Below are 121,896 nucleotides of genomic sequence, written 5' to 3'. Positions count from 1 at the left end.
ATGGCACTTTCCATCAGAGGACAGATAATTATTTACATCTCATTTTTAATGTGTTCCAACGACTACAGATTCTCTCATGGTTCTCGTTCTCTCTCTCTCTCTTCCGCACAGCAGCCACCGGAAGTGCAACCGTCAATTGGCGAACCACGGGAAGGAAGCAGCGGTGTTTTCCGGGTGGAATATCCGGCCGAAAGGAAGGCGGACGGGGGAGGGGGAGCGCAGGAAAACTCACACCGAACATGGACGCGGGGAGCATGATGGCGGGCAAAACGAACAGTGACGGTGCGATGCTCGGGAGCATAAGTCAGCATCACTCGTTGCGTCACCATCCGCACCATCCTCATCCCCATCACCACCACCACCACCACCACCAGCCCCCGGCCGTACCCCCGCAGCACCAGCTGTCGCATCCACACCCCCACCTGCACCATCCCGCGGACGGACTGACGGAGGTTTCGGTTGTGGACATTAACGCTTCGTTGGCCGCCTCCGCACCGCTCATCTCGCACGTCTCCCCATCGCCCCAAATCATCCCGGCCGCGCCGGGGACGACGACGGGAACGGGTGGCACCGGCACCGGGGCAGGTGGTGCCGTCGGTTCGGCGAGCATTTCCGGGCACGTGCCCGGCTTCTGCAACATTCTCAACGCCTCCAACAGCAGCGACCTGCAGGCGGTGGCCTACAATTCCCTCACGCAAAACGTCCGCTGCAAATCCCCACCGACGCTGGTCGATAATCTTAAGAACGGGACAATCGGGTAAGTGCTACATTTCTTCATTAATGATGTGCTGTCGATAATTAAAGGGGAAGTGAGTACAATATAGGTCACAATTGGAATTTGAACGAAATCAAACGAAGCAACGAAGTCTCTTTGAAGAAAATCCATTGGGAAAGTAGAAACAGTTCGTATAAGACAAAGATAAACAAAGTTAAACTAATTGTGTAACTATCCCAATAAAGCAAACCCTCCGAGGCACGATCCGTGTTACACTGTAAATATTTTGTTCCACAAATAAGAAAACACGCAATCCTTCTACCTCTGGCAAACCTTTATTTATTTCTTTTAATGGATCTCGTAAGGAGCTGCCGCCATTTTATTCGCGCAACGATTGCGGCATCTTTCTTTAGCGGCAAAATACGTGCCGCTGCATACAGGCAACCAGGGGAAAGGGAAGCATAAAAGATTATTTCAAACAGAGGCCCGATTTTATTATGTTTCCCTTTTTTCGGAGAACACGATTTGTTTACACATTTCGGTTACGCAACCAATTGAGAGATACTTTCGGGTGGAAGTATCAAACCCCGCCTTGCTTGGGTGAGTTACGGAAATAGTTGGAAGATTCAATTGCATCTGGCATCTTTCGTTTGGAATCGCTTACAAACCGTCGAAACTTGTAGCAATTGGTTTCAACGAAACACCAAAGTCGGTTCTTCCAACTTTTCCACCTCTCGTGATCTATCTCAACTTCGTTGGTTTATGTACATCGACAATGGTGTGCATTACAGTTCGGTCCAACTCTTGCAAAACCGCCGGCAGTCCTTGACCCGATAATGTAATCCACCCAGCGGAATCGTGTCTCTTGGATAAACCACACGGCTGAGGAAGCTACTTATCGATTGATTTATTCCTTTCTGACCATCTCCACCAACGCTCCCGCCTTCTCTTATTTATTCGAAATCCTTCACAACCCAGACGGACGAAAAAAAAGGGGGCCCAGGAAACAGATCAACAAGATGGAAAATGAATGCAAAATAAGAAACGGTTTGCAAAAGTCAAGGATAAGAAACGTGTACAAATGTCACCAGAACAGCAGCGCGCCCCACGATCGCTTCGAACATAATGCTTCCATTAAGGACAATGTCAATGAAAGGAAACGAAGGGCAGTCGGGGAGCTGTCTTCTTGTCTCGTGGTCACTTTTCCGCAGGGCGCTGGGGGAAATTCCATCATTGTTCCCAGCGGGAAGCCTTTCGGGGCCGGACAGGCAGCAGAATAACAGCTGAATGCCGGAAAGAAAGGTGCCAAAGGATTGTTTTCTGATGAAGGTCGTAATTAAAAACCACGGAATGATTTATTTCTTCTTTCTGCTCCAATCGAGCCGCAAAAACCTCCCCGCCCCAGGGAGCTCAACTGTTTGGTCAAACGTTCATGAATAAATGTGCTAAATCACACCGTTGCCGCTATGAGAAATACATTCTTATGCTGGAGAGAAGAGAACGGAATGAATGGAGCCGCCTGGTGCCTGACGGAGGACACGAAATGGTGGCGTCGTCTGCAGGAAAACACTCAAGAAGGGAATAAACCGGCGATGTCGTGAAGAAAGTTACCATGTATTTTCACGCTTATTGCGCCGCAGAGCAGCATTTAGGGCGAAAAGTAAAGGCACTGGCGAGAGAAGAAGAATCTGAACAATGGGGATCGGGAAAGAATCACCGTAGGAATAACCTTTCGGGTGGACCTTGGGTGTTACTCGAGCTGGAGGGAAAAGAGCGTCGAGGATATGGGTCGGTTAAGGGTTGTTTAATTCGATTGTTCTTGTCCTGCTGATCTATAACCGTGAAGCTCGGTCACCCGACACGCGGATCCGCCCATCCCTGAGAGACTTGAGAGTTCGCTGCCAGTTGGATGCAATCTCTGAAGCGGTGGAATGGATGTGTATCAGCGCTCCGGAAATTGTACCGGAGATGAAGGCGACACGATGCACCACAGAGAGAAGGCACGTACGAGCCAGGGACGCGGGAAAGGGCAATTTAATTTAAAGTGCATTCGTGTTTCGGCTCGGTGTCTATTTCATGGAGGCTGTAGCGGGCTGTATATCCCGTGAAGCGTCACGAGCGAACTCTAGAAATGCTACCAATGATCTTTTGGGAAGGGCAGAAGCGCGTATTGGAGGTTGCCGGGTGAAAGGCAAAAGTATCATAACTTTGGAGCGAAGCCATAATTCTATCGGAACCACCATCGGAGGTGGGGAAGGACCCCGTTTTTCCCGGTTGGCGCTTTACCTTCCCACCATTTGGCTGCCACTGTGTGAGTAAGTGCTTGGAGCGTTCAGCGGGAAAGTTAGAATGATACTTATTGCTGTAATACACACGGTTCGTATGTCCTCTTCAGCGTGTGGCGCAACACGCGAGTCCTTTCCAAGAGCCGAGATACTTACTTCCTGGAATGGAAGACTAGTTCTGTACAAAACTCAAGCACTCGCTCGAGAAGTAATGTACAGAGTAAAGAGCGAGCTATATATTTTAATAACGAGAGTTTCTTGCTTGAGTTGGATGTTAAGTTCCTTTTGTCTTTAAACTTACTTTTAAGCTTTTGTCAGAAATATCTTGGTAAATATTCAGTGAGTGTCCTATAACCATTGGCTCTACATCCAGTTCCTAGACATTTGTGTAATAGTTATACAGTTTGTAGCAATCTAAACACATCCACACAAGATGTCTGTCTCAAACTATCCTTTGTCTTCGCTAGACATCAACTCACAACATCGAACCCACATTTCTTCATTCCAACTTAAGCCATAAGGAACTGACCCCAAGTCGCTAATAGCACCCTGAACAGCTGTTTCTTCCGACGCCTGCTGCTTTTAAACTACCGCTTCAAATGATGTATTTAATCTAAATTGAATTTAATTGACAAACGGTAACGGCAAGCGGCGGTGGTGTCACTTTGGCCGATACTCTGAAGACACTCACACGCGTCGGGTGCATGATGCAAAGACAAATATACGCGAGAGAGAAGGTGACCATCCATCAGATGTCAATTAGTTTGCACCGAATAGCTTGGAAAAGTGTGGGGAAGACCCGAACCTCTCCCCCATCACGGTTTCACGATCCCGGTTGCCCGGTGCGATCTAATCTTATTCCATTCGCGGACTCCACCCTATAATGATCGAAGAACTCCAGTTGCCCCGAGGTTTAATTGAATGACTCCGAAACCAGACTAGGTGGCCGTGGTATCATGGACCGGAGAGATGCTGTGTGTCTTCAGTGTCCTAAAATCGGTCAACCTGATCGGTTCGGTGGGTTTGATCGTGAAGTGATCTAAAGAGTGACATAGTTACCAAGAACTCGAAAGGAGTTGTGATATCCTCAAGTGTAGCCACAGCTTTTGTCCATAGGGATTACCAAAATGGATACCGAGCAAAGCATTCAGCTGGATGATCCAGAGGGATTCCAAGATTTTACCGAAGTCACACCGAAAGTTTGCATGGCTGTGGTTACCTCTGCGGGAGGTAAACAGTTTCGTCTGGGGGCGTTGCCACCCTCGGGGTGCAGTAGTCTGGAGGATCTAGATGACACCGTAGAAGGGACTACGATCTACCAGCTAAGCTGCGAGAACAGCTACAACCTTAACTTTTACGCCAACCGCTGTGATTCCGGCTCAGATGGAGGCAGTCTTAAGAACTACAAAAATCATCCAACCGTGTGGGTCAAAAGGTGAAGTACTACTCCTGAGAAATCTTGTCTGAATTAAAATTCACTCATCATATTTGACCCAGGTCTAAAACGCTCGAGTAGAACCTAAAAAAATGGTTGCTTGTCGAAAAACGCTCTCCAAAACTGTGTTCCTTTTCAGGAGTTACACAACATGGTCAACTCTACTCAACTATGCATGCCACCGTTAGTTTGTTCGATCGATCGATGTTGGTGATAGCTTTTCGGATAGAATATATAGTCCCTGTGCTACACTTTCACACGTCCCCCTCTCTATCTTTCTTATTCCCCGATGTCATAACATATGGATCGATCCGTTGAGAACGATAGTAAGCAGGTTACTATGTTTATTCAACGATATCCACTTTTTATCGTTGACAGGTCCAAAATGTAGATGGAGGAGTGATTTGTGGATCAGGAGAAGTCACAGTTGACCTTTCCAATTGATTGATATTTAACGGTAACAAGTATGCTCCCGGGAGGTAGTTTTACGTACGTGTTAAAAGTCCCGATTAAGACTGATTAAGGTTTTTCGTGTTCGTTCATTACGTTTGTGTTTAGGAAGCGAACAACTTAAAATCTATTCCGAACCAAAACGAAGCAATTTGTATGCAAACCCTTCGTTCGACGGAATTGCCACTTTTGGTTCTGTGTTACAACATCGGTTTTGTTTTGACTTACCCCTCCCTCTCACAAAACGATAAAACTTGTGTAAACAAATAGCAACACACTCACCTTCGTTTGTGAAAATTCTGATCGAAGTGTTTCGAACGAATTCCTTCTACAAACCCCCGCGTAAACATGACGATGGAAAACCACGGGTTCATCACGACCACCATAAAAATATCATAAAAATTCTGATCCCGTGTTGAAGATTGGTTCGTTCATTATTTCCCTCCCGAAATTCCACCTTCAAACCAACCAATCTCTATTCGAATGCAGCCAAACAAAAACACGCATCGTACCAGTTGGCCGCAAAGGGGTTGATAATTCTTACGATACACTTTCTGTAGCCTTGTGTGCATTCGTGACGCAGGGTGTGGTCGGAGACGTTAAACAAAACGAAACAAAGCCAAAAGTGATGTATGAAAGAAATCCTGCACCGCAGGGAACCCAAGAGATCCAAAAAGAAAAACCGCGGAATGGTCACTTCGCGTGGTTTGGGTGGTTTTATTTTTAACCCACGCGCAGGAATAACACAACACCCGTCCATTCCTCACCCCGTACCCAAAAAAATACCCCACCTCGCTCTTTTCGGTGCATGTGTACCGGACGTGTTTGGCGAAGTGATAATCGGTCAATATGAAAAAAAAAAACATTATATAAAAATAATCTACGAGCCACAAATCGGATGCAGTAATTACAACGAGAGAAAAAAAACGGTACAATAACGATCATCATTAAAAAAGGAATAGAGTTCAAAATTCGTGCCACGGTCGTGTGACGGTCGCGTTCCCGAGGATCGTTCGGAGTGTTAAAAATTGTTTCTTTTTTGTTATGACTATCGATTGAGCAATGTCGGAAGGCGACCAGGGAATGGTTATCAGCTGGTCCGAGACCCGGACAAGAACCAGCAAGCTGGAATGACATTGAACCCGTGTTTTAATCAAGGTCCTGTGAACATGATTATGTACATTTCGTAAGTGATTAGAGAAAGTTTTAGGCCGTTGACAAGCCTTGTACCTTGCAGGACTCTCACCTATTCTTTTTGCATTGAGAATTTGTGGGTGCCTGGACTTCGATCCCGATTTCGGCCCAAGTGCTGTCTCCAAGGGTGAATTTAAACGCACCGGATGACGCATAACTAATCCATATCGCACAGACCAATTCTTCCGGTATTGCTCAGGTGTAATCGCGACAATAACTCATCAAGTGATTCCAAACCCCCTTCAATCTTATCCTCTTTAATTGTGAATTAAAATGTAAAAAAAACGCTACACCGTTAACCAACAATCATGACCATGCTGACGCTTATCAGTACAAAAGCGTCATCGATCTACTTGGCCACGATCCGGTGGCAGAGAAGATCGCCCGGTCTGCGCTTCAGTGTGCGGTTGGCGGTTTAACGGTGCGGTTCGGAAGTTGTGTGTTGTGGCCGCGCGTGTCGGCAAGCATAAAATGGAAAACATTAACCACGGCCGAACCAAGAGGTGTCTTCGTGACAATTGCGCCATGACACCGCCGTCCGACTTTCGGTAAAATATTGTTCCACGAGCAAACACGTTTCCAGCAGTGCGTTTTTCCTTCAAAAGGGGGAAAAAAGAGCGGAAAGAATAACACAATTGATGTGACCTGTGGCGCGTTGGTGGCCGGTTTGGTTGCTGGCACGTACCCTCGGAATCCACTGGTGGTTCGTGGCCCGCTTTTCACACCTTGGCCGTTTGCCAGCAATCTGGCATGTGGAAAATATTTGATTTTATGCACGTGTACAGAGGCGAAGGTTCAGTGTGTATGTGCGTGTACTGTTTTATTGACCCTTTCCTTTTGTTTTTGTTTTCAACCATTCTCCACACCCTGTCCCACTGTGCGTGAATTTTCATTTTCGAGAAGAAATGTGACTACTTTTCTCCTGTGCTTGCTGGATGCATTTGACAGCTTATGACAGATGGCGGTTCCGGAAGATGCAAACAGATTTATCACGTCCGTTACAACCGCCAATGGATGGCAGTAGGACAAAGGGACACGGTGGCGATTTATGTTGTAATGTGGGACATTTGTCTTTTTTTTTTCGGCAAACATCAATGTGTTATGAGCGAGTAATAAATGTTTAAACCATTGTGCACCCAATCGGTCCCGGTTTCCAAGCAACCAAAACAACCTTCGATAATTCAATAATCCTACCTACCCAAAAAGAGAAACGGTTCGTCCTTGAAACCGTCCCACCAACAAACTGAAACACTCTCCCACGTGGACGGTGGAATTATGGGGCTACCGCTTTTTTCCCTTTTATTTTGTTTTAGTTTACTCGTTCGGTATCATTACTACAACCCACGAGGTGCTAATTTTCTCGCTGAAACCAACCATAAATTAGGCGAAGGGCTCAACACCACGGGTTCAGCAAAACTCGTTGTCATATTTTGAGGACCCCCGGACACTCCCCGTCATCCCCTCGGACGACACGCCGTTATTAGTTGGGAGGGGTGTGAATAATATTAATTAGAAATGATGTCACTTCCGCAAACTTGCCGAGCGAAATGATACACGATCCACGGCAGCGGAAAGTGAATCGGATGGCGGGAAATTTAATCACCTCCGGTCACGATTCTGGCCACGTGGAGTTCTATATATTTTTACTTTCGTAGCAGGCGAACCTACATATCTCATCGGAATGGAAACGGGGGGGGGGGGGGGGGGGACTCGGATGATGGGATCACGTGGTGAAAGTTGCAAATTTTAATTAAAATTTCCAACACGCTTTTTCCACATCAATAGTGGCAGAACGGTGTTCGAATGGATAGAACAATTTTCTGTCTTGGAAAAGTGTCAGAAATCAAGGAATTAGTTATTGGCCTCAGCAAGCGATATCAAGCATGAGGTGTTGAGTTACACTTGTTAAGAATTTGCTTCCTTCTCTTCTCAGTCAGTCAAAACATTCACTCAATGCCATGTTTTGTGTCCCCTCCTGCCTCCCGCTCCTCTTCCCACGCAGTTTCTGATTGCCAAGCAAGCTGAAAGTTCGTTCATGTAAAGAGGAATGCGTCCACCATAGAACCTCAATCGAAATTCTTTCGTCAAACGGCGAAGACATAAATCAAAGTCTCGTTGTTATCCAGCCATCATCTTTTCTTCAGCTCATTCTTCTCGTGTCAAGCCACATTTTCTATCTAAGAACTGCATGAATTATTACTTCCGTTGAAGCACGGTTTTTTGGCATTTATAATCATGCCGAAAAAAAGTACAATTAATCCTCCTGCAATCACCATTTTACGATAAAAGCAAAGTTCTCGGCGTTGCGTTTCAACAACGGTGCCTAATGGGCCATTTTTCGACACCACCAACTCGAGATGTTTTTTATGAGTTTCTCGTCCCTGAGCGGGATGCATGAGGAAAGCGTAATCCAGTTGAGCGACACTGAATGACGAATTAATTGCGTGGCCTGATGGCGAAGCTAATTGCCCGACGCTCATTAAATTCCATTAGTTTTCCCCGAAAGGGGCCACACAGCGTCGATCCTATGGTATTTGGATGGGACGAAGTAGCTTAAAAACAAGCAGAAATTCAGAAAACAAAAATTCAGAATTTTTATACCTTTTATCGATTGCCTTCCGACTAAACACTAGCGTTCCATTCCATAATTATCACATTTTTCCCAATTCCTTTGCAGAAACTCCCAAAACGCTCTCTGCAACGGAGCGATCATGACAAATGGTCAGACGAAGGACTCGAACCTCGCGCACGGACTCGTCCGGAAAGTCCTGAACAGTAGTGATGGAAACGGACAGAAGAAACCAATGGTATGTTATTGATTGTCCAGACGGTGACTAGAAATACTTGACCACTTGATCCCTTAAATCTCTCTCCGTAGGTTTCACTTACGCATTTACCAAAGAGACCCCCAATCGACATCCAATTCATCGACATGGCGTACTCGGTGTCGGAGGGTCACAAGCGGGGCTATAAGACCATACTCAAAGGCATCAACGGGAAGTTCCGGTCCGGGGAGCTGACCGCCATCATGGGACCGTCCGGGGCCGGCAAGAGCACACTCATGAACATTCTCGCCGGTTACAAGTAAGTTGAGTCCTTAACATTAATTAGATTCCTTTTAAATCACAATAATTTGTGGGTGAAATATCCCCTTGGAATTCAAGCCACAAAAGAGTTATCAAAACTGTCCATGATGAATGAAGTTCCCTAGTTTCATTAGTCGCTATACTTAATCGATTGACTCTTCTTCTCCAGAACATCACACCTCAGTGGTTCGGTACTGATCAACGGCAAGGACCGTAACCTGCGCAAGTTCCGCAAGCTGTCCTGCTACATCATGCAGGACGACCGACTCCTCCCGTATCTGACCGTACGCGAGGCGATGATGGTGTCGGCAAACCTGAAGCTAGGCAAAGACATCTCCGTATCGGACAAGCGCGCCGTCGTGGAGGAGATCATCGAGACGCTGGGCCTGCTGGATGCGGCCAGCACGCTCACGCTCAATCTCTCCGGTGGCCAGCGGAAGCGACTCTCGATCGCGCTCGAGCTGGTCAACAATCCGCCCGTGATGTTCTTCGACGAGCCGACCAGCGGTCTCGACAGTGCGACCTGCTCGCAGCTGATCTCGTTGCTCAAATCGCTGGCTCGCGGTGGACGCACGATCGTCTGCACCATCCATCAGCCGTCGGCCAGGATATTCGAGCTGTTCGACAATCTGTACGTGCTGGCCGAGGGGCAGTGTATCTACCAGGGACGTGTGAACGGTTTGGTGCCGTTCCTGGCGTCGCTTGGGCTGGAGTGTCCAAGCTACCATAATCCGGCAAACTATGGTAAGTAGAGAGAGAGAGAGTTGAAGCGCGATTTGGCCACTAATAAACGATTGTCTTACCCTTTCTTTCTAGTGATGGAAGTGGCATGTGGTGAACATGGCGACTGGAACAGCAAACTAGTGACGGCTGTCAGCAACGGCAAGTGCAACAACTACAATCAACCACTCGCTCAAAGCAAAAGCACCTCTCAAAAGAACATGGCACTCGATGGAAATACGACCGTCCCGAACGACCGTGAGGATGACCTTACCCTGCTGAAGAACTCCGTCGCTAGCAACGAGTACACAGCCATCACCATGCCCGGCGCCGCGGCCCCGGAAGCGCAGCTCAACAACGAAAGCAAAACGGGGACGACGGGAAGTGCCGGTGAGCGGAAAATACCACCCCCGAATGGGTTGTCTTCCGGTGCCGAACCCTCTACCACATCCATTACGACGACCACCACCGTCAGCATGGCTTCGGATGCTACCGGTCCTCTGTTACCTCCTTCTGCTACTGCCGGTGCGACTGCCACTGCAACTGTCACTCCTCCGACTGCACTCGCCACGGCCACGTCCGGTCAGAAGGCTACCTGTACAACCTCGCTGCTCGACTCGACCGAAAGCGTCAGCATAACAATCCCCAAGAAACAGGCCGGTTTTCCAACGTCCGGCTGGATGCAGTTCTGGATCCTGCTAAAGCGTACCATGATCACGATCATGCGAGATCAAACGCTCACTCAGATGCGACTGCTGTCACACGTGATCGTCGGAGCGATCATAGGCATGATCTACTACGACATCGGTAACGATGCGTCCAAAATCATGAGCAACGCCGGGTGCATCTTCTTCACCACAATGTTCACCATGTTCACGGCCATGATGCCAACGATACTCACCTGTAAGTGACGCGAGTATAACCTATAAGAAGGTAGTGACTAACAAGACACATTTGTATCCTTTGCAGTTCCCACAGAAATGGCCGTCTTTGTTCGCGAACATCTCAACTATTGGTACTCGCTCAAGTCGTTTTACTTCGCCAAGACGATCGCAGATCTTCCATTTCAGGTATGTGTTTGCCTCCTTGTTATAATCTTCCAACATGGACTCATCTCTTTCTTTTGTTCGACTCCCTTAGGTGCTCTTCACCAGCGTCTACGTGATCGTCGTGTACTATCTCACGTCGCAACCGATGGAACCGAAACGGGTCGGTATGTTCGTGCTCATCTGCATCCTCACCTCGCTAGTGGCGCAAAGTCTCGGCCTGCTCATCGGGGCCGGCATGAGCGTCGAGACGGGCGTGTTCCTCGGACCGGTCTCCACCATTCCGATCATCCTGTTTTCCGGCTTCTTCGTCAACTTCGACGTCATTCCGAGCTACCTCCAGTGGGTGACGTACGTCAGTTACGTGCGATACGGGTTCGAGGGGGCGATGGTCTCGGTGTACGGCATGGAGCGGGAGAAGCTCGCCTGCACCGAGATCTACTGCCACTTCCGGAGCCCCAAGAAGTTCCTCGAGGAGATGTCGATGGACAACGCCGAGTACTGGATCGACGCGACGGCCCTGTTTGGGTTCTTCATTTCGCTGCGTGTCATCGCCTACTTTGTGCTGCGCTGGAAGCTCCACTCCATCCGTTAAGGCGAGCGCTGGTTGTGTGCGACATGGAGGGATTGTGTGTGGTAGAGCAAAACAATTGTCGAAGTGAAAATTGGTGCAAGGAGTGTGAGATCCTCTGAACACACTGTGCATTCTTCGCAAGCATTATAACGTTACCCGCTTCAAAGCAGCAGCAGCAGCAGCTCGGAACAAGATTACCCGTAGAGAGATGAGATGTTCGTGGGATGTTCGATAGCCGTTTCGCTCGCTCGCTAGTCCACGTGTTGCTTGCCCTTTTAGCTATCTCTACCCCGCCGATCTTAATACCCAAGCTCTAGCGACGACAGCGACACAAAACAAATACATCACACTACAGACAAACCACGGGATTCTTCATCCTCGGTGGCTGATTTTGTAATAGGATTTTACGCTAAACTTCAGAAAGGAAATACGTCGACATAGACACACAAACACACACACACCTTGCGCGACCATATAAAGCGCCACATTTTTGTTCCTTGCCGTCTATATAAACCCTGTTGCTGCCCCAAGAGTATACCCCGAGCAAGTGTGTACGCGGACATTCAAATATACAAACAATAACCGAAGGGAAGGGACGACAAAAAAGCTGCTGCAAGACAACAACAAAAAACTAAGAAAACCTATATACACTCCACTTTTTCCTACTCTCATATATACTTTTACAAAACAACAAAAACAGCATCCGCGACACAGTTTATATCGATAACCGATAGGCCTTAGCGAAAAGGCTCCGAAAAGGGAATCGAGCAGGAAAGGGCACAGCATCCGTCACCATTCCCATTACTTGTCTTTACAACACGTAACCAACCCCCAATACATACACACACACACACACGCCCATTGAACACAGCACACGCCACCTTTTCATACGTCGCAATCACAGTAATCAATGTCCTTTAAGAAAGTATTACAGTAGTATTTATACCGGTTCTATTAAGGTGAAAGTGAACTAAAACAAGCTTCAGCAGCTTGAAAAAGAAAAACAAACAACAAACACTCCCGCACTCCCGTGGGTAGTCAAAGGAAAATGAAAAGGCTTGTGTACCATCATCAAACCATATAAAAGATAACACACAAAGTGGGATAGAACGTTTTTTGAATCCGCTTGTAATTAATGAAGTGAAAGGAAAAATAAGTGTAGAAAACGGTTGAATGCGTTTAGAAAAAAAGAACATTAAGTTTGAACGACGATCACTCGGAGAAGTTAAATTTAAAAAGAGATTAGTTGCTTGAAATTCAAATTGGTGCACGGTGGAAGAAAATTCTTTAACAATGTCGCAAAGTAAAGAACAAAAAATAGATCGCATTCTTAAGTCAGCAAATTTTGAAAATTCAAACTATTCGCGGATCGGTTCGAATTACAGCGAGGTGTGTGAGTTGAGGAAAGCGTTCACCCTGAGCGGATAATAAACCAACTAGCAAAACAAACCAAATCCGAGTCCGACTGTCATCAGCACCCATCGACGGCGAAGCAAACTGATATCAGGAAACTGCCGATTGTTTCCGTTTAGTTTAGGGCAAAATTAGTTTAGGGTTTAGCGAAATCCAACGCGTGTATGTTTTTCGTACGGCGTAATGCGATGCGATGGAGGTCACATGGAAAATTGCTTTAAAATAATTCGGAAACACATACACATAAACACACAACTGCGGTCGGTGTTCGAGCGACAAGTCTCGAAGTCCTCACCAAATGCCCAGTTTTAGCGCGCGGATAAAGCGCCTCCACACGTATCAATTAAACGAGACCACTAGGAAAGTGTCCCGCGAGGCAAAAGAAAACCACGAGACAAAAATCAATCGTAGTGTAGGAATATTTTTAAAGAAAACTGATAACTACCAAAATGTTTGAGCAATTTTGTTTGGTTTGGCGAACAATTGGATGGGTTATATTTGTCGTTTGTTTTTTGGCATTTATGTTGCACACGCCGCGGATGAACCAATCAAAACCAATAGTATTTTTTTATATACGATACGCAACTGCTTTTATTGTAACCACATGAGCGAGCTCCTTTCCTATTCGAAGTAGCTGAGTAGATGAGATATAAAACATTTTGCTTTTCCCAATTGGAATGGTCTTAGGTCACCGTACGAAACACTGCGGTGGTGGAATATGAAGTGATATTATTTTTTCTTTTTCTACATAGTTACTGCATAATCGCCATCTGGAAAACTCCTGTTCCTCTTGTAGGAACGTTTCGGGGGAATTTTTGTTCCGTTGGTCACTCAATTTGTAGGTTAAGTAAAACCCGTTATGCGATAGGAAAACCATTCAGGGGGTGGATATTTTATACTTTAAGTTAGCTCTACCGTTTAACTTACGCTATCGTTATGGATTATGCATCTACTATTTTTGTACCAGGCGAGAAAATGTGACGATCGATTCTTTTATCAAGTTCTGTCCAGACAACTTTCTCCGACTCCAACATCTCTATCTCTCTCTCATAACGTAAACATGTAGGAATCGGTGTAGGGTTTTCATTGCTGGTAATAGGAAAAAACAACTAAATAAAACCAATACATTTTCCATTCACTGGAAGCTAACATTAGGACGGAAAAGAAAGGTAAAACGCCATTTGATTATATATATACGCTAATAGTGTATTGACAAAACGGTTAGGTACGATTCAAATTGAAAAAGAAGCTAGGAAAGGAGACAAAAAAAAAGGGAACGGGCGGGTACGATAAAGGGATCGGAAAACTATAGGAAAACAAGAAATCGAAGGAAGCTATTTCTGTGTGTGATAAGTGATATGATTTCACCAAAAACAAATTGAATAAAAAGAAAAACCGAAGGAAGCCAAGGTGGAAACATACATCATCAGAGCGCCATTCGTAAGCGAGTGGGAGGACGCATTGCCCCCACTGCGCATAGGATTCTAGTACCATAGGAGCGCACCGTAGGGTGACACCATCTTGAACTGATGGCAACAAAACAAAAAAAAAAGGAATAAAGGAACTCAACTTTTGAAATAACGTGACAAATTTGTATGAGCGCTTTCTTCTCCCTCCTGCAATGTGCTGACATTCCTGTTTGACTTTGTTGTTTGGGTTATTTCTTCCACAAAGCACATCTTATTAACCTGCATGAAGTACGCTGTTTAACTGCTCGGAAGACTTACAAATTCAAAGTGGAAGTTTATTTCCTTTGGCACCTCTTGTCGCACTTTGTTCACGTAACTTTTTCCCCAGCGGTCTCTACGAACACCGATGGTAACATCGTTGCTTCAGCTTCGGAATATGCAAACCTGTCTAAGGAATTGCCCACGGATTTTGGTCACGTTGCAACAGACGTGAATCGCGGTACCATTTTCCCTCCTTCCATGCTCCAAAGCAGACTTGTAACCCACCCTCCTCCAGCAACCGGATATATTGCGTGCCCTGGATCGACACAAATGGAGACGCCGGGGGGAAGTAGAAAACATAACAAAATTAATACCGGCGGCGTGTAACGTAATGCCACACCCCCACCCCCACCAAGCGGTTGTTGGTCCTTCTTGTTGTTGAGTCTCAGTATCACGGGTTTGGTTATACTCAGGTGATATTTCTGATAGCGAAAAGTGGCACGTTTTTATCCCTGAGCCTTTCACACAACTCGAGGGAAGTTCATCCCGGTGAGTTCGTGCCATTTTCCCCTACGCTTAAGGACTTCGGTCTAAGTCTCACACTCTCTCTCTCTTAGCATCCATCTGTTGATATTGCTCTTAAATTACTTCTCTGCTACTATTCGACGCATCTGTAAGTGCAACGTGCTGTTCAACGAGTATTCCATCTACAATGAATCACTTGTTCTCTCACTCTCTTACCACTTCCAAATGGCTTCCCAAGGGGTGGCTTCGCTAGTATACCCGGTGTTTACACACTCCCTGGTCCAGTATCGTATCGCTGTTCACCGGCAGAAAACAAACTCCCGGCGAACTTGTTCAACCAAAGTAAAGAAAAAAGGAAGCCGATTCCACTTGCCTGTGGCAATCACTTCAACAGCGCACTAGTCGGACGATCAGTCCGTTGTCGATGTTCACCCGGTGCAGATCGGAATTTGCCGTTCGCAGCCAAACGTACTTCTATCCCGGGGTATGTGTGTACCCGAAAGCAGCCGTTGGTTTGCAATATCGGAAAGTGCCATTTCTTTATTCGAATGTTTATCGTTTTCAAAATGAGTGTGCTGTGAAAGTTTGTGTTCAGTGGGATAGTTTTTAAAGCCAACCAACGTGTTTGACAAGCATAAAACAATATTAAAGCATTTCGTGAAGTGTTCAAAGGGGCTTCGCCATAACATAAAGTGTAAAGAAGCCACCCTAAGACTTTTTTATCAAGTGGTTTTTGAGAAAGATCTTACAAAAATGGACTTTTTTGTAACAGAAGTTGTGAAACAGTTTGTGAAAAAGAAGGTTTCAAAACGTTTAACGGAAGTATTTTGTGGAGTAGAATATTTTGTAAGAGTGTCTGCATATTCTGAAACCTCCTTCGTATTGAACTATTTCGAAAGCAAATCTAACCATAAGATTCATCACCAGAAGCTTCCGATCTTTCATCGATCATTGACTATTTTCGCATCTAGCCACGTGCAGAGGACTTGGCTTTCCTCGAGCCGCCCGCACCAAAGCAACTCCAGACACCGGGTCAGCTGTCGTCACCAGGACAACTCCACCTAGTATTCGGTGGGCGGTTGGTTGAAATTTAAATGAGTGGAACTCCACAACTTTGCGTCAAGCGTGCCTTTGCTTTACAACAAGTTTAATTTGGGTACGCCCTCTCCGTGTGATGCTTAAACTGGTAACAGTACAAATATATAATACAGCGGTTTCTTGCACTAATAAAAATCTTTTTATAAATTTAGCAATTGTTAGTATAATTGTTTCTCTTCATAAAAGTGACGCAAAAACTGTTTGATTGCGAAGGCAGGAATCATATTGACGCAAGAGAGTTTCCTTTATTATAGAGAGACACTTTATTTGCCAATATAATATAGTATAGGTCAATTACTATATTGATGGGCACCTCTGCCAAAAGTATCAACCTATCATACGACCATCAATAGCATGATCATCATTATCACCAGCATCATTCACATACATGACAACAAAAGAATAATTTTGTGATCGAAAGTAGATCGCGATGAACGGTGGTTTCTGGATTAAAACGGCTGAGATAGTTGTCGAATCTGCATATTGACATACTTTGGAAAATAAACTAGGGTTTGGAAGATAAACTAGTTCAACCTGGAAGCTTTTCCTGCTATTGCGTTATTTGCAATTCAACAGTATTAGCTGGACAATGTTATGTTCCTAATGTGTCGATCAATTCTTAACTACATTAACATTAACTATTCCAATGTTTAAGGGAATGGTTGGTTAAAAATATTTCAAAATATGTTGCTTCTATTGCGCATGTTTTTGTCCTAACCAAGTAATGTAACTTCCCGGAAATCTAAATCAACGTACCGGCGTAGTTCTGTAAGAGCGTCCACACACGAGTTTACCTTCTCGCAAAGAACGCTAAGAGCCATGCAAAACTTTACCTTGCCATTGTGGAACTTCCTTTCGGAAGAAAAGTTTGAAAGAGCACGTAAGAAGCCCCATCAATTTGTTTCGACAACTAATGGCTTGCAATTCGGACTTGTTACTTCTGATTACGCCCACCTAGATTGGCATCAGAGTGGAAAAAAGAGACCCTTGCTGGGAGATATATTTGCGGAGCCATTTATTTGCGAGTCACCTACACGGGCGGCCACTCGGGATAAATTCCGTCCCTTTCAACCACTCTATTTTGGAAATAATGTTTCCTAACTGCAATCAAACGCACGAGTTAAACCATGCCGATGCCATGTGTTTGGAAAGTAAAACGTTGGAATGGAGGAAGCAGGGTAGAACGTACTGCGATGCACATTATGCCAACCGCAGGCACGCTGGTGATTAGTCTCACTTTTGCACGTTTTTTGACCAACGCTATGTTACCGAACATAGCCATGTTACCGATAAATCGAAGCCACTTCTCGCAGGTGGATGGCAATGTGGTGGGAATGCTCCAGGCTGTCCAGCTCCTTATAATTGAAAGTATTCATAACAAAATCATTACTTTTATGTATCCGCGATTAAATTTGCTATAATCTAGTTTACTTTTTTGCTTTAATTTGATTCAAATACTATATGACTTATTTCTAGATTATATATTTTATGTTACATGTTCAGATTTGTTTAAACTAGTAAACAACCATTAAATGATATTTTCAAATTCAATGGAGGCACCCAGTTCTCTGTACCATAGGTTATCTATAAAGGTTTCATTTGCAGTAGAGGTCTTTGCTGAAAAAATCTTTTTCGTATTTATTAGTTATTTATTATGCTGATTTCAATACTATAAACTTGATTTTAGAGATTATATACTTTATATTACATATTCAGATTTGTTTTCACTATTGCACTTCATATTATCGAACCTTATCCAGCTCAGTTCATACTTCGGTTGAATCATAAAGGTTAATATAATAGAACACTAACACAATATTGTAATAATTTTATTTTGTATCAAATGTTCATTGTGAAAACTGTCGTTAACACTTTTGCTACTGCGTTGCAAAGGAAAGAGTCTGCATTGGTATTATGCAGAGAAAACTTTATCCGTTTCCTTTCCTTATCCTTGCTGAAGCTGCCATTTAAATCCGATACAACCATTTATTTATACTTGCCGAAAGGTCAGCCAGGTAATCAAACCCTGGCAAACATTTATAGGATTCAAATGAGCAGAATTCGTTCACACTCGTATTAGGACGGGGAGGCTGCGTTCATAACACCAACAATTAGCCTTATAAATATCCCACCAAGTTCCTCGACCGTTACGAGGCGTTACGGATACTGGCCTCCGGCGGGCATGTATGGCAACGTGCTCCATGTCCACGTCGGAAGCCTTTAACGCCCGAATGGAGCTGGAGAATGTTAGTACAGTAGATTAAGAGAGAAAAACAAAATTGCGCCCTGCGTTTGAATGGGACGCAGTTTAAATTCAACCTCTCGAAAGAAGAGACCAGCATCTGCTAGGAAGGGGGATGCAAAACCGCTCAAGGGGTGTGCTAGTCAGCCTGGAAACAGTAGGGTTGCTGATAGTTGGTTAAACTTGGTTACGTGGTGCTTCCACCAAGCATCGCTTACCTTCCCTTTCCCCTTTAGAACAAAGACCCAACGTATGAACAACGCTTCAGAGCGATTCAGGTTGTTAGTAGTCGTCATCGATGTCGCTGTGTGGTATATCCACCAAGGGGGAAGGTGGTGAGGGATCACGGTTCTCCGGTAGAATTGTGTTACGACACTCTCGTGGGGCAACATGTGACTAGCGACTCCCCCCCCGGCAAAGTCCGGGAAAGGGAAACATAAGGGCAGAAGGGCGAACCAACACCGACACACACAATTATAATCGAGCGGGTTGCTCTAAGTCCACTACTTGAAACTTTGTTTTTAGCAGCTGGAGTGGAGTGTATGCGTAATGCATTTTTCCTCCGGTATGGCAGCACATTTTTCTCTTTATTTTCTTTTCTGTTCACAAAACGTTTGCCGGGGTGTTTTCTATAACAACTCAACTAGTTGGGACATTTGACACCCTACTACCCGTAGTCCGCGCGGTAGTCAGCAGAATTGAGGCCAGCTCCTCTTTACACAACCCTCCAGGACACCCACGGTAGTGGTGGTGGGTGTGTTGGTGAGCTGGGAAGGGAATGTTATTTGTTTCCCATCGTCGCACTAACAGGAACCACCGACCACTCGATGGCAAGTTGGCCGTGCCAGTACTCTGCTGGACATTGGTCGGAACGGTTGTACAAACGCGATGCTCATAAGGAAAAGTGATTTATTAACCGATCGTGAAGTTAGTGGAAGGACATTCGAAGCATTCATCTTTAAGCAACGGTTGTATTTATTAATCATGTAAGACTTTTATGTTCCAAGACAACTTGAAATAGTTGAATAGAAAACATTTATTAATTTATAAAATTCAAGTTTACACACCGTTTTTCCCAATTTTTATTGTGTTTCAACAATGTGAGTTATTCTAAAGGAAAGAAAACTGGGTTAACTACACTCAACGCTGCATGTTATCGATGCAAGTAGCAGCTTTCTGACCTAAGCCAAGAAAACACTTCACCTCGTTTAGATCCGCGTGATTGCTTCGGTTGTGAACGCCCAATACAACCGCGAGGTTACCCCTCTAGCGTCTGAAACGTAGTGCAATTGCAATCTCGATTACGTCCGGCACATGCAGCGACACGTGAGAAGCTTTAGCCGTTGGCTACAATACATCGAGTGCGCGTCGAGTCAAAACACACTTACAGTATCAACACGACCGCGCACAACACCAAGTGCTAGTACGTACGCGAAACACACAGCCGTAAAAACCAGTATCCGAATGAGTTTGCCGGTAGAGTTTACATTTTATATTATTTGCCGTGAAATATCCATGTTGATTTGTGTTCGTTTAGTGATTTGAAAAATGATTTAATTAATGTGATCTAAAGGCAACTATAAAACTGCAAGTGCAATGAATACACTTCTACTATACCCACAATCCCATTTTACTTAAGTTGATCGTGAACAGTGCATCCTGTTAATTCAAAGGATATTAAGGAAACAATATACCTCCAAGTGTTCCAGTGCACAAAATATTCAGAATAATTTTCCTCAAAATGCCTTTCACATTCATCGATCACATTAACTGTAACCGAATACAAGTGCACGTTGGAAGATGGATACATTTACTTGCAATCACATGTTTGTGGCGTGGCTTCGGATCAATGACGTACCAATTCAATACTACTAGACAGTTTTTAAGTGGTTTTGTGTTACGTGCAAAGTGTTCTTCCTAGTAAATTGATTGTACTAGTATGATATGGCGATGGACAAAACATGTTATATGTGCAAGAGTTGACGATAAAGTGAAATGTTGCGTTGTTCAAGGGTCCATGGAGCCTTACAGTTTATGTACTAGTTTTCCGTACATTGTACATAAAGTGAACATAATTCAATATAGTTGGAGATATTAATCACGCAAGAACTGCTTTTTCTTTTCATCCCTCTACTTACTACACGATATGTACTACGTGCATTTCTACGTAGGTCTTTTCTGATAGAATTTTGCAGCAAATAACTGGCATATTCGAAACAGGAAGTTAGTAGCAAACAAACCAGTGAATCCAAACGGGAAAACAAACAAGTTCTGAAGAGAAACCATTTTCACGTGCCATGGGAAAGTCAGCTGCAACCATCGCCAGTAAAGTTCCAGTGAAAATTTATAAGTGAAACAAACTATACGAACCCAGGGTGTCTCCGACTCTACACAGACAAGGTTCAAGCAAAGAAGCCAAAGCAGCGTTACTTGGTCCTAAGTTTAAATAACAAAATAAGAAGATAAAATGTCCGCCACAGGAATGGAAAATTTAGAAGGGGCCGAATCGACGCACAACACCAAGGTGTCGGATTCTGCCTACTCCAACAGTTGCAGCAACAGTCAATCGCAAAGGAGGTAAGTTACGATAAAATTAAATGTTTATACTACCCAGCAGTTTGAAGTCAGTATAGCAAACAAAATCAGTTAAAAATGTGAATTTCTCATTGGCTATTTGATTAACGAACTTTTTAAATAGTCAATTGAATTTAAATCAACCTTGGGAGTTACCTTGCCCCATACATACAGTAACCGTGGCACAAAATGTCAAGTTTCTGTCACAATTGTTGTTTGGTTTGTTGTTGTTTGTTGTGTTTATGCTAAGCATAATTGCGTTAATTTGCATTTCATAATGAAAGAGTACCGCGACATCGTAGTAAAACTGTTTTCGAAAGGTAAGCAACCCAGTGACATTTTCCGGCAGTGGAAACAACTTGGGGTGAAGCGGAATTTCATTTATACCACCATGCGTCGGTACCGGGAGACGGGCTCGAACAATGACCGTGTGAGATCCGGGCGGCCGCGTTCGGCAAGTACGCCAGCAACCATCAAAGTGGTGAGGCAGAGGTTTCGACGAAATATGAACCGCTCGATCCGGAGGACCGCTGCTGACCTGCATGTGTCGATTGAGACTGTTCAAACCATCATTACGAGAGACCTAGGATGCAAGACGTACAAGAAACGCATCTGTACATCTTCGTCGTATAGTGTAAAAGTAATGAAATCTAAACAAAAGCTAGATAAATTCGGTTTGCATACATTTCGCTGCATGGGAATTATCAAAAATATTTGTTGTTGTTTGGTTACCACAGCCTGCTGATGTATTTTATTTTCCTCCCACCAGCGGAAGCTCCAAGTCACGACACAGTGGTAGCAACTCGTCCGGAAGCAGTGGATATGGAGGAAAGGCGTCCACGCAGGCCAGCAGCGTCGCTCCACTGCCCCAACCTACCACCAAGCGCACAAAGGAAAAGGACCGCAAGAAAAAGAAGCTAAAGACAAACACCGAAATCTTGGTTTCGGTCGCCGAACAGCGCAGTGCGGCCTCGAACTTACCCACTGCGGAGGGTGTTGCCGCTGGCAAGAGTGTTGAACAGAAGGACATTCAAGGAAATGAGCCGGAAAATACCGTTGCGGGAACCACATCGAACATCGGATCTAGCTGCGATCGTGGGTCGGCTGCGGGCCAGGCAGGAGCCGGTGGTAATCAACAAGTCGCTCAGGATGGAGATGCAAACTCTCACCATGGGATAGGTTCGGGAGTGTCCACGGGCAACATTGCTGAGGAAATCGGCAACGAGGAAAAAGGTAGTTCTATCTTATTACAAACCATACAAAGCCCATGTTGTTGTTTTTGGAATTGTTCCTGATTCTTTTTTGTAAAAAGCAGTCTAAAAGCCCACTAGCATGCATTCAAGTATTCGGACAAAATTCCAAAGGAATTTATTCTTGTGTTTAATGGCTTTTTTATTTGTGAAAAGACCCTATTGTAATATTCGATATTTTTTATTTTTATCCTCGGTTCAGCTAAAGAAGATGGCAAACAAAAGGTGCAGGAACGCCGGCAAGATGGAAATTCATCGGAAGGCACCGGTCAACAGAAGAAACATGACGCTCAGAACATTCTTGTCGGATCGGGTTCCCTTCCAGCAGGTGTTGCTTCAATCGTTAACTCGATTGCGGCTGGTGGATCTTCCACTTCGCTCGTTAGACTCTCCGAACAACAGAGTCAGAAGCAAGGACAAACCCTCCAAAAGAAGCAACAATCCAAAGTCGAGCAGATGAATGTCGATTCAAATGATCAGCAGCAGCAGCAGCAGCAAATACAACAGCAACAGCAGCAGCAACAACAACAACAAGGAGCGCAGATACAAAAGCAGCAGCCCGCTGGCCATCAGGCACAAACGGCTGATCAGCAACAGGCACAGTCGCAGCAGGAATCCAACACTCCGCGCACGAACAAACCGGACGTGGAAGATGGCTTTTGCTGCGTCATATCGATGCACGACGGGGTGGTACTTTTCACGACCCCTAGCATCACCCACAGTCTGGGCTTCCCAAAGGACATGTGGCTTGGTCGGTCGTTCATCGACTTTGTGCACCCGAAGGATCGGGCAACGTTTGCCAGTCAGATCACGTCCAAGGTGGTCGTGCCGTTGGGCGAATCGAAAAGTGGCCAGAAGGATCAAAAGAATTCACTTTACGTTATGCTGCGCAAGTATCGCGGGCTCAAATCGGCCGGCTTCGGAGTCACGAAGACGTCGGTTAGTTACGAACCGTACCGTTTGGTGTTGACTTTCCGTGAGGCTCCAGCGGAGAACGCGGAGCTAATGAGTGGACGAAGCATTTTGCTGATTATCTCGGCGACGCCGGTCAAGAGTGCTTACAAGGAGGCGAATGAATCACTGTGCGAGCGGGAGCTGAAGTTTAGCACACGCCACACGACATCGGGCGTGTTGAGCTACGTGGATGGGAATTCCGTTGAGTCCATCGGTTACCTACCGCAGGACATTCTTGGGCGGTCTATCATGGAGTTGTACCACCCGGATGATATGTCTATCTTGCGCAACGTTTACGAAACGGTCATGGTGAAGGGACAAACGGCTGGGGCGTCTTTCGTCAGCCAACCGTACCGCTTTCTGGTGAACAACGGATGCTACATCGTGCTCAGCACCGAATGGACGAGCTTCGTAAATCCGTGGTCGAGAGAGCTGGAGTTTGTCATTGGCAACCATCGGATCCTGCAGGGTCCCTCGAGACCGGATGTATTTGATCCGCGGTTCTACTGCCAGGAGCAGCATCAGTTTCCCGACGAGCTGCTCAAGGAAGCCAAGATGATTGAGGAGCAGATCCTACGTCTGCTGAAGGAACCAGTCGCGAAACCCTCAGACATGGTGAAGCAGGAGGTATCGAAGCGTTGCAAGGCACTTGCCTCGTTCATGGAGGAGCTGATGGACGAGGTGGCCCAACCGGAGCTGAAGCTCAACCTACTCAACGAATCGGACTTTACCTTCTCCGAGCGCGACTCGGTGATGCTGGGCGAGATATCGCCTCACCACGAGTATTTCGATAGCAAGAGCTCGTCCGAGACGCCGCCAAGCTACAATCAGTTGAATTATAATGAGAATTTGCAGCGCTTCTTCGATAGCCGGCCGGTGATGAACATCGAGGAGCAGATGAAGATAGATTCGTCCGGCGGGACGAACACGGAGACGATCGATGAGCAAACGCACGCGAGCCCGAACCAGCGAGGTTTTAGTGCCAGCGGTGGCGGAGGGAGCGGTGGGTCGGCCGGGAATTTCAGCTCCGAAAGTAACGCCCAAATGGACAGCACGACCAACACGACGAGCAACACGGGTGGGACGGGCGGAACGGGCAAATCGAGTGGAGGCGGAGGTGGTAGCTTCCAACCGCCGACGCTCACCGAGGAACTGCTGTGCCAGCACAACGAGGATATGCAGAAGGTGATGCTGAAGAAGCATCGGGAAGCGCGAATGGTGGCACGCGGGACGGAAAAGAACAAGAAGGGACCACCGGACAAAGGAGGTTACGGTGGGGCGATGGCACACGGTGTCAAGCGAGGACCATCGCACTCGTGGGAAGGTGATGCGCACAAAGCGGTTAAGCACCAGCACACCGAGGACCCGAACGGGCCATCGTGCAGTTACCAGCTGCAGCAGAAAGGAGGACCGGTGGCGTCACAAGCACTCCAGCAGCAGCTACTGATTCAGCAACAGCAGCAAAAGCAACAGCAGCAGCAGCAAAACCAGCAGAACAAACAGCTCCACCTGCAGCATTACAAACCACAGCAGCAGCAACATCATCACCAGCACCAGCAACATGGACAACAGCATGGTACAATGGTTTCGCAATCGATGCAACTTCAGCCCATGCAGCAACAGCAACCCCAGCAGCAGCAGCAGCAACCGGGACAACAGATTCAAATGTCCCATCAGAGCCAATTTCAAGCGCACGGCGTAGCCGGCTCGTCGTACTTCGCTGAGACGGCCATGTCAGCGCAACTGATGTCCTACAGTACGACCCACACGACGCCCTCTGTCAACGCACCGCAAATGACGTACGTAACCAACGCCGGCGTCGGCTGTTCGAATCGCATCGGCGAACTGTGGCCACCGTTCAGTGTGAGCGCCACGACGACTACCGCGCCCGGCACCGGTCCAGCAAGCGTCATGCCATCGCATAGCATTTTCCCCACCCTATACTACATCCCAGCGGCGGCCACCGTCGCCACCGCACCTACCGCTCCCGCTCCCCAACCAGCCCCCCTCAGCGTGCCATACATGGCGGCCGGCGTAATGTATCCCCATCCCCAGCTGTACCAGCAGTCGCTTCTCTATCCACCCGTTATGTACCACACGATGCCTTACCAACCCCTGCCTCCTCCGTGCGGAATCGAGAACGACTCCCGAATCGTAAGTATGCAGGAGCGACGGAAAAGGAGTTTCTTTAACCAAAACAAAAAAAAGACACATATTCCAGCATCCCTTCTTTGTAAATCACACACCCTTATCCAAGCAGGCCAACCAACCAACAGACCATCACCACAGCATACATCACTAGAGTGTGAGAGAGGGAAGGAACGTTCGGTTCGGTGCGCTTCCTTCTTCTCCTTCTACTCCTCGAAAGCCTTCTGTGTTCTCGATGAACGCCAAGAGGTGCAGAAATGAGGTAAAAACAGTCCTGAGGACGAGCGCTTCCCGCTTTTTTCGATTTGGACACCCCGCACAACACTACTTATAAGGATGCTTAGTACGGGGCTCTCGCAGTTTTACGAAGTAGGAGAGACCCCTTTGATAAGATGGGCGGGAGGAAGATGGAACCATTAATTTCATTGCATTCTTCCTTTTGAATTTCCAAAAAGCGCAGTCTTTTGCGTCGATTTACTCCGATCAGGATAGCATTTAACAGTTGGATATCTTGAACAGTAGTAAATCTGGTTGCCTTTTTACATCCCTTTCAGGATCACATAAGCTCCAAACCATGTTCATCTGCAATGCTTTTCATTGGTCTTGGCTGGTATTTCTGAATTTTCAAGTCGTTGCCTTGTCATTTATAAATCTACAATTTCAGGCAATACAATTTTGTCCTTTTTCCTAAAAAACGAGTATCATAAAGTCGTCCAATTTGTTCAAATCAAATCAAACATTCTATGACTAAGTTGGTTTTCATGTCCCTTGGTATTATGTTATGGGGTTGGATCTCAACTTCACGTCGTTCAAGTAACTAATGATGATTCCGTCGATCATTTATGCACTAAAGACTCATCAGCAACAGCAACAACAGCAGCAACAACAGCAACAACAGCACCAGCAGCAGCAACAACACCAACAACAACAGCAGGAACAACAAAGGCAACAATCCCAAGCAGGCCAACAAAATGGCGGCCCAGGCAATTCGCAATCCATCGGTGGTGGTTTACTCGGTCCCGGGCAGCCTTCCGGCAACAACGGGCAACAACCGGCACAACCGGTCGAAGGACAAGGTACATCCGGTTATGGTGCCACGAAACAGCTGCCCGTATACATGACGGTGCCACCATCGGCCGGAAGTGGTTCGCTTTCGCAAACACCGTTCCAGCGGCCTTCATCACAAGCGACCTCCGTTAAGGCGGAACCAGGCTCAGCCATGGGAAGCATCGCGTCAGCATCGATCGTTGCCAATCGGGTATGTAATACGAATGAATTTTGTCCCGCTTCTAGGTCATTTTTTATTGAGCTCCCCTTGTCTGCTTGTCTCCCTTGTAGGCATTCTCGGAATCATCGAAAAAGGATCTCACCGATTCGCCGGTCATCTCGAACGTGGACTGCACCGACTGTGGCCTCGATGAGGTACTGGAAAAACATCGCTGTTCGGGCGGTGCTAGTGGCGAAGCCGGAAACCGAAAGACGGGATCCAGAGGCAATAATGCTGCTGGAAAGACGTCGAGTGGAGACGGTGAAGCGAGCGGCAATGCCGTTGGATTGTGCGAATTGAGTGACGACATGGACGAGTCGAGCTTTTCCAGCTTCTACTCGAGTTTCCTCAAGACGGACAACTCATCCGAGGGCCACAGTGCGGCGGAGAAGAAGGAATCGAACGAGATGTGCTGGGAGAGTGGATCGATCGTTGGAGCTAATGGAAGGAAGACTAGAGGGAGCCCGGGAGGTGGATCAGCCGAGGGTGGTGGAGGGGGAGGTTCTACGAATAATGGCGGTGGGCGGGCTAAGCGACGTCCCAATCCGCCATGGTTGGATAATGTCAGTCAGACCAAGGATCTCATTTATCGATATCAGATTAACGAGCGTTCCATCAAGGAGCTACTCGATTCGGACAATGTCAAATTGAAGAAATTCAGTCAGGTAAGACCCGGAAAGCCATAAACAAAGCTGTTGACCGTTATGTCTAACTTTTAACTTTATGCTATTTACAGCCAATTCTCGTCAACGATCAGCTGGGGCAACTATACCTTGATCTCGAACTGGAAGGTCTCTCGGCAAAGCTAACACTTAGCGACGCAACATCCGGCAGTAGCAGCGACGACTGCGACACAAAGGACAAAACCAAAGTAACCAAGCGCAACATGAAGTACAGCAAGCTGGTGATGATCTACGAAGAGAACGCACCGTTTCCTCCTCCGAACCATCCGGAGCCCGAACCGTAGGCGTAATCGTGGACGATGATTTTTCAAACGGCCAAAGCATGCGCCAGTACAGTATTTCAGCTACTTTTTTCTATGACTCATACAAGTTAGAAATCTAAGAATGCAACTTTTTACGTTAGTGCTTAAGAGTTTATCGACGCAGATAGATGTAGGAGAAGAATACTTCTAAAGCAAGTATCCTACAGTATATTCTTTCCTATGGATAGATTAAATATTGTATTTAATTTTTTGAAGATAATAAACTGTAAACACCGTTCGTTTGGTTGTTGTTAATTTTTCCTTGATTTTTTCTTCGTCGTCGATTTATTCTCGATATTCCTTTTCCCGTTGTTTTCCTTGAACTGCCGTAGATCGGAGCAGAATAGGACCGTTTGTGCCCAACCTGCAAATGGGCCGTAGATTTCACGAAATTTGTCCGCCACCAATACGTACTGCCGGTCTGTGACGTTTTTCGTGTCCCCCAACTTAGGGAGGTAGTTTTTGGCGAGCTGAAAAACGTGCGTATCAACCGGAATCGCTTGCAGGTGATTTAGCGACATAAGGCAAATACAGTCGGCCACTTTCGGACCGATGCCCGTCAGTGTTAGCAGCTCCTTGTGGGCCTCCTTGTAGTCCAGGTGGCTGAGCCGTTGAAACCATTCGAGATCGCCCGCGCGGAGGATTTGTTCTGCCGAACGCTGTATGTATTTCGCACGGTAACCAAAGCCCAGCTCGCGAAGCCGTGGTTCAACGGATTCATGAGCGAATGCAGCTACGGATGGGAACGTGTAGTACGCTTTGCCCTCGTAGTCGCAGATTTTATCCCCGTAATTGCTGCACAGCTTTTCCACCATATCGGAGATTCTGAAAGATGTGCAGAATATGATTCATTACCTTTTACATGGAAGTCTTTCTCCTTCGCTTACCTCGCTATATGATTGTTTTGTGAACAAATGAAACTAAACAGGTTTTCCACCGGATCCTGATCGAGCTGCCGGACGGCATAGAATTTATCAGCGCTGTGCGCAAAGTGTGTATGGCACTTTGTCCACTGCTGGTAGTGGTCCTCGAGATTCACATCCAAACGGAAGTAAATTCGCAGCAACTGCTCATAGTAAGAGCTCGGATAAAGTAGTTCACTACCCGTGCCATACTCCACCGGTTCTGCTACTTTAAGACGAACATGAGCAAGATTTCCGCTACCAGTTGGCTTCTTCTTTAGGGGAGAGTTGACCATATCCATGTTCGAACCATTCGGGTACGGTTGTTCCCCAACGATGCGATACTGTAGTTCGTGTTCGGCCTGCCGAAGAATCCATACAATGTTGGCAAAAACACCAATAAATTCAGCCTGGCCTTCTTCCACTCCGTTGGGTTGATGACTTTTCCAGCTAAAAACGTGTTCAAGTGACCATATCAGCATAAATTATATTGAAATAGTTCTCAGTGGAAAACACTTACCGAAAACTTTGACCTCCTAGGAGTGTAGCTTTTAACTGTAACTGATTAAACTCGCATAGCAACGATCTCCAATGTGATGAAGACATCGTTAGGAAAAGCGGCCGCCAATTTAGTATCCACAATATTGTGTTGAAAATATGCAACGCAACTTTATACAATGAACATTCTTCCTAAATTCTCAGTTTTTGAAACAAAACATTTGAACACAAGCAAAATACCGCGTTTGAATACAATAACAATGTAAGCAATGTAACTAGCCGGAAAAGGAGGTAGCTTCATAATTAGTTCACAGTTCAATGATGACATTTGGCATGTAAACCAAGATCACGAAAGGCAGAGATAAGGGCAATCCTTTTTTACGGCCGAGAAATTGTACTCAAACTAATTTGCAACTTTCTTGCTCTTTCATTCCCCATTTCATCATCGAAAGCCAACTATACGAAGGAATTGAAATATTATATTTGACTATTTGAATCACTATTTCTCACTAAAACAACAAACAAATAATAAATTGAATGCTTTTCAATTTAAATTGTGATGGGCTTCCCTCACACTCGGACGGCAGCGTGGCCGAGTGGTCTAAGGCGCTGGTTTTAGGCACCAGTCAGAAATGGCGTGGGTTCGAATCCCACCGCTGTCAAATTGTATTTTGCATCTTTGCATATTAGTTCACTTAGAGTAAAAACAAATACTCATAAGAGTTCCCTTTCCACTCTTTTCTTCGTATTTTAGCACCCAAGTTACCGCGGGAAACATAATATTTTATTTTACCAAAGGTTGTAGATTGTGACAATGTAAAAAAAAATATTTGGAGATACCGGGGATCGAACCCGGGGCCTCTCACATGCAAAGCGAGCGCTCTACCACTGAGCTATATCCCCCTCTTACTTCCCTCCCCACCCAAATAACAGCAGACACTTTTATCAGTTATAGATAAAAATAAGGATTCTATAATAAAAAAAAATAAAAAAAATTATGCCTATTTCAAACTGAAAAAAATGATTATAGTAAATATGATATGATCTATCAGCATCCAAAAGTGTAATGACTATGTTCTAAAGTACTCAATAGTGTGTATGCAGGATTTAGATACTAATAATTAATTTTTTAACAAAAAGTTCTTTGTAAAAGTAGTCGACCAATGACTGTCTAGGTCTGCTTAAGTTAAATAGCCCTCTACACACGCTCCATATCGTCAGGGGATGTAGCTCAGTGGTAGAGCGTTCGCTTTGCATGTGAAAGGCCCCGGGTTCGATCCCCGGCATCTCCAGGAAGTTTTTTTGCCGTACGTTGTTTTGTTTTGTTTTACTCATTCGTTAAGTTTATTAGTCAACAATAATTCAGCAAGTCAATAATCACGTATCCAACTTTTTGGGATTGAACTTAATTAAATGATTTTAATACACGTGCCTCCGGTCTCTACCTGGTGGCACCAAAAGAAGAGCACCGCGATGAGAAATCTTTCATAGTTCCAGTTTGGCGTCGCATCAGAGCGGATCGTTAGCATGTACGGGGTTCCTGAAACTGCTGGAGCTCAAGTCAGATAAATACTATCCGCCGCACATCTCGTGCTGTTTGAGTAATCAAGCGGATCACGAGTTTCGTGCGATCTGACAAACGGAAGGAAATATTCCTTTCGTGACGGCGTGTGAACAGCCATAATTTGACTGTGCACTAGCGAGCTCCTGGCCGCATGTTGGCAGTCAAAATGTGACCCAAACAGTAAATCAGAATAACCACAGAAAATCAGGGCATATGGCCTTAGTAGTCCGGTCCTTATGTCTCCAGATTAGCTTGCGAAGGCCTAGGAAGCTGGATTCAATAGCCGTACTGGAGTATATCCTCGCCGAAGAAGAAGAAGAAATCTTTCAAATCTAATTCTTATTTTTAAGCATACTGTTGTTATAGAAATCAATAGCAAAACTGTTCAAATTTGATTTATAGAAGTTATAACCCACTTACCTGCATGTCCCATATGGTCTAGTGGCTAGGATATCTGGCTTTCACCCAGAAGGCCCGGGTTCGATTCCCGGTATGGGAAAGTTTTTTGGTGCTTTGTTTGTTCGTTATTTGTTTATCCGACAAATATGAACCAATTTTATAGTTCGTGAAGAATATTCTTTTTAACTTCAGTTAGTCCTGAAATAGCTGATTGGTGTTAGCATAAAAAGTTTTTTAACAACATTTAAAAACACCAACAATGTTAAATAGCCAACACTTTAAATAGGCAACAGGCAAATACACCGTTGAATCATTGTAATTTACACTTTCACAATTGATTACACAGAAGAATTACCATGAAGGTTAAAGTGATATAAGAAAACAAGTTACCAATTGTTTCTGTTTTCTCAATAAGGATTTTAACAATCTTTGCAGCCACATCGCCATCACGGTCCTGTGGCGCAATGGATAACGCGTCTGACTACGGATCAGAAGATTCCAGGTTCGACTCCTGGCAGGATCGCGAAAACTTCTTTTTTGGTGATATTTTTTTTTTCTGACGTACAAAATCTTTTTTCTTCACAAAAACACACAAACAAAATCATAGGTCGCATTTATGACTTTGAAACTTTAACTTTGATTGAACTTCAACTAAAACACATTTGTGAAAATAAGTAGTAAACATCTAAAAGACTATCTGTGCTATTAGTTCTCTAACTCACTGCACGGCACTAAACTGGGTTAGTTTCCACAAAACCGCATTGTAAAGTCTCAGATCCATTGTCTCGTTCATATTGAAATCGCATAAATGGATCGTATTTACTTTTTCAACTTTCATAACTACCAAATTTGCCAAACCGCACTATTAAAAGAAAAGCACACACAATTGATAAACTGTACGCATTTAATGCATATTCCATCGATATGGATCTTCCGCAGTCTCCAATATCATTTTCGCATTGTCGAAACTTCGAATAACATCTGTATTCCCTTAATCTTTGATACTCAAATTCAACGCACTGCACCGCCTGTTTTAATATCAACAAAAACACTCCAGTCAACTGCACCGTACATATCACAGTAATTCATTAAATTTTTTCGATTGACATTTCTCCCTGCCCTGCACATTGAAGCTTCCAATGAACTTTGCTAAACTCGATCGATACTTCCAGACAATAGCGTTAACGGTTATTCTCTAAGTAACATAGGATAGCTAGCACAAAAGAGACAACCCTATCTTATCACCCGTTTTGCAAGCGTCGATCAAAAGTGACGCCAGTTATGTTTTTTCCAAGTGTCAAGCTAGTGGGCAGTTGGATTTCAATCTGCGCGTCGGTTTGGGAAATGTTGGTAGATTTGAGTGGATTACAGTGGATTTCTACGCTAATATATAGTTAACCATATGAAATTTTACACGTTAAATGAAAAGCGACTAGCTGATCGTGTTATCTAGGTGTTTTTGTTGTAGTATTTGATGGGGTTCACTTTTCCACTACTTCTGGTAGAAACGCTCGATCGTTCGTCACTCGTCCGGGAGTCCGTGTTGTGCGTGTGTGAAATTTTGTTTCGTTTAAAGCTACAATTTGTTTTGTGTACCTACAAATTACCTTGTATGATCTGCGATCACGAAAACATCAAAGGTTTGTAAGGTTAGTAAGAGTATCATTACTATAGCGTCATAAGACATAACCTTTTCTTTGTCAACAGCGTTATGCCTCATGTTCTCGTTTGGTGTCTTTTAGCTTTCTTCAAAACGAAGCCAACGACAAAGAGCTACTGAAACACACAGGGAAAGATTAAAAAGCTACCAATCACACCTGTTGTCCCGTGGATGTTAATTGCACCCCAGTTTGCGTTCCCTCGATTCTGGGCCAGATGGTGGATGCAACGAAGCCATCCGATGCATTGGCTCGTGCAACGCGTGAAGCTTTTCGATGGGACAAGGCATCGAGTTTTGCTGCATCTGTTAGTGACCTGAAAATCTTACCGCGGGTCATTGCAGTTGCCGGGGCATTGTGTGCCGGACGACAGGTGATAAATGTTTGGAAAAGGGATGAAGACTTGAGTGCCCTCGGGGGACAATTTTTGATCAACCTCCGGTGGATGGAACACGTGAGGATCGATTACTTATAAAAAGATCACTTCGTGGCTGACAATCTGGCTCCAGTTCCATCGTGTGTGGTCTGTGAATGTATGCTTACATTGAAAGCTAACACGAATTTTACGGAAGTCCATCGAAACGGAAAACAGGAGCCACAAAACTGGGGTTGCAGGAAGCAACATCGAGATGAAAGAACTGTTTCCGAGCAGCATGGAAGGATTTATGACGGGTTCTTGCCCACCACAATCTACATCGTGCCCATCGGTTCCCCGGGTGGCTCCTGATAATGAACCACCACATCATCCTTTCGATCCCTCCACCTCCCTTTGCCACTTCCCGTAAAGTGGAATCGTGCGCAATTGATGTTCCCGAGGGATAACACCGTGTCATTGCACCGGTGTTACGAGGTTTCGTCACGTGCCCTTTTGGGTTTATACTTTGCCACCGACGACCGGTAATTGGGGAAGGTAGTTTTAAGGTTCTTTGTTTGCAAGCAATCCTTTTCTTCCTTCCTGCTCAATTGGTCGTTTAGAGTTTAGGCTTTACCGCCAGATCCCCTGGTCCTGTTGCTTAAATATACATTGTTCCCTCTGCTTTCTCTTTGTTTTAGGTGGAGTATTGCGACTAGCGACTTGCAGGATATGTGCCTATAAAAAAAGATAGCCCTGTGTCCGGGTAAGTTCAAGCAATGCTGTTTATAGGGGTTTCTTTTTATTGTGTGTCAAAGCACCAGAATTGGACTTAGGTGAACGAAGGATGAAATGCCGTGTTCCTTTTATTTATGTTGTAAAATCTATGTATACTTTTTCCCTTAAAAAACTGCTTTCGTTTGCAAACATCGTCAACCAGGAAATTGAGGTATAAGATGTTGTGAGGAAATGTATAAGATGTTATTTCTTTCTTTGCTGTGTGTCTTTCTAATGGCCTTACCTTTTCCATATGGTTTGTTAAATTATGTTGTCCTTTCGTTGGTTTATAAATGCTTCCAAATATTATGTTACGTTGTACGATTTGAAAAGTAGGGCAAACCTGAACAAGACAAAATAACTTCTACAAAAAGATGCTCAAGTGTCTATCAATAACGAACCCAAAAGCCCACAACAGGTGCTCTTATGATGGTCCACGGAACGAAACATAGAAGCGAGACTTCTCAACATCAGTCTAGGTCAGCACTGCTCCTCGTCGAAGCAAATGCAGACAAAACGTGAAACTCGAGTGGTTCGAGGTCCTCGACATTGGGTTTGTTTCGGTGGAAACCGAAAACGGTTTCGTGCCGTTCTCTATTCGTTCGCTTTTGCGTTTGAATTGTGCTCCGGATGCCGCTTCCTCCCGTTGGATGCAGTGGCCGCTTTTCCGGTCCCTGCCCACCGTATCATCTTGTCGTACCTTTAAGAAAGGTGTTGGTTTCTGTTTTCTCGGTCAGACGGTCGGTCGTCCTCATCTTGTTAGCGGCACTTTCCTCGCTTCGGATTCCGTGCGTCGTCTGGTTTGTTCGCGAATCAGTTTCTGAACCAGGTGCAGGCAAAGGTATCGGGCCGAGGAAGAAGCGCAAAGGAACCTGTTTCCGTTGGGTTCGATGGCGTTCGAAATCCCTCCCTAGCCATTTGCCCCCTTTATTCCAGCCTTGGTTCTGGAGCTTTTGAAAAAGTTCTTTCGCCCGTAGATCCGTTTGCCATTGCTTGACCTTCTCAACTCGCAGACGGTGGCGCAAGACGGCGTTGTCCTTTCTCGGCTACGGGATGCTCGGAATGCAATCTCCGTACTCTCCTGGACTTGGACGTTTGTGCTAGAGGGACAGGTAATGGACCGGGTGGCGTTCGTGTATCGCTCGACATTTCGAAAATGACATTCGGGACAGTACCATGGCCCTGCACTGCGACAAGAGAGACGAAAAGTTGTATATTTTTTTTCTAGCTTATGGGTGTTACTGTCCTACGGTACGTTTGCTTGGCGTGGGCTAGAATATTATTAAACTCTCAAACTACAGAAGAAGAGAGGTCGCAGACGGTTAAAGAGCTCCAAATTTGTATGCCACGAAGGTGTTTCACTTTGTTGAATGGTGGCGATAAGTATAAGTTGGATCGATAATATTGAATTAATTTTATTCGAATGGAAGTTTTTCGCAATATGCTGTGTAAATATTGCCAGACTCTTGTCGTTTGTCCTACATGAATGAAAATCAAATGGGTTTATGTAATAAGTAAACTACCATATTTTTAATTAAGCATTTGCTACATTTAAAATTCAGTTACGGATCAGCAGTTAAAAAAAAAAACATTTTTCAAAAAGCTTTCTCGTTTCCTCTTGATCATTGAGGAAACGCAGGCTCCGGCGAGATTCGAACTCACGATCTCCTGTTTACTAGACAGGCGCTTTAACCAACTAAGCCACGGCGCCAGATATTTGCAGGGGATGTGGTTACAACGTTTGGTGGTTCTCCATTTACTCAAATCTACTATGGTTCCCCTAGCAACAACAAACTTCCTTGACTTCCTATGATTTATTTGGTAGCTCTTTACTTTACTTAAACAATTGTGGTCATAATGACTTTTTTTTAATGACGCTGTCCCATGCGAAAAGTAAACAAATGTTTGATTCGAAGACATTTTGTAATACTGTAGTCATTGTTTTTCAGATTATAAGTTATTAAATGAAATTGAGATCGTGAAAATAGCCGTGTAACTTCGTCGTTTAAGATATTTTGCCAAGCCGAACTGACGTGTGTGCGATGAAATCGTGAAGATTGTAAATAATGGGGCAATTTCGCTATGAGCTGTGTATCACTAGTTATGGTTTTGTTGTCTATTTTCCACCCGCATGTCAACTGGCGCCGTGGCTTAGTTGGTTAAAGCGCCTGTCTAGTAAACAGGAGATCGTGAGTTCGAATCTCGCCGGAGCCTATCTAATGACGCTCATGTGTGTTCATTAGATCTTGAAACTTTTTTCACTCGTGGGTGGTGTTCCTTGGGAATTCTGCACATTTGGTCGGGGCGGGGGGTGTGAGGTTGTGTACACATTTTTTAACAATTTGCTGGCAATCATTAAACAACGAGCGATAGAAACTAGACTGCAAGACCTGAAGGTAGTTTTTTTGGTTTTTTACATACAGATACAGATAAGGGATGGTGGCGTGGTCCCGATTCTCAACCGATACCGAATCCTGCTCTGTACGAGAGGACTGACTATCCAAGTACATAAATGGAAAAAAATAATAAGCTCTTAACGAGCAGGAATGACGGTTAACTCGTTACGGCAAGAAGAAGAAACAGAAGAAGGGATGGTAATTTCATATCGTTCGTTCACAGTTGAGGGGTGTTTGTATGTTTGAAAGTTTGGTTCAATAGTGTCAGAAAGCTTTTCGAACATGAATTTCCGATATATCTGTTAATAAATATGTTCAAAATATGAATAAAAATCAGCAAATGTCTAGGGGCGCGAGCAAAAAAAACAATCTTTCCATTACTATATTTCTGAGTAACGGTAGGCTCCGGCGAGATTCGAACTCACGATCTCCTGTTTACTAGACAGGCGCTTTAACCAACTAAGCCACGGCGCCAGATGAGTCATGGCGATTCTAGAGCTATTGAAAAACACATTAGGAAACTGAACCTGTACGTTGTTGAGCATACGTCCTAAAGTTGATCTGAAAAATAAAATAAAATAATAAAGCCGGTGTATCGGACAACAGAGCTAAGCATACATTTCATATTTAATGCTTTTAAGATTCTTATTAAAAACTAAACAAATAACTTGTTGCGAAAAGTTAAGTAAGTCTGTTTCTGTTAGTAATCGTAAATATCGTTCGTAAATCATATAAAAAGACCATACTTACTCTAATCTATTTCCTTGATTGCATAACATAGGTGTCTTTTTTCCAGGTTGTGGAGTGACAAAAAAAGATCGATTCGCTGTAGACAGGATTCGAACCTGTGCGGGTAGAACCCAATGGATTTCAAGTCCATCTCCTTAACCGCTCGGACACCACAGCAGATGCGTTTGAGGGTTCCAGATGCCGTACAGTTGTTATAGCCTCGAAAGTGGGTTCAGCATAGTTGAATCAATAGCTTACTCTGTTCGATTGCGATGTTAAAATCATGGACTTTTGTGGATGAAGAGCGCGTAGAGTAGTAGAAAGATAATTTCAAATCAGTTTCATGGTATAACATCTCCTGCATTCCAATGAGAACTCTACCCGATAAATCGTGCGCTCTTTAGCGCGCCCATGTTTAGCGCTACATCTTGCTTTATCTCTAAACAGGAACGCCGGTTAGCTGCCCCTGTATAGACGTTAGAAGCGTGTATGGAACGTGTGTCGTCGTTAAAATACCGGGAAAAAAGGTCGCCCAAACACACCGCGGACAAACATTGTACGATTGTAAACCGATAGGGTTTTCCCTGAATGGTGGCAGCCCGTTGAAGGGGGAGACAGTTTATCATTTTTCATTTGCTTCTAATTGATCGAGTACGATCTGAAAGACGAGGGATGATAACGCGTGCGCCTGTTTTAGGCTGACTTGTGTATTGGGCATTTCCAGTGGAATTTTAATCATTTAAGAGCCCAGAGGTGGAACGGTTTGCCTTTAGGGTATCTGTCCAATCGATTACTTTCTGATAGAGCAACTATGCCTGGGGCTTTTTTAATCGACTAATCGGATGCCATAGATCAAATCTTCAGAATTGATGAATGTTAGAGACAATTATTTGATTTAATATCTTCTATCAATCGATAAAGAATTTATTGGAAAAGATTAAATTTGTTTAAAGATATTAATCAATTCTTCATCGCATTAACATTTAAGGAACCACTTTTCACACTTCAAATGAATGTTTGTTTTCGCAATTAAACGTGCGTTTCTACTCTAGCCAGAGGTATTTCAATTGTAAATAATCTTTTATGGTGTTGGGTTGATCCTATTCCTTGTATTTTCTTGGTATTATTAAACAACTTATGTTGAGCGCTTCCACAACACTATATCGAACACGCTCTCTCCGTCTTATGTGTTCGCTTCCTGCGCCCCAACATAGACTTGGGTCTCCGGTTGGAGAAGATTTTTATGGCCCCCATAAACATAACCAACAACTGCAGACAATATACGGTTCAAACCATCACCTCAACGGAGTCACCTCCCTCTTCCAGGGCACTGACATAAATTGTCGATGAGCAACATCATATGAAACTGACGCACACATACACACACACACACACCTAGCGATGTAAACGAACACAATGACAAGAAGATTAATGCTTCCTGGTAGCCTCTGCCTGTACCGTGGGGTAATAGGTTGAAAAATGGTCGAGTGCTTACTGTTCGCGTTGTAACAGTTTTGTTTTCGATGCGGGGTCCAGCTTCGACCCGAAAATGTCTCCAAGAGGTCACCAGAAAGGGACCGGGAAGGAAATATTATAAAACGGTTTCGTACGTTTGCACCGCTTCGAAGGTGTGGTGATCTCATTAATTCCCAATTGAACGGTTTCCCTTTGCTTCGGAACAATACTGTGATGTCGAAACCGTTTCGTGTTTTAGTACCCTGTATGCAATTTGCATTCCCCCGCGGGAACGGGGAAATAGAACCTTTCGTCGATGAAATCGACTGACTGACGGAAGGAGGCAGCGATAGACACTTCCGGTTCGGTTGTCGCTTGGAATCCACCGTTTGGATCGATTCCGTTCCTTCCCACATGGACACATGTCTTCCGGAGAGTCCCGTTCGTTTTTGGCTTGCTCTGCCCCTCGCAGTCGTTGAATTGAATGAAATGTTGAACCAAACACCAGGTCAATGTTGAGGATTCCTTAAAATTTTTATTTTAAAACACTTCACCTTTGTTTCCCATTTCCACTGGCGGGGAAAGGCGACCGGAAGCGCAACAACCTCCCTTGCTTCGAATGAGTCTCTCCGAACGGGAACTCGGATCGATGTATTTCTGCCATCGCTATAGGGGAAAGAAAACCTCTGGGAAAAAAAGCTAACAGGGATACGCGTTTCCCCCTCCTTTGGGATGACCTTTTATTGGGAGCAAGGGCGAGGAAAATTATACGAAGATAAAACAATTTCTTTGTCAGCTTTCTTTTACCTCATCCGGCGCCCACTGTTACGACCCCGCATTTTGTTTGTTTCTCGATTGGCTGACATTTGCTTGACATTTTCTGTCCGCTTCTGGATCATTATTTGGTTTAGAGAGGAGTTGAAGGTTATACAGTCGATTGATTTGTTTAAACAAGATTTCTCACTTTTTAATGTTATCTTGGTTTTGTTAAGATATTTTGCTTGCTAGATAATTCTGGCACACAATGTTTCGATTCTTTTCGATGCTATATCTGTGTCCCCATTTTAGCTTACCTTCGCCATTCATCTATTGTGACGCATCATTTGTTGCGGAATGTGCACACTCTACTGATTTATTTTGACTTCACTCATTTAGCTTCTTTGCGTTTAATCAAAAACATGCATCCCAGTGTAAACGTCATTAATATCGCTAGCAAGAGAAAACGCTGAAATCGGTGCGAGCGCAAAACTTTCTGCCCCCTTGATAAATTGTTCCGACTGTTTACCATTGTTTTACCACCATTTTACCCACCATTCGCCCAGTGCCAGTGAAAGATGGAGGTGGAATAATTTATTCCCTGTCATTTCTATTCACAGCTGCGTGTGTTTGTGCGCTATCGATTCGATTCTGCTTCCAACAAGTCGCCATTTTCGTTCATTTTCATCGTGGGTCCTTTTGGGTGCTTCTTCTCAAACATATCTTGGTTTGTGGAATGGAGAGGGAGAGATGTGGGTTGATAAAAGAAAAGCCACTTCATGGGTGGAATAATTTGATAATAAGCTTTCCCTATCCTAATTCGATTCTGTTTGTTAGTACTTGAAAAACGAACATTGGAAAATAGTATTATTAATATGAGAATGAAATGTGTCCTTATTTAAAATAGTAGGCGTAGACCTTAAAAGAGCTGTCTTGCCCTCAAACGCATGTTTGTTTTCCATCTCATTGATTAAAGTACCCTGCCTAGGTGTAGCCCGTGTGGGAAGGTATATCATCCCACAGACCGGTGACGATGATTTAGTTGATAACATGTTTGCGAAAATAATGAAACTTTCCTAACTAACTCTTCCACCTCTTCCGTTCGTAGGAGTTATGCGACCCCATGCGGAACGCAGTAAGGGTTCTCCTATTTTATTCCAACAACCACGGCCTAGCACAAAGGCAAGGAATATGGCACAAACACCACACAGGGGCCAACATCATCGGGAGCAAACTGCCGAAACCGCCGCCACCCTATGCATGCATCTCCGATTATGACGACGCAACACAGAATACCACTGCTGATGCTGTTGATGATGATGATGATGATGATGATTACGCTGGGCGGTGGAGGGTGTCGAAAGGCGCATAAACGCGGGGCTGGTGTGTAGGTGTGTGTGTGGGTGTGCCATTACGAGGCAAATGGAAAACTTCGTGTAACAACAAGTTCTTCCGACGCCACCGGCGTTAAGCTGTGTGTACGGCGGAATGGCGACTGTTCTATGGACAAAGATTACGGGTGGTACACTACAGTACGATTCGGTATTTGACAGCACTCAATCTATTGTATCAGAATTTTCGCAGGTTTCCATAAGATATTTAGTCGAAAGTGGAACAAGCCGCACACGTAGTTTATGCCTGAAAGTTGGCGTTTTTAAATGCGAATATTCATAATTGTATTACACTACAATCCTCTATGTGGGCTGTAACTGTGAAAACAGGATGTAAAAACAGTTGCGGACGGAAATCGGAAGCGTATGGCCGAGGGCGTGGAGGTGATTTAAACTCTTGGCAACGAGAGTGACGGCGACATCGACTCTACTACGCCGTTGACAACAGCGCACCGAAGACGGCAAAGCCCCGAGAGTCTAGCGAACGGCCAGCACATGAAACATTGGATGTGGATGCGTTGGTGTGAGCGAGGCGAGCTGCTCGCACATTGAGCAAAGGCCCGGAAAATGGGGGAAAAGAAACCACTTGTACAGAGAGACACACAGGCAAAGTCAATCTCGGGGAGATATCTTTTATTTCCCTTTTCCGTTCCGTCCGGAAAACTCGTCCGGCCCACCTCCCCCCTTTTCCGGGTCCCCAATTTGGGGCCGTCGAAGTAATCACTAACTACCCATCGTGATGATGTGTGAGTCCTTCTGGGACGCCGACGAGATGCTCCTGGCAGGGATTCGGCCGAGCACGAGATTAGGACAAGAAGGAAGAATAAAAGGGGGCTTTCGGACTGTTGCTTTACTGTTTGCTAAAGGGCGGGCATTGTTGGTATCGGAATTGATAGGAATTACATCGATTATTTTCTCATACGAAGCTACGTTGTATTTTGTACAAGGCATATTTGTTGGTTAGTTAAACAAATCTTTTGATAGTTGCAAATGTTTTGAGCAATAATTCTTTTATTTTGTTTAGAGTCTTCGCTGTATCTATTTAATGCGGATTTCATTTATTGAGACTCTTTGGTGAAGATATAAATTCATTACAGTTTTTGCACACTTATCTAATTGAAATTAGCTGCAAAATTTGCTTTCATTCTTTATTCACAGTACTTAAATTCATAGAACCGTTTCAGAAGTTTATTGACTTTTCGACATTTAACGAAATTCTCTTGTGTTTCTTCTAGCATGTTGCAGAAGGAATAATCCGTGGAAATCATCAGTGGAGTGGTAGTAACTAGAATGTCTGATGGAAAATGAAAAAGTTACTGTTCTTTCGAGAGCATTCGGTTTTCGCTGAATTTGACAAACCACTTTACGATTCGTTGGCTTTTCACAGCTTAAAGATTCTGATAAAACGCTCCTCTACTTGTCGTCGACTATAGATAAGTGTTTCTTAAAAATGTTTTCGTTGAGGTTCAATTCCTCCGACTTCGGCCTACCAAAAACCTGTCACACATCCAAACCAATTACAAAAATGGTTTTACCCACTCCCTTTGCAACAGTCGGATAATGATGAAATAGATGAACCAGACCGGAAATCAAATTGGAAAAACGTCTCCCGCGGTTTGTGGTGAGTGGAGACTAGATTTGTCGATGGCGGCCCAATGTTGGCCAATTTTAAAACGCAGAAACGGATTGCAGAAAATTGGCAGCGAATCTGCCACGGCCGTTTTTGCGGTCGTGTATCGATGGCGACGAGAAGTGTGAAGAAATTATGATCCGCTTTCTGGCAACGGTTCGTGTGTGAAAAAGCCTGTAGAGTTTTAAAGGAAGCGCGGAATTTGGCACACTCTGAGGAGCATAATTTTCGGGACTATGTCTGTTCGGCGGGTCGTAAAATAGCAATTGTGCAGGATGGGTTGGGCAAAAGAGTTAGTTAAACTATCCTACTATAAGCGACACTGCACATTCGTAATTGCATTCTCCACCAAAACAACCCAGACAGATTTATCCCACATGTTCGGAAGGGGGAAAATTCGAAACGGGAAAACGAAAGACATCCAAGTCCCTCGCTCAGTACGATGCAAAATTATGTTATTTGTTCCTGCTGCTTCGTCCTGCTGTTGCTTCCTTTGTCCTTTTCCTTTCCTTTAATATAAAGATATTTCTTTCTTTTTACCCTACGTTATGCTTCTTGCTTCACTTCCCCAGTCCGCCGTCGCGTTAAATCTGCATGTTATGTTCGATGTAAAAAACGCAACTCGGCTAGAAAATTCACACAAAACAAACCCCGTCTGAAGTTGTGCTGCAAATGGAGATGCTTACGCGATTGGTTTGGGTTTGGTGGTAGAAGCCGAGAAGGCGAAAAACTCTGCCCAGTTGTGTGACTCTACGACTGGGAGTCGCTGGGAAATAATCCAAGTTTGTCGACAACCACCACCCGAGCTGCTGTTTCCCGAGAGAGGAGTGAGGGTAGAGAGTGGATCTTTTTCACCCTTAATTCCACTCGACCCGAAGGGGATAGAGGAAACACACAAAAAATCAATGAACCATCCGAGAAAAATGGGAAACCGGTGGTTGAAACATTGTGAATGAACGAATGAGTTTTCGGGTTGGTGCAGAACGTCCTTACAGTTTATGCTGATGTCGGGGGTTGGTAGGATGCAGAAGGAAGGTATCCTGCACAGGAAAACACAATCTTTGCTATATCGCAGATAAAAGGTTTTCCCCGTTTCTTTTGCACGCCATTGTGCCTTTTCTCATGAACCAAGAACAATAACAGAAATATTTGATTGACTTTCGTTTGAATTGTTTGTTCCGCTATAAGAATTTTATTTCTTCTTCTGCAATTTTCCATCAACTTTATAAGATCCAGTAAACGAAAAGGCTCCAAGAGGTATCATACTTCTTTATCTAATAACAGCACACTTTGGGTTTTCTTTTCGTAATTCAATTTACTAATTGTTTCCTAATAAACCATCATAAACTTTTGGAATTTGATCAGCAGCGAACCTTCTGCTAGTTGCTTCGCGCAATAAAACCTACATCTGTGCGCGTTCCGCTGCTGCAAAATAACGTGACGAAATTGCGAATTCCGCTGGGCGGCATTTGCGGGAATCAGAAACAAATTCCCTGCCTCGCGTGTAACACGGGAAAAGGTTCGGATTTCCGGACGAAAGCAGAAACCTTCTGCACAAAGACGATGGTATCATCATTCTCGGTAACATTTGCCTAATGACGCTTCCCAGCCAGTGGTCATGATAATGATGGTAATAATGGCAATAATAATAATAATAATAATGATGATGATAACAAATTCACTCTTCCCGGAACGACTCCAACGCTCTCCAAGCCGAATTTGATCCGTGTTGAGCCGGCCGACTTCCGGATTTTTCACGTTTTCGGTTACGGTTGACCTAATCCGATGTGTCCCTTCGGCTTGGTCGACACCATTTTCCTTCCCTTTTCACTTCCTTGCGAGGATTCAATTCCTCCAAAACGGTGAACGCGGAGGTTCCCTTTGCCTCCCATTCGACTAATATTAATCTGTTCCTTCCGGTCAACTAAAATTCACTAACGAAAAATGATGATTTTTTTGCGGAAAACACATCGGAACGGGGTGGAGATCATCGCCGACAGAATGTAAAAAAGGAATTGCAGAAAAAGGACGGACGTTTCATCAAGGAACAGAAATCCTAAACGCCTCACTTTCGCGTCCGTCGCCCCTTTTCCACCAAGTTCGCGTTAAATATTCCGTGGAAATATTTCGGCTGAAACATTCGGAACAAAGAAAACTCGTCGGTTGGTGCGGACGCCGGTAGAGGATGGTGGAAAGGCGAAGCAAAAGACCCCGAAGGAAAAGGCGTACTTCGGTTGGTGTAAATTACGTAACCGAGGGAATGCAAAAAAGAAAAACAGAAAAAAAATAAATGAGAGAATCCACGATCGTCGAGAATTTCCCCTCGTTTTCCGCGAACAAGCGGCTCGGGAAAACCCGGAAAGCGACATCAAATGGACAGCGTGAAGGCCCCGGAATATCCGGCGGCGTAATCGAGAAGCATAATTTAATAATTTTCCCTCCAAATTCAACTTCTGCTGTCAATATTTATTACTTTCGCCGGATGCGAAACAAAAGTGAAAAGGTAGTAACATATTTTTTCTCCAATGCACAGGCCTTTGGCTAGATCCTAAGAACGTTTAGTATTTCTTTCGGGTTTTCTTTTCGTCAAGTGCGCCAAGTCAGATCCCAAAGGTCGTCACTTCCGGCGGTTAAATGTGTTGCAAGGATTTCAACCGATGCCGACACACGCTCTGATGGAGATTAATCTCTTTCTAATGCAATTAAAAAAGCGGACAAAGTGAAACGGGACTGCTTCCGGTGGGTGAATTTTATCGCCGAGAAGAAGTGCCTTAAATCGATTTTGCCTCTTACGCATCGGTTTCTGAAAGGGTTGATCCATTTTTGCGTTTCTGCTGCCCTTTATTCATTGCTTGTCGTCTTCGTTTTTTGCTGCTTTCCCCCATTTTTTGATAGCTTTCTTCAGCAATCCAATCTGTTTCATCGTCTTCCGTCCACAATATTTCATCGTTCGCCGTTGCTCTATCAACGAAAAAGCGTAGGAATACGTTCTAAGTAATTCCCGGCGGCATTTTCCGCCGACGGACCAGTTGGAAGTCGGATGAATAAGCTTCTTTTCTATCCGACAGCAATGGAATGAGTGAGGATGTTAATGCGTGATAATGATACTAGCAGTGAGCTTAGATGAAAATGCTACCACAATGAAGCTATCGGGAAAACTTTTTGAAGTACGAGTTGTCAAAGGTGTTTTTCCATGGGTTTTGTTTTCTCTTTCATAATGTGTTAATCGCGTTTTCAAATAGATCTATGATTGAAGAAACAAAGCAGAGGGCAAGCGCGAACTGTAAAAAATTACATGTTTATTTTTACAACAACTCGATAAACAAAAAGACAAGGGGTCCATTGCGGGAGCATGAAACGTGATAGACAAATGTAAGTATGCTTCTTGCTTCCCCCAAACAGTGAGCCATATGTTCAGCATGCGAACATGAATAGAACAAACCAACGGGATACAGACCGTAGCAAAGAACGTGGCAGGGAGACAATCGGTGGTATGAGTGTGCATGTAGTTCAAAGATAAATGATGAACCTTTTCCTGATAAATTTTCCACTGTCCGTGCGGCTGATGGTGCTGATTTTCTCTTAAAGAAATAAATGAAACAAGTGTATAACAAGAAGTATAGTGAAGAAATCTATAGATGGTCTTGTTTCAAGTATTCAAAATATAATCTAACACAATTCTTCAACCAAGAACAGAAGAACAGAGAGTGAACGTTAGGATGGACAAAAGTGTGCAAACTTTTACGAGCAAATTCGTGTTTGATTCGATGCTTGTTTTCCCATTGCTATTGACTGTTGAATGTATTCAATAATATAAATTTAAAAAGATGCATGTTATGTTATGTTAAAACTTTTCCTTTCTTTTTAAATATTGGACTGAAAAACATAACTTTTTAAATATGCAATTCAACTTTTCTTTATGTAATTCACTGTCCTTCAATTAACAATTCTATTTCTTCATTTTTTCAAATCCAGTTTTTGCTTTTTTCCATGCACAACTTCTCGAGGCTTTAGGTAATCTCCCAAGTAATCACCAACGGTTCGTGAGATGAGCTAAGTGAGCCCACCGACGTTCGAGTGAGCAAACCAGCGATGCTGCCTTTCGGTTAGGTCAGGGGAAATAACGGAAGGGAACAAGTTGCTGTCCCTGCACCCTTTCTTATGCCTCCTTTCCCAACGAACAGCCGATGGAACGTGCTCATTTGCTCTCGTTTCGTGGTGTGTCTTTTGGTCGTTTGCCTTCTCAGCTTGTTGAGGCAAACAGAGAAGTATTTCCGGCAAACCCGGTGAGACGATGTTCTCGCAACTGGTGATCAGAGTGAGATGAGGACGCATTTTCTGGATACACGCGATGGATGCTGCGACCGGATGGGAGTCGTGTCCGCGGCGGTGCCGGTGGCTGCTTGTTTGCATGTCTATGTGTGTGTGTGTGCACCTCATAAAATATAATCTTGTTTGGAATATCAAATGGTCTGCGGTGTGTTGTGTGTAGTGTTCGCTGCGTGTCGTTACGTTTACGCTTCACACAGCGCTACATGTTTTTCGGGATTGCCTCAGTTCTCGGGCTTGCTTTTGCGCTCGAAAGGTATTATATGTTGCCGGATTCGATGCTGCTGAAGTAGGTGGAACATGTCGTTCTCCCTTGCACCTCGCCTCGCCGTTTAACTACGCAGTTTATGTTGGAGGTCCTGCCGGGAATGATGATCAGAAAGAAGATGTCGATTCTTTTCCGCTCCCTCTATCGAAGGGGTAATTTTGGAGGGTCTTCTCGGTTCTTTTCAGAAGTGTTTCTATTTTTTGGAGTCATGAAGGAAGTAGTAGCACGGTAGCTGCACAATGTTGTTAATGTTATATTCATTATGAGTTGAGTTTAAAATGTTTTGCTAATACCATTGTGTAGGTTCTGTTTCGACAACGGTTTTACTCGTTGTTATTATTTGGAAATCTTAAACGTTTTGAGTGTTATTAAAAAAGGAGAAAAATTAACTGCCAATCTGTTAGTTTATCAATTGTGAAACGGCTTTTCGCTGAAAACTTCCTGCCTCCAAGCCAAAAATAAAGTAAAGCAAGTGAAACAAAACGTGGCTTTCCACAATCCAATCGAATGTAATTGAAATTAAAATTAGCTCACCACAATCTGTCACTGTTGCGTTCCTCGTCACGCGTGACTTTTCGGCGCTTGCCGTTTTAATGGAAGATAATTTTATTCATTGCAGAGATTCGCCAGTTTGCTTCCTTTTTTTTTTTCTTCTAATGGATTTCCCTTTTCACCTCGGAAAAGAAGCCAGCGCGCGTTTTCTCCCACGGCACCAATTTGACTTTTGGTTTATTCACATTGGCCTTCCCTGGTTTGTTCCCCTTCGGCGTTCTTCTCCGCACCTCCGCATTATCGTTCCTTTGTGCATTTATCTCGCTCTCCCCGCGCTAATCGCTCGGTGGAAGTGATCAAAATGCGCGCCCCGCGATCGTAAAGAAAAAAACATATATCCCACCAAGCAAGGAGCAAACCGATTGACACGTTCGAGCATAAAGTTCTCCGATCTCACCGACGACGACATGCCCCGATCCACACGATTCTCACTCACGCTCGCAGTCCTGCTTTTTTTAATGCTTGCTTTCGGCTAACTTTTTTCATCAGTTGGAGTTTTTTGTTCCTGCCCTTTCTTTTTTTTTTCATCTGCCCATCATCCCGCGTGAAGCGATGGATTACAGCGCTGGATCAGATGAAAAGGGGACGACGGTTCATGGACGGAAGAGATGGACAAATATTTTATTACCCTCTCGTCTTTTTTTCTAAACAGATTTATCATGCCAACGGTGGGCACCGGGAGCTTGGTTTGTGGAAAGGAGAGCAGGAAGGGTCAACATAAACTCACCGTCGTTTACGATCGCCAGCATCAACTCCCCGCATTGGCACTGTTTTTTTTTTCTCTATCGGACTTGTGGTTGCTAGGGTTTCGCTGCGACGTGACGAGTGTTTGACATGCGTTTTCCCACTGTAACAACTATTTTTCCACCTCTAATGCGTTGATTTTTTTATTCGGTTTATTTTCCTTTTGCTTTCCTTTTTTTCCGGAAGAGTCACTAAGTACATCGAAAAACGTAAAAATAGGGGAATTATTTTGTTCCAAAGGAAGACACACTGTGTGCGGCTCTTGGGTGGGGAGAAATATGTGGAAAACTCCCAATACACCCAACACCCCCAAAACGCTGGTATCGTTTTCCCCGGTTTCCTCTCTCGCTCTGCCACATTATGTTGTCCGACGATTAGAAACCAATTCGGGAAGTGATGAAGTTTCGGTACTGCTACCGAATCGAACTCACAACTCGATAGCGGGCGAGTGTGGAAGAAAATAGAAACATTCTACGACGAGAACGGTCTGGTGCTGTCCGTTTTTCTTTCAACTTTCAAACGTCCCGTCACGACGCATACGACACGACGCATGTTCTGTGACACAAGATTTTTTTTCACTCCACTCCGAACTCAATTTCGATTGCAAAGTAGCTGTTTACTTACTTCACTGCTTCTTTTACGTCGCGAAGTAATGCTATTTGTCGAATGTTATTTCCGATTCCCAGTTCGGGTGATTATTTTTAACTTCCATAATACACAGAAGTGCGTCATCGGCAAACGCAAATCGAGTCGAGATAAAACGGCACATCGGTTTGCGTGCCACAAGTCACGCTGGAACGCGAGTGCGCTGGAGTGAATAATGTTTCACCGAATGTCGACGCTTATTTGCGCTGAACTTATTAGTCGGTTATATTAAGGATATTTTCCTAAAACGTGCCTGTACTCTAGAAGGTAAAATGGACTAATTTTCATCCCGTAACAAACCGCGTCTGGGTGGAAAAGTTGATGGGGGAAATAAATCATCTCAGCGCACGAAATACCGTCCGATACCTTTTCCATCGAAGGAGGCCGCGCATCATAATTGGTTTCATTTGTGGAGCAAAAGTCGATCGGATCTTTTTGCTGCGCTCCCCGCGTCCCCCTCTCTGGAGCCGGTTAACACCCCCACCCCCCCATCCAGATGCCCAACCGTTACGACGACCGGAGTCGGCATCTCTAGTGGATCGAGTTGAGCGTATCAATTCGGTTCATTAAATATTTACACATGACGCACCGTCTGTGGCGGGCGGAAGGCCGGGTGCGGTGTCAAGAGGGCTTGCCAACAAGGGTGCTTTGTGCGGGAAGGGGAAAGTGGAAACGGCCGAAGGTTGTGGGGGGACAATTTTCGGAAGTTGTAAATGCTAAAAGCGAAGCGGCCAAACCGTTTTGTTTGTGGTAGAAGAGTTCCCTCTTGGGTTGTGTGTGTGTGCGTGCTTTGCAGTGGTATCTGTACGGTTCGGTGAGGCTGTATGCGTGAGTGGTCTCTTTGTGAGAGACCCGGCGGATTCGGTGGACGGCACATGCGCGCGCCTTCGATGATTTTCTCGCCCGTCCGCGACCGACATCCGAGAAGATCTCGCATCAAAGCCAGCTAGTCGGGAAAACGAAACGGCGACGCGCTCTGCTGCACGGCCATCTGTTCATGGGGGCCTGCATACTTTCTCCCTTCGTCGTGCGGCCTACCCTACCACCCGCACCACGGGGCGGGTGGTTCCCGTTCGATTGACCGTTGGGTTAAATGATATAATAATGTTCGGTAATGCTTATCGCGTGCTCCGGGAAAGCCCGTGCCGTTTTTGTCCCAAGCGCTCGACTCGGGAGGAGATTGAATTTACGGGGCGGGAAGGACGGGGTTCTGGAAAACCCAAGGTAAGGCGAGGGAGTTGGATTTTTGCGGCGGCCAGGACAGTTTGTTGTCCCGAAAATCCCTAGCGTCCTGTTTGGTCTGGTTTGGTTTTTGGTCTGTTGATTGTGTGACTGTGCTTTCTCTCCGTTACACTCTTCACCGGCCATTGGGTGCCGGAAGGGGGTGGGAGTAACGAGGAGGGATGGGATGAGTCTATTCATCCACAGATAACTTCCGTACGCGGCGGCGGATTATAAGCCGACGTGAGAAAAGTCCGCGAAACCCGCGACCGACGAGCGTCGCATTCCACCGTTTCGATTTGTGACCGAAGTGTGAGAAGGAGAGAGAGGGAGAACGTTTTCCTCCCAGGGAAGGGGGTGTGATGTTGGGAAGGGAAACGATCGGAACGATTTGAACGCGTCCAACCGTCATGATGATGGGACGAATGAGGGATGCCGTGTCTGCCCGGCGCGACAATCAATTCAATTCTGGCTCGTCGGGGCGTGCAGATGCTTTTTGCCGTCGGACTTTTCTTCTTCCCTTCACCCCCCGGCCATTTCGAGGTGGTGGTGGAGGGGGGTTTGATGCAGTTTTGCGCGAGAAGAAGTCAGGAGAAAGTGAACGAGTGTTGTTGTTGGCTGCTGCACCATCCGTTTGCAGCTTTTTTAGCAGCGATGCTCGAGTTAGGATGCTGAGGCGAGCAATCACGTTTATTTGCCTTCCCTTTTTTTTGCAAACCGTCGCATTTGAGAACTCGTTTCCTTGTTTTTTTTCTATTTCTTATTTGTTTTCCACCCAAACCAAAGAAAAAAGTTACGCAAACTATGCTCCAAAGAAATAGCAGCTCTCCCAGCGCCGCGCGATTCAATATATCCGTCGTGTCTTTTTCATCCATTCTTTCCTTTCCTTTTTTTCCCCCTGCGGGAAGCATTCTCAATTTTTCCTCCACCATTTTCCCCCACCTCACGGCGATGTGTCACCATCTGACAAACACCGCTGACAGACGTGTTTAAATCATGGCCGGCCAGCAACGTCACCCGGCGGCACACGACACTCTCTCTCACGGCTGACAAATGAAAACACTAAACGGGTGACAAATGTGCGGGCACCTTCCGTTTTCCCTTTCGCAGATGGAAGCAGGTTCTTTTCAATACGGATTCCACTCACAGTGTGCTCCCTTCGAGCGGATTGGGAATGTATCTTCCGAGAAGCGAATCACTCAAACACATGTCGAGTTTAAAATAATTATTAAATGCTACGTAAATTACTTGATTGTAAGGGCAAGATTAATGACAAATGTGGTTAATGTACATCATCCTCTTCAGCGTGTGTGGCATTTTATCCGTATATGTTTTCATTATCCCATTCGGCTCATTCATCTCACACTCATCGTTTCACTCACGCTTTTCTCATTTGTTCAGTGTCGGTGTGATTGAATGTCGCATTAATTGTATTATTAGAAGTAGCCACACCATCACCACCATCACCATCATCGCCAAGCTCTGATAATGCACAGTCGGCCTTCTATACTTCCGAAGCATTCAAATTAATTTTACCCTCGATTACTCCCGCTCTCTCAAGGCAGGGGACTCGGGAAAATCCCTCGCAAATTCGCAGCCACTAACTTGGGACGAGATTTGCCAAAATGTCAACAACTGTCCTCCGTGTGTGTGTTTGTGTGCCCGTCCTTTGGCAGCGTAATAGGGTGAAACGTCGGTTGAATTTTCTTTGTGCAATCTGTTGGCCCCCTTTCCGGTTCACATCGCACACACTCCCGGCCCATTTATTGTGTTACGCGAAAATGCGCCTACGAGAAGGACGTTGCGCTGTTGTGACGCTTCCCGCAAGGGGGACGGAGTTTTCCCACCCTTCGATAGCGATGATAAACTCGAAGGCGCTGCAGCGGAGATAGCAGAAAGAAGATTAGATAGTTAGTGTAATTGCGTACTGGTTGCCTTTCGCTTTTCCCTCGTTCAACAACTCAACAGGCAGCGCCTTGCTTATGTGGATTTTATGTATCACTTTTGTTTTAATCATCGCTTTCCTTGTTTGGTTTGTTTTCGTGGCAGTCCTTGGAGGGTGTTTCATGTTTGCATGTATCGTTAGTAGTTGATATGCCTTTAACAAGCTGGTTTTCCAGTGCTTGATTACCGGCCAGAATATTTATTTATTCTGGTAGACCAAGTGTGTTTAGTTTGATTCAATTATCTTCTTAGAAGAGTCCATTTTAATTATCTTCTTTAAAACATAATCCTGTGTAAATCAATTCGTAACTTTAGTTTTTTGTTATTGTGAGCTACTTAGGCGTTTTTTTATATTTATCAAAACTATCTCTTTGCCTTCGTTAAGATTTTGTTCAAGCAAACATTTGTTTTACTGTTTTAGCTGTTGTTTGAAGATGAATTATTTATTTATTCTACAAGACTAATTTGGTTTGTAATCTTACGTGAGTTTCTTTTTATTGTGACCTTTAAATTTGTTTGATTTTGTTTTATTTGTTTATTTATATTGCTTTTTTATCACCTTTTCTTCTTTAGTAATATCGCGATTGTGACATGTTTGTTGCTTTATTTATTCTTTATGCTTGTCTAAGCCTATACACTTATCCTTGACAATGCTCCATTGATTTTCTTTAAACTTTATATTTACCCTTTCAAATTACTTCATCGTTTCAAAGGGTATCATTTTTGACTCCACCATGGCACATTTTTCCGACCGGCTCAGGTGTGTGGAGAGTACATCTATAATGCTACCGACGCCCGTGAAGGGTCATAGACGAGAGCTACACCCTGCCGAAATATCTTGACGTTTTCGGAAATGGAGTCGTCCTGTCGTAGGTAAGGTACGCTCTCGAAATAGAACTCGTTGGGTGCTGCGTGGGAAATGTGTAGTTCCGGGAGGGAAAAATCAAAATATGTTTGCCCAACGCTCCGAGTAGCTTCGGTGCGCCGGGTGTTTGTGGTCCTTGGATCCCGCCCCTCTTTTGGCCTTCGGTTCCGTGACTGGCGTGGAAGGTGAAATGATGATGGCGTACCAGCTGCACGGAAAGCGCTTCCCATCGGCAACGAATGGCAGTAACGAATGTGGCCTCGGGCACGGAGAAGAAGGACGATCCACTGGCTAGGATTTTCCATCACACACGCACATCATCGTTCTCGTTCACTCGAAGAGCCGACGACGACGGTGAAGGGACGGGGGGACCTGCTGGAAATTAGATTTTCCAAATGGCACTTTTTGGACAGTTTAGCAAAATATTTACATTTCCTGGGGTTCAGGAGGGGTCCGTTCAGAAGCGACGACCAGTATTTGGTTCTTCTACCTTCGTGACGAGTAGAAGCGAAGGTGGACTCTTGAGCCTGAAATGCTCTAAATTTGTGAACACCGAACCATTCCGTGAGCTACCTTCTACTGCAATCTGGTTAGTATATTGTGGCTGGCGACTCTTGGGCACTTTGGTCAGTAGAGAAAAGGGAAGGCGATCCACACGCAAATTGTCTGCACTCGCCTCAAATCTGGAATTACCTGAGACATTACAATCGATATTCGGAATTTGGAGAGGGTCATAGACAAACCAGAGTTCGACTCCTGGATGGCATTTTGCCAAAGCTTTCTCCGGCCTACGGGACGAATGGTGGTTTGGTGCAATGGACGGACATCAACCACATCGAACGTTTGGGTTGATTTTCTGGATTAAACATTTTATTGATACGACTGCAGATACTGCGAGGTTAACTGCGACAGAATCCAGTTTCACTATCAGTTTTTGGAACGACATACAACCACGCTTGTTTAACGATGGTTGTTGGCATAGTAAAAGAACTCAACGGGAAAATCACAACAACATTAGTTTCACATCCACTTTCACCCCAAACATGGTGTTCGGGACGGGAAAATTCAGCAGACGAAATAGGTGAACTCCACCGGCAAATCGGCTGTGGATCTTTAACGGACGGGAAAAACAACCGCTCCGCTTCCCCAAACCCCCCACCCAAACTTCCAGCAAACATCATCCGACAGCGAAATCGACACGATAAGTCTCCGTAATTAATCAAGTGTCAACTATGTGCCTTGTTCGCTCCTGGAAAGTGGAAGCGAACGCGCGGGTGGGAAAAGCACCAAAGATGGGTGGGTGGTACCGGCTGCGTACGGACAAGCAGCACGTACACCACCACCTCTCCGGGGATGGGGGGAGAGATCGGTCGGGAAAGCTTTACGTCATAAATCATCAACTCCGGTCGGGGTTCGGTGGTCGGTCGAGGTGAAGCTGAGAGAGAGCCGACTCAGTCCGTAGCATTATGGTTGGCGTTTCTGTTTTGCGCTATTTTCCGATAGGTGAGGGCTGGAAGGAGGATATTGTGTGGGCCGGGAAATACTGACGGTTGCGTGTGTTCGTGTGTCAGCCGGGACAAATGAGAGTGTTGCCGTTGTCGAGCTTGAGTGGATTGCGACGCGGAACGGCGTGGAACTATCTTGAAGTAACATTCTGGAGGCATTTTTCCAGCACTGAGCTCGTTATTTCATGCATACAATTTCCCATTTTCCAAAGATACTTTTGGTTATTTTCATAAAAAAATAATGAACAAACTTATCGATGGAGACGCCTGGTGGTTTATAAATTAATTGCTCTTCAGTTTAAATAGGTCACAAATTTGGGGTTTCCTCCAAAATACTTTAACGTTTAGTATATTGATAGTAGGTAAAGCTTTCTACCACCATAATAAAGTAGCACAAAATTGGCTCGTTGTAGTTTTTGTTTCCGTGGGAGTAAGGGTATATTCACAAAATACCATTTTCTCTCGACCTTTTCCATCGCCCCCACGCAAGTAAACACACACACACACACACACACACACACACACACACACACACACACACACACACACACACACACACACACACACACACACACACACACACACACACACACACACACACACACACACACACACACACACACTTGGAACGAAACGGAACGTCCAAAGCGGTTTCGATTCATCGCTTGCCAAGGATCAAACAGTATTGACACAATCGCCTCCTCCCACCACCCTGGTCGACGGATCGGGCGCTAGCTTTTCTGGCTGGCGAAAATGGAAAACACGACGGATTGCAGATAATAAATCATTGATTTTCCCTGCCCCCCTCCCCGACGCACACGCATGGGACGTCTGGTTCTGCTACATCATTGTCGTTTGGTTCTTTTTTTTTTCACCTTTTTCGCTCCTTCGATGGACGATGATGGCTCTTTTTCCACCCGGCGAATGATGATGGTGCGTTCGAACCCCGAGCCGTTCTAAAGGTAGAGTCGAGTAGGAATGTAAAACCGGATGGTAGAGCTTCAACCGGATGTTAGAGCTGGGTTCTGGTGGATGATGTTTGCCCATCGAAGGAGGAAGCGGAAAAGCGGGTGCATTGATCCGGTCTTAGACCGACTCCTGTTCGAGGCGAAGAACGGTGCATTGATTTTGTTGCAATTTGATGCAACGTTGGTTTTCCTTTTGGGTGGGTGGTTTTTTTTAGTGTGTGAATGTTTGAGGAAGTTATTTGTCGCCTTGCGCAGGTTGCGGAACTCGAGCCCAACTCGAAGCACTCAATATTCATGTCGGGGTGAATGCCATCCCTTTTGGTGACGCTGTGTGGAACGGCAAAGGTGTACGGCATTCGGTGCACGATTATAATCTTCAACTTTTCCCCCCCTGAATGTGCCACCAGGTTTTCCTCCCACCGGGCGTTCCGGATTCGTCGATGAAAAAGGTTGTGCACGTGTAGGTGAAATAATGAAAAAGACATGAACAGTGCTGCGGTGGATCACAAGCCGCACATGAAAGGGGATGAATTTGTAATGCAGCTCGGGAAGTGTATGAAATTGAGATTTTACTTCACCTTCTCCGTGAGGAAAAGTCTTACCCGGGTGCGCCCACGGGTTTCCGTATACTCTCTCTTTTTTGCGAGTCTTCGTTTCAAGCATCGAGGACGGAGGACCCACTTGATGTGCTATGTGTGTAAAAGGCGCCTGTTTTTCTTTCGTTTTGCATCTCTCATTTGCATTTGCATTCTTTTTTGGGAGCGTGTTTTCACCTTCTATCGACGGTTCGACGGTGTGTGTGTGTGGTCGAACTTTAACGATCGGCATTAAACTTTTCCCATACGGTCGGGGTCGGTCGGTGGGTTTCGGTGAAAAGGGCTACTCCCGGAAGCCGCTAGGGTTCATTGGAAATTTTTATAAAACTACACAACAACTCACAAAGGCGGGTAAAACTCGACACGATGTCGGTGGAGAAAAGTTTTACCATCACTTGGGGATGCGAGTTTTAATCCCGCCACAGATACGATGGGAAAAGGGAAGAAAGGGATGGAGCTTTTATTTTTCGTAACGTGTCCTTGATTTTAAAAAGTGCTTCTGGGAAGTGCTTTCGATCTAATTAATGTCCTTTCGTCTGTTTGTTAGGAGGAAGATGTTTCAACGTTTGTGGATAGACATTTTGGATATTTATGAAGGATTTTTATGATGGTGAAATTTCTCTTAACACAAGCCAATTTTCAATAGTGTTGAATTATGAAGTCAGTTTTTTACGTTTAGAAAAGTCATAGCTGAACGAAGCTGGTTTATTTCAATTTACAAAATCAGCTTTCTGGTCAGAAATAGGGCCAACCCCTAAAACCCACCTAGTTGATTCTCCTACGGTATTCTCCACCACCATAACATTCACCGAAATTCTTTATCAACGGTAGACGGAAACAATTTTCAGTTTCACTTTCGAAAACAGCAACCAACCCAACCGCACTTTTCCACCTTAATTTTATTCAACCTTCGCCCACCGAAGTGCGCTTCATTTCTTTTCGTGCCGAAAACACAAAGGCTGTGGCTTTTGAATGCCTTTGAAGATCGAAGCCGCCGAGCCTGCCCATCGTGGAGGTCGTCGTGAACGGCCACCTAATGGTGTTGATAAAATTCTCTTATTAGCCCCAAACCGCAGGTTGCTCAGGCACTACACTAGAGACTCTACTAGACGGGCAGACACAGAACCTGTCCGAAATGTTGATCATCATCGTTTCGAAAGGAAGGAAAAGAAAAAGGTAAAACTGCTGCTCGCAAACGGTAAATAAGAGAACGCGAAAGCCTCAAAGGGAAAATGGTTAAAAATCGAAGAAGAAAAGCACGGGCCGCCAGTAAACGGAAGCTGGTGGAAATGGACAAACGAGCAAAATACTTTCCTGTTCGTTGTACGGCTTATTCGTTCCTTCTAGGATAGGGCTTATTCGAGCGTTCGAGCAAAAGGATAAAGGAAAACCACAATCTCGTAAAGATTGAGGGCCACGGCTAAGATGCTGCTTCGTTCCCTAGTCGCCTACCATTTTTCCTTTCCGCGTCCGTAACCTCCTCACACCTATCGCATTCGGTGGCCGAACTTTGTCTAACTGTGTTCATCTTTTCCGCCGATGCCGATATTTTCCCCGTTTTTGGTTTGGTTTTGGGAGCCGAGAAAAAAGTTTTCCCATTCCCTCCCGACCGACTGGCTGTTTTGTATAATTTCATCGCTGCTCCGGTCGTTTTGCGATGTTCTCAGCAAATTTTTCATCCCTTTAACCAACGTTCCTCTTTCCTCGTTTTCCATACCATCAGTATCTTTTCCTTTGTGTGTGAAAAGGGGCAGCCTGGCAAAAGGAAGAACCCAGGTCTGGCTGCCACAGTGTTGGCGTGCGTTTGCATGTGTGTGTGTGTGTGTGGAGGGGGTCCGTTTTTATTCGATGGTGACTGGTTTGTTGAATGTCCTGTCCGGAAACCTTCGCCCTCTACCTTCCACTAGCGGATGTTGGAAAATCAGTCTATCAGCTTAGGTTCAAGTTTTGTTTGAGGGTGACTTCCGTTAGGTTGGAAAATGTTGTTCGAATTTTCACTCGCTCTTTCTCACTCATACGCTCTCTCTCTTTTTGGTGATTACCATCTCTATGTTCCCATGCCTTATAAAGCCTGTTAGCAATGGTTCCCTTGGCCAATGTTGGGCCTTTTGGGTTCACCAACGAAGGCTGCTCATGACGCTCGGTTCACCTTTGAGAAAAGCGACTAGAATGGTCGCCTCATCTCCAATGCGACGACTTTCCCTTGTTTGGAGTGTAGAGTCCTTCGAGTGAACGGTGCAGGACACTCCGTTCATGACTTGAGCCACCGAATATGAGCTCAATACCAGCGCGCGTTCCGCGACGGCGTGTGCATAATCTACTTCGCAATCCGCCCCGGTTTTGTCAAGTTTTCCTCGGGCGTGTGGGGGCGCGTAACTCCCTAGATGTAACGGAACCGGCTGTTACGAAACCGACCGACAACTTAACCGTAGCCCTTAACGTTGCGGAAGGATGTAAGCAAGCTGCTTCGGTTTTTGTTGTGAATTGAAAAATGTCAAAAAAGAATTTTCCCCGCGACAAAAAGTTGGTGACAAGCCAACTTTGAACAATTGTATGTAATAAAATAAAAAGAGTGGTTTTAAGCACTTATGGAGAAACGCCTGGTAAAATTTTAGCTAACGACTTTTTACGCCTTAGTTTTTCTTAGATATTATTTCGTAATTTACTGTGTAAGTCCAATCCTCCTCCCTTGTGGCTTTGATGATGACTGTATGAATTTGGGATGTGCTATTTCCTTCACCTGAGACGTAATCTAGTTGTAAACGAGCAAATGATTTGCTTTCCGACACCCGGAAAAGGTAAAAAGTGGGATTCCACGAAAGTAGAATCTCTTCGTTCAAAGACTTCGAGAGGGAAGTGCTTTGTTACACGTCCACGTTGAAACGGGCATTAAATTAAGCATAATAACTTAATTGCAGATTTCGAGCAGCATAAAATCTCGCTCCTGTATGCCGGGGGGGCGTTTCAACATCCTTGCGTATTAAAGTGGAGCCGCCAGGAATGGCATAAGAACGAACGGATAGACAATGGGAACGAATTTGTCGTTTCGGAGAGTGGTGAGTAAAGGGTTTCGGATTGTATCGTGGTTTTTTTTCACCCGGCGTGCGTTTCATCCTCCCGTTTCCGGAAGGGGAGTTCCTCGGTTCGGGTGCGTTTTCCCTTTTTTTCTTAGCCAGCCGGGGGAAAACGATGAAACGATACGGCGCTATATTTTCATGGCGTAACGATGAGGAGGTGCTTCGGATAAAATACAGCAGAGTCACAGCAGAGCTTCCCGGATGGAAACCGGTGGGAATGTCTACTTTTACCCCGGTGTGGGCAGAAGTGAGCTTTTCGGAATTTATTCGTTCGCCCACGTTCGCAACCCCCGGCGTCCACCCACTTCGACGATGCCGATGGTGCGTGAAATGTCGGGAGATAAAATGAACAGCAAAGAAGAAAAAAAGGCAAACTACCGAGAAGACATAATTATGTACGGTACAAACCAATGACGGTCCCAGAAGGGAGTTGGGTATTTGACTTTCCGTTGGAATCTCTCTACAACGGAGAGGCTGGTTTTTGCGGTGCATTCAATGTTTTCTACCGAAATTATTATTCTATTGCAAGCTTTCTAAAGGTTCACTAACACAATCGGAAAGTGGTTGAGAAAATGAAAACAAGTATAAATGTTTGCTGAAATAAACGCAACAAGAAAAAGGTAACGTAAACTGAAACGGCCCTTCATTAACTTGTTTGTCGAAGTACTTTAAAGCCGGTGAAGTGCAAATTTCACTTATCGTTAATTGTCAAAAGCTTTCGGAAACTTAAAATAGGTAAACACCCAACAAAAATAATGAAAATGTTTACGTTTAATTTATATTTTATTTGCAGTTGGTTTTATAAACAAATAAACTAGTTTAAGATTGATATAAGTAGCAATAAATTAATATGTAAAGTGTTTCAAGCTTTAAAGTAACAATCAGTCCATAGCACAATCTTGAAACATCTCTTCAAGAGATGTAACTAAACTCTTAGTAGCTGCCATCCTGTGAAGAAAAAACTCTACGCATATATATATTTTTTATATAATAAAACTTCAATGTCCTTAAAAAAAATTGCAGTTGGTTAATTATTGTTTGTTCTGCAATCTTATTTTATACCGCAAAACAACTCACGTTATGTTATTCTTTTGTGATTATCGTAAAAATTAGCTTATTTGCAGTTGAATAGTGTTTTGTATAAAGCTTGCTAACATATCTAATTAGAGTTGATTAAAACGACAATTAAAACGAAATTAGTTAACCTGTTAGCTTGGTTGAGAATGCTTCAAGACTTGAGAAAAAACTACCTTACATTTAGAATCTGAAACGGTGGAATGAAATTCAAGTAAATCACCTTCTTTGAAATGGTTACTAGAGGATTAGACCGGTCACAAGTACTCCAACCCGCCGCTTCCGCTATTATCCTGCGCCTTCCATCCAATATAAGATGGTGTAAATTTATTTGCGTTTGGTTTTTCTCTTTCCACTTGAAGCTATTGGTTTTCAAACATGGAAAGAAGGTAGTTTTTCCCGACGAACCCTGTCAGTTGTGCCTGATTGCTCGCAACAAATGGCGTTCGGAAGACGGAGCGAGTGTCTATCAAATTCGAACCCAGTGGAGTCTCGGCTTGTCCAGCAATGGGTCGATAAAAGGTGAAGTCACCGGAAAACTTCACCGTTGCCCGTTTTTCCCGGTTGAAATATTCCAAAGCACATGACTCCCGGGGTTTCGATTTGCGTGGCGCTTTGCATCCACCATCCACTTGTCGGAGGGGGAAAAGCCCCGGAAATAAGACGTACGACACCGCAGCTCGCAAAGGAAAACTCCTACTCGCTCCGTGTGGAGCAGGAGAAAGCGAAACTTTGTTACGCCTGTTGATGCACACGGAGAGAAGGAAACAACGGAGGTTGGTTGGTGGGTTGGAAAAGATGAAAATCGTATCCACTTCCACCAACCCCACCACCCCCCGTCGCATCGGTTTTCGCCCCATTCGCATTTTCCCGAGGACGTTGCGGGCGGAAATGTAATGAAGATTTATGATTTCTTCATTGGAACTGGCGCGTTTTCGGCAGTGTGGAGGAGGCGGAAACAGAAGAAAAAGGAAACGGTAATCATTTCTCCATCCCCCTCGTCGCCTCTGCGGATAGTTTTGGTCCTATCAAAAGACAAACACCGTCTCGCACCTTAGCACACAGACCAGACACGGGCACTCCAATAAGCCCTTGTCCATGCCGAAAGCGGCACCGCCCGACAATACGTTTTATTGTTGAGGGCGAACCAGTTGTTGGAGCACGCGACCATTGCACGTGCATAGACATTTGCCCGTTTTCCAGAGGGTATTTCCCTGGAGGTTCGAGTATCTTCTGCCAGTGGGGAAAGCGGGAGACCTCACTTTGGTAGAGTTTTTCCCCCCTTGCAAACAAGAAATTATACCTCCGCATTCATTTTGTTTCATTGTTCTTAATACGTGTTTATTTGCTACCGATCGGTAAATAGGTCGCATCAAGATTAGCAATGTTTCACTCCGTGAGTTAGCTTTCATATTTAATTATTCTGTGTCATTATTTTATTTTCATCGACACTTCCAGTTGCTTCAAGATTGTTAAAGTTTACTCTTGATTTTCCCCCCCAAAGGGCCAATGTTATTCGAAATCGCACAAGAAACACTCCAGGAAATACTTGAACTCGACGAACCGTCGGCCTCTCGAGTTGGAGAAAACACATTTTCCCGCCGTAAGTACCAAGCCAACAGGTTCGGCGCAAATACTTCTCCTTTATTCCTGGCTTAGCCCGAAATCTTGCCCGGTCTTTCCGGAAATCCCTCAGCGGTCGATTCCACCGGTTTTGCGATTGTCAGAAACAGGGCAGCGTACGAAGGTTTCTGGCGAAGGAACGGTTGGAAAATGTGTGGAAGGTTATAAACCTCCTCCCACCCCCCGGGAACGGCCTGTCGCCAAAGGATACGCGCATGTTTATGTCCAGGGAGAGGGATCGAGTCGAGTGGCCCGAAACGAAATCCGCAACGTTGTGTGGAGCGCTTCCCTTCTCCTCCTCCGAAGGCTTGAGAATCAATTTTCTATGAATCTACCCCTTTTTCCACCAGGGTGGCGTGTGCTGCACGTCGTCGGTCGGTTGGTGTGTTTGACTGGCAGTGAAATTGCTTTGGCCAAATCTATCGACCGGAGACTTTTAACTACCGGAAAGTCCCGACCGCGCTACTCCGAAAGAAAACTCAGGACTTACGTGCGGGGGACATAAAAGAGCGCGCGCCTTCTCCTGTGTCGTTGTCTCGGAAGCCAGACGAACAAGGACACCATTTTTCTCGCCAATTCCGTAGTTTTTTTCGCCCTTTCTTCAACATCCTTTTAGCGATGTCCTTCAGCGGGAAGGAGGTTACTTCTCGCCTTGACTCACGTTCAGGAAAACCCGCTCCCGCAAGGACGACACGATTGTGATGGCGTTGTGTTTGTTGCTGGCAAATTTTCCAATCTTGGCTCCGAGGTTTTGCAGTTCTGCCCCGTCGTTTGTTTATTTTTATTTCACGATTTTTCTCACATTCAAGTACATTTCCTCAGCAAGATGCGATAAACAGAGGAGAAGAAAAGTGATTTCCAAGCACAGAAGGCAGTGAAAGTCATTTCTTTGTCCCTTCCGGCGCACCGCGTCGAACACGAATCGCCTTTATTTTCCTATCGCTTTCCGGGTTGTTTATTGATGTGATTAGAAGGGAAAACTTGACGATTTTCTTCTAATATAGTACACAAAAGCGGGGGAAAACTACGTCGCAGAGGCCACCCCGAAAGGCGTCGCTTAAAATTCTCTTTGTGCCTCGTTTCCCGTTCAAGAGAGAGGCATGTTTCATTATGGGTGTTGGTCTTTTTCTCCCGCTCGGCTACATTATGCAGTGATTAATTGTCAGCCGACCGCATCCCTCGGGAAATGCGGCGCGGGTTTTTCCGAAGGGTTCCGTGGGCCTGAATTTATCTTACGTTAGTTGGTATACTCGAAAGGGTCATCACAGAGTGTGAAATCTTTGAGAAGAAGTGAAAGAAGTTAACATTGATGATTATGTGTCGACAATCGTTTATGTTCATTACTTTGAAATTAAAGGAACTCGATAATGTGGGATGAATTTTAAAGATTACCATTGTAACTTCTTCGAACGTGTTAAGAAAAACTCAATACCATATGAAAAAAAAGTCAAAAATAAATAGAAACGTTAATCAGGTGTCGTCTTCTTTTCTTCTCGGTGTAAATGATAATAACTTTCGTCCGTAATCAACAAGCCGATTGAGGCGAAAGACTCTGTTGCAAATCAAAAGGCGCGCAGAATAGGGGAGTGCGAAAAGAACACTATTTTCCTCCGGCAAATTTCCATGGAACAACCCACCCCTCGTCGACGCAGACGTGGAAAATCCTCTACCGCATCAAACCAAAATCATGTTGGGGTTTGGCTGGCTCTTGTTGCGTAAACTTTTCCACCCGCCCGCATCGGAAAATAGCAACCCCAGCACCCCCTCTTGTTGTGAATCCTTTTTCTCATTTCAATATGATGAAAATTATTTTCCCGCTCCTTTCACTCCGGTTCCGCACATCCTCGAATTGGCTTTTCCTTCTCTGTTTCACCTCTTATTAACTCTTTGATTTTGTCTTTTTCTCTCTGTAATGAGCACGGTATGCTCTCTGTGCTTTTTCCCACATTTGCACCGTCTCGTTCTTACTCTCACATTGTACACTTGTTACTCTTTTACTCTGCCTTTTTGTGATGTTGTATCCTTTTTCATTGTGCTATCCTGTTTATCGTTTGTTTCACGTCCCATTCTCTCCCCTCTGGCATAATTTTCTCTCACTTTAACAAATGCGTAGTGGTTCCCAATTGCTGTTTTCCCACACAAAATCGCTCCATCGCACTTTAGCCCTCCTGTTGGCCTAAGGTGTTTCCATCCTTGTCCTTGCCAAAGTTGCCGGTTGCAGACGGGCTTTTCGTGTGTGCTAACAAAATCAAGCTCAATTCCGCAAATTGACGCCTCCGGTCGTCGTATTTCAATCTTTTCCCACTGCTCCCATCGTATTGCTCCCGTCGTTGAAAGTGGAGCGCTTGGGTGGAGGGTAAGATTCTGCGGGAGTCTGGGGACAAGGGGTTATTGAAACAGGACCAAATAGGATCGCCGCCTGAATGGATGGACGTTTTTCTTGGAGCTCTCTGGGCAAAGCAGCTACTTCCTGCACCAAGGAGTAGTCAAATGTGTTAGTGCATATTTCATGCCCTCTCATACTTAGTCTTCCACTTCCTTCACAGTCCTTTTTCCTCTTCACTTTGCTATGGCGGTAGAAGAAATTTGTCGGAAAATTGTGTCTTTCTTGCTTTTAGTAGTAAACTGTTCATGTTTAAATGTTAAATGTGCTCAGCTACGACTGTTTCCATGTTTTGCATTAAACTTGTAAATGTTTCATGTAACAAACTTCGTTTTAGTAAAGGCTATACATGCATTTATTTGGTAGTTTAACACAACAGTGTTACTTTTATAATAATGATACATGAAACATATTTTGCATTGCGTTATAAAGTGGACTCTGGATACATTTGTGTTTCGCTCAAATGATCAGTATTCCACTCCATACGTCTTTTATCGCGCGACAGACGTGTCCTTTGGATATGAAAATCGACAAAATAGCATGTTTCATCTAGTAGGAAAATGCGTGTATCACGTCTACTAACCACTATCGTCTGCCAGGATGCAATTTTCCCCCGTCCTTGCGCTTCCACTTCACGCCCATTTCCACACCGTTTTTCCCAGCATGAACCAGGAGCATCCGGGAAGAGCGCTCGCAAACACAAGCCGTTTAAATTCCTCGCGGAATGGAATAATCCGGCAATGGTTCCGTCGGCTTCGACCAGGCTCTAGGTATTTATGTGGAGCTGGGAAGTTCGAGGCGGCCCTCTCGTTTGCAGTGTGTGCATTTTGCATGAGGCTCCCTGGCCCAGTATTGCATACTCATTGCTCGTTTAACTCCGGCTCGGCGTGACAGCAGTCGCGACGACTGACATGTCCTTTCCGTTGAACCGGCACTGAATGTCTCGCCAGTAACGACCCATACTGTGGCCTGTAAACCGGTGGGTAAAGGATCTGTTTGACATTCTCTAGGATTCCATCGAGGTGGGCATCGGGATCGGTCTGGTAGTTTCTAATTCCAATGTCTATCGCAGGAGATGTGTGTTTATTTGATTGGGCTGTACATTTTGCAGAGGTATTAGCCGGAATGCCGTTGGCCTGATGAGAGCAGCGTGTGTGCCGTACGAAGGTGTGAAAATTCACTGATTGAGCGGACGTTGAATATTCGAGATGCGACATCATAGTGTCACTTATAGTAGAGCCGTAATTTGCGAAGCGTAGGAGAATTCATTTAACCCGTGCTAATCACTCTAAGGAAGATCATTGGAAATCTAACAAACGCAAACTTGTCCGCTTTTAGCCATATAGTTTGTAAGTAGCCGAAATTTCGTTGTTTGGAAATTACAAATACTAAAAGATACGAATGTGCTTAGCATGCATTAATCGAATGGAATGTAGAATAGAATGATTCAAACTAGATAAATATTGGATCAACCAACCACTTAGCATCGAAGCACTATTTTAAGAGGTGTGTCTGCATTCTTCTCCAATTAACATTAATATTTCATCTAGGTCAATATTCCATCCAGGTTTTGCCAATGTTCTTCTTTATTGTTGTTTATGTTATTTAAATTCTTTCAATGTTTTCTTCATGATGTTTCGCGCACCTTTCCTAACACCATCTGTTTTATTCGGGTTGGAAATTCAACTTACTCCTGCATTAAAACTTTTCGCAAGATCTCTTGTATCACATCGCAAGCTTTACCAGGTGTTTTCTCACATTCGCGAACACTGCGAGGAACCACGGGATGGGTTGGCAAGCAAAAACCGAATGAAATATTGTACCAAGCTTCCGACCAGGAGAGAAGAAGCTTTCCTCTGTTTTGTGCCCAGCACAAACAATTTGCAAAACTCGTTGAAGGTTGTTTTGTGTTACTTTAGTTAAATCTACAGTTATTCGTTGCGATGTCATTCTGCTTGATCATACTGAGGCCGGTTATTAAATCATAAATGACTCGAAATAAAACAAAATCATCGAATAATGGCAGTGGGACAGGGGTTGGTATAAGAAAAAATAAATCCAGTAGCATTGGAACAAAAAGCATGACGACATGTAGAGCCAGCATGAAGCCCGACCCCGGAACATCCATGCACGTAAAAAGGGAAGCGATTCTCATCCAGTGGAACGAAAAGCACGAAACTCAAAAACCACTCGCCGAACTATCAACCTGGTGCGCGCAGTTATTACGTTGCCGGTAAAACCTAACTACAGTTAGCTTGTTTTTTTCTTCTCTTTATACTCATTTTGTTGTTCACTTCCATACCGAAACTCACCCACAAACCTCCCTCTTTGCTGGTGCTTTTTTTCTGTTCAGTGATTCAACTGCTGCTTCTTGTGCCTCGGTTGGTCCATAAATGCGGTTACAGACTTATTCGTGCTCTTGTGGTGGCTTCATCTCCGTTCTCCCCGATCTCGCATCTTCTCGGGCGAGCATCACAACATTCTTCGAGTTCTTTCCTTTCTCGCCGAATACCGCTTTGGTTCCCCTTATATCTTTTTTTCCTTGGCAATTTTGAAATCGTTTGCATTTTTTATTACCGTCCATCGTCGGGGGGCGCCGTCGGTTCTCACCTGTGATCCAAAACCTGCGGGACAAACCAGCGAACTAACTGGAACCTGCCGAAAAGAAGGGTTACTGGGACAAATGGTTCTATGTTGTGTTGTATCTTGTTGTTTTTTCTTTCCTACTGCCAAAAGTGTTCAAGCTTTGAGAAGTGAATAAAATGTGGGGTTGTCTAGCGATGCTAAACCCGTTACGAAATTAGCAATCCATACAAAGCATGTTATTAAATTATCGATGTTTATGTGCCCAACATCGATTTCGTTGGAGCTTTTGTTGGGTACGAACAGTTTTTTTTACGTTCGCTCTGACATAAAAATCATCCGTGGCATAATGATTTAGGGCCATCGATTGAATGTTTTACCGTTATCGTCATCTATTGATACTGTTTGTTGTAATCCGTATAATCATATTTTAACATTAGGTAAGCTTAATGTTATATTTCGTTTTGTTCGTTTGTGCGTGAAGAGTTCAATTGTTATTCTTTTAACCATTCTCTAAAACTAATGCTTTACATAATTTAAAATATTCCTAATATGTTTCGGAAACCATTCCGAAATAACACCAAATGAAATAGCTACTCCTAATATCACGTCCCATTGATTCTTAAACACGAGCAACGGCCCGAAGAAACTCGAAAGGCGGCCTCATCGTTTGTCAAAATGTTAAACCAAAATTAACGAGTTTCACTTCACAAATCAAAATTAACTCCCCTGCCTAAATCCTACGCCCGCTGCAGCTGATGGGAGGTGAGGAGGTGGATCAGGGAGCCTCCCACCTTGGTGCTTGTTTCACGGTGTCATCGTCATCAGCATCATCATCTTCATCATGCTTTTTCATCTACAGGCATGTAGGGAAGGGGAGACTCGAGAACGGGAAGCAAAGCGATGGAATAACGTAATGCTTCATGCTACTCTTCCGATTACCGTCCGACGATGCTCCCGTATTTCGGTGTGTTTTCCTCGCTCTCGGAAGGGTCAGTCCAGCAGCCCGAGAGATGAACGTTGTCAAAAAGAAAAAAAAATCTGCCCTCATTTCCGCCGTATTTTGCTACCAAATTCCGTTTATTCCTTTCTCCCCGTCAAGACGAGTTGTTGTGGTTCATGTTCATGGACCCCAAGAACGAACACACAGAAGAGTGAGCGAACGCAACCGACGAGCCGGCGTGTGTTGTTCATTGGCGCTGGGAAACTCTTCTTGGTGGGTTGGTTGGTAAGCTGAAGCGCGTTGAAATAGTTGGCTGCCGATCTCGGGGAAGATGAGATGATATTCCCATCGGAACGGTAAAGCTGAGGACGCAACTGTGCGAACGTTATGAGCCCTCCAGCATATCCATGCCGATGGATCTCCCAGTAGCCGCGCTTTTCTTGCCTCTTTTACTCTCTCGCATCATCTCTTTCCGTTCTATACCAAATTTGACTGGCTACTCGCGTATGTTTTATCGTCGCAATCGGTCTGACATCATGGAAACAACACACAAAATGCTAACATTGTATAAAGGAATAAATGAGACAATTTGGAATCATTTAAACATGCTAAGCGGAAAATAGAAAAACTATCCCATGTTAAACGACAATTACGTCAATTGTGACCTAATCAATGTTCGATGATGTAGCACAATGAACTGCTAACACTCTTAACACTGAAAATGATAAACGGTAATTGCGTTTCTTTCAATGCTGGCCATCAATCTGAATAACCCTAGGGGCTATGTAATCTTTGAATGCTGTGAAGATTTCAAACGGGTCCACAGGCTTTACTTTTGTACTGCTTTTAGCAATCGTTGGTAGACAAGGGGATGTAGCTCAGATGGTAGAGCGCTCGCTTAGCATGTGAGAGGTACGGGGATCGATACCCCGCATCTCCAAAGTATTCTTTTTTCGACTTGTTTGTGCGACTTTGATGGCCGCGTGTTTTGTTTTTAAAAGCATATTTTGACAGATTGAAGGAGGGCATGGTCTTCGCCAAGGCGCGGTATATTTTAAAAGCAGCGTTTTTCACCCCTTCACTGTTTTGCCCTGGCTCGGCAGTTTTTGTCACCTGTTTTGTTTCTATTTCGTTGTGCGACGTTAATTCTAAGTGCACCTGCTTCAAAACCACGTCATTACATGTTTATACATTTTAACTCTTGCATGCGATACTAATCGATGAAATTGAACAACATTTAACACAGTATTGATCTAAATCACAAAAAATCTCCAAAAACACTGTGACTGTGAATGGGTTAGATGTTTCTTTACCATCTCTTTTTTTATTTGCCATCCGTCCGTACAGAAAAAGTTGGTCGTGCTCTTCGGCTCAAATGATTACAGCGCATCCCGTGCTCGTCTTGACCTCAATTGCTTTACTTTCATTTATTTCAATCGACTTATAATGTCGCTTACCTCGTGCGGCTCAATGGTCTAGGGGTATGATTCTCGCTTTGGGTGCGAGAGGTCCCGGGTTCAAATCCCGGTTGAGCCCGTTATATTTTTTGCGCACCAAAACAAGTTTTATCTTTTGCGCATCGTCGTTTACAATATCGTGATGACGTTGAGGGTATTGCAGGGATGTCATAAAAATGATGTTGAAATGTTTAATTAAGAATGAATTGAAATTGACGTTTTGCAAACATTCCATTCAAATATGCGTCATAACCCATTTTAGTTGTAAGTAAAGTTTTAGCCTACTACAACATTAGCTACTACTGAAATAATTTTAAATCGCATGAATAGAAAAGATACAATACAATAGACAGATTGTTTCTGTTTTCGTGCCTGCTCTGGAACGCGCTACGAGTATCAGATCACAGGCATTATCTTTGGCAATGACATTTAGTACGTACTTTATGTGTTCTGTAATAGAATAAATTATTTACTTCTGTGATTGTATACTGTGATACTTATGACCGGAACGATCCGTTACTTCGCTCGCTATCGGCCTTCAATGCAGTAAGTGGCCTATTTTACTTCTACATCACCATCTCCCTATTCCGTACCCGTATCCTCTCCCATATACCGCAATCCCTCTAAGCTAGTGTTAAGTCATGTATTGTAAAGCCCTAGAGGCAAACAATTGTTCTAATAAATGTTAAATGAGATTCAACATCATGTTGAAAATGATTCATTTCCTCGTTCCTCTGTCCGCGCTGTAGATTTATTTAGAGCTTTGAACCTGGCTCAGTTTATGTGGCTCAATGGTCTAGGGGTATGATTCTCGCTTTGGGTGCGAGAGGTCCCGGGTTCAAATCCCGGTTGAGCCCGACAGTTTTTTTCTGTTTTTTGCTGAACTTTTTATTGTTGCCACTGCACGTCCTGCATCCACTGTTTCTTTCACGGAAATAAAAAAAAAAAAAACCCTGCAGATCACGAGCCACCTCCAGGTAGTACCTCTTCCACTACCCGCACCGTGCATAGAAAGCACTGTACCCTTCATTAGGTATTCTGAATATTTCGGTATTATACACCTGATTGGTAATGAAGCATCATAGACATACCTTACATCCGGTACCTATACTTACTCTAGAATAATATAAAAGCTAGTCAACATCAATAGAACATAATCTCGGTGCTTCAGACGTGAAGTACACCAGTACAAAAATACCTGCGCTCTACTGCTACTGCTTGCTTGCTACTCATTTGCCTCCGTAACCCAGGATCGTAAAAGCTCGCTCATGCAATAAAAAAAAGATTCCGAATTGGAGATGCGGGGTATCGATCCCCGTACCTCTCACATGCTAAGCGAGCGCTCTACCATCTGAGCTACATCCCCATGTTGGATGACGCGATCTCAAAGCCAATCTGTTTCTTTCAGCATGTTTGAACATGTCTCATTTAGAATGTATCGAAAAATGCGAAAATCCTTTTTGTTTATACCCTCCATCGTTCGATTGTTGTTTTTCCCCAGGGCAGACAGTTTTTCGCACAACTACGGTGAAGGCAATACGAGGAATCCAAACAGGAGATATCTTTTGCAGAACCACAAACTAGGATCCTAAAATAAACTAATGTGAATATATTGCACATAATAGGGGTTATCATGAAATCGTCGTTTCGTTTTAGCGGTCGCTAAAGGCGCTCATTCGTCGCTAAAGGTGCTCATTTGTTCATTATAATGAACTTTTAGCGACTGAAATGAACAAATGAGCACCTTTAGCGACCGCTAAAACGAAACGACGATTTCATGATAACCCCTAATATGTCGATGCAATAGAACAACCAGATCGGATAAAGTAAAAGCATGTGTATCTCTATTCTTTATTTGCTCGATGACCTTTTCCTCCCATCATTCTCATTATATGTGCCCACGTTTAAACCGTCAAGCTTTTGAAATGTGGTTTTCTCTGCTCTCTATTTAACCTTTTGCACTATTTGTTTCATTTTGGTTTCACCGGAAGTGCTACCAAGTTTCCATTTGAATAATCTCATGCAAAGCGGCACGGTTCACCGTGCAAGCCGAGAAACATGCCAAACCAAACCCACCCGGTCGGACGCCTGCGGCCTTTCTCTCTTAATCCTAGCCCACAGCGGACAATATTTTCTCGCCCACTCAATTTCCGGTTTCATACCCAACCAACCACCGTTTCATTTTCCATCATTCACCACCCGCAAGAGCACCAGCGGAGTTCCGTTTGTCCACAATCCGCACCATTTAGTGTCAGATTATCGGCGGTAATCAGTTGATAAGAACCCCGGGAGCTCGCCCCCTCTACCCGGAAGGAGGGGGGGACGTTTGAGGACGTGCGAAGGACATGCATTCCCATTGTTATCACTCCCGCCTAGAGTACACCCCCTTCCTTCTTCTCCCCCGACGCACGATGATAATGACAACGCACGCCGAAGTGATCAATAAATTAACGCCCAATCGAGCGGCTTCGCATTTCGCCGTGCTACCAGAAATGGACATCCTTAAACCCGGAAAACGTTCACGGATTTCCGAACATTCCGTTTCGAGTGGTGAGAGAGAGAGAGAGGGCTAAATAGCAGCGTGAGAGATGTAAGTGAAATGTGCTGTATTTCTCGCTCATTCTTTTCTTTCTCTTTCTATCGTATGTTCGCCACAAGTGAAACAACTCGTTTGCGCCCGTAAGACCAGTATCCAGTACAAAGGAATTTGGCCACTACTAGCAACAACAGCAACATGGCTGAATGCCACCAGTCGAGCCGCAATTGACAGCTCCCCTTTCGTTGAAATGGAGCCGCCTGGTGGTTTTTGGGGGGCGCATGAGACATAGAAATACGAGCGTGAGAAGGAGAGAGAGCGTGGTATCCTTCAGGGAGGAGGATAACCTGTGGGAGTAGAGCCGTGGGGGAAGCAGATTTTCCAACAATTCGCTGGGCATAGTTTTTTGTTTTTTTGGACAAGGAAATGAAGGTGGGCGATTGTAGATCGTTTCTTGTACTTCTTGCTTACGTCAGGAAGTATCCGTATTTATTACTACACAAAATTGGACCCAATCTGAGGGTTTTTATTCTTTTGGCTTTGTGAATGCTTGACGTTCGCAAGGACAATAATCAAAGGATGGAAAAGTAGGTTATGGTTAATCGTTTATCCTTTTCTTGCTCAATCTCCAAGCAATGACAGTGTTAAGTGTGGGGAATTTTCTTGATTGTTCGTTGAAAACTGAAGAGATTCATTTACACAAAGATTATCATACAACATTGATAGAAAGCCAATTCGTAGATACTTTTGGCCTTTTTAAAAAACTGACTTTTAACTGTGAATTTAAACGACACTTGTTAGTCATTGAAACTGCGTTTACGAATTTATTATCTCCTGTCATGGAAGCTAAACATCATAAAGCATTCACACTGAAGAAAGATGATGATGGGTATCAAAAAAAGGATGTATTTCTCGGGCTCAACCGGGATTTGAACCCGGGACCTCTCGCACCCAAAGCGAGAATCATACCCCTAGACCATTGAGCCGCTCGGAGGGCAAAACAATAGACCCAAACACACATCTATTTCGTCTCCAATCGATGACACACTTTGCGGTGGACATCCTCCAAGACGCGCCGTTGTTAGATACCGGTTTTTGGACGGAACTTCGCCCCAGCAGTCGATACTAATGGTCGCTACCTCGAGTACATTACCTCGAGTACATGGTTTTGATAACACAAAACACAAAGATAACCAACCGTGCGAAGTTGCAGAAAAGTCAAGTTCACTCCAATGTCTCCAATTGAGTCATTTTATCGGGGGAGATTTTACTCCGATGTACCTCAACGTCGCACATTGCATTAATTTAAATCAACGCATTTCCAGGCGAGTCAGTGTTTGCTGAACTCCACGCGACCCGGTTTTGACACCGGACGACCGCACGGAACGGAATGTGCACTCCAAGAGTGCGGTTCCCGATGTGCCGTATCTCACCGAATCTCCAGCGGCACTCGGTCGTGTCGTGTTCGTTAATTTTCCGTTAAATAAAATTACCATCTCTGCTTCCACCGGCGAGACGCAGCAAGTCAAACGGTGCACCGCGAGGGGGGCAAGAAGACGAAAATATTGTTACCAAACACTGGCCAAAACCCGCCGTCGCCTCCGCCATCACGGTGGTTGCGGCAAGAAACAAAGCAAAGATAAATTGAGAGCAGACGAGAAAGTGGGAACGACCGCTTGTTTGGGGCGCGAGGGTGCCCAGTTCGTCTTGGGGTTGGGAGAAAAAGTCTATTGGGGTGTGGTGGTAGAATAGATAACTCGAGAAAGTGGCGTCTGCTGTTGCTATCCATCCAAGGGTCCATGTCCGCATGGCTCTTTAATCGCGCGCGCCTTTGTGGAAAACCCGATGGAGCAACAAAAATGAAGTCAAATTTATTATTCAAACCGTCATGAAATGTGCGCGGTTGGCACAAAGCAAAGCAAAGGAAAAAATGACGTTGAAAATAGGATTTTCATCGATCCAGTCGCGCGGTGTTGGACTAAACAATGGAAAGAAAATGCGATGCACAGCGTAGAACGTTTCTAGAAATTGCGTGCAAGACCTTAAATTTCAACACGACCTGGAAGGAGGAACTATTAGGACATATTTTACATCCAAACATTACGCAAGTATTTGCCTCAGAGTCCCTCGATAATTGAGACCATTGATGGACAAAAAGCATTAACTGGGATGGAGGTCCCCCCGGTGAAGCAACCACGGGAATCAGAGGATTGCGTCACAGCTTGCTTCAATTACCTACTTTCTCCTCTAGCTGAAATGTACCACTCGATTTCATTTCGCGCCACCTTTCGTTGGTGTTGAACACTGGGGAGTTTCCTATTTCCGTTGAAAATGGTTACTTCTATTACTTGGAGCAAAATGCAAACTGCGGTGCATCAGGTTGAACTAGTTCCTGAACTAACTGCTCAATAATTCATTCTATATCTTTCCAGACTTTTATTCGTTATGTGTTTGTGCGTATTTAACCTGCAAATCAAACACACACCCACCACCCGGCGGGGCCACCCTGCAGAGGGCAGTTGAAAGTTTAATTGACCCGAATGTTGCTGTGCCGCGGATGATTAATTTACCTCCTTTTGGGTGAAGATGCACGCGGCTATCCGCAGCGGGACACAATAACCGTTCGTCCCGAATGTAGAACAGTGGTACAATTCCAAACGGAACCAGCAATGTTTAGAGCGTTGATTAACAAGAGGTTGACTATGGGGCACTCGACGAAGACGCGCTCTAGAACAATCCCGGCGAAATCCCGCCGTGCCATGCTTGTTACGTCGTGTGGCAAACGTTGTTTTTTTTTTTGGAACCCCACAAAACCCCACAGTTGATTTGTTGCTGCTCTGCATCTTGGAGTATGTCTTCTGGTTTCTCGCTGTTTATCCCTCCTTCATCGCGCCCAATTATGTAGGTCAACCGTACGCCACACTTCCGACGGTCGCCCCAGTAGCGTTTGCGGTGGATTACGTTATTTTTACCCACCGAGAGGTGATCGTTTACGTCGAACGTCGGTTCACTTTCGCCTTGCAAAGAAGGAACTTTGTTTTATATGAGGTGCATGCGACAAGAGTTTGCGTTGGAAAGGGCATTTTTTGAGGAAAATGTGAATGCCGGTTGATGCAACGGCGCCGTGGCTTAGTTGGTTAAAGCGCCTGTCTAGTAAACAGGAGATCGTGAGTTCGAATCTCGCCGGAGCCTTAGACCATTTAGAAATGTTGAAAAATGGACTACGCAATGTTTTTACTAAATTGGTATGTATATAAGAAAGGTAATCATTACGACGACGTAGTATGTTAACGTTGAAAGCAAGCGGAGAGTTTATGGCTTCTGAAAACCTTTGTACTCCATATATAATCCCCCACCGTCTATTGTTTCGTGTGTGCTGTATTATCATTTTCTTACAATTATATCTAAGTGGCTGGAGTTGCCGATCGCACTCCAGCGCCCGAGTGTCTCAACAGCTGTGGTGTCCGAGTGGTTAAGGAGATGGACTTGAAATCCATTGGGTTCTACCCGCGCAGGTTCGAATCCTGTCTACAGCGAAACTAGAACGCGCGCGCGTTCCTTGTTCTTTTTTGAGAAGTTTCGGTGTGTTTTCTTCACTTTGTGTGAGAACGAATGGCATCTTTTATTCGCGTCGTTTCGAGATGCAAAAGATTCTTCTTGGTTTTGTGTCATAATTTTGATTGTAATTTACTAATTATAAAACATTTCAGAGATGCTAAAAGCTCCTGGGAGTTAAAAGAAAATGGTTTTAGATGAAAGAAACCTCACATATTTTGACATTTCCCCCGTAGCTTTCCATTCACCAGTAATCAGCTCCCCTTCGCCAGCCAGGATGTTCTGTCCTACTATTTTTTATCTAAACTCACCTTTCCCTTAATCCTCCAGCATTCGTACGCAGCTCCTAGAAGTCGACCCACGCATACACCGGTGTTGTGTGCACACCTACGGACCATTTTCCTTGGGCGAACACCCACACCAATTTATCGCCGACCATCACTATCCGTCCTTTGCAGTGGGAGGATAATAATTCCTAAGGTCGTTTCCCACGCAGTCCTCGCTTTTTCTTCCTTGGTCGGCTCGAAGATATAACCTCACTTCCACAGGCTTTTGCAGTCCTCGATTCTCATCGGCTCGTCGTCCTGAACACCAGCGCTGGCGTTGGCAAAAGGAGTCTTTCCACGACCAAGGACCGTCTCATCGCCTGCCGGGTGTTGTTGTCAATCGTCAAGCACATTTCGAAATTATCGTTTGCCTTACATTGTAAATCATCACTGTGTGGGGGGTTCATGCTCAAACAAGCGACCTTTGCTGTAGTTTTGTCATTTTTTGTAGTGGTTTTCCTTTTGGTCTTTAATTCAGTTCAATTAAATTAACATCAGCAATAATTTGACTGAAAATCTCATCACCAACTGCCGTTCGAAGTAAATTGTTTCCACCCGGAATTGAGTAGGTTTTCTTGTAACATTAAATGTTCAAACGAAAACCCTCACCCGTTCGGCCCGGTGTTTGAGGAATCTTGCAGTAAAACCGTGGGCCTTCGTAGAACCGAAATCCAACCAATGGAGACAACCTTACTCGACATCGGATTCATTACCGGCGCTGCTTACCGGAAGCGGTAGTCCAGGTAGTTTTGGCGAACCTTCTTGTGTTTCGGGCAAATAGCTCCATTTCCAATAGATCCCAGGGAAACTCGTCGAATTATATCGACCCGGTAAAACCAACGAAATTGCTCATTTATCTGAATCGACTTGAGTACGCTGTTGCTGACAGTATAACAACACGGTGGTGGTACTGGAAGAAGGTTCCTTGAAATCGGATGTTTGGGGGTACATTTTTCTCCGCGAAATCCTAGTTCCATTTGTTGTTCCTCACCGAATTAAATTGATAGGTCATATTGAAGTAGCTCCGGGGAAAAATGTACGAAAATATTATCATTTTGTGTGAATGATACCTGACCTTTAAATATAAAAGAAAACTGCAACCCTCGAGACTGAAAGAGAATTCTTTACCTCACCAGAACCTTACGGAGCAAATATAATTGCTCGAAACAGCAAAAAATTGGTTCATCTAACCAGGATCAACGAAGGCGAATAGGAATCAAACAGAGGTTCAGAGGAACCATTCGAAATCTGCTGGTCGGAAACAAATAGAACCCCCCCCGGAACCGGTCGACTTTAGGGCCTCACGGACGGAGCCGGGGTAAACTGCATCTGCATTCGGTGAACTTAGGGGTGTTTTCCGTTTTTTTCTCCAGCCGGTAGAGAAGAGGTCGCAGGGAAGAGGTCAATGAACGAGCAGGAGTCTCGCAACTCCTCCAAAACGAGGGCTGGGCCAAGGAAGATGAAAGACTAATAACAAAAAAAAAAATCCAGCAAGGGCAAAAGCGGCAGAATTGGATGAACCGACCATGCCGTCGTAAGTGAATCGAATGTCTGTGCATTCGTCCGTTCGCCCCTCCCCCAACCCCCTCCCCTCGTCCACAAAAGTGGCGGAAGCAACAGCGACAGCACAACCATCATCATCCACATCATCGTCGCTTCCCATATGTTTATTTGAGTATTTGTGCCCCGGGCGTACGCGAGGACGAGGGTGCCCTTTTTTTTCTCTGCCCCGCTCTCCTTCCGGCGCAAAGGAAGGATGCAAAGGAAGCAAAATCTGTTTAGAACCGGCGAGAGAGAGGCCTCACTTTAGCGCGCTTATTGCTTCACCGGGGGAAAAGTCCTTCTTCAGACTGACTCGGAGGTTCGTCCCGAGGACGTACACAACCGGAACCGGTGTGGAGTTCGGCAGGAAGCAAGGTGATGGTGGTGGCTTCCTTCAACCCCGACTTGACCCTCGCCAGCGAGAGACGAATCCACCACCGAAGCGCACGGTGCGTCCCTTCCGAAAAGGGACAAAGCCGGGCCAGAGAACCAAAAAAAAAAAAGATATACAAATTCGAAGTGTCGTCGTCTCGCCGGCCGGATAAGTGAGAGTAACAACGGTATTTGGCTCCTGCGAGAACATAAGGGCCCCCGAAGAGAAGAGGACATTAAAGAATGAGGTTTATTGAAAAATCGCTTCGCAGAACCCGGGTGGAAAAGAAGGGTGTCCCGGAGGGAGTCGGATTCACGGATCGATCGAATAGAGAAGTGGAAAAGGGCTAGAGAGAAAGAGAAAGCACGAAAGTGTGTGTGAGAGAGAGAGACAACTAACGCCGGCCGGAGGAGATGGGAAATGCATGCGAACGTGATTTCCATCACGTACGAGGGGTTGTAAATGTTGTGTGTTGGCAATGCTCGGCTTCGAAAGCGAACTCCTCTCCGCGCACGAATTTGATGGCATATTATGGTGTGCCGTGCTTTACCGGGTGGGTCGATTCTCTAAAGCCAAAGTCCTTCCCCGTTCCGTCCACCACCAACGACCCTCACACGAGGCGGCGGGCACCTTCACTAACAGTTTTGGCATTCATTACACTTTTCCAATTAAAGCTAAAAGCTCATCCGTTCGGCAGCAAGTGGCGTTTTGATGATGGAAAATTTAATGACGATGGTTCATCGATGGTGACAATGACGGAATGAGGTATGGGTGTATTTGGTTTAACATTCTTGGGCTCATAAATAGAAAAATATTACTTAGCATACTAGATCGTTTTACCGTTGGGACAATTTATGTAAGGGTTTCTATACATTAGTTCTTCTCTAGATACTTCCTATAATATACAACCTTATCCTTTCATTCTCTGAATTCAATTCTACTGCTGCTGCTCATCACTCCTTTTATATCCTCCTCTATAATATTTCAATGTCTACTTGATTGTTCCCAACTCACATTTATTCAGATATGCTTCTTTGGTAAATTAGGAAAAATGGTAATGTTCGAATTTTTTTTTAAATAAACACACTGAGAGTAACACATTTTCTGAGTATTTTATCTCCTAGGATACAACCTTCTTAGTCCCACGGGACGTAAAACATCGAAGGAAGCGTGCGAAAAATCCAACCTCTTCCCCGAAAGCAATCATTTTGTTGGCACCTTATCGGGAAACAGTCATTATGGAGCAGCTCTAGCTCGCTTCTAACAACCAAAGGAAGTTGTTTAAACACGCCACCGATTGGCCTCCTGGTATTTGTGTGCACATTATCCCAGGCCGGGTCTGCTCTCTGGGACTACACACTGGGGTGGTGGTCGATCAAAACTTACACACCGTCCGTCCGAAGGATAAACTCGATTACGGGAGTTGGTTTTTATTATACCCGGGGATTGGCTCGCATTTGCCTCTCGACGCTAAATCCGCCGTTTGCGGAAAGGACACCAAATGTTGCGACCAGAAGGACCCTTTCGGATTTTTATCCAGCGCCCTTTCGGGGAAGGATGTTTGTTTTATGGACAGTGTTTACTTTTTTTCATCTTTATCTGTTTCGTTCGTTCCTCAAATCTTTCGGATTTTCCTCTCACGTTCTCGAAAGGATTCTGCTGCCATCGAGTTTCAGAGTTGGTATGCGTGCGGCTTTTCGAAGTGGGTATGTGTAGACATTAGATGGCTGCGGGATGGTGGTGGCGGTACACGGGGAATTGGATGATTTTTCCACCTCGTTTGAGGACGTACCTGAAGGGTTCTAATGTGGGATTATGCTTGTTTTGTGTCGTGGAAAGCATCGCGGGAGGCCATCGAGGGCCACTGTAAAGAGAATGCAGGGTGTTTACCGTAAAGTGTTGTTAGCTGTTCAATATCTTTTTTTTTCGAACGTGTGCGTAATATAATGAAAACTTAAAATTAAATGTGTTTTCAAATTTATTGTACAACGCTCAACAACCTGAACAACACCTTACTTAACGAGCTAAATTGATGGGATAAGTCCAACCCAGCTGTGTATAAAACTCTCAATATGTCTACGGGTCTCTGTGGGACGTTGTTGAATGTATACCCAATTGACGATACACTTGTGTACACTTGACGCAAACGCTGCGCGCGATAAAAAGAACACAACTTTCTGTGCCTTCGTGGGAGTCTGCCGAAGCCAACAGGTGCTGCACGGTTCCCGGCGCTGGAGATGCCAACCGGTTCCATGGTGTAATGGTTAGCACTCAGGACTTTGAATCCTGCGATCCGAGTTCAAATCTCGGTGGAACCTTCTGTTCTGAACGTAGGACCACTTTGAGTTCTCTTTTTTGGCGATGATTTTGACGGGGTTTTCCTCGCTTACCCGACATTCGAGAGAAATATTTTACTATGGCTTATCATGGTGTTAAAGCACGTAGGCTCTCAACGTCGTTTTAAACGTCAATAAAGCCTCGACGCTGCTAGCCATTTTTTCGCTATTTCATTTGTTGTTTACTTTTTGTACGGGGGTTTGACGTGTCTCGTCAAGAAAGTTGACAGTGCGTGTCTTGATCTCGTGATAACCTCAAATGTTTTCTTCTATACCGTTTCCGCTTACTCTGATCTAGCTAACTCTCCCTTTTTTTGCTTCGATGCCCGATGTTGTTTATTCTTTTGCTAAATATTTTACTTTTATTTTTCATCTGACTCCCTTATTTTAATAAACCTTTACATATCAGTTCTTTATTTTTGAAATAAATGTTCCAGAGCCTTATTTATATTGTTTTAGTATTCTTTGTGTTAAGTAGAACCTTTTAATTACCCTTTTGAAATAAAAAAAACATCTTCATGTTTGAAATAGCATTATAATCTATTTACCTTGCAATTAGATTTTTTTTATTAATTTAAATGATTGTATAAAGGTTTGTATATTCTTCTATTCCATTATGTTTTGCTACAAAGATCTAAATCTTTCATATAATGATTGTTATTGCTCAAGTACTCTCTAATGTTAGTCACAACTTAAGTTTGATCTTTTTTTTAAATTCTTTATACTTGATCGAGACTCAGAATCGATGAGGTCATTCCTTTCAGATCCAGCTCAGATTGCCTAAACACATCCTAGCCGCCATCTCTTTTGTGGCTACGGCAATTTATCTCTTCCTCGTTTTACAGCAGCGCACATATACAACTCCGAGTGGCCGATAGTTGTGTGATCTGCTTTCCTCCGAGGATTGCTCCGAAGTCTGCATGTTGTTCTCGTCCGACAATCGTCACTCGATACTTCCCATGCATCGTCTTGCCCCCGCGGGCCCTTCCAAAGCTACAAGAAACCGACGGCAGATGTACAGAAAATATGTGTTTTTTTTCCCTCGTCTTCACTCGTCCCAATTCTCCCTTCCACCGTCTTTCGGCCGCCTGCCGAAAGGACTCACAACACACTGCACCTTGAAGATCAAGACAAATCTTCCGAAAAAGACGAGACCCCAGCACACACAGGGATCACTCGACCCCGGGCCCCTCGCCCGTAGCAGTTGTGTAGGTCCCGAAAGTTCATTCTCCCTTTCCTCGGGTGCACGCAAAAGGACGCGCGAGGGCAGAAAAGGATTTTTTCGTTCCCAAAAAAAAAAAAAACTCCGTTTAAGAGCGGGAGCAAACGAGAGCGAAGATCCGTCTCGATCGCCGTGGGGTCATTCACTTTTCGTTCGCCGTACCAGGTTGCGTTCTGCGTTCTTCCCTTTTGGCGTGTGTGTGTGTGTGTGTGTTCGTTGCCTTTTCCCTGCACGCGTTCGCTCCTCCGATCCTTCGGTTTTTAAACTCCCGAGGGTCGCGATCTTCTTCGTCGTCCTAATTCTCATCCCATCTATATTCCCGGCTAGCTCGAAGAAATTAATCTTGCACACTGTGTCTCAAGGGGAGGGGGAGAGGGGAGGGAAAGGGTGAGGATAAGCGCAACGGACCATGGAACGGAATACGAACGCGCGCGAGAGGAGATAAATCGATATTTCTCACCGAGTTGTCTTGGTTTTTCTGCTTTTCGAACCTCGCACCGACCGATCGACCGATCTTTCACCCTCTCCACTCCTCCCTTCCCTTTCCCCGCAAGGCCCACGCTAAAACGGCTCATTCCGTTCTCTAATCGCACCACCACGGCCACCCCCGCCCTCTCCCTTGTATGCGCCCTTTTGCTCATTGTTTCCACCGTTGTTGCTTCGCGCGTGTGTGTTTATTTGTTGCGCTACCTTTACCTTCTCCATGTTTCCTTCTGAGCTTCCTTCGTGCTTCTTCTGGTCGGTTTTGCTTTATTGCCGCACTTCTCGCTCGCCCACCGTCCTTTCGCCACTTTATGCGCGCTCCTCGTTTTCGGGGTGTGTGCCTCTTTCATCATCTCCGTTGTCAATGAATGTTCGTACTGTTTTAGATGCCTTTTTTGCTACGCCGTTAATTTTCTACCCCTGTTTCTTTCGACCCCTTGTCGTCGTCGTCGAGTTAGTTTGTTTCTGTACGTTGTTCTCGGCGAGCTTTTTAACGCCACATTCTTCACGCTGCACATCTTCTCCCGGCTGCGGAAGGGTGTTCTCCCTTGATGAGAACGTTTAAATCTTTATCCACCCCAAGAACGGTGACTTTAACGCCGTTTAACGTTTCTTAGACGGGGTTTTTTTTTGGTGTGTTTCTAGACTGGACCTTTTGATGGTCGGCAATTGGATACCTGCATCGCCAAAAGATGCAACACGGTTTCGGCGGCTCGAGTTTTCGGTTTCTTTATTCGGTCAGACATGATCCAATATCCTTGGGTGGTCCTTCCGCTGGCTAACATACGAAAGACGGCAAGAAAGGCTGGCGAAAAATTAGGCATCTTGAAGATTTGAACGACTTCTCTCCTTCCAAAGACATATAACAGCAAGGAAGGGTGAAGGAATCACGCTGTGTTTAACAAATCCGAACTCGTTTTCTCAAAAGGGATCATTCATTTGACACTCACAGTGTTTAAGTTAATTACTTCAAAGTTCCCATTGAAGTATCATTAAAATGTGCCAAAATGCGCGCACCCAGGATGCGCCACCACCTTCCACCCTCGGGAAACGGTATCGACACAGAGCATAATTAATCTTCCCTTCTGCTCGACATTCCTTCCAGCCCACCGTCACCCCGCACAAACACACACCCGACAATGCTCGAGAATGTGAAATCGTATGTTTCAATCGTGTTAGAATTTAATAGACGATCAGCATCGACCTCACCGTTGTGAGAGAGCGTCTCTGGAGGCGTTCAGACTGTCGGCTTCGGAGTGGAAAATTCCTGGAAGCTTGTGGAAGCACCCCCCTGACACAAAACCGTTTCTTTCAAAAAACACTCACACAGTGTAAGGCTGGAGGGCAAAAGGTGTGTGCGTCGAACGGTACGGTAAGAAGAGATCAATGAAATTCTCCACCGCACCCCGCTCTTCTCCTTGTGCAGCTCGAGCTTTTCGAGCCCCGTTTCGAGCCGCGGCATACTTGAGATGTTTTTCCCATCGATTTGCTTTGCTTTTGCCTCTTCATCGATGATCATTTTTCATCTGCCCAGGGTGGGGTGGAAGGTGGAATGTGGTCTCACTCGTCGTTGGGCGTTTTCCCCCCGTCCCGGACGGACGTTTTCCTGTTTGCTTTTCATGGCCGCCACTTGCTCCCCTCCTGGAGACGGGGGGATAATGGGAAGCTTCCTCCATTTCGGACACCCAAAGCAAACGCAAAGGCCAACAACACCTGTCATTGGGGTTCGGGAATAGGTGTGCTTTTTTTGTTGCGCCTATGTACTGCCCAGTGTCAGCCCACAAGGAGGAGCGTAGAGGAAAAACCGTTTGGCCAGAATCCCATTTCACCCTCTCCGACAACGACCGAAAAAATTCCTTCATCTTCAATTACCGTCGTTACTGTGTACCACGCACTCCTCTAAGGCCAGGTTACGCGGGATGGATGAATTCTTCTCCGTCGGCCGTAAAGATCCCGGCCGCCACCATGTGTTGTTCCCCCTTGTGTGGGGGTGGGGGATGGAGGAAAACCGAAACCTGAACGCGAAGGGCGATTTCATTCTCCTTTTCTCACGGCTTTTCCTCCACTTTTTTTGGTTCTGTTTCTGTTGTCTCTGCGATTTCGTTCCGGAATTCGTCACGCACGGCTATGAAATATGCGTACATGCGTATGTCGGTAGGGAATGTAGAAGAATGCCCCCCTCTCCTATCGCTCCAATTGGAGCCATTCGGAGTGGAACAACAATTTTTCATCACTAATCTTTCATTCCTGGGACGCTGGTTAAGTCCGAGACGGACGGAAAGCGTACACAATTGGCTCCGATAAACGAAAAAGGGGGTCACTATTTGTTCGTCATTGTAGTTTGTTTCTCGAAAGCCCGTACCAAAGAAAAGAAACATCAAATGGTTTGATATGTATCTATTTTATCGTTGAGTTCTTCTATAGAACGGTTATAAATTATATTGACTTGTTAAAATCTTCAATTTATCTCCACAAACTCTATTGAAAACCCGGTGAGGGAAAATCATCCACACGAAATGTGATGTGTTATACAATTTCAACTACTTCCCATCATTAGACTCCCTGAGCCTCATCGTCATCATTACTGTCATAAGCGCAAAACATGATTATAAAATTCCGTTCTACAAAACAAAACCGGGTTTTGGGGTATGTTTTTTGAAGCCTACCCCGAAGGTGACGAAACAGCTCCGCCTTATACCGTCATTACGCGGCATTGCAATCGACGACCCTTGAAATGAATTTTCCCTTTTCCGAAGGACAGCGCGCCCCTCCCCCCCTGTCACCTTGATTCCGTTCCTCTACACCGCCGCCACCACCAGCGGCAAAACTACCACCACCATCGGCCACCAATTTGCCAATGTGTCGCTGGCCGTCGTAACAATGTGCGCTCGGGGAGACAGAATCCTATCCTGACGCTGGCGCCCCCCCAAGATTAATATAATTCATGGTGGGGTGAAAATTAATGAAAATTTTCTGAACTACCCTCCCACTCACCAACCACCCACCCGGTTCTCTTTGTGTGACTTTCCTTTGGTACGTTTGTCACCATCCCAGCCGGAATAAGCGCCGAATGGTGCGACGGTTTGTAAGACTCGCACTTTAGCGCACGGAGAGAACGAGGTGAAGGTGAAAGTTACTCAGTTGTAGACACGTTGAAGGAGGGCGAAGGAGACGAGAGGGTAGATTCGGTGGGGAAGGTGGAAGGGGGAGGAGTTTAAATGTGCGCTTTGGAGCACAAAACGAGAGCGAAATCCGATGCGGCGTGCGAGAGAGAGATTTCCCTCTCAGAGGGAGAGGAGTCGCGTGAGAGCGAACGCGGTTTCTTTGAACCGCGCGGAAAGAGATGGCGATAGACCGGGGGGCAAGAGGATCGATGGAGTGAGAGAGACACCGAATGGCAGCAGTTAGTCCAAAACGGTGTCACTAAAAACCGCCGGCGTCTAATGGCCGTGCGAGGGTTAACGCGTTGTATGACGCGGAGGTGTGGGGGAGAAGCGAAGAACCGTTTGACGTTTTCCCGTCGAGTAAACCCGCGAATATGGGCAGCGTAGGTCCGGTCGGGCTGTTGACAGTTCCGTTATCTGAGCATTTCCTTTCGCTTGCCAAAGTGAAAGATTAAGTTGTTGAATCGAACGATGTGTTGGTCATGGTTCTGACGGGTCTCTTTAGAGCCTTTTTAACGTGTACTTTTCGGCTGAAGGTAGACGATGTCGACTCGCAACGATTTTCAGTTACCATTCGATGCGAACTCTGGTGACCATGGGGGAGCCGCCTCGAAGGTGAACCGTTTCTCGAACTCGAGCCTCACAGTCCACGTCAGTTCGCGATGCATTACCTGCCTACACGCCGTAGTCGTAGCGAACCGTGAACCTGCCGTAAGGATGCGGAACAACTGGCGTGGCGAGGGAAGTGGCTCATGCCAACCGCTAAGATTGTCGTTGTTGCTGCCGCTTGCACTTCATTTTCAGTTGCGAGTTCCGCGAAAACGTGAGTGAGAGCGCGAGAGAGGAATTCGTTTCGGAGAATTGCGCTTTTGTCGCGGTGAGACGAACGCAATTCTCTCGCACGAAACCGTCGTGAGTGCGTTGCCCATGTGGTGGTGAGTGGGCGCGAATGGCACTCACCATAAATCAGCTGGGCGGTTCGGACCAACACATGCCCAAACTTGACGGTCGCAAACTACCACACCGATAAGATCGCGCATGTGTGTGCGTTGACTTACTCACACCATGTCAAGTGGGACCAGCTGAGCGATTCTGCTCTGAGCCCTTCGCAAACAATCTCTCACCCTTCACACACCACCACCTCTCCTCACACAACCGACAAACCGTTGAAATCTACCTTCCTCTACCTACCTCACAGGTGATTCCGTTCCATTTCATCCGCTGATCGCTTTTTTGGGTTTTTCTTTTGTTTTCCTCTTTTCGCGAGCTAACTCCGCGGGGCGCAAGTGTTTGCTGTATCTGTGTGTGTGTGTGTGTGTGTGTGTGCCTGCCGCGAGGGGAATTCCTGCTAGTGGGTGACGGAATTCGCGCGCCGCAACGCTGGGCCTGATGGTTCTTTTTTTGTCCTTCTTTTTGAGGACACACACAATTGCGTTCTTTCGCTGCGAAGAGTTCGTCTTGCAGAAAACGTTCGGGAAAACCTTCTGTGTGCTATAGAACCCCTGCTGTAGAGGAGGGAGGAGGGTTTGACTTTGTTTGATGACGCGACGTTCGCCCTTGTTGCTGATACTACTAACCCTCCGCCATCCGTGCCAGTCTCCCATTTCCCCCCGCCCTTCGTGGTAGAAATGAGTACGAATGGTTTTGTAAGTTTTGGATTTAATCACGCAGAAACGTAAAATAAGTGATACCGAGCACGACACAAGCCCCGTTCCTTCATCGCATTGCAGGCAACTGACGTCGACGTGGAGTTTATGGTTAGCCAAGTTTTTGGTGTTGTCTTACGGATCCATAACAAAGAACACGACCTGCGGTTGGCGGAGTACGAGACAGAATTGGCATGATAATAGGATTACAATATGGCTCTTCTAAATCAAATAAATAAGTAGATACATGTCAATAAACATATTAACGTAAAGCTTCTCAAGCTTGCTTTGAAGGCCTTATAAACAATAAAAACTTGTACTAAAAAAAAACTAGGCTTTGTATTCGCAGCCGGTAGGATTCGAACCTACGCTCCCAGAGGGAATCTGATTTCTAGTCAGACGCCTTAACCGCTCGGCCACGACTGCTTCTCGGAAACGGTGGCGCGTGATGAAAACCAGCTTCTACGTGCGTTATTTTGCGAGCTGCCACCATCTCCCGCGCACCGCCAACGCCATGACGACCGTTGCACGCCATCGCACGTGATTCTCTTCTCCAGACGAAGGTTGTTTTCGACGACCTTTCCGCGAGCCGTGTGCGATTCGCGCCTCAACCAAACGATGACGGTTGGGGACAAAGTTATTGCGTCAACACGTCGACAAACACAAAGCATAAAAACTTTGGCGCTTGTGTGTATTAATTTGTTTTCGTTTTCGTAGTCGTTTTTTCGCTCGCTCGCTCACTCGACGACCAAAATGTCGACTTTGAAAGCATCTTTTGCATGCTTGTGCGCCTGTTTTGTAATTAAATTTCGATAACCAAAATAAGAGGGACACAAAAACATTCTCTTGCGTCGTCTAGGAGCAGTGTGGCGTGTTTTGTTTCCCTTGGTAAGGAATCTTTTAAATTGTCATTTCATTAGAAAACGTGATCATGACGTCGACATTTGGACAGGGAAATATTTGGGAAGTACGGTATGGCAAGGAAAAAGAAGGCATTTAACGAGCTCAGATGTGTCACCTTTTTGGAGTTTCCAGCTCTTCCAGTATGTCTCAAGGAAAATCTATTTTTCATCAATTTTTAGTTACGAACTAGAACTAACCCGTCGAGTATCGTATTACCATGGCATTAGTTGAATGCTGTTGAATTCAAAATTATATTTCTTTAACTGTTCATCACGATATAAAATTTCCTGTGGAACTTGTCATCGACAGAAATAAAACTTGCGATCTGACATTAAAAATATACATTGAGATTTTCCAAGCATATACTGACAACTGTTTAATGTAATGTTAATGCATGCTCAAAGGTTGACGTGTTTATGGGCCCTTCAAATTTTATTTACCAGCCTGAAACAATGGAAATCACAACCGAACGCAGAAAGGTAAAGGCAAAAGAAACGATGAGCAAGCAAGAGAACGCTTCAGCTGCCAATCCGGACGAAGGGAAAGTTTTCCACAACATAAAAAGCAGGCTTTGTTGCTCTTCCCCTCCGCGAATCCTCCCCGCCTGCTCTCCAACCCATGTTGGGATCGGCTGTCCAGCATATTGCCGCCATAGACCTCGGGCGGACGAGTACGGCACATCGTTATGCTCGGCAGAAGACCTTCCAACTCTGGGGTGTGTATGCGCGTCCAGTTTCCTGCAAACGAGAAGCAAAAACATAAAATTGCGGCCCGACCATCCTGCAAGCTCTCTCGGGTTTTACTAATTCGCCTCGTAATCGTCACGTCACAGCGTCGTCGCTTCATCAGGTGCAAGCGCGGCCTACAAACAACGGGAGCCCTGGACAACTGGCGCTTTCCACAAGCGCTGCGAAGGGCGGTGGAAAAGAAGCCAAGGGTGGAAGGTCTGAAGACGCACGCGAAAAGCCAGCGGCAGCGTGTTCGCCGGGTGTGTTTTCCTATTGCAATTAAATTCCAATAAAACACCACCAACGTTTGGCATGGCGCGCGCTACGGCATGGCGGTATGCGCCCCGTCTAGAGGGGGTGTGTGGTGTGTGTGAGGGGTCGGGAATGGCGGAATGTGTGAGCGAGAACTGTCAAACGGCGGGAAAAAAGCGGCGTTTTACTCTCCGACGACGAACTCTGAGGCCCGTGGCGCTTCGTAATGATTCTGTTACTCCTCGTCCCCGATGTATGCGGGCTCGCTCGGACATTTTGTATTGTACGGCCAAGAAGAAGGGCGCCAAGGCAAAATCGATTGGCTGATTGGGAGATGGTATTTGTGTTTCTTGTCGCCTTCAGTTGATAGACATAAACCCTCTACCCCCGAAACACGACACGCTCCGCGTACGCTTCGTAGAAAATGGTCCGTTTCTAGTGAAATGTTAATTGAAATGCGTAAGTAAAATATCGCCGTCATCGTCGTCGTCGGTGGCGACGTCTTCTCCGGTCCTGAAATGTGTGACGTTTCTACCTAGAAATTTTGAATTTATTGTCATAGTATTACGCACACACCGCCTTTCATTGCATCCAAGATAAAACTAGAATGAATAATCTGCGAAACTTTAACGAATTGATAAAGCAAAGACTGCTCTACTATTGAAAACATTGACTCATGCATGCCTCTATCATTCTTCGAGGGAAAACTTTATCGCAAAGCCATTTCGCTGGTAAAAGTTACATCCTGTTCGGTGGAGTCACATAAATTTGGTAGGTCACGTAATCATCAAACAAATGAGACAGAAATGAATGGAAGACGAAGCATGATGTGTGCCGCTTTATGGACACAAATTCCACCTTCTTGCTTGAGGGCAGCGAGTTTGCTTACCAGCTTTGCGTGCCATCACTGTATTTTGCAAAAACAAAACAAGCTGCGCCGTAGGAGTAAAAAAAAGACGAGGTAATAACGTGAAGAGAATGTGTAGTAATAAAAAAGATTTAAGAGAGTCCGCAGTCGGTAGGATTCGAACCTACGCTCCCAGAGGGAATCTGATTTCTAGTCAGACGCCTTAACCGCTCGGCCACGACTGCTGTTCGAAGGGAGGTTGTCTAAACGTGTATAAAAGCTACCGAGTTGACATCGTTGCCCGCTAACTGATGAAATTGTTTCTACATAATCTAATCCATATTCATCATAGTGTCACTAAGATATTGCCAAGGAACATTAGACTCTTTATGTACGAAATCGAAATTATGCTCACAAATCTATCATCTTTAGTTTTGCAGCCATTTGTCAATGCCTTATTTTTATAGTTTCCTGTAAATGTACTTCCTCAAGAAAAACACATTCAGGAGTTGGAGGAAGTACTGCGACGGGAAATAGTTCACTTACTTCAGGCGGTAAGCTACTCCTGGCGACGTAGGGCACGTCCGGTCGATGGCTACACCTCTCGGTACTCGCATCATGCTGACATACAGCAGGTTCCTTGGAGCAAGTGAGACAAACGAGACGTAAAACGCAACACGTACCTTTCAGTCTCCATGACCGTCGGAGGTACTTTTCCCATGCCGTCCCTTCAGCACTCAACCTAACCGGGTTTGTGCCGTGCGTTGAATCGAGACGAAAACTAGCAGCAAAACTAACGCACATGCTCACATACAGCTCTCGTAACATTGGCTACCAAAGGAAAGCATGGCAAACGCGAGGCCCAGGTTGTCGAATTCGTTCGCTTCTCTTCCTTCCCTCGCCCTCGGTTTGGTGTGGTGCGGTTGCCTTTGCGGGAGAAGGGGAGCCGGAAAGAAGCATCTCCGGCTACACCTTTGTGTCGACGGATGGCCGGGGACCTATCGGAAGGGAATTGACAGCAGCTGAGAGAGAGATCCACACTGCCGATCCGCGTGTAGGGCGTTGAACGGCGCTGGAGGGAACAGAGGGAACGGACGGTGGTGGGGTTCGGTAGTAAAATTGGAAGTGATTACGTTACGGTCACCCGAACGCCAGAGGCTTCTCCACTCTGTGGTTCATCAGTTGAAAGTAAAAAAGAAAGAAAATCTTATGAGAGTTTATGGTCAAAGGAGGAAAAGAAAATAATGGGAATCTGTTAAAGTGTGTGTGTGTGTGTGTATGTGTGCGTCAAAAAGGAACATTACAGAACAAGAACGAACGGAAGGTGGGCAGTAGACTGTTATACATGTTAGAATTATAGAAACGGAACCAGAACCAGTTCGGTATGTCTACAGAAAGAAGATTGCAAGAGCAATGATTTTTATGTCATAAATGGTACTTTGTGGCTTGTGTTAGCGTTGTAATTAATTTAAATTAAAAGTTGCATAAATCTACAAGTAAATATAACATTATGTTTAAATAATGATATCGTTAAACTTAACCATTTAGAATCAAAAGACTTTCTTATTTACGATACAATTCTTAAATCGATTGAAGCTTCATTTACAGGTTAAAACTTAACTTCTGTCGATATTTAAACCTACCAACGACACTGTACAATGTGTCACTAATTTATTCATCAGAGTGAATCAGCAAGCGACCATGCGACACCTTTTGAACCGGACCCGTCATTCTCCCCGCAGTCCATGAGTTAATCCGAGCGGTCTCGGGCGAACAACCTCATCACAGAACTCACCGACGGGGACCCCCGGTCGGGGTTAAAGAGTACTCGACAGCGGCGACATCGACACAGTGGCCGATGTCAGCGAGGTGTCCCGAATCCCGGCCTAAGCTCATTTTATTACATCTTTCCGTCCAACTTTTATCGCCCGCCACAACAACGCGGTGAGAGGCACTCACTCGAATCTAAATTATAAACGCCAAACAGATGATCCCCTCGCGGTAATCCGGCGTGTGAGCTAACGGCACGTTTACAATGCCTACGTGTCGTACGTCCTGGTCCGGTTTAAGTCTTTTTCCCAACCCAGCGGAAGAGCAGGGTTCGCGCGGGGGGAGGGTTGTAGCGGTTAATCGATAAACCGCTTATTGATTTTCATAAAGTTAATTTGATTTGAACTAGCGACCGAAAAATCGCGCGCTCCGAGTGATTGGTTTCGGTTGAGTTCTGCTTTGATTTTTCTTTCTCCATGAGAACGATTCCCGGCTTCCAGCCTTTTGAGCGCCACCGGCATCTCTTCCGAGGGTTTGAGAGGAAGACGATATGAAGCATTCCAGTAGGCGCCCTCTAATTTGAAGTAATTATTTGTATCATCCTCCTCGATGTTGCTTTTATGATCCCGCTGGTCGGTCGTATTCTCTTTTGTGCTTGCGGCTTCTTCCGGCCGGCGCCTTAATTGCTTTAGTTGTTGTTTGATTTTTTATTATCATTTTAAATCTTTCTCTTGTGCTCCACGCACTTGTTTTTAATTTGTTGAAACACTTAAATTATCTTCCCAGATTCTTTTACCATTCGAAAACTTCTATTAGCCCTTGTTACTGTTTTGTTTTACTTTTTATTCTAATTGATTTTCTATGTAAGAAAAGAAAACTGAAGAATCGTACTCAAATCCTTTGATTTTTATTTATTTCAGGTTTCAGAGCAATTGGAAATTGGGTTTGCTGTAGTTGAATAAGTTTTTAAATTGTTATCTTCAGTTTTAAAATCACTATTAGGCTTGGGATATCTTCGTAAAAGTTTTACTTATTAGTATCTCCGTTGTGTTGAATTTCATTTCATAATTCAACAACAATATTCTGATGTGTATAGCAGTTTCAATAACACGATTCGAACACCGCTTCATAATTCCCTCCACGGATCCCGATGAAAGGCAAAGGCACAGCCTACCACGACGAATGATGAACTTGTGCCAATCGCAACCAAACAGAAACGAGCAAAAATCGAACGAATGGCAGGAAACATAAGCCCGTCAAGAAGGACGCCTACGTCGTGCCGGCACCAAATTTTTTTTTTTTTTATTAATGGTCTAGCATGGCAATTTTTACGACGTTTTCGGCGTCGACAATGCCGCACACACCATCTCCTCTCCCACGGGTTTGAACATGGGCGGCAAAAGAGGCGAGTGTCGGTTGAGTTAATTTGATTTTCAATAAAAAGGTTGCTGCGCTGGGCGGTTTTCAATAAAGTTATTTGTTTCTCGTTGTCATAATTTGCGTGTCCGATGATATAAAAGTTCGTCATTTTGAACGATGTAGTATTATGTTATGTGAAAAACCAAGTTCCGCTCATCGTTTCGCTAATGCCGATTGTGCAGCAAACAGATTAGCTGCTTACGGCTTCAGTGTGTCGTGTTTCAAACAATTTTCTTGTTTTATTTGCAAAATCCTCTTGCTCATCCAAGAAGCGACTTAGTTTTTGCCAGCATTATCAAATGAATAGACGCGAGAAGCCGTGAAGAGTATCCGCCGGGGTTTGCTCTCCACACAATCGACCTCTCCAATGAGCTGGTGTGTTCCCTCTGTCGTCAGCTTTTCGAGTGGCCGTTTTCCATTCGCCGAAGCGTTTTGCAGTGGCGCTTTTCCGTTCTACGTGGAACATACAACGTGCCCATTCGGGAGTTTGCTGAACCTGGGGAGCATGAGGGTAGCTGGTCAGGAGGGTGGTTGCTTGGTAGCTGGCAAATGGAAACGTGTACCGACTGCAAATAAAGCCAACTTCACCGCTGGATGGAATATCACGTTTTAGGGGATGAGAAAGCAATGAACGAACGACCGAACGACCAAACGTTCGCTTCTCATCCTCATGCTCTTGCCTTCTCGCTCCGGTTTTATGCTTCACCATCTCGCTTTCGCGCGTATATCCTTTAACATACCCTCTTCCCCCTCGGTTCGATGGGGAGCCTTGTGATAGACGGCCCGGTGAGATGTGGTGAGATGCCCTGAGGGCGAAATATGATAGGAGCCGCTGCACAAACTTGGCGTCGCAAACGCGCTCCGTCGTTTCGCACACAACTTGACGATAGAACGGCGCAAAGAACGGCGTGTTCCTAAACACATTTTTCCCCGATCGAGCGAGAGAGGGAAGTAAATTCGTTGGAAGATTTTCATCAGATATCGGACCTCGGAGCGAGCTCCCGAGGTGAGCAAAAGGGAAGCAGACGTGTCCGAGGGGAAGAGTATGCGCAAAAGCATGATGATGGAACGTTGCTAAGAAGGGAACACCAGGCACCAGGAACCAGGAATGCCGGTTTGGGACGGTGCGGCGGTGCCTCGGATCCTCCCAGGAGCCGCCCTCCCCGTCCTTTACACTCGCGCTCACCGATTTTCCCTCCTCATTTCGCTAATGTTACGTTTTACTTCCTTTTTTTTCCTTCGTTGAGGTTATGTGCGAACGCGGAACGACGCGATGGTGGTTCGTTCGAACCTGACGTTCTCAGGGCCCGGTCTCAGGGCAGCAAGGGTGCTTTTTTCGGGTGTCTACTTTCCGGACGAAAGGACTCGGTAGCAGGTCCTGGTTTATTCGTCTACCTATACCTCCATCCCTACCTTGTCACGCATACAAGCGATGCACCGTCGACAGGTTCCGTTCAACTCTTGCGGCTCGGATTTTGCCTCTCCAGGTATTCCATCTCTTCCCAGTCCTCCGTCCACGTTCACCTGACGCTCTTCACACGCCGCGAGGCTCCGAGTTCGGGGACGATGGTGATTTGTGCATCATCCCGGCAGCATAACACACCGCACAGATTATCCCGATTATTCGTTGGCAGAGCCCGGTTTTCGCAGAGCTTTGTTGTTGTTCGGCGACAAGCTAACCACTTCATACACGTCTCATCTTCACGTGCAATCATCTTGTTCGCGTGCCAGGTAAAACGGAAGAAAGTGGTGCGAACAGTGAGCCGAACGGGGTTCACCGGGGGCCAGCTTCGACTAAGCTAATGAGCCTTCATTGTCTTTGTGTGTCGTCGGGAAATTATGATTTGCTGTTTGGGAAAGCATATCCAATTTGGCAGGAGGAAAGAACCAAATAGCTTTTTGTGGGTCAATCTGGATTGCCCAATTGTATTATCTTATTTAGAGACACTTTACAGTTGAATCAAAGTCTGGAGAATATGGATTTCACTCTAGATTATGTAACTGTAGCTTTTAAAGTTTAAGGTTGGCTTATTTCTGTCATTCAAGAAGTTATTTTCGTTTAACGCTACACGTTTTTGGAACTAAGAACACATCATCGGTTGCATTTACCTTATAAACTATTTTATTATGATAAAAATGTATGTAAAACAGAATTGCGTCAAATTATGTTGTTATTATCTTAAATAAGGTTTTGTATGTAACAAAATTAAGTTGTGGTTTTGATCATAAAATAAATAAATCTGATGAATCTTAGCTTACTTATCTCTATAATTCAGCTCATACGATTAAATTAAACTCATTTTCCAACCATAATGCCTATGCTAATGCCTTCATTAATCTATAGTTTTTCTAGAATATGGATTAAATCGCCAAATGGAATACTGTAGCGTTTTTTATTAATTGTTTTCGTTCGATCCAACCCGATCCAGGTGTCTTCTAAAATGTTTGTGCGTTTACCACCTCGTATATGGGTTTCAGAATTATTCCAAACCGTTATGCAGCATTAAAACTAAGAAACACTGCAGGGAAACCATATGTTGCTCCACGTGCCACGTCGCTTTCCCCTAAACAAGGGTTCCTTTCCCTTGCCTCGCCCACACCAAACTCGTACCTTTTGGGGCGGCAAAAAATGAACTGTCGCCTTGCAAGAGGTTTGTTTGATTTCCGGCCGTTTAAAAGGTTCTTTTTTTCTCCTTGGTTACATTTTTAACCGCGTTTTGAACAACGGTGAGTGGAGTGGAACCCGCAGACCTGCTGTTCAAACTTTGCACTGTGTTTCGGTTTGTTTGATTCTGTTTTGGAAGCTCTAGATCAGAAGGTTGAAGGAGATCTTTGTGGGTTTATGATATAACTTACTAGAGTTTGTGGTGGTCTGTGGATAGGTTTAGTGTTTTAGTTCGTATTGAGTTAATTAATCAAAAGATAGCGAGTACTTTAACGTAATCTTGCAGCAATTTACCGCAAAGCTTCAGTTGATACACAATTAATCATTACAGGCTTCTGCGTGAGCGAAAGGATTCAAAGGAACAAAAACTCAAACGTCTTGCAAACAAAATCTGATCCACGGCGTCGAAAGTTCATTCAACCGTTTAGCCCCGTTTGGAATCGCGATGATGGCGTTAAAAGACCCAACTCATGGCCGGATAAGTTATGATTTTTTCACCCGATTCGATTTATACAGTTTTTTTTTTGTTCCTCTTTCCGACGTTGGGCCCGATTGTCCCGTAAAGTTTTTATCCTGTGACTTAATTGAATTTAGCTTTTTGTTTTTTTTGTTTACTCGCTGGCTGGCGGTCCCCGGTCGATGTTCTTCGATGTTGTTCCCCCCGCTTAACCTGGAGTTTTATGAGGTGTACGAGGTGGGATGATTTCTCGAGCAGATGAAACCTGTTCCGGCGTGCAAAGTCAGGTTGAACTTCCCCGGGGCTGGCCCGGTTGCGGTGCGATCATCAATCAAGTCGGTCAGAGCCAACACCGGGACACGGCGACACCTACACGCACGCGAAAAAGCGGCTGGACTGTGGACGTCCGATTAACCGCGCCAGGGGGAAGCCAAAGGGAATAAAACAATATTTCCCAGCTGCAAAGGAGGTGGCTGTAAACGTGAAACGGAAAAATGGGAAACACAAAACGACAGCGGGCAAATAAATCCCTTTCTGCATCCTGCTTCTGGCCAAAACCGGATCCCGGGGGTCGTCGACGAAATCGACAGCAGCAATAAGAAGGGGTTCCTTTTATTACCATCACCACCACCAAAGGGTCTGGCGTAATGGTGGTGCGGTAAACGTGGAACATGGAATCACTTCTCGCTCACCAACCCAATGTGACGTAATTGGTCCCTCGACAGAAGGAACGCGGGGTGGCATCGCTTAAATGCAGGTATTGTAAAAAAGAAGCTCCTGGAGATACCGGGGATCGAACCCGGGGCCTTTCACATGCAAAGCGAACGCTCTACCACTGAGCTATATCCCCTGCGATGATCTGCCGGCAGATAATTGCCTACCGATGGCTTCGATGGCTGCGTCTGCTCCTCCAATTCCCTTCGTGAGGCATTTCTGGAGAACGACGGGCAATGCCTCACGAAACTGTACTCGAGTGCGTCAATAGGTGGGCAAAGAAGAAGTGTGTCGTTTTTAAGACGTATTACTTGCACCTAAGGAGAGCGAGTCGGGCGGAGAACTAATGAGAGAGGGAGAGAGAGAGAACTCCACTGGTGCAGGACGGACTGAGGCGTCATCGAATGACCCTCGCAGATGTTGTTGATCTTTTAACACAATTTTTTCCTGCCTGTTGCCCGTTCCATTTCGGCGTCAGCGTGCTCTGGGCTCCTTATACTGCTACGACGTTCATTGGCCTTCGATGGGGGGGGACCACAACACACCGTAGCTCCTTTTGCGCTGCCCTATCCCAGCGTACCTTGTCCTTGTCTGCCGTCGTGTCGAAACGGAACTGCTGCTGCTGCTACCTACTTCAGAATTATGATTTTTCAATGAGAACGGTAGGGGTTGGGGAAACGAAAGTCGGGGCTCAAAACGAGCCCAAAGTCCAATATCCTTGTGGCATTCGCATGCGCTTAATGTTTTGCTAATTTCCCATTATCTCCAAACAACATTATGTCACGCTCGGTCACGGAGCGCTCTAAAACCATTAATCCCATCGAGTCAAACATCATCGCTACTTGCTCCTCCCAGGTGGAATTATACCGCTCGGTCAACCCATAATCTGTCCCCGCTTTTCGGCGAAGGGTAAGGTTATCGGTTCAGCCGGAAATTCCTTCCATACCCGCATGCCTCTGGCGAGACGTCGAGACGAATCGACCGTGTGCCCTCGATGTGCCTCTCCGTATTCTTTTGCTGCAGTTTTGGGTTTTAGGGATTTCGATTTGAGTATGCGGTTTTCTTTGCGTCCCTTTTTCTTAACTGGAATACCATTTGAACACATTAGAACACGAGGTATCGTTGCATATATAGGGGCTGGTTGAATGTAATGTACTCAAATTGACCTCGTATGAGATCTTTCTGTTTTCTCTGCTCTGGACACGTTTCTTTTTCTGAACAATTTTGTCACTACTTCTTACTTACTTTTATTTCAACCAATTCTTTGCTTGCGAAAAATCGTAAATACATTGCCCCGTAGTGTGGAGGATGTCGAAGGGGGAAAAATGAACATTCTCTACGTATTAGTGAGGGTGAGAATTACAAAAACTTTCCTCACATTGCTCACTGCCGTATTCGGACGAAAAGAGATCTATTAAAAATAAAAACACAAAACAACGGTATAGAAAACACATTCCCTGTGGAAGATTACCTGCGCTTTGGTTGCTCGAACGAATGGGAAAAAAAACCGGCAAAGTCTCTCTCCCCCCGGATGGATCGAACGCATACAAGGCTAGGGTACGCCACGCAGGGTGCAGACCGCGCGCGCGCCTCCGGGGTGGAAGGACTCAAAAGGACGAGCAAAACAAGCGGCGGTAAAACCAGTAAACAAATAAACCTTCGGCATCCGTAAGCGCGCCGGGATGCCGGATTCGCGCTGTTATTGTGGGAAGAAGGGAGAGAGAGAGTGTGAAAAAACAACCGGCGTGCGAGTGAGCGAGAAGGAACTTGCCGAGCAAGCGGTTCCTCAGTTCCTTTTGCTGGTAAAGAGATAAGCCTGACAGCATAATTTAAATCACTTCTAACTTGCTGTTTACCCCTCGACGCGTTCCTCCTCTTCGGACGGGGAGAGACACCTGTGAGTGTAAGGGACTTCGATGAGATGAGTGCGATGGAACATACATGCTTTCTTTTTTCTTAGCGCAGCATAGACCCGGAATATCCTCCATAGGAGAAATTGATAAATATGACAAGAGGAAAGATGAATAACAACAAAATCATCGAGAATAACACCGTCGAATTGATGCACTTGCACACATATTTCCTTCGCTGTTGGTACGAGATCGATATGAGATAAAAATCAAGCAGAGAAAGGATCTAGAATGAGGGTTTCGGAAGAATTTCATAAGCGATGGGTGATTAAAAAAAAGGGAGGAAAAGGGAACGAATAGCTCAAAATCCCCAATACAAGACGACATCAGATATAGCTGTTTGTACATCCCGTACGTACTACTGGTTGATGCCTTCAAAACAAACCTCTTTAGTCGCGGCTCAGCACAGGCAAACAAACCACAACGGCTTGGTACCGGAATGCCACAAAATGTGTAGATAAGAGTGTGTCTACTATAGTTCGCGCGATGTGGTTAAACTCTGATTTTCAATCGAGCGAAAAGAGGGCTCGAACCGCGCTCGGTTGATAAGCCACAATGGAGTCAGAGACGCAAAACTCAGCTGCAGCTCGCGCCGCTGTTTATGATAAGCTCACAGTCTGTTTAACAAACATCTGAATTGACAGAAACGAATTGGTGAAGCAACTCAATAACCAAGACTTTTGTTAAGCTACTCCTTACAATGAAATATGCATGAAAAATACAACTTTCTTTGGAATAAACAAGTTATCTGACAATTTATCTGTTTTATTTTCCTTGCAGATGGAGCTGAACGGATAAAATACCTCGCCTGTCAACCGCGTCATTTTTCAAAAATTGCCCCCTACTATCAACTGTGACCGGACCCTCCCCTGTCCAAGAGGACTGACTATCCACGTACAACAGAGAATCAAGTCTCGTAAGCCCTTAACGGTGCAGGCATGACCAAGTGGTCGTTACGCCAAGAAGAAGTGTATCAACTGTAAATTAAACTTGCCACCATCAACAATCACCTCGTCTATCAACCAACCAATATCAAAGCATTGGAGAAAATAAAAATTGTCCAACTGGCTCACGCGGTAGGTTACTTGTTTCTCCCTTTCCTTATCACTCCACGCAAATCATCGCACCCCTGGGAAAAGCCAGTCCCAACCGTCGGCGAAAGACGGTTTTAATCTTTTTGTAGTACACTCTAACCATTGCACACACCATCGCGGGCTGAGGCGAAGTAGGCGAGGTGTTTATGCATTGTTTGTTTGTTTGTTTACCTTCTGCTGACTCTCTGGCCGCGATTTTCCACCACCGTGTGGCGTACTGCCATCTGTTTGCGCACAATTGACAAGCGTCGGAAGCGAGGTGCCATCCCTCCCGTGGCTTTAGCATACAGGGTAAGACACCTCCTTCATCGATCGATACGCGCCGTAAACAGGTGTCCAAGGATGGCTTCGTTGCTCTAGTGTATCTCTTCCTTTCGGCTCCTTTGGGGTATTATTTATGTACAGAACTTACGTATAACGTTATTTATCTTAATATTTCTTCTTTATTTTCTTCATTTGTATATTTTCTTTCTTTTACACGTCTTATGGTAAAATATGTTGCTCATTTTTCATGTTAATATTAGTTTTATTCAGTTTACTTAACTAAACAGTTTCTAAATTATTTTCTATAAATATTATTTTCTCCGAACAAAAGAACCTAAAATTAAGGCGATTTAGTTCACCAGCATTTGAAAGCAAAAAAAGGAACATGGCCTGTCGTTCGTTGCGTCGTGCAATAAATATAGCAAGCGTTTTTCGCTCGTTTGCGTTTTGCTGTGAAGTCAAGCATGTCACGTTTCGGGTTGTGTTATCTTTGTTCCAGTTTCAGTTTTGGTGCGAAGGGGTTTTTATGCTTGCCCCTATTAGAACTGTGGTGCCATGTGTTTCATAAAAAAAAATGGGTAAGTTCTATCGGTCTCTCTACTTGTCGGTGCTGTTTATCGCTAACGAATGGTATGTTAAGCGTTTATCCTTTATCAACTCAAGGCTTTTCAAGTGAGAGAAATGAGCATTGAAATTGTATGAGAACTTTTGTGACTTTCACGCACCTTTTCCGACTGATGAAAATCCAAAACTTTTTTATGCTGCAATATATTACTATTCAAATATATATTTATTGCTGCTTTCCACTAACCTTAACTGAAACATAAAGGTTTCGAACGGAAGAGAATCAAACCCAATGCAAAAGAAAGCACCGCCGTTTCTTCCTCAGAAAAGGACACTTTATTCTTTCATCCTGTGACATCTTGCTGTGTGTTTGTCCCTTGGTGAAAACTACCATAGCCCCCTCCCGGTACCGCAGCGTTTCCTTAAGAAAACCATCCTGGGTTTCGGTTAGCTCGGCTCGTTCAGCCGACGAAGTACGAACAGATGTTTTCTCATGTCCCCATGTGCGTGTATGAGTTTGCAGGACCACAGGCGATTAAGCATGTTCTGCATCGGGCTTGCCTGAGATATTTGTTGCACGTTGTTTTACAGGGGCCGGAGCTGCAGCAGGGAGATGGCGCTGCGTCGGTTACCTGTGTCCTGGAGGGGTAAATTATTAACTCCTGCCTTCCGTCTGCTTCGTCGTCCAGGCAGGACCATCTTTGGTTGTATGAGTGATTCTTGATGTGTTGTAGTTGTTTTTTTTTTCATTATAAACTTATCAGAATCGACACCAGGTGGTAACGGCCGGAGACAAGTACTGCGTTCTCTGATGAGAAATATCGTGACGGCCTTTTTTAAGGTGCCCTTGCGTTGTGGATGGGATTTCCCACTTTTCCGTCAAAGACTTCTTTAGGGAGGAATTCAAGGTAGAAATGCACAGGAATATCAGCGTAAGAATTCGACGGTGTCTCATAACATTTTTTGGAGTCGGTAGAGTTCTTTGCTTAGAGCAGAGAACGTGACTCTCGTGTTTTTATTTTAGATAAGCCGGTAACATCAACCTCACCGCAAGAGGAAACCAGGTCACGGTTAGAATATACCAAGAATGTGAGATATTCAGGGTGCCACCTTATCCCCATCGACACCTCACTTTCTTTCGACACATCTGACCTTCACCCATGAGGCTGGATGTAGGGATCCTGTGAAGAGCGAACCAATTTCCGCACCCCACTAGGTCCTGCAAAGTACTTTGGAGAAGCTCCATTTTTTTCTCGATTCGACGAAACGATCAAAGCCGAACGGATGCGGAGATCTCTGGTTACCGTTCGAGCTTCGAGATAATTCGAGCTTTTCAGAAGAAAAACAGCTTCACCCCCTGGGGGCGGGCGTGTACTTGTCTGCCCAGACAGCTTTTATGTAAGTGAGGCCCCGAGATGGGTTGACCTCAATATGGGTTTTGGGGGGAGCTTAAGCGAAAGAGAGAATCTTCTTCTGTTACGGAGGTAGGGGGTGGTAGGTTGGTTCCTCCATTGGGCGAGGTCACGTTTACGGCTCGCGGGTAGTTTGTTGAGAAGGTGTAGAAGAAGGTTCAGTTCGGTGTCTTTCGCCCCGGTGTATTTGGCCCTGGCACACTAACAAGGGTAATCTTTCGCACCGCCGTCTGGGCCGGGGCTGCGGGTGTGGGAGGATGTGTTTGTGTGTGTGTCACTCACTCACGTGCACACACTGTGGCCAAACCTCGAGGGCGAAACAATCGCCTCTTCATTCGCTCGCTCGACGTCGTCGTCGTCGTCGTCGTCGATTGAGCGTCAAGGACATATACCGTCCGTCGTTGCCCGCTGAACGGTGACGGCGACGTCGTCGCTATATGGATTGACCTTTTTTTCGGGGTGTTGAATGAACGAGAGCTAGAGATCAAAAGGAAAGAGACAGCAGCGTGTGGTCCGTTTACTTCGAACGAATGCTTGACTACTATGAGGGGGCAGTTCAATGCAGTTCATGTCGTGCAGCCTTCACCGCGTACACTCACTTCAAGCTCGCGCTTCCTCACCCTCTGAGAGGAGCGAGAGCAGGAGCGAGAGAAGGGAACTGTAGGTAAGAACGGGAGGAGATGATAATGGTGATAGGAGTCGCGGTGACAAAACTACACCGCCGCACATCCCCCCAACGGCGCCACCGTCGTTAAAACCGGAACCGACGAACACATTTGTCGATGAGGAGATGACCACGACATCGACCGACCTAGACCTGGAACGAGAAATACGAAAAAAAGGGTTGTTCTTTCCCTTTCCCAGGTGATGGCTTTGCGAACTCCATCACCTGTCACAGTGAAGCATCTTCTCCTATACTGAGACTTTCCGCTTTCAAATCTTGTGTCAGACCTCAAGGGACCAAACTCCTGAATTGCTCTATATCTGGGTTTCTCTAGGCTTCTGATACATCACTAGATCCTTGAAGTCTGTTGATCTTCTATGACGCGAATGTCTCACATCTCACGAGAAAACGATCCCGGATCCCGATCTCTTCAACATCTTAAAAACTGGGTCTATAACCTTCACTTTGTTCTCACATCTTTTTTTCTCACGCAATGAGGAGGGGAGTTCCCGTAATGTGGTTCCTCAGTTAGATTTGGTTTTAATTAACACAATCGACCAGAAGTGCTGGTCTACAGTGGCTTCAAGCCTCATTCGGGAGGTTGTTGCTTCGCGAAGGTATGCCTTATCATGGCGCGCTACGGGCGCCTTATCGGTCAACCATCATCACCACTGGGGAAGCGCGAAAAGATAAGCGAACGCGTCCGGACCGGCATAGAATGGCCGTGAAATGAAATCGGTCATCAGGGAATCGGTCAGCAGGAAAATCGCTTCGAAAGTTTTGCCTTCAGAGAGTTGGATTAGCGTCCGAATGGTTCTTTTTCAATGTCGCGGAACTCGCAACGCTATCCTGTTCAGCTCCCTTTGGAGACCTCAGTATAGTTCCCTAGTTTGTTCATCAATGATTATGGGTTCATTGGCGCAAAGCAGGGGTAGTGTTATCTACGGGAATTGAATTTAGAGTTATGTTCGTGTCAAAAACGTGTATTCGGAGCAGCTTATATCCCGGACTAAAGAGGCACAAAATACAACTAAGTCAAATTACCACCCATTTCAAAGCGTTGAATCATAAGTGAGATACAACTAAAATGTTCTTATTTAACTTTAATTTCAAGTTACCAGTTCCTTGATAGCGAATCTATAGGGATGATAATCACAAGGCTCTAAAGCTAATAAATATAATTAAAGAGCCTATATACTAAATAACTCGTAATGTTTTAGTTGCTTTAGTAAATAAGAATGAAAAATATTGAAGTGGTATGATACAAAGTTAGTATTATACACGAGTTTTTTTTCTTCATCAGTATTATACAAGAGTTGTCAGTCCAAGTTGTTTAATTGTTTTCTTACCATGAAAATATCATGGCGTTATCCTTTCGGAAGTCTGCCTTATGTTAAGAGGATTACATGGACTGGAGTGAACCGTTTTTAATCCATATGATATTCATATCCTTTAATTTACACTGTTGAAATGCTTTGATAGCAAGGTAATCCTGAGAGATGAGTGTGACGCGCGTGAGGACAACCGACCAACAGTGTGTGTGTGCGCTATGTGAGCAGTCCTCTCGATGCCTGCGGCCATCACCTTTCCATATGATGGCGATATAATGTGCGATGTTCCACTCTCGGCTGACCGCCGCTCGCTATCGTTCTCTTTCCCGTCCGCACGTCTCAAATGCTGGGCCGGATTTCTTCCTTGTCTCAGTGGCAGGAAAGTTTATTGGTCAGGGTGAAGGTCGCGCGCGTGCGAAAGCAAATAAAACGCCACTCACGATCTCGCGTTCGCGTACTCGCTGCTCACATATATCGTTCACACTTCTCACCCATCATCTCACCACGAGAGTCGTCAATTATCGCAAAGAAAATGTCTGTTTGTACCACTGGGGGAAAACCACATTTCTTTTCAGTTTTGCTTTCTTACCAAAGTATTATATGTTTGTCTTGATATACTGTAAAATGAAATAAATTTCTCAAATGGTGTGATATTTAATTTGGTAATTATTTCAATGAACTAATAGCGTCTCCAACATTTTTTAAGAAGAACCTTCCATTTCGTTTAGCTGTTTCTTTCATTTTCCCCTAAAATGATACATCCATTTTTCTGTTCCAACACAAACTCTCCTCAACATTTCCTTTATTTCACCGAGTACGATGGTAAACGCCTCATTCTTGCACAGCAGAAACAAAATCAGGTCAGACAGTCGTGTTGGGTTTGACGTTGTTTTCCGAATTTCGCATCGGACCCCAGCATACCGCTTGCGCTGTTGTTCTCTGCCCCGCTAAGCTGCTGATCTACTTTAACAACGCTGCAGTTTTTCCATCATTTTTTGTTTGGTTTGGTTTTTGTCCGGTTAATTTTTGCTTCCCTTGGATGGTAGTTCTCATGATGTTTCGTTTCGTTTTGTTTTGTTTTCTACATCCCTTCAGCATCACGGTCTTGGATCAAGTTGTTCTCTTCGAGGATTTCAATACTCTTATGAAATTAAAATCTTGTTTGTATTTGAAAGCATTTCCATTTGCCTAACTTCGAGTTTACAAAAATGGTAAGTTAATAAATGACCTATATCGCCTGGAGTGATTCGTTTGCCAAGCCACCCACACCGACCACCAAGCAAGTGTTGGTACAGACGGCGCTGCTGCCCTTCATCATTCGGCGTGACGTAATGGCACTGGCAAAGAGGCAAGTCGAAGAATCGGACCGGGCATGGCCCAGACGTTATCAGCCGTGTTGTGTTACGTGTTGGCGTGGCGTGTTATATCGCGGTGAATTGTTCGACCGCTTCTCGTCCGACCTCAAACTCTGGCCTCCTCCTCCTGCCCTCGCTTACGAACCCACGAAGTTCGAGCGAAATGTTCGCATCCCTTGGCCAAACGGGGGCTCCCGGGGAAAACATAGGAGCAAGGCAACTTCACCAGCTGAGTTTGTGCCTACCTTGGCTTATTGCTACAATAAAGACTCCGCTCGTCAGCGCCCGTCAGGTGGCGTGTGGCGACCAAGAAACTGCTTCCGTCTCCTCGTCTTGTGGGCTTTCATTTCGGTTGGTTTGGTACGAAACTGGTTCGAAGCTGGCGCGACACCTTTATTCTGTCTTTCCCATTCCAGTGTTCGTTTGCTGGGCTGGGTTTGCTGCTCCTTCGGTCGGTCGTGAAAACATGGTCCTCACTTTAGCGAAACCCCTCTGAAACTCGCCCTCCCTTAGCCCTACCGTACCGATTTTTCGGTGAAGGGTTTAATTTGACGTCAAAGCCGGTACTTGACAACGGATTGTGGACACATTTTGGACAAAGGAAAACGCAAAATTATGGAAACTAGCGCCAATAGGTGGAGGAAGGGATGTGCGACGAGCGTTGGGTTGAGGAGATTCTTGTGAAAACTTAAACTTCTTTGCCCATTTGTGCTGAAGAAGAATGAAACTCTGGCGGAGTTTGTTTCAAAAACTAATTGTTGCACTTCAAAAACACACTGCACGATTTGCATGTCCTTGATGTTTTAATGTAAGTTTCCATCATTTACTTCCAATTCGAATTCATTTCACTGCAAAGGGGATGCGGGTTGTGGCTAGGCATTCGTGTAATTATATGATACTTACTTGCTGTTTTCCTTAAGTCACGTAAGCGAATGTTTCCGTAACAGGCGTTTTCTTTTCTTGCACAAAAAATAATAAGACACAACTTAATTGTGACGCTTACTTTAATTCGTTTTATTTATAATGTAACACGACTAAATGTAGATAATTCATTTCAGTTCATGTTAGATATTTGGTAAAAGTTAGTTCTCACTCCTCCTTTTGTTCGGCCTGTGGGTGAAGGAATGTTTGGTGGTTTAGTTTTTGATATTCGATTTTTACCCAGGCTTTCCATATATTCCGCTCTCTAGTTTAATGAATATCGCCTCTATATCCTGCTGTGCCCTGGCGATTTCGAGCCGGCTTTTACCGGCGTTTCGCAGCTTTTCACCAACATATTCCCCGTACACGGCGTATTCGTCCCGTTTTGGCGCAGCCTGCTTTGCTTTTGCCCACTGCATTCGTACTGCGGGCCCTGGAATAGGTTTGCGCGTTGCTCTTTGTTTCGCCGAACTGCTGCTGACGGTTGGAGTCGTATCGGCTTCAAGCTCCGGTTGCGATTCACTCGAGTCGGCATCCACGTCGATTACTGGAATTATTTTCGTTCCCTTGGCATCAACCTAGAATATATTGGGGCACCATTTGTTTGATTTGACCGAGTGAAAACTCGTTTAGCTTGTTTAGAACTTACCACACTCGACGCTATCATATCGTCAAAGTCGCCTTCCATTTCCCATGCATCTGCGTCGGAGAGGTCACTGAACGGGCCCTCGCTATTTGCATCTCCTCCCTCCACACCTTGCCAGTCGTCCTTCAGAAACAGCATCTTTTCGTATCCGTACCAGGAGCGCCTCGGAAGTGGGTCTTTGGTTTTCTTCAACTGCTCTTTATGCTCGCGCGTAAATTGCGACCTTAGGTTGTGAATCCGCTTCTCCATGACGGGTTCCTTAACACCGTATTTTTTGGCCAGAACCCTTAGATGCTTTAACCGTGTCTGGCGATGTTTGTACAGCGGATGCTTCTTGCTCCACAGGACCGGAAGCTTCCGGTAATCCTCGATCAGCTCCAGTGTCGTCTCCTTGCTAGCCATCGTAAAACTAATTCCTGTCCAACATCTCATACCTGAAAAAGTCCCGCGTCTTTTCAATGCGACTTTTCTGACACGAAACACATGTAGCGAGCTCTTTCTAACGCACTGAATGCCCCATCTTACAACCTCGCTCACAAATGTAGAGCGACAATCGTCGACCAATGTCGCGCGATATTAGCTCTCACAAACACAGAGTCAAATTTGTTGGTGTTGGTTTCATCATCGGTAAAATGACCTTGTGTGGACTACATTCGCAGAAAACGCCGAGTGCGCCGAATTGTGATTGTACAAGAAGTACGTTTCCAACGTTTGGTTCTATCGAATAGTATGATAATTCAATTGGTAATCAAATCACAATCGTTCTGTTTTACGAATTTTTCTACGTGCTAGTAAATTGAATGTTAGCTTTATTTTACAAACTGAAACATAATTACCTTATTCAGCGTTATTCTTAGGACTTTGATATCGGATTTCTCAAATCTCTCTACGATGTTCGCTACTTTTCTGATACATTTACTTGTTTTACCTCTGTTCTTTCTCTTGTGCACTTGATGTATTCTACTTTTATTGTTTCGAGTAAATAGTTTTAGTTTTTGTTTTTTATCTGTTGTTTTTTTTCAGTAAATGTTTGATCATTCTTGAGCGCAGTTCTCTGTTCCTTGATTCCGGTTAGTTCTGCTGTATTTTGATTGGGATAGAATTGACTTCTTATCATACCCTACTGTTGCTCTCGTACTTCCTTCGACAATGCTACACAACTGACGCGTTGAATTTAAACCCATTTTTTACTTGCTTGATTGTCGTTTTTGATGTTTTCCTTATGAAATTAACAACCGTTCTCTTTTCCGTGGAAGCAGGCAGAACAAAGTGTTTTCAAAAAAGTATCCATTGCTCATTGCAGCCACCTTTTCAACAATGTTGCTGCAAAACATTAAATTTAAATTTAAATTTAATGTCTTTCAATTCCCGATAGTGAAGTGTAATACATCAATCACTCGTGTTTACTTCCCCCCCCGAGAGAGGCTCATCCAAAACTGTGAAGTGAAGCATTAATAAAAATATTTATTACTCCACCGGATGACGACGACGGCGAGCCAAACTGCAATGTGTTTGCTTGCGCGTTCCGTTGTGTTGTACCCTTCCGTGAGGATTTTCCTGCGTTATTCAATGGATTTTCCTTCGCTTCCCGCGCGGGCTACCTGAGCCCATCCCTCGGCACCCTTCCGACCTGCAGCGAGACACAAAGCACTCCTTTGTTTTATATCTGGTTCCGTCTGCTCCGCCGTCCAAGTCCAAGTCGGTGTTGTTGGACCGCTGTTGGCGGCAAAAAGTGTGCGACGCGCGTGGTTGCGCGCGTTTTCCGCTGCTCCAATGCCCTTTCTCGCTCCTGCACATGAGCCCGCCTCGGTTCCGTCCCTCTTGCACCCGGTTGTTCCGTGTTCGAAGTTGCCTTCGATCCGATCTCCTCGAAGGCGGCAACGGCGCGATGGTGGTGTAGCCTTCGGTGATCGCGTTCGGTTTGCGCTTTGTGTGTCCGTCCCTCACCCCAGCCACGTCTCACGAGACTCCCGCAGTCCCCACCAGACCCTTCCCTTCTCTTGCGATCCTCCCCCTCCCATGCCCGTTGCTCGCAGATGCAGAACGCCGAATGCAGTTTGAAGCAAAAGGCAATCCGTTGCAACGGCTCCGACTGATCGCCGTTTGCCCAGAAGCGATGTCGGTGGAAGGGGCGGGTGGTGGAAGAAGTGCACACGAAAGCAAGCGCGTCCACAACGGTAAGAAACACCCCAGTGCGCGGAGGGGTGTTCGCGAAAACAACCCTCGCGGGGTTCGCGCTCCGAGAATCGAACGTCAACCGGTTTCTCTCTATCTTTCCCTTTTTCCTTCTCTCTCTCTCTCTCTCTCTCCCTCTCTTATGTTACCTCGCTCCCTCGCAAACGACCCGATGGAGCAGAGGGGGTGATTTTGGGGGTTTTTGTTGTGCCGTTTTCCATCACCTGACGGCGGCGAGTTCCGCGAGCGATTTGTGCTTGCGCCAAACCACACTTACGCGATCATTTCGCGCACTCACCCCCCCCCTCCCCCCCCTCCCCCCCCTCCCCCCCCCCCCCATGCGTTTTGGGTGGGGGTGTGGAAGGGCACACGTTGTTGTTGTTGTGCTCGTTGGGCGAGAGAGAGGTGAAGGGGAGAAGAGGGGTGGATCCCAGAGATGAACGCGACATGCAGCACGCGCCGCCGCTCACTTCCAACTCGTCGAAGGGCCAAGCCGAGAACGGGGTGGAGAAGGAGGGGCTGCGGGCGTCTTTGGAAAACGAGCAGCATGGGGGGAGCGGAGGGGAGATGGAAGTACGTGCGGCGAACGAAGAACGAAGCTCTCATGCAGGTTGGCGAGATGGCGTAATCTGCAGCCAATTGTCGCCCGGCTTCTTACCTTTTTCTCGAAGCAGGAGGAGGAGGTTAAACGGTTTGGTCAAGCAATTGAGACACTTTTCGCTTATTGAGAAGCTACCTGTTGTTAAACACTTGGTGCTAGGAGTTGATGGTTCTTTTTCGTTTTTTCCTTCATTCTAGATAGACAATTTTTGAAGAACTTAGCCAACAAAATGGCTATATTTATGATCATAAGAATATTAATTACAAATGGTCATTATTATGTGCTTTACATGTTTTCTGAATATATCTATTAAATTGTTTGCCATTAGCCTCTTAAGAGTTTATCGCATTTTTTTGCCAAAGGAACTACTTCGAGGGTCATTCGAATAAACACTTGAAATGAAATGAATCGTTCAATGAGTTTTACGATACAATGTGTTAAAGTGGGTTGAAGAGTGAAAAGAATTTACGACTTTCTCAAACGTAGATGACTTATTTTTTTCAGAAATGCGAATTTTGTAAGTTGATTATGTTCTTTTAGGTAAAAAAACAAATGTATCAACTTGGTAATGTTCAATCACACTTCATAAAAAAAACAACAAGATGGCTACCATGTTAAACAAATTTTATTCATTTTAGAAATCAATGATCTTTGGCTATCCTTAACCTTGACGATTTTGTTGTTGATAAGTTCGCGATTTCCTGAAGTGTTTCTGTTTTATCCTCTCTTTATATTCCGTATGTAGATTCCCCGATGTACGACTTCATCTAAAGCGCGAAACGCAATACCAAGGCGCCACACACGTGTATGCGGATGGAACGGGCGGAATAGTTAATTTTCCTTCGCCCAGTCCATATCCCATTCGTAGTTGTTTTTAAGCTGTCTGTTTTTTTACCTTCTTCGACGACTCTCGCGATTCGTCACGTGTCGCAAATCTTTCGCACGTTTCCCGATCACCGATGCGCGGCCACTTCGAAGTGCCGGGACAGTCACAGTCACCGCCGACGTCAAAGTGTTCTGGTCTCGTGCCATCCCCCCGGATTCCATGACCCTCCCGGAAACCGTGTTCGAACGCCTCCCACCAGAGGCACTACTCGTGCCTCATACACACATACAACAACCGCGAGGGGCGAAAGTGGACTTGTCATTTGGTCGTGTGGCTTTTTTTATTTTTCCGTCAACCAAACCCTCACATTGATCGTGTTTTCCGACCTCCCGTGCGGCCACGGTGAGGCTCCCTCCAACTTAGCTCGCACGGGAATCACGTGGAGCACGTGCAATTTTGGAAGCGCGAGCACACGCGGTTCGCGATTCGCGTTCACTTCCGTCCCCCCAACCTCCTCCGAGCACAAACCCTTGGCGTGATCGTGTTCGCGATGGCGGTGATGATGCCGATGCTGACGGAGTGTGGGTAGTAAGACACAAAAAAACAAGTGGCAGAAAAAAACCCAAGTAATGAGCGAACAACAAAACAACAATTCTCGCGTGAGGTGCACATCGTGCGTGCGTGCGTCCGTGCGGGTTGATGTTTTTGCACGGAACCGAGGTTAAGCCTTGCTTCAAGGGCGAAACGGATACGGGGTTCGATCTCTTGACGGGGTACGTTCGTTTCCTTCCTGACCGTGACACCGACTGGAGCGCCCGCTCGTACAAAGTACAAAAATTCCTTGTAGGTCATATTCTTCCATTGCGTTGTAACGATGCTGTGCAGATGTTTTCACAAAAAATGCTCGCAAAATAACGCGTAGTAAGTTTTCTTTTCGATTTCTCACTCTTGTTTCATTACTCCTCTAATTTGATGGTTTTAAATTGCCTGTGTTTTTTAAATTTTATCTTTTCAGACATTTTTGAATGTTACACTCGTTGCCATTTGACTTTATCTCGAAAGCAGGTCGTGCTGTCTCCTAGACATCTCTCTGTGAAATAGTTCATCAGTTTTTTTTACCAATTTTGTGTTCAAAGGTGCTTAGCGTCACTTGTTTTGTTTGTTTAGAAGCGTTGTCATATATTTTAAAATTTTAATCAACACCAACATTTGTGGGGAATTGGACATAATTTTCTTTTAGTTGGTTGTATAATTTTAACTGCGAAGAATATCTTTAATATTTTATGCTAAATAACCAACTTTTAACCGTTACAACAAACGTGGCGATGAATGTTTTTAAAAACAGCGTTGATCAAGATAACTCAATGAAATAAGTATGTGTTAAAAATGAAATATAACTCCTTAAGCAAACGTGGGCAGCTTTTGGAGACCTTCTTCATTGTTTCCATCGGTGAAGTTGTTCTTACAACGAAATATCATCTTCAGCATGAAATGAATCCGTGCAGCAAAAACGCGATAAATAATCCGCTCACTACCCCTTTTGTCGAGAGTTAAACTCGTACCCTTTCTCGAGACCCTCTCGAAGCATTGCGCCGGTTTGGCGTTTAACGGCTACATTTCATTCAATTCGATAAGTTATCTCTTGTTTTGTGTTCGTTTACGTTTCTTTTGTCGCCGCTTTCCACCCGCTACGGTTCCACAGTCCAGAGGGGGTCAGTTAGGAGCTAGTTTTGCTACCGAACGCGCTCACTTTGAAGCTTTTCGTCCAGTGTTGGTTGCGCCGTTCGAAATGTGTATAAATATTTTTTTTCGCCTCCACTGCGCGCAGCATAACACCAGAAGGCGGAACGCACACCCGTGCACGTGTCGCGACTCCCTGCAAACGGTGGAAAGGGGCATGGGAAGGGAGGTGTGCCGCTCGTTTAATTTGTTTACGCGTGCGCACCAACGACTGCGACGGCCAACACGATACACCACTGACAGTTTCGAAAGAACGTGATCTGTATACCGGGGTTGACTTTCGTATCAATTTCGCCACTGTGTTGGTGAGATGGTTGGTTTCAAGCGTGGTTGAGAGCGTTGCGTTCTAGCGATAGCTATAATCACCGAATGGGTTATGATCAACCGAGCAATTAGCAACTCGCGTGATTGAGATCGCGTTACCAACAGTGGGTGTCCTGATGGTAAAAAGTTTTTTCCGAAAAGTATCCAAACTCATCGTGCGGAGAGGGACGAGAAAAAAGTTTCGTCTCTCGCGCGATCCTGCCAGGAGTCGAACCTGGAATCTTCTGATCCGTAGTCAGACGCGTTATCCATTGCGCCACAGGACCCGGGTTGAAGGGCTGGCGATCGGTCGCGATCAGATCGTTTTGCCCTCTTCGATGTATCATCATCGTACCTAGGAAAACTGAGCGGCAAATGTATTTCTAACATTCTAATTGCTTTCTGAGGTTCTGCGGGTTGCCTTTTTTGCCGGTGATGATATTTCAAACCCTCGTGCGCATTGCGGATGCCAACCCGAGGCGCATCGTACCGACGCCGGAGAACGTCTTTAGAACGGTACTTTTCCCTTTCCCACTAATTACCTCGCTTAATGAGTGACTTCCCTCAGTCCTCAGTCTCCACACGGGTGTTGTCTCACGTTCTGGTCGCGATTGTTTTCGCCATCGTCGTGCGTGGTCTTGCTAGGACCAGGAGGCTATTAATTATCCGCGCGAAGAGACGAGCGAGTGTGGAATACTAAAGATAGTTGTCATACGCGCTTAATTGTTCGTTTTCTTAAAGGGCCACTTTATGTGTGGTGGTTATTTCTTAACCTCCCTTGACGGTGAATGTACAACAGGGGAAAAAAAAAGAAAAAGCGCGACCGAGAGTCAGTTAGCCACTTGGAGAAGATAATCGGTATCTTTTTAGAAAGGTATTCGGATCATCGTAACAAGCAAATTCCTTTTCCCTCGTCGTAAATCGTACCTTGCGGGGAGGGACAATACATTGCTTCCTAATCTCGCGTAAATATTTGCCCGTATCACTCTTGGTTCTGGTTTGTCTTAAGTCTTTTCCCCGCTTTCTCTCTCTTTAAACGAATCCTGTCCTTTTTGCCACCACTTTTAGAGCTGGTAAGGAAGGGATGTCGTGGCGAAAGTCTCTCAAAAACTTTGGAATTGATTTTCCTTTTTCCGCCGTAACGACCAATAAAACTTTGCTGCGCAGAATTACAGCGGATCGCGAAAAGGAGCAGAGAAGGACATACACACTGGACGCGCGCTTGTTCGTGTAAAAAGTTGTCCATGATCAGCCCGTAATTTCATCGCAAGATGCGAACGAAGACTCCTTGAAGTAGAAAAGTAACACCATAAATCACACATTCACCCCCTCTGGGTTTGTGTGTGTGCGTTTGTTTGCTGGTGAATCGGTTTTGGTCCTCCGAACCTCGACTTCTAGAATTTATGTCAATGTCAAATGATCCCTTAGCTTGAAGATGGGTTTAGATGGAACGCGACGCGGCCGAGCGCGGGAAAGGGAAACGATGAAGGATTGGATGAAGACGTGCGCTTCCTCCAAACGAACCTGAGCAACAAAAACGCCAGGCGGAAAATACGACATTAAATCAGTGGGTATTGATTTCTGGTCGAGGTCCTTTTTCAATTTTACCGTCATCTGTCTTCATCGATAGGGCACGTTTTCGGCCAGAAATGTTTCTGCATCGAGAACCGGTTGACGTGCTCGGGAAGGAAGATTAAGTTCGAGTAATCGTAACGTTAGTTTGACTTAAAATGAAAATAATTTGCTTAACAAATTGTTTATTTGCTTATGTGGTCTGTTTATGTACTGCTTCCTTATTACATTCTAATCGTGTGTGAACTTTAACGTTCTTTTACTGTCATTAAACATTGATAGAAAATTGCTCCAACATAGCTTCAGTCTTCACCTCGAAACAAACCGTTAAGGCACTGAAAATAGAAGCATTGATTGCATTCGCCGTTTGATGGCAGAACAATTATTTGCACACCTTGAAGGTTCCTGGTTGTCTTGGACAAATGGACTCCGACGGACGAAGAAACGAGAATCCAGTCAAGACCGTCTAGCTTCTCGAACGCCCACCGTCCCCCCCCCTTGTGCCGAAGGAAAATCGCCGGCGACACGAACCGTGAGGAAAATTTATGCAAATACATTCAATCTGCTTGCCCTCGCCCGAACACGGGAGTGGACGTGTGCATGTTCTTGGGCTGCACTTTCCTCCACCACCGCGCCTTCTTCAAAAAGGTCCCCGGCATGTTGTGTCCGTGTCGTTCTTCGGTTGGAACTGGTTCACAACGGGCGCGACTGCCTCCCGCTGCAAACAATTTTCCTATAGTTTCCAGTTGCCTTTCGAAAACTCTCGTCCCTTTATGCTTGTATATCGGAGGAAAGGAATGGGTCCATTCGGGTGTGTTGGAGTTTTCGGAGCTGGAGTAGCGTCTGCTTGACGAAACAAGCTGAGCCAATCTGGGCGACTGGTGGTCGGAAAAGCTTGCTGCAGCGGTTGGGGGCGGTGGGGAGGGGGTGGAGTTTTTCATTTTCCTTATTATAGGTTTTATTCAACCCTGGAAGCAGTGCTTTCCAGTGCCGCAACAGGCACTTGAGGGATTGAGAGTCAAATTAAGGAAGATGAATTGCAGCATCCTATTTCATCGAACAAGAGTCAAGCGAACAGGGCTGACTTTCATACCACCTGTCTCTGTGCGCGTGTGTGTTTGAAGAACTAGTTTAATGTAACACAAAATAGACATATTTCGCGTGAGAAAATTCGGGCAGCGCTCAAGTTTTTCTTTATTAGCACAACATAAACGGTGCGTGAATATTTATGCCAAACTCCGTTTGTAAACGAGAACGTTTTGGGATATAAAACGCTTTGTGAATGATAGCACCGGTAGGTAAAACCCGATTAAACAAACATGCTAAATGTTTTCGTGTAAAAAGAACGGCAAACTACTGCATTCGATTTCGCCAGCAAAGAGGAACAACGCTGGAAATGGCGCCCCGGAATAGGGAAGATTTAAAATAATGCCAATATTTGCGCAAACAACAGCAGCAGCATCATCAGCAGCAAAAAAAAAGTCATAAAAGGGATCCCGAGAATAGAAAAGTGGGAGGCAAGCGTCGAAGAAAGAAGAAAAATAATAGCCGACCGAAACCGCGAAGGTGCGCGCTTGGGGGCGGAAGGAAAACTCCTCCATTGTATGCAATTATAAGCCACGGCCGATTGTGTGTTCCCAGCGAGCGGGCAGCAGCTCCACCTTGGGCGCACCATCTGCCGCCGGTGGAGTCGAGACGATAACTTCCTTCCGACTAACGGTAACGGCCAAAAGGCTAGTGGTTTAAGTCAAGCTGGTGAAGCTAGAGGGCGCAAAGTGACGTTATTGGCGTACGTGAGCAGTACGTGCCCGCTCGGTCCAGCATTAATGCTACATTGTGTTGGAAGCTTTCATCGTGTGAAGTACTTTTTTGTTTCGTTGTTATTATGTTGGGGTTTTTTTTGTTGCTTCAGTTGCTCGTAGCGCTGATGGTCAATTTGATGCGTACGAAGGTTGTCCAGTTTGGACGCGGAAGCTGATAGTTTGGTAGGAAATCGGCCATCGCATAGGGAATAGGGAAAGATAACCGTTACGAAAGTGCGAATTTTTGACACTCGACAAGTTAGAAATACATGGAGTCAAAAGTTGTTGGAGTCTTTCAATCTTAGTTGGCGGCGGCACCGGATCGATCACCAAGACATAAAATAGTCTACAATGTGTACGAAATAAAAATTCTATCTGCCGTCTTTTGTAACGTTTTACTACCAACCAAAGCGGACTTCATAAAAGTTTTTCCCCAGCTCTTCACTGAGTGATTGCCAGGTTTAATTTCCATAGTCCTGCCAGATGACGCCCCCAAAAAGTGACTATAAATGCGGGGGACTTCTTGTCGTCTTGTCCTTTGCTACCCACCAGCCATTTGATGGCCGAGAGAAGGTGAGTTATTTTATGAGCCAATCATTCCTATCGGCTTCTTCAGCCCCCGTTCCATTTCCTCCAGGGGTGGATGGTTTATTTAATTGGAAATTTTAAAATTCCACCCATCCGGCGCCAATCTGTGCGCTGGACCCGGTGAGTGTAATTATGTTTCCCCAATGGCTCTATACACTGGACGCTATCAGTCTTGAGCGTCTTGTTTCAAAGGCAAAACGGCTCCAAAAAACGGCAGAAAACCCGAAACTTAGATTGACGCTGAATTAATAATGGCGAAATCAAACACAATCAATAAACCGAACTTCGACTTCGGAGGTGGAATAGTTGGTGGGGAGAAAGTTTTCCTTCCTTAAGCCGTAGCCGATTTTCCGTGCCGAAAAGCAAGTCATCCACTGCTTGGTTGGGGGGAAGAATTGAAGAATTTTCCCAGCCAAAGTTGGAACGGTTTTGCAAAGAAAGGGAAAGAAGGATGGAAAATGAATAGTTCCTTCTCGAAAGGAAATTTAAGGGTGGACGAAAAGTTCATCACCTTTACCCACTTTTCACGCCCGGAGACGACGCCCCCGGTAGGCCTGGGCCACCACACCAAGCTGTCGACGAGATGGGATCCTTCAATTTTTCTGCATTTCTAATTAACAAACTGGATGGAAAAGCGAAAGAAACGGTGTGTGAAAAATTACACTCAAAGGCTAGGAAAACCATCGCCCCAAAAGAAAAGGTCCCACACACACACACACGCACACACGCTTTCGGTGCCTAAGGGGAAGGAAAACATCCATTCGAGAAGACGAAAGAGTTTTCCCGCTGCTGCTGCCGGGAAATGCCGCTACTCTCTGGTAACTTCGTCATAAATGGCTCGTTTCCTTGACACTCCGGCAACTAGTTTTCCTCGAATTTATGTGAGGCCCAGTAGATGGAAATTTGTACGGGTGTGTGTGTGTGTGTATGTGTTTGAGTAATAGTATCCTTTCCTTTCTTTTTTTTTTACTTGTACTACGAATGAGTTCAGCTCGAGGTTCAGTTGATTAAATTCGTGCAATAAAGTGATAACTTATTCAGCGGTTAATAAAGCACCCTTCGTTGACAAAGGGGGCCACGTCTGAAACGCCACATATACTCACACACACCCTCCAACAGTGTCCAAACACTGGCGCGGTTGACGTTCAGTCCAAGTTTCCGTTTCCCTTGCGAACGAGCAACGGATGAATATATTGAGTGTGCAGGTTTTGCTCCATGCAAAAACCCTTCGATGTAAAAGGAAGCCGCCTTTGCGGAAAAGCTAATGTGCCTTCACCTCGTCCCATTTTATGGTGCTCCAACACACCCTCTCCCCTCTTCCCACGATGATCTTCCCAGTTTTCCTATTTTATCAACCGTTCTACCGAAGCCTTCTCGTGCCCTTTGTGTCGAAAGTTCGTGCGTTCGTTCGTTCGGTACGTTCGCTCGTTTGCTGGAGACATCCCGCGGGTGGGGGGAGGTGGGAATGTCCTCTGCCTCAACATAGGGAGCCGAGAGCATAAGCCCTTCCGAGTGGTGCATGCGCACCAGAACCATCTGTCGCGCGTTTGGCCGGCTTTCCACACGTTTTTACTCCGCTTTTGCGAGAGAGGCGCCCTGTGGAAAGCCGAAAGAGAGCCCAAGCCTATGTCCCGAACTTGGAGGCAAATCTTTATTATGCCCCCATCGAACCTTCAATATGTCAATTTGAACGGTATTTACCATTGTAATCGAGCAGCAGGGTTTTTGGCGTATGCTTGTCTCTTTGTCTAAACTAAGGCTGAGTATTCAAAACAGAAAGGCCTCACCATAAGAACTTTTGGTGTAGCGATATTCTCCCAAATTTTCAAATAAAATTTCCTCCTCGATCGCTTTTAACCGTCTGTTTGTTTATCATCCATATTTTCCAACCCCGGGGGCGAGACATTTTCCCGAGCGCCCATCGATCGATCGCGTTCCATTTAAATTTCGTCGCACTTTTTGGAGGAGCCTCTGTGGTGAACTCTCCCGAAGTCCGCAAGCTACTGCCCGCCGTCAAGTGACTTCTACAGGTTTGGGATCGATTAATTTCGAGGAGGATTTGAAGTTTTCTTTCTCTTTCCGGCGTTGGAAATTGGTTTCGTTTTGCTCCGGGTTGGATCTTATCGGAGGTGACGTGATGAACTTGTGGTAGCAACATTTCCCTCCAAACTGACATTAAATTCCACGGTTCTTTGATTCAACTATTAACCTCGTGGATAAGAATTAGGTTCAAAGACACTTTCCACCTTGATAACGAAACCGCCAAGGGATTCCTTTGTCATGGGAACTATTTCCAAATGAATATGATTTTTGATGGATCTCTTTCCGGCGAGAGATTGCACACAACCATTCAATTATGCTATCTGTTTGCATTATGCACCCTCCGCCGGATTAAGTTCTTAGTGTGCCCAGAATCTAAATGGTTCCTAATTATAATTAAACCTGAAAATAGAGTCTTCAGAGGGCGAGGGGAAAAAGGTTTCCGAGCCTAGCGAGACGGTTTTACAGCGCGCTTCGTTAACCCACCGGAACGGACCATCACCTACCGCAACATTACTTCCTGCTGCATCCTTCTCTTGTTCGCCCCATGTTTTGCCAATGCTATCGACAGCATTGATGCACCACGTGCGTTTCTCTCCAGTTGTTTGTACACCTTTGCTAGGTGTGCGCGAAGAGGAAAAACAATCTAAACGACGCCGTTAGTTCGCGGGTTGGTTCTGGCGGAAAACTCGCATCGCGCCTCGTTTGCCGCCGCCTTCGCTCCGTGTTGCTGGTTGCGGAGAGGGAATTGGGTTTTAATTACAGTTAATTATCGTACACCACTTGCTCTGTTGGGGTGTGTTTTCCTTCAGTGCAGCGAGAACGGGAAGGCAACGGGGAAAAGATAGAATCAGACCCAGACCCGAAGTCATTGACGCCGACGCCGTCTTGCGTCTTTCGCGTTGGTTGCGGAGGGCTTTTTGACATGCTACACGGAAAGACAGGAAGCCCGCGCAGACATTGACCGCCAAGGGAGTGGCCGAGGGTTGAAAAATAGGCTCCTTGCAGTCGTCGGCACTTGCAGGCTTCTCGAAAACGGTCTTTAACGGGTTCGGCGTTCGTTCGGGAGTTGCAGTTGTGATGCGCTAATGAGCGGTCAATGTCACCTTCTTAGAGCTGAGGATGGCAGTGCACTCTCCTCTTCTCGGGTCTAAGGGTCTGAGGTCGCGAGGGCGTATAATTAAGCAGAACAAATTTGTTCCATTTACGGTGTGCAAGAGGGCGCTTTCCTATCCTAGTCAAAGGACAAAGATGGGAATGTGTTTAACTTTACATTTGAAGCCCGCTTGAGGAACGGTATACTCTGCAAAAATGGGTTGGAATGACATGCAATCTAACCAGTGTTGACGCTGGAAGCAGGCGAGTTCGACGTTCGCGGGTTGTTTGCTTTACCGGCGGGCTACATAGTTTTCTGCAAATACGCCTGCAGCACCCGATGAAAATCAACACACTGAAACAATGGTACTGCAACCAATGAACTTGCCCGCGTCCATGAACTTTGCCGGCGACCGGAATGCTTCATTTTTGACTTTCAATTTTTGACCGTTTTTTGCGGGGTGCGTTGTGTTTTGCATCCAATTCAATGGTCTTTGCATGTATTTTTATGTTTTTTTAAATGGTTTTTATTAGTTTCCTGTTGGTTGTTCGGTTCTCTTTGCACGCCCATAATGCGTTTCTTGCGAGTTTCTTCCTGGAGAACAGGAAAAAATGCGTCAGAATTGGCGGATGCAAATGTCATTTGATCGATTGAAATTAAATTATCTGAGGGGGTTGAACATCATTTAATGAAAAGAGATACTGTTTTGCCAGAAGTAATTGATGTTCATTAGTGATTTGGTCACAGGTATGATTTGTTGTATGAAATACGTTACTTTTACATTGTTTTTAATGTTCATCCTGGCAGAATATTTTCTTGTTTTATGATGTCGAGGTCAAGTTTAATTAAAATTAACCGCTCGAAAACACAAACCATATTCTTTCCATACAAATTTAAGAAAACGCCTTGGCCTTAAATTAGACAATAAATTAATATATCGCTCCCACCTAGACACAACGAACAATAAACTGGATAAACTCATAAGATTATTATATCCACTGAACAACAGAAAATCAAAGCTCAATTCAAAAAACAAATTACTGTTATATAACACAATATTACATTCAATGATACTTTCAGCAAATTAGAGCATACAAAATCCTAATAATGATGTTAAATCTTCACTGGAGGACCCCTGCAAATCGTGTTCTGGAGCTTGCTGGAGTGGAACGAATCAACATTCAGTTGACCAATACAAATATATCAACAAGAGCTAAGCATGTCTCCTACCAATACATGAATTGATTCGTAACTTAGCTTCATAAATAAATAAACTAGTTTGAGATTAATGTAAGTAGCAATAAGTTGTAAAATGTTTTAAGCTTTAAAGCAACAAACAGTTCATTATACAATCTTTAAACCATCTCTTCAAGAGATGTAAGAAAATTCTTAGTAGCTGCCATTCTGTTAAAGAAAATTTTCAAGAAAGCTTCAATTTCCTTTAAAAAAAAGGTCAAGTTCATCCCGATGTGTTGTTTATTAGTATCGTCCTGACGAAAAGTTAGACAGGCTCGGCTCATCATCATTGTCATAATTCACCTCACCGATGGGCAATCGAGGAAGCAACAAAGCCCCACGGAAGCCACAAAGCATACAACACAGCTCGGAGGAGCTCCTCAAAGGTGAGACAGGTTCAAAGCTGGGGAGATAATTGTTCTCGCGAATCAAAACACCCGGCCTGAAGCGGTGTGGTGGTGGTTGAAGGGTTGACGGGAGTTGTGCATAGGGGTTGAATTTTCCCACTCCATTCCACCCCCCCGTCGCCTTTCTGCATCGATGGATGCGCGCGCGTGCACTTCGTTTCCTCGGCGCTCTGAAGGGTTTGGATGGCGATGGCGGAACGGAGGAAACTGTCATGTTGCGAAGGGCACAGGAGGGGAGGGGACGGACAGACGGGCGACCAACAAAGCGAGTAATATCGAACGTGCCCCAAACGGCGCTGGGTATCGTTTTCGTGCGGAACACAAAACCCAAACCCGACAAAGTGAATTAGCGAGAGCAGACCCCGGATTAGGGGAAGGACGGCGGAGGCGACGCGGGGCAGTGCAAGCGAGACTGATTGCTGCGAGGAAACCTTTTAAAACACACGATGGAAACACCGCGAATCCTGAACCTGTTCCTCTCGTTTGGGCGAATCATTTCCACCGTTCAATTCTCACCAGTTTGAAATATATGTTTTTAGTTATGTTTCTTTTTAGTTCAGGTGCAAAGTTTACTAATGTAACGATTTGTTTCTTACCTTACTGCTTTTTTTACAACATTTTCACGATGGAGAGATCCATATCAGATGGTTAATAATCAAAGTATCTGAAGGAGGAAAACGTGAAAATGCCGTGAAAAGTGGTTATGCGATCTGCTTCCCTCGGTTTTTGTTACATTGGAGATGCGATACTCGTAGTCGGACGCCACTTACCCATCTCCACATCTGACCTCTTTAGCGCCTCCCTCCCCTCTCACATCGTATGCTTCTCGTCACTCCCCATCTCCTCCTTACCCTCCTCCTCAACACGCTTTGGACCTGCGAGGTAGCAATTGTGTTTGTACGCGGTTGGTGAGTTTGTTTTCTCCTCGATCGCGTTTTGCTTTGTTTGTTGCCGACGCCGCCGCCGCCGCCGTCGTGCGTGGTGGATTGGACCTCTTCCCTTCGTTCGGGTAAAGCTAAGACCCCTCCACCCCCCTCTCTTCAATTCCATTCCCTCACCAAATGTTCGCTTTCCACTCCGGCCCGGGACATGTCCCACGAGAGGAGCGCGCGCTGTTCCGGCGGTGGAAATGATCTACTAACTGTCGACAACCGGGGTACGGGTGTGTGTTTACGCGATGCGGGAGATATGTTGCATCAATGATCAACCGTGAAGCAAGTCGGAGAGGGGGGAGAGAGACAGAGAGGGAAAGGGTTCGCTTTGGAAGGGAAAAGGGTGGCCACCAAAAAAACGGGGGTTTGTTGGGTGTGTGTTGTTGTTGTATGGTGGTGCAAGATTTTGGAAACAAAGCGAACGAAGTCGACAAACTACCGAAAACTCGCCGTCGCTTTTGTCGGAGTTTCGGATGGAGGCGTAAGAAAGGGGGCGAATGGATAGGGCGGCCAAAGGGGGGACGGCGAGGTCGTTATGAAAAACCTTATGACGGCGAGCAAAGA

At 45.2% G+C, this 121,896-nt stretch overlaps 4 protein-coding genes and 21 non-coding genes across 25 annotated transcripts; 13 read left to right on the top strand and 12 right to left on the bottom strand.

Annotated features, from left to right (window-relative positions):
• Positions 1-239: 239 nt before the first annotated feature.
• On the top strand, positions 240-11,526 carry LOC131289283 (ATP-binding cassette sub-family G member 1-like). Its single transcript, XM_058318502.1, has 7 exons — positions 240-757; positions 8,757-8,886; positions 8,958-9,163; positions 9,335-9,909; positions 9,982-10,788; positions 10,855-10,955; positions 11,026-11,526. Exons 1-7 carry the CDS (start codon positions 240-242, stop codon positions 11,524-11,526), a joined length of 2,838 nt encoding a protein of 945 aa, XP_058174485.1.
• Positions 11,527-20,920: 9,394 nt separating this feature from the next.
• On the top strand, positions 20,921-27,861 carry LOC131288405 (period circadian protein). Its single transcript, XM_058317537.1, has 6 exons — positions 20,921-21,030; positions 21,797-21,992; positions 22,680-25,385; positions 26,233-26,637; positions 26,718-27,311; positions 27,383-27,861. Exons 1-6 carry the CDS (start codon positions 20,921-20,923, stop codon positions 27,611-27,613), a joined length of 4,242 nt encoding a protein of 1,413 aa, XP_058173520.1. The 3' UTR covers positions 27,614-27,861.
• Positions 27,862-27,882: 21 nt separating this feature from the next.
• Positions 27,883-29,139, bottom strand: LOC131289284 (N-glycosylase/DNA lyase). Its single transcript, XM_058318504.1, has 3 exons — positions 29,054-29,139; positions 28,519-28,983; positions 27,883-28,456 (listed from the first exon to the last, which is right to left on the bottom strand). The coding sequence occupies exons 1-3, from the start codon at positions 29,137-29,139 to the stop codon at positions 27,883-27,885; spliced, it is 1,125 nt and encodes a 374-aa protein (XP_058174487.1).
• Positions 29,140-29,613: 474 nt separating this feature from the next.
• Trnal-uag (transfer RNA leucine (anticodon UAG)) lies at positions 29,614-29,693 on the top strand. The gene has a single exon. It is a non-coding gene; the product is annotated as a tRNA-Leu (tRNA).
• A 169-nt stretch (positions 29,694-29,862) lies between these two features.
• Positions 29,863-29,934, bottom strand: Trnaa-ugc (transfer RNA alanine (anticodon UGC)). The gene has a single exon. It is a non-coding gene; the product is annotated as a tRNA-Ala (tRNA).
• Positions 29,935-30,251: 317 nt separating this feature from the next.
• Positions 30,252-30,323, top strand: Trnaa-ugc (transfer RNA alanine (anticodon UGC)). Its single transcript has one exon. It is a non-coding gene; the product is annotated as a tRNA-Ala (tRNA).
• A 699-nt stretch (positions 30,324-31,022) lies between these two features.
• Positions 31,023-31,094, top strand: Trnae-uuc (transfer RNA glutamic acid (anticodon UUC)). Its single transcript has one exon. It is a non-coding gene; the product is annotated as a tRNA-Glu (tRNA).
• A 350-nt stretch (positions 31,095-31,444) lies between these two features.
• Trnar-acg (transfer RNA arginine (anticodon ACG)) lies at positions 31,445-31,517 on the top strand. Its single transcript has one exon. It is a non-coding gene; the product is annotated as a tRNA-Arg (tRNA).
• Positions 31,518-35,418: 3,901 nt separating this feature from the next.
• Trnat-agu (transfer RNA threonine (anticodon AGU)) lies at positions 35,419-35,492 on the bottom strand. The gene has a single exon. It is a non-coding gene; the product is annotated as a tRNA-Thr (tRNA).
• Positions 35,493-35,921: 429 nt separating this feature from the next.
• Positions 35,922-35,995, top strand: Trnat-agu (transfer RNA threonine (anticodon AGU)). The gene has a single exon. It is a non-coding gene; the product is annotated as a tRNA-Thr (tRNA).
• A 582-nt stretch (positions 35,996-36,577) lies between these two features.
• Trnat-agu (transfer RNA threonine (anticodon AGU)) lies at positions 36,578-36,651 on the bottom strand. The gene has a single exon. It is a non-coding gene; the product is annotated as a tRNA-Thr (tRNA).
• A 350-nt stretch (positions 36,652-37,001) lies between these two features.
• On the bottom strand, positions 37,002-37,083 carry Trnas-uga (transfer RNA serine (anticodon UGA)). The gene has a single exon. It is a non-coding gene; the product is annotated as a tRNA-Ser (tRNA).
• Positions 37,084-68,325: 31,242 nt separating this feature from the next.
• On the top strand, positions 68,326-68,398 carry Trnaa-agc (transfer RNA alanine (anticodon AGC)). Its single transcript has one exon. It is a non-coding gene; the product is annotated as a tRNA-Ala (tRNA).
• A 524-nt stretch (positions 68,399-68,922) lies between these two features.
• On the top strand, positions 68,923-68,994 carry Trnap-ugg (transfer RNA proline (anticodon UGG)). The gene has a single exon. It is a non-coding gene; the product is annotated as a tRNA-Pro (tRNA).
• A 706-nt stretch (positions 68,995-69,700) lies between these two features.
• Positions 69,701-69,772, top strand: Trnap-ugg (transfer RNA proline (anticodon UGG)). The gene has a single exon. It is a non-coding gene; the product is annotated as a tRNA-Pro (tRNA).
• A 436-nt stretch (positions 69,773-70,208) lies between these two features.
• On the bottom strand, positions 70,209-70,281 carry Trnaa-agc (transfer RNA alanine (anticodon AGC)). Its single transcript has one exon. It is a non-coding gene; the product is annotated as a tRNA-Ala (tRNA).
• A 2,084-nt stretch (positions 70,282-72,365) lies between these two features.
• Positions 72,366-72,437, bottom strand: Trnap-ugg (transfer RNA proline (anticodon UGG)). Its single transcript has one exon. It is a non-coding gene; the product is annotated as a tRNA-Pro (tRNA).
• A 2,132-nt stretch (positions 72,438-74,569) lies between these two features.
• Positions 74,570-74,643, top strand: Trnat-agu (transfer RNA threonine (anticodon AGU)). Its single transcript has one exon. It is a non-coding gene; the product is annotated as a tRNA-Thr (tRNA).
• Positions 74,644-74,905: 262 nt separating this feature from the next.
• Trnas-uga (transfer RNA serine (anticodon UGA)) lies at positions 74,906-74,987 on the top strand. The gene has a single exon. It is a non-coding gene; the product is annotated as a tRNA-Ser (tRNA).
• Positions 74,988-79,493: 4,506 nt separating this feature from the next.
• Positions 79,494-79,565, top strand: Trnaq-uug (transfer RNA glutamine (anticodon UUG)). Its single transcript has one exon. It is a non-coding gene; the product is annotated as a tRNA-Gln (tRNA).
• Positions 79,566-86,442: 6,877 nt separating this feature from the next.
• Positions 86,443-86,524, bottom strand: Trnas-aga (transfer RNA serine (anticodon AGA)). Its single transcript has one exon. It is a non-coding gene; the product is annotated as a tRNA-Ser (tRNA).
• Positions 86,525-88,991: 2,467 nt separating this feature from the next.
• Trnas-aga (transfer RNA serine (anticodon AGA)) lies at positions 88,992-89,073 on the bottom strand. The gene has a single exon. It is a non-coding gene; the product is annotated as a tRNA-Ser (tRNA).
• A 6,844-nt stretch (positions 89,074-95,917) lies between these two features.
• Trnaa-ugc (transfer RNA alanine (anticodon UGC)) lies at positions 95,918-95,989 on the bottom strand. The gene has a single exon. It is a non-coding gene; the product is annotated as a tRNA-Ala (tRNA).
• A 9,615-nt stretch (positions 95,990-105,604) lies between these two features.
• On the bottom strand, positions 105,605-106,416 carry LOC131289281 (uncharacterized). Its single transcript, XM_058318499.1, has 2 exons — positions 106,018-106,416; positions 105,605-105,946 (listed from the first exon to the last, which is right to left on the bottom strand). The coding sequence occupies exons 1-2, from the start codon at positions 106,414-106,416 to the stop codon at positions 105,605-105,607; spliced, it is 741 nt and encodes a 246-aa protein (XP_058174482.1).
• A 5,457-nt stretch (positions 106,417-111,873) lies between these two features.
• Positions 111,874-111,946, bottom strand: Trnar-acg (transfer RNA arginine (anticodon ACG)). Its single transcript has one exon. It is a non-coding gene; the product is annotated as a tRNA-Arg (tRNA).
• Positions 111,947-121,896: the final 9,950 nt, after the last annotated feature.

The sequence above is a fragment of the Anopheles ziemanni genome, chromosome 3 (assembly GCF_943734765.1).
Source record: "Anopheles ziemanni chromosome 3, idAnoZiCoDA_A2_x.2, whole genome shotgun sequence".
NCBI classification, from domain to species: domain Eukaryota; kingdom Metazoa; phylum Arthropoda; class Insecta; order Diptera; family Culicidae; genus Anopheles; species Anopheles ziemanni.
Note: the sequence above shows the minus strand (reverse complement) of the source record. Positions and strands in the feature narration are given on the sequence as shown.

Excerpts from the sequence above, each read along its gene's own strand:
- LOC131289284 (XM_058318504.1), bottom strand. The coding sequence starts at position 29,139 with ATGTCTTCATCACATTGGAGATCGTTGCTATGCGAGTTTAATCAGTTA. Across the intron at positions 28,984-29,053 it reads CTAGGAGGTCAAAGTTTTCG|CTGGAAAAGTCATCAACCCA; the intron begins GTAAGTGTTTTC and ends ACACGTTTTTAG. Across the intron at positions 28,457-28,518 it reads CAAAACAATCATATAGCGAG|AATCTCCGATATGGTGGAAA; the intron begins GTAAGCGAAGGA and ends CACATCTTTCAG.
- LOC131289283 (XM_058318502.1), top strand. The coding sequence starts at position 240 with ATGGACGCGGGGAGCATGATGGCGGGCAAAACGAACAGTGACGGTGCG. Across the intron at positions 8,887-8,957 it reads ACGGACAGAAGAAACCAATG|GTTTCACTTACGCATTTACC; the intron begins GTATGTTATTGA and ends CTCTCTCCGTAG. Across the intron at positions 9,164-9,334 it reads AACATTCTCGCCGGTTACAA|AACATCACACCTCAGTGGTT; the intron begins GTAAGTTGAGTC and ends CTTCTTCTCCAG.
- LOC131288405 (XM_058317537.1), top strand. The coding sequence starts at position 20,921 with ATGTCCGCCACAGGAATGGAAAATTTAGAAGGGGCCGAATCGACGCAC. Across the intron at positions 21,993-22,679 it reads CGGTCGCCGAACAGCGCAGT|AGTCAGAAGCAAGGACAAAC; the intron begins GCGGCCTCGAAC and ends TCCGAACAACAG. Across the intron at positions 27,312-27,382 it reads AATTGAAGAAATTCAGTCAG|CCAATTCTCGTCAACGATCA; the intron begins GTAAGACCCGGA and ends TGCTATTTACAG.
- LOC131289281 (XM_058318499.1), bottom strand. The coding sequence starts at position 106,416 with ATGGCTAGCAAGGAGACGACACTGGAGCTGATCGAGGATTACCGGAAG. Across the intron at positions 105,947-106,017 it reads ATATGATAGCGTCGAGTGTG|GTTGATGCCAAGGGAACGAA; the intron begins GTAAGTTCTAAA and ends AATATATTCTAG.